This window comes from Lampetra planeri, chromosome 16 (assembly GCF_965212315.1).
Source record: "Lampetra planeri chromosome 16, kcLamPlan1.2.h2, whole genome shotgun sequence".
In the NCBI taxonomy this organism is placed as follows: Eukaryota; Metazoa; Chordata; class Hyperoartia; order Petromyzontiformes; family Petromyzontidae; genus Lampetra; species Lampetra planeri.
In genome coordinates, this window is record NC_136122.1 from 5948212 (window position 1) to 6092390 (window position 144179).

The 144179-nt window shown below is 47.1% G+C and overlaps 2 protein-coding genes across 8 annotated transcripts; both read left to right on the forward strand.

The window, feature by feature from the left end:
* Window positions 1-13122: 13122 nt before the first annotated feature.
* On the forward strand, window positions 13123-79677 carry LOC144722960 (choline kinase alpha-like). Of its 5 annotated transcripts, XM_078601415.1 has the most exons (14): window positions 13123-13202; window positions 13438-13979; window positions 36754-36862; window positions 45028-45081; window positions 60432-60545; window positions 61210-61343; window positions 61916-62020; window positions 62759-62817; window positions 63999-64086; window positions 68817-68925; window positions 70345-70436; window positions 72027-72108; window positions 73269-73346; window positions 74913-79677. In XM_078601415.1, exons 2-14 carry the CDS (start codon window positions 13777-13779, stop codon window positions 74967-74969), a joined length of 1284 nt encoding a protein of 427 aa, XP_078457541.1. In that variant the 5' UTR covers window positions 13123-13202; window positions 13438-13776; the 3' UTR covers window positions 74970-79677. The 5 variants fall into 5 exon arrangements, with proteins under 5 accessions (XP_078457541.1, XP_078457540.1, XP_078457543.1 ...); XM_078601414.1 differs by having other exon boundaries at window positions 13127-13979; XM_078601417.1 differs by lacking the exon at window positions 73269-73346 and having other exon boundaries at window positions 13127-13979.
* A 6143-nt stretch (window positions 79678-85820) lies between these two features.
* On the forward strand, window positions 85821-143906 carry LOC144722961 (USP6 N-terminal-like protein). Of its 3 annotated transcripts, none has more exons than XM_078601422.1 (15): window positions 85821-85910; window positions 94715-94815; window positions 124029-124102; window positions 128032-128117; window positions 130045-130084; window positions 131139-131219; window positions 131820-131927; window positions 132843-132952; window positions 134429-134477; window positions 135538-135658; window positions 136916-137010; window positions 137798-137863; window positions 138226-138325; window positions 138523-138675; window positions 139526-143906. In XM_078601422.1, the coding sequence occupies exons 2-15, from the start codon at window positions 94812-94814 to the stop codon at window positions 140932-140934; spliced, it is 2496 nt and encodes an 831-aa protein (XP_078457548.1). In that variant the 5' UTR covers window positions 85821-85910; window positions 94715-94811; the 3' UTR covers window positions 140935-143906. The 3 variants fall into 3 exon arrangements, with proteins under 3 accessions (XP_078457548.1, XP_078457547.1, XP_078457545.1); XM_078601421.1 differs by having other exon boundaries at window positions 85831-85995; XM_078601419.1 differs by lacking the exons at window positions 85821-85910; window positions 94715-94815 and adding an exon at window positions 116994-118522.
* The last annotated feature ends 273 nt before the right edge of the window (window positions 143907-144179 follow it).

Consider the following 144179-nt stretch of genomic DNA (forward strand, 5'->3'; position numbering starts at 1 on the left):
TGCTCTAATTAAATAAAATTTTTACGTAAATGAAAGCATTTTCATTAAACAAAAAACGCGTTTTTAATGTTTTTTTTTGCTGAAAACATAATTCATGGTGGTTGTCAAGGGGGACCCAACTCGTTCCTTTTGCCCCCAGGGGTTGACCAAGTTAAAAAACTAATTACATTTACATTTTTAAGGCCAAACTTGTTACCGACTGCCTGCGCACACGGCCCACTCGTTTTTATTATTCCTATCATCATAACACTTGATTACCCAGAGAAGCCTCGCTGTGCCTCAAAACCCTCTTTTCGGGAGGGCCCTGCCAAGTTTCTCACAGTTTGGGGGTGTGGGGCGTTGTTGCTGTTGCTGAGTAAACCCAAACTGACTTATCAGCATTGGGATGTTTGGCCAACACCAATTACATTCTATGTTTGTTTAGCTATGGTGGGGGGGGGGAACAGGAGAACTCAGAATATATCAAAACGAATACGTTTAAATATATAATCATAACAACTAATCGCCATTTTCAATCCACTGCTGGCTAAATGTCTATGGCAATCACGGGGGTTGTTTGACCATACTTCACCATGCTGGTCAGTACCCGGTTGGGGAAGGGGATGTGCTACCCAGAACTGGTTCAGTCACCCAATTTATCACTGATGTTAGCCATGGCCAGGAATCAAACTCATGTCGCCGGTTTCAGAGTACAATGCACAAACCGCTGAAACTGCAGTTCCTCACCAAGATATCCGACGATAGACAGTGAGAGAAGGAAGAAGCATTTGATTAAATGTACTTGCGTGAGCAGAATGCTTTCATGGCATCAATGGCAAGGCTTTGTGTCTCCTCTCTGTGTTTCACAAATCCCCTTGGCTGCCAGGGTGGGAGAAAACTGAAGGCAACCGCAGAACAATCGTCGAATCTCACCTTTCATGTTAAATAAATTTGACCGCACCTGGGAAAGGGTAATTAAAAAAGCCGCATTGTAAATTTGCAATGTGGGATTCGCCCAGACTTTGTTCTCATCAAAAAAAATTGCCAAATTTGGCCACAGAGAGAGTCCATATTTAGCAGCGGTGAAAAGTGCAAGCCTGCTGCAACTCGCCGTCGCGTGCTCGAGGGCATCGCGCGAGATGGACTCGTGGCAGCCTTGGGAGTCCTTCGCTCAGCAGTAGATTGATCATGACGAACGTGACGATGTGTATCTTCATTTGTTTCATGCCTTCCAAAAATGCCCTCATCTTATTTTACGAGAAGCCCACAACTTTACAGGTAATGAAAGGCCCTAAACGAGCTGTCTTGTGACACTTTATTGGTATTTTATGAATGCAGAAAATGTTAAAGGTGATCTGAACGTGTTTATGGAGCCAATTAGTCAATCATCAGCATACTTTTATCTGGGAATGGAGCCATCAGCTCTCAGTTCCATAAATGGGGCAATGTTAACTTAGTCAACATTTAGACTTTTAAATCTTAGTCTGGTCAGCGACAACTTGTGGGGACTTTAGTCAAGTAAAAACTGAATTTTCAAGATCACATCGATTATATTGGTAAAAAGACAAAAAAATTGTATCGACACAAGCACTGCTTCCCCCCTATGTTCTGCTTGGAATTGATAAAAGCTACCATACTGCCTCTACTTGCTTACTGTGACATCGTATATAAATCAGCCCCCAGTACTGTACTGAAGAAGCTTGACTCAATTTATCACTCGGCCTTAAAATTTGCATTGAACTGCCCATATAGGAGCCACTACTGCGATCTCTACATTGGGTCAAACTGAACTTCTCTTAATGATCGACGGCTTGTGCATCAGATCTTATTTATTCACGATGTACTTACAAAAAATCAGCAGACTACCTGCTGGATCTCCTCAAGAACAAATGTGACCTCAGGTCTTCGCCCATTTACCAGCTTCACATTCCTTTTTGCCGTACAAATACTGGAGGAAGGGCCTTTTCTATTGATGCCCCCAAGGTCTGGAATGCTATCGTCAATAAACTGCAACTTGGATCACTACCTGTGAGATCTTCACTCAAAACTGCTCTAGAGGAGTTGTACACCTCTAGCTGCCACTGCTATGCAGAGTGGCCTGAAATCAAAAATGTCTCGTTCCTGATGATCGCTGCAAAGTATGATCTTGAGTTTTGATTATAGTGTGCTGATCTTTAAAGGTGTATTGAAATTTTTTTATACTGCTACTGGATACTCCTGTTGTTACGGAGTGACTCATGCAGCCAGCTATGGCTGCAAGGTTTGGGCGTACATGTGTAATGCGGGCGTAAGCGACCTTCCGGATGTGACGTCACGGGGGGTGGAGTCATGTGACGTGGGTGGAAGGTTCGGGTCCTTAAGCGGGTAAACCGGAAGGGGAAGTCAGTCGGGGTGTGAGCGGAAAAGAGTGAGGCCACGCGGGCGAGTGAGAAGAGGGGGGGCACCGACGGCCATCGGGAGCCAACCCCGAAGACAAGAGGAAGCTGCGGAGTGGTGTGCAGCTGCAGAGGAGACAGCCAGAAGGGCTGCGTGTTAGAGGCAGCGGTGTGGCTGCCAGGAGGAGCTGCGGAGAGAGAGAGAGACAGCACGAGGCTGTCAGAGCTGCGGAGGGAGAGAGGGAGACAGCACGAGGCTGTCAGAGCTGTGGAGAGAGAGGAGTTGCAGCGAGTACAGCCAAGGGGGGCTGTGTGAGAGAAACAGCAGCGGGGCTGCTGTTGTGGATCGGGCCGACATTGGAGTCAGCACCGTGGAGAAGCTACAGAGTAAAGACAGCCGTGTGGGTGTACAGCGCGGGCCGAATAAAGGACACTGAGCCAGACATCGTGGTCCAGTCGTTTATTACACTGGTGTCGGAAGTGCAACGGCATGTCGAAACAAGTGAGGAAGAAAGTTAATCCGGCGCCTGCATCGGCTTCTTCGTCCGACGACGACGAACTCCCTCCAACCACGGATCCTGTTGGGGTGGTGGAGGAGAGCCCGGCTGAGGCGACCACGGGAACGGGAGTGGAGGATGTTGGCGCGGTGGCGGGTCCGTCGACATCATCAGACGCGGATCAACGATGGCAAGCGATGGCGGTACAACTGGAGGCACTTAAGGACGTCCTGGCGCATCTATGCCATCTCGTCGCGCCAGGGACGATGGATGATGCAATTGGTGCTCCGCAGGCCGCCACGTTGCCTGTCCTGCCGCCGCCATTGCCCACGCGGCAAGAGGCCGCCATTTTGCGCGCTCCGTGGCGCCAAACCGCCATCTTGGCCACGCCGCGGGCCGACGCCATTTTGAATTTGCCATCACAACCACCACCATTGGAAGACGGCGGGAAGAGGAGTCGGAGTCGCCACCTTACAACGGTTAAAGAATTTTCCGTCGGTGGGGACTGGAGCGCGTTCGCCTGCCGCTTCTTGGCGGCGGTACGCACAGCAAGATGGACCGATGCGGAGGCTTTGGAGGTGTTGCCGACTCTCCTGGACGACGAATCTGTCCGATTCTTCCGTTCCATAACGACCGATAAGAAGGCAACTTTACGTGGTGTTTTTCAAGAAATGGCCGATGCTTATGAGCCACCAGATGATGCGCATCGGCGATTCGCTCAACGACAACGAGCACCAGAGGAGTCGCCCGTGGCGTTCAGGGGTGCGGTGCTGGAGCTGGCCATGGCAGCTTATCCTGAGACGCCACAGGACCTGCTCGAGCCTCTCATATTAGGGAAAATGTTGGAGCTGTCTCGGGATCTAGGGATCCCCATGCCTGTGTGTGGGCATGAGAAGCTAACTTCCCGGACGGCTGCTAAGTGTCTCGATGCGCAATTCAACCTCCGTCGCTGGAAACAAGTGACGGCGTGGACGGGGGGGCCCGTCAAAGAAGGGGATGCGCTGGGGTGGAACCCTGCGCAGGCTGTCTATGTTCCGGATGACCGGGGCCCTCAACAACTGACGGCCGCCTCCGCTCCATGGACGGGACGCGGCGGGCCGAGACCGCGCGCGGCGCTACCAGAACGGGGCCGTCAGGAGGCGAGGCCTGCGCTTCGGCGCAACGAGGCCGAATGTTTCCGCTGCGGGCGTAGGGGCCACTACGCCAGAGACTGCTGGGCCCGCTTCCCGGCTCCGCCGCAGCAGGAGGCCTCGGCACCGGTCAAGTCGGCTAAAGATCCTCCGAAACAGGCATGTCGGCACGCACCAGACACTCGGCAAGGCTTTACACCTCACCCATCACCGTCGTTGCGCCATCCTAACGTTGTGGTTAAAGCATGCCCTTCGACGGGGCCTTGTCGCTCGGTCACGCAGTGGCGCAAGTTGGCACGGAGAGTCGTCGCGGCCGCTACGGGCTCGTCCACTGTACCGGGGTCTGTTGCTGCTGACTCTCCCCTGCCTGCGTCCATTGATCTTGCTAGAGCGCCTGTCGTACCTGTTCCAGACAGGCCGGCCGTGACATTGCGGGGGACGAGGGGCCCTGCTCGGAGGACGCCTGCCAGGTCTGCGGGACCTTCGAGCCCTGCAGCCCTTCCGACCCAGCTGCGGGCACGGTCACAGGACAAGCCCAAGACTAACTCTTTAGGGACACGGGACGTCGGTGGACTTCCAGCTGCGACAGGGGGATTACCCCCTGTCATTCCTCGACTTTCATCGCGTTCCCGTTCTGCGAGTGGGCCGCCGACCGTCCGGGACGGGCCGGCGACCCGCACACGTTCCAAATCGCTTACGTTTCGTTGATTGTTGCTGTCTTGTTATTTTTTTTTCTTACAGTTGTATTTATTGCATGCTTTTTGTACGTTCGTTGATGTTAATTGTGTTGTTGTTGTTGTTCTTGCTGTTACATTGTATGCTTAGTGTCCTTTAGGGGGGGAAGCTCGGTTCGCCGCATTACGATTTGCTATTGGTCAGCCGAGGTCGGCTGGGATTTTTCTACGGGGGAGGGTGGTGTAATGCGGGCGTAAGCGACCTTCCGGATGTGACGTCACGGGGGGTGGAGTCATGTGACGTGGGTGGAAGGTTCGGGTCCTTAAGCGGGTAAACCGGAAGGGGAAGTCAGTCGGGGTGTGAGCGGAAAAGAGTGAGGCCACGCGGGCGAGTGAGAAGAGGGGGGGCACCGACGGCCATCGGGAGCCAACCCCGAAGACAAGAGGAAGCTGCGGAGTGGTGTGCAGCTGCAGAGGAGACAGCCAGAAGGGCTGCGTGTTAGAGGCAGCGGTGTGGCTGCCAGGAGGAGCTGCGGAGAGAGAGAGAGACAGCACGAGGCTGTCAGAGCTGCGGAGGGAGAGAGGGAGACAGCACGAGGCTGTCAGAGCTGTGGAGAGAGAGGAGTTGCAGCGAGTACAGCCAAGGGGGGCTGTGTGAGAGAAACAGCAGCGGGGCTGCTGTTGTGGATCGGGCCGACATTGGAGTCAGCACCGTGGAGAAGCTACAGAGTAAAGACAGCCGTGTGGGTGTACAGCGCGGGCCGAATAAAGGACACTGAGCCAGACATCGTGGTCCAGTCGTTTATTACACATGTTATATATTGTTTATTGTTAAATTTGAATCACAGTTCATATGATCACTGTTACATTGTTTTTATAGCTTTATTTTGGTGACTTTTATAACGTTTTGGTTTAGCCATGTTTGTTTGTTGTAGTACAGAGTTAGCCTGATAACTTTAATCAAAATTGTCTTATGGTTGTTATTGTTTGACTTGCATCCCACTGGGATTTTTGCACACAGAGTTGAAATACGGTGTTTTTTTCTGGAAGACTTTGCCGTTTTTTTCCTGGAGTTTTCTGTTGCGCGTTGTCACTTTAAGATGTTTCTTGTTCACGTTTTTGTTTGTTGCGGTTGCACCCGAGTCAAGAGCCGCATGGCTCACAGGGTTATACCGAATAAATGAAACTGAAAACTGAAAAGTCTTAGTGTGTAGATTTAATTTAGTTATTAAATCCTGACTAAATGAACACTGGGAACAGTGAAAATTAAGAGAAAATATATAATTTCGCCAGCTTCGTCCCAAGTGGGATTTTGTTTTAATGTATGTATGTAATTTGACACGTAGGCTTTCGCGACCAATATCATCCATAATAGAGTTTTTTTTGGGTTAGATTGTGCAAATATATAAATGTGTCGTTAAAACCCGCCATCACCCGACACAGCCAACCAGTAAGCGTTGTCACGTAAACAGAACGTGGCCAATTCGTCACTAGTACAGCACACCGGTGTGTTGGAGAGCCAAGCCACAACATCTACAATCTGAGCACGACGTTTCGCCAGGAATTACAACTGGTCATAATAAGGGTTTTGGGGTTAGATCGCGTAAGTATAAATGTGTCGCAACCCTCCACCACCCGACACGGCCAATCAGTAAGAAATGTGTCACGTTAACAAAACGCCAATTAGTTACTTCTTCAGCCCACCGGTGTGTTTGAAGAGTGAATCCACAACATTTAGAATTTGAGTAGGACGTTACAACTAGCTTCATCAGGCGACAGGCAGATTTGTGGAGGAGTCCACCTGTTTCGTTCCTTATATAGAGGCTTAGATGTGGTGACCAAACTTCTGTGCTCTTGCGCAAAGTTGGGGGGATGACTGAGTCAACGTATTACCGAGTCAACGTATTACCGAGTCAACCACGCCTGCCCGACTTTGTCTCCCCGGTGGCGATGTTTATACACCGCACCAATTACTCATTTCTGGCTGAGTCGACCTAGGGGAGGCTCAGGACTGGTTCAGAAAATCCTCATTGGTTTAGGTCATGAGCGAGAATCGAACCCGCGTTGCTGGGTCGGTAGCGCAGCACGCTGACCGCTGCACTATCGTTACCCGACCATCGCTACCGACCACACGCACGGAGCCTCCTTCTCTCCGGCACCGTGGGCTAGAAGCAGAGGTCGCAACCGGGTACCCGATACCCGTACCCGATACCCGGCTACCCGTACCCGGCCGGGTACGGGTACCCGTTTGCGACCATGGTGCGGCCGGGTACGGGTACGGGTAGGCCGTGAGTCACTGGTGAGTAACCGTTTGTCACTCATTTCCCAACGTCTTGTCTCTTCTCACAATTCAAGTTCCTAGAATCAACCCACCCGCGCCTGCAACATGGCTTCATCCCAGAGGTCGCAATCGGGTACCCGATACCCGTACCCTACCCGTACCCGGCCGGGTACGGGTAGGGTACGGGTACGGCCGGGTACGGGTACCCGTTTGCGACCCTGGTGCGGCCGGGTACGGGTACGGGTAAGGAATCAAAACCCGTTTGCGACTTCTGGTTGGAAGTCACCGTGCATCGTGCCGTTGACGCAGCAGCAGAGCAGCAGGGATGGAGGCGACTGCCTGTGTTGCGTTGCGATTACTGTGCGGTGTGGACTTTGGGCTCTCCGACCAAGCCGACGACACCTCACCACACGTGGCCACCTTCTGCACCAGGGGGTGAAATTTTCGCTGATGCTGGTGGCCGGAGTCCACTGCGATCGTGAACTTGAACCGACACAACAATGTGTTGAGCCGATTACCAGGAGATCTAATGCGAGTTTTGTGTGTGTGTGTGAGCGTTCTCACGGGGGCCCCGGTGAGTCATGCCGTTGGACTTTCAATTCGTTTTGTTTCTTTCTGGAGGCAATTATTAGATGTATTGGAAATATAATTAATTATTATTGCTATGCGTTTAGAACAAGTTGGCAAAGGCTGACTCCGTTCTCATTAATTTGATGCAGGCGCACATGGCGGGAATGGCGTTAGTGGCAGTTGCCACCAACATAGGATATGAACATCCAGCAGTGAATAGAGAATATGACCTAGAAACTTTGTTTTTATATATAGCTCTTTTCCAGAAGCGACCTGGCCACAAATGATAGATCAACTTAGTGGCTTATCATGTGCACATATATTGCAGCCAAATACACCCAACGCATGTTTCTAAAAGTGGAAGGATAAACCAGAGGACCTGGAAAAAAATCCACGAAACCGTGAGGAGAACATGCAAACTCCAAATATACAAGCATCAGGGTCGGGATTGAACCCACGTCCTGACTACCAGGCGATATATTTAATGTTTCATATCTCGCCACCGTGGTGATGACCACCAATTTCCGTTGAAATATATGTTGAAAGTGATGACCATACTTTGATGACCAGTTAATTGCTTTTGAGGTGGAGTGGTGGTATCGTGGTTAGATTCCCGGTCACAGCTGACACCAGTGGCAATTGATATCAGAACCGGTCCTGCATCTCCCCTCCCCTTCCTCAACCCACACTGACCAGCGTGATGAAGCATGGTCAACAGACGTCGACGACCGACAAGACACGGAGATGCCTTTATCCATTGGTGGATTGAGAATTGGTGGCATTTACGTATTAATTATGACCCATGACTGGTAACTCATGCGCCAAACATGGTATATACGTCTATTACACAAAGCTCCGTTTCCACTAATTTATTAATAACGAATCTATTAATAGCTGTTCAGGCGAGTGAGACATGGAGTTAGAGTGAAGTTCAATAAAACGCCCTTGTTTAACCAGACAGGAACCCATTGAGATGATTAGTTACACATATTGCTATCTGTTATCTGTATAAGCAGAATAAGCCCCTTTTGCATATTTCATACCATGACATTATAGATCCAAAAAACACTGACTCTCATCAAGAACATGGAACGAAAACTGAAGAGTATGCGTGGACAATGACTGGATGCGTATGGGGAAGTACACTGAGAGACAGAAAGAGAAACCCACAGATCAGAGACCATGCACAATTTAATTCTGCAGAGGTCACGAATTATATGAGCAGGAAATCGTGTGGATTGACCCTGAGGCTTCAGCGGGGTGGTGACCCCTTCAGCACCCCCCCCCCCCCCTCCTCCAAGCTACTGGGCTGTACTGCAGGGCTATGTGCCTGCTGTGCGTGTATCTTGTCAGACATATGGAGCGGTGGCGCAGTGGTTAGCACAGTGTGCTACGAACCCGCCAACTCGAGTTCAATTCCAGGTCACGCTAACACCAGTGGCGAGTGGATATCTGAACCCATCTTGGCCCTCTCCTCGATCACCTGAGCCTTAAAAATTAGTACCGCACATCGTGCAGAGTGGAAACATTAGGGCTGGTGAGGCAAATGTGGCCAGGCATGGTGCTCTTTGCCACGTCACCCCCTCGAGCGCCGTGCTGGGGTGCCACGGTGATGAGATGTTCACTACCTCGCCTGGTATGGAGGAGGTTGTGGGTTCGATCCCGAGCCTGATGCCTGTATAGTTGGAGTTTGCATGTCTCTCTCCATGGTTGTGTGGATTTTTCTCCGGATCCTCTGGTTTTTCCCTCCACATTTAGAAACATGCATTTAGACTATTTGGCTGCCGTAAATTTGCACATAATAAGCCACTTCTTTGAGCTATCACTTGTGGCCAGGTTGCTTCCTCAAAAAGAGCTGTATAGCTCAGTGGGCCTTACCTGGTATAATAGAAAAGAGTTTAAATACGTTCTCATTAACAACAACAACAACAGTTGGCACAACAGCATGTGTAGGCGACATGGTTGAATATTTATGTTTGTGTCAGACAACCAATATTGAGTCTTTGAATATACAATTGCCTCCAGAACAACAGTGGTAATGGCCCCTTGCTACGTATTAATCTGGATCATCATATTTCTCAGCTGAACGCATGTCGGTGAGTATAAGTTACAACGGTTATTTGGAGCGACGCTTTAAAACGCCCACAAAACTCACAGCAAAAAGGCTCGGCTCTCATGAGGCTAAATGTGTTTCTGTGTTAGAATTGAGCAACATCAATTCACTTGTAAGTCGATATTTTTTTCTGCCGTCGATGTTTTGCCAAAACGCTCATCAGAAATGTGTTGAGCCCTGTTGCCTTGGTTAAATACTTGTTTGCAGAAGCCCTTTTCAAGATATGAAAGTGATTGTTGACCCTTCACTATGCACTTTTGTGGATCAACAAAGCAAAAGCACGCCCCCTCCCCCCCATGTTCAATTTCTTCATGAACAGTGATAATTTTCATTAACAGTTACGAGCCAGTGGTGGACATTCCACATATCTATGACGGGGACCGTTATTCCCACGACAAAACTGCTGTTGACGTTGTAAAAAAAAAGTGCCGCTCATTTTATACAATTATAAGAGCACAGACGCCGTGTAGATGGAGCATAGAAATCAGCTCCTGGGCAGGTGGTAGGTGGATTGATGTATCGCAGCATCGTGAAGATATTGCGGCGCCTTGGTGAAGCCTCCATCCAGCAGTGAATTGACCATGGCTGATGACGACGATGAGTCAAGTTGACCTCAGGGTGGAATTTGAACCTTGTAAGCTTCCGACTGCGAGATGAGCTCTCTACCCAGCTGTGCCATCTGGCCCGATGTGACTGCCAAGAGAGCCATTAGGATGATGGAAGAGAATGTTAAATTAAACAAGTGTCTACATTTACCTGCGAATGTGTGCACTGCGTCTCTCGCACAACGCTGCGGCGTGAACTGTAAGACTGGAGGCACACACCGCCCAGTCGGGAGGGATAGGGTGCCCTTACACAGTCAAATATAGCTTTAACAACTCTGTTAAACGCTAAACAGAATGAGTAGCGTTGTGGATTAGCTCCTGTTGTCCAATGCAGACGACTTTGTCGTTCGCTGTGACCTTCCAGCAAGTTCAAACACGTGACCCCTCTGTCCTGAAATGTGATATTTTCTTCGCCTGATGATTGCACGCCGATTTGTTTACCGGAAAATACGGCAAACACACACAGCCGGTGCTAATGTTTACATTGGGAATAATGCTTAACCGATGCAATAAGCTCCTTTATGAAATGCCAGACTTATAGCCCCCATGACAGGGCGGATGAGCGACTCATGAAGGTGTTCGGATGACATGGCTGAGTGACACATCGAGTTCCTCACATCACGTTCATTGTTAGACGTTTCTATATGGTTCACCGGTTTTAGCCAGGCTTATTTTTTCACGCGGTTACTGATAAGATGCTAAAAAGAATACCCCCGTTGTAATGATATTCATCATCATCATCACGATCCACGGGCAGATAGCTCGGAAGGTGTCCACTGCACATGTTATGATTTGTTTCCACTTTCCTCTGTCTTGTGCCAATATGCTGAAGTAGTGCCACATCTATCTGGCATCAATCCCTGATGATGTCGTCGTCAAGCCATTCTCTGTGCTGTCTTTCTCTCTTTCCTGTTCCAAATGTGTCCAAATCGTGCCAGTTTCCTTCTCAACACATTCCTGCGGAGGGAGCTGGTAGGAACGTTGGGTTGCTTGGTCAATGGCCAGGGTCAACGGCGGCGTGGTGTATTTCGCAAATATGCCCGACTGTGAGGGCGGGCACAAGCCAGCGTGAGTAGGTTAAACGTTGAGTTTTATAAGGGCACCATGGGGTGACCAGCCCCTCCCCACCCAACCCCACCCCTCCCACCCCCCACCCAGCCCCACCCAACCCCACCCCTCCCACCCCCCACCCAGCCCCACCCAACCCCACCCCTCCCACCCCCCACTCAGCCCCACCCTCCCCACCCAGCCCCTCCCTCCCCACCCAGCCACTCCCTGCACGACGGACGGACACAATAATCCCCTGTGGGCTGGTGTAACCAGGAGGTTCCTACCAGTATAACTGCCTGCATCATCAGGTCTTCTTCTTCTGTGTGCAAGCTTTTTCTTACTGACACGTTGGTCATTCTTTGGGTCCAAGCTTAGATGAAATATATTTCTGTAGAAATCCATTTCGAGTGCCGATATCTTATCTCTCTGATATTCACACGTAATAATCTCACAGACAGGCTCGCTGTCTGTGAGCAGCTGGCAATGCATCAGCATTGATTCAAGCAGAGTTGAACAACACTTTAATTTGGTGATGCTGCTGCTGCGTTGGCGGTGGTGCACACGCAGAATGAACAATACAGACTCAACACAATTGCGAATAATACTGTGACCTTAAAAAAAAATATATATATAGAATAGGCGACGAAGCACGTCTTATGATGGGTAACTACACAAAATCTGCGCTTAGTATATATTTTTACTCTTGAGACCAGTGTTATTGGCGAATGTGTTGAGTTTTTTTTTTAAACTGATTCAAGCAAAGTAAGCAAGCCTGACTCTGCTGCTGCCGATGAGAGGGTTAATGTCGAAACGGGTCGAGAGCCGTGTTTGTTTGAGTTCAACCAATTTAATTAAATTAAAGTAAATCACGACGTTTCGAACGCAACACAAGCGCTCATCATCAGGTGGACATGGGGTAAAACACACAGCGACAAACTGCATGGAGGCAAATACAACAAGAAGATGGGAGACGAGAAACTCAACAAACCTTCGAAACACAATGTGATGCAAAACCAGTCGGCCAACAACGCAGTTAGACACTAACCTGGTTGACCACGTATTTCAAAAGACTGCTAAATTTTTTGTGTTCATCTTCTGGGCTGAACACACCAACGTAAAACAAAGGACACGCACTCGTGAACAGACACGAGGTACATATACAGGAAGACACACAGGGAAAGATGTTTTGGGCAGCCCAGAGGGACAACCAGAGCAACATCACACCAAGAGACATACACACATGCAGAGGCACACACAGAAAGACGCCTGGAGGAATAGCGTACAGGTTAGTGTCTAACTGTCTCAAATAGAACACATTCCTGCGGAGGGAGCTGGTAGGAACGTTGGGTTGCTTGGCCAATGGCCAGGGTCAACGGCGGCGTGGTGTATTCCGCAAATATGCCCGACTGTGAGGGCGGGCACAAGCCGGCGTGAGTAGGTTAAACGTAGAGTTTTATAAGGGCACCACGGGGTGACCAGCCCCTCCCCACCCAGCCCCACCCCTCCCACCCCCCACCCAGCCCCACCCTCCCCTCCCCACCCAGCCCCACCCTCCCCACCCAGCCTCTCCCCACCCTCCCCTCCCCACCCAGCCCCTCCCCACCCTCCCCTCCCCATCCAGCCCCTCCCTCCCCACCCAGCCCCTACCTGCACGACGGACGGACACAATAATCCCCTGTGGGCTGGTGTAACCAGGAGGTTCCTACCCAGTACCATTCTGATTTATTCTGCGGTGGGGGGAGGAGGGGTTGGTGGTGGGGGCCATTGCGTCATCGCGCGCGCCGTGACGTCACCGGGCGCACGGCGACTATAAATTGCGGCCGCCCGCCGGCAGAGCGCCTCAGTGCGCAGTAGCGAGAGCAGCAGCAGCCGGAGCCGCCGTCTTCAGCAGCATCGTCGACGACGCCTACTCCGTTGCTTTGCGTTACGTGCGTCGTCTCTAGAACGTTCTCCCACACAACCATCCACCCCCACCCCCGCCCGGGCACTTCGGGAATCTACGTGTAAATTTTTTTTTTTTAAACCATTTGATTGCATGAAAATTAACGAGCTTTAAAAAAAACCCACTACGCGATCGTGGGCAATTGTCGGCACGTATTTCTACACCCAGCGAGTTGTTGAGGATTGGTGATTTTTCATCCATACATTTTTTTTCTCTTCCAGGGCCGCGATCGGTGGGTTTTGTTAGCGCTGTCGCAGCGTTCTCGTGTCTCGTCGGGAATATTTAAATCTGCGTTTTGTATTTGTCGCTATTTAAAAAAATATATATCTACCGTGCTCGGCTACGCTCGCGTTTTTTCATTGTAATTACAATTTATACGCAATTATAATCGCATATCACGCCCTGCATTTAATATTAAATTACAGGCGCTACCAACTCGCGCGATCAACGCACCGGGGAGGGGGGGTTACGTTGGGATTGCCTCAAAACCAAATCGCTTAAATTCAATCGTAACACCTAAACGCTTTAAAATTTCTCAATAAATAAAACTTAACCGAGCCATGAAGACCAAGGTGGAGGTGTGCCCCTACGACTGCCAGCCCAAAGACGCCGACGACCTAGCCGAGTGCAAGGGCGGTCCCCACCGCCGGGCGGACGGAGTGGACTCGTCTACGCACGGCCAGGCGTGGCTCTGGTGCCGCGAGTTCCTCCCCGGGGCGTGGAAGCGCCTCCCCGAGCACAGCCTGCGGCTCTCCGTCATCAGGTGGGGCGGGGCGTGACGGTTGATGTGGGCGGGCCAAGGAGAGGCAATGGGCGGGGTTTAGGATGTGGGAGGAGCAAGGAGGTGGGAGATCTTCTTGGTTCTTTAGGTAAAGTCACGTAGAAGGGAAGTAATAAAATAATAAAAATAAAACAATAAAATAATTCTCACGACGTTTCGGCCACAACGCAAACAGCCGTCCTCAGGTGCTGCGACTCTAAGACCTGGTCTTCACCTGAGGACGGCTGCTTGCGTTGTGGCCGAAACGTCGTGAGAATTATTTTATTATGTTTTATTTTTATTACTCCCCTTCTACGTGACTTTACCGAAAGAACCAAGAAGATGAATCCCTGCAGTCACGAAAGCTTTAAATCGAAAGAGGTGGGAGATGCCAAAATACATTTGAGTAAGGGGGGAGGGGGGGGTCTCTGTTATGGGTGGTTCAAGGGGAGGGTGGGGGGGAGGTTAAGGGGGCGTGTCGGCAGGTCCAGGGTGCTGAATATGGGCAAAAGTTTGGTAAACATTTAAATGGGCGTGGCCAGTGCCAACGTGTGGGAGGAGCCAAGGACTTGACCCGTTTGTTGCACGGAGGTGCTAACGAGGATTGAGTTGGGGGGGGAGGCAGTGCTGAGTGGGGGGTGTGGGTGCGGGGCAAGAAACCTTGTGGCCTGGGCCAGTACTGAGTGGGCGTGGCAAGGAGAGGTGTGTGGGAGGGGCTAGAGGTTTAGACTGGGTCTAGTGGTGAGGGCATGGGAGGTTAAAGGTGCCAGTGGGTTGGGGGCAAGGAACTTGTGGGCAGGGTCAGTAGAGGTTATGGCTAAGGGGAGGTTTGAATTGGGCCCGTTGCTGAGTGATGAGAGCCAGATGTGTGGGATTGGGTGGCAAGAGGCGGCTTTGAGTTGGGTGTCCATGGCTATTGGCCGTTCAATGCGCATGTGGGTTGGAACTGTGGTGAGTGGGGCTAGACTACGTGTCTGATTAGGCCAGGTTTATTTGTCTATCCGGGTGAAAACTCAAGAGAACAGGATAGTCTTCATTTGCAAGAGTGAACTGGGTCACCAATATTAGAAAAGCAAAACAAATAAAGTACAGCAAGCAACGAAGCGTAAAGAATGTGCGTGTAGGTACAGGCATGACCAGGCAGTAGCAGAGTTGTGTAGGAAGGGCCAAAGGGAGGTTTGAATGGGGGACCAGGGAACATCTTTGGTAAGGGATTTGGTCAGAGGTTCAATGGGTGGTAACAGAGGGCCTTGGTCATGTCCACGTGGCTAAGTGGGTATGCCTAAGAGGATGGTGTAGAAGAAGGTGATAGGTGGATGAGTAGGCTCTGCCAAAATACTGCAGTGGGGTGGAGGAGGGGGACTGGAGAAGTTGTGTGTGTGTAGGGCTTGAGTTGAATTGGTGGGGCCTAGAGGCATTGGAGGGGCAAGAGGGGGGGAGGGTTTGATATATGCTAAGGCATGTGAGATGTGTATTTATAGGCAGCCACGGTCGTGTTTGATGTAAGCGGAGATTTGTAATGGAACCGGTCTGGCCAAGTCTGGGTGGGTGATAAATTAAAGAGGTTTAAATCGCTATGTGGATGGAGCCAGATAGGTCATTTGGGCAGGTCCCGGGTGCTGTGTGTGGTGCATGTGTACCGGACAGCGTGGGCAGTGAGTGGTGCTTAAGGTCAAATTACATAATACGAGCGGTCCGAGGATGAGGTGTGAGTGGAATTCTGTCGTGTGGGTGTGGTCAGTATCATATGGGCAGAAATTAAGATATTGGTGGGGCATAGACCGGATCAAATCAAGACCAAACCCAAAACACTAATTTTACTTTGGGTTTCCTTATATCTTCATGACAATCTTGAACATTTGATGTCAACCAGTTTGTTGAGTAAGGTGGGTTTATAAAAGCATTTTCTACTGGTGGCCACATATATTATCCGATCCAAGAAAATGTGATTATATAACAAATAGCGTTATGCCTGATAAAAAAATATATATCTATTTAATGAATTGGAAACTGAATTTCCTCAACACTCTACAATTAAGAGTTATTCTAATGTTGAAATTGCTGCACTGTTCGTTAAGAAAGTCGTGCAATGCAAAGCAGAGTAGTTGGGCTCGATGATGCCCTCACCAATGCCCTTCACCGCAGCATTGGAAAATATTTCCTGAATTTCTGAAGGCGTTGTAAAGGAAGCTAAGAATTTCGTTGTGAGGTTAAGTCACACACTGCTGAATGTAAGAACAAAACAAAGCAATCTCGCTGTAATAAGGAGCAAGGGGGGGGGTTGATTGGGTGAGCCATGTGTACAGAATGTAAGAGGTTAGAGGTTACTGAGGCAGGCACTGGGAGTGGGACTCGCGAGTTAAGTGACCAAGGGAACGACATAAAGTCAGGTGGTGGGATATTGTAAATGCATGACCTTGTATATTTCAGGGTTTGGCAGGCGGAAGCGAGAAATGGTGGAGTGTGTTGGCTGGCATCAAGGGCGCCTGGCCGTGTTAGCATTTCGTTCTTCAGTGTTGTTGATAATGACCTAATTTATTTTTGTCTGCGGTTATGGATTTCTCATCTCGGATTCAAGTGTGCGTTTGTAAAATAAATGTCCTAACCTCCAATGGGACCTCCCCCCCACTCTCTGAGCACCAAGTTCATTGAGAGCAGAGTCCACAGGAGACTGCGTTGTTGATGAACGAGTGGGCACACTCTCACTGGGGTTAAGTGAGGACTGGCCACATTCCTGACCGTCTGCCGAGGGACCAGACTTGGGATTTCGTGGAATTGTTTGTTCCCTTCGCACATGGGGCTTGCCCCCACCACATGCCGAAGACCCATCCTAACGTGATACACAGAGCCCCTGAACATGACTGGGGAACCAACGAACCCAATCGTGAGCAATTTGTCCCTTCATATTAGAATACAACTTGTGTTGCATTGGGTGATGCTATTGGCAAATCCAGTCGTTTACATTTATTTATCCCCAGAAATAACTGGATGTCTTGCATGGCCGTTTGCAGATAATAGGATGATGGAATTGACCTTTTCCATTACAACATATGGATTATCGGGTGAATTTGGTGCTTCTAAGGAGAGCACGTCTCCTGACTCCTAAGCAAATGAGTGCAGACAATCGTGTTATTCACCACTTCTGGGTGGCGACTCTTATCTATGGTTTGTTGTGGATAATAGGATAAATTTAGTGCCTGCAACGACTCCTATAAATCATGATGCAAAAACAAGAGGATCATCATCCTCATCAGCAGTAACGTAACTATATCTTGATGATATTCATCATTGCACTACTTTCTTAACGGAAATGGGAACAGCAGCAACAGCATAACAGGGCTTCCTCTCGCCCGCGTAGTAATGTGGATAATAAGTTTAATTTGCTGCTTGATTCCTGGTATCTGTGGTTTGAACATGGATAATGAAATGAATTTATTCGCACATGATCGGAATTTCTGTGGATGGATTCCATGGCGCATGCAAGCGGGGGAGCGCATGTGTCATTCTTTCCCTCGGGCAAGGTGGCCCATGCCTGTGACGCAGCAACTTTGTCGAGGTTGTTGAATCGCACGCAGAGTTTTCATCCTGTCCCGTGAAATGTCCGGTCCACGGGGCTGCGGGGGTGTCCAGGAGGCTGCATCGCACCGAAAGTGGGTCAAGTGACCCATCGGAGTCGATATTTGTTCCGAGTGTTCTAACAGCTGCGTAATCCGGCTCGTGTATGCATGTGGGATTTTCTTCGGGTGTTCCTGCATCGTCATTTTTTTTTCACTGCGCAAAAAAAAAAACTCGGTGTGGTGGGGGGTGTGTGGGAGATTTTAAGTACGTCTTTGCGGAAACATTTCCCAGAAACCTATGAAAAAAAAAGTCGGTTCGACCACTGGCAAGAACATCCTCCTCCTACCCACTCATGTTCGTTTTATTGTCTTTGGTTGTGATGAAGGACACGGCCTGGAAGGCTGCCATCGTGCAGCCCTGTCGAGCAGCACCTTGTTATATAAAGGAAAAAAAGCCGCGTGTGTGAATTATTTAAAACTGGTTTGTCTGTCCCTTTTGTAATGAGCTCCGCACAGTCACCGCAGCTCTATTACATCAAGTCTTGTTACTGCTGATGACGTGTAGAGCTTTGATGCAAAGCAAGTCTTTTAACACAAGTAAGCGTACACATTAATTTAGAGCTCTCTATGAGCAGCGCATCCCTCGGTGTTGGATAACGGCTACCAAATGTAGACATCATCACAAATATGCTGTGTTTGAGGTGCCTTCAAGTGACATTTTATCCACAAAATTGGGAAAGGACCCTTCCATCTACCCTGCTACAGAGTTTTGTTGCATGGCAGTCCAAGCAATATTAAAACACATTCCTGCTGAGGGAGCTGGTAGGAACGTGGGTTGCTCGGTCAATGGCCAGGGTCAACGGCGGCGTGGTGTATTCCGCAAATATGCCCGACCTGTGAGGGTGGGCACAAGCCGGCGTGAGTAGGTTAAACGTTGAGTTTTATAAGGGCACCACGGTGGGTGACCAGCCCTTCCCCACCCAGCCCTTCCCCACCCAGCACATCCCCACCCAGCCCCTCCTCACCCAGCCCCACCCTCCCCTCCCCACCCAGCCCCTCCCTCCCCACCCATCCCCTGCCCATCCTCCCCTCTCCACCCAGCCCCACCCCTCCCATTTTTGGATGCACGACGGACGGACACAATAATCCTCTGTGGGCTGGTGGAACCAGGAGGTTCCTACCAGGACAACGAATAAATATATGCATATGCATGGCTTCTCTAATGCTTTGGCCAAAAAGGCAAAAAAAAAAATTCTGGGTATTGGGTAACCCTTTGATCAGTCTGTCTGGATAAGGCCCTAGCAGAAACAACACTTCATACTACATTTGTATTCCTGTTGCGTGATCGCTACGAGAATTATAGTGACCCACTGCTCTCGGAAGACGGACGGAGCTAATTCGTTGCCTCCTTCGACCTTAGTTGCAAAGCGTTGAAAGAAATGGTGAAATTTAGCCAAGTGAAGTCCACAATCAATTTTATTGTGCTGGGGTGTTTTTTTTTGCGAGCAGCCATTGGTGACTGAGCTCAGACCGTGAACTCGCTCTCCTTGAGAACCCATTTTAGACGTGGGTGGCTGCCCATATTTGAAACCGGGGTTTGAGTCTTTGCTCGCCAAGTCATCTGACCCCTGAGCCCCCGTTTTCAAATGGATTATTTCGTTTACAGTACGCTGCATCAAATCGTGCATGTGAGGATCCGTTCCTTTTCACATTAATATACTGTATGTCTGGGGCGCGTTCTTTTTTACATTCCACTTCAGATAAAATATTCATACCACTCTAGATTTGTGTGTGCACTACAGTGACAAAAAAAAACCCGACTTTGTGAATTGAATCGTGCCCCCTCGATTGTGACATTAAAATGGTGGAGGTGGTTTGTTTCATCATCATCCATCTTCAAAGGCAAGGAGGCATCGACACTTGACGGTCTGAGGCCGTTCGTTTATCATTAATTTCTGCTCACGAGCTCAATTCGAACCCAGGACCTAGGGTCCAAGGCATCATGGATCCCTGTTGGGGTGGGCAGAGCATTCTAGATTGAAATTAATTTCATTGCAACTGCGTTTTGTGTTGAGTTTATTGTCCTACCCCATCACCTCCAATTAGTACGGTTGGCTACTACGGTGCTAAATAAGTTCTCCATACATAGTCATTACAATTTTGTTTATTCAATGTCATCATCATCATAAAATAAAGGTTTTGACGAGAGCATGATCCAGCGGGGTTGGTGGTTGATGCAGAGATCGACCAACATGTGGGAGATCGAATCTGCAGTTCCTGTGAGGTGATGATTATAAAAATCAACAAGGAAGAAACAAAACGATGCCATCGCAAAATGACCCATTATCGCTGGTTTTTATTGCTTTTTCCATTTACCCGGCGTACTCTCGGGTAGTAGCAACACAACCTAACGCTGATATTTTACTTGCATTGGGTTATCTGTGCGAGCGTTATTGTGACGCCATGTTCCCGGTAGAAGGATAGGACCGATCTAATTAATCGACGCTTTCAACCTCGTTTGGAAAGCATTGAAAATACAGCAGTGATGTTGCTGACCCATTTTCATTGTTGAGTATTATCAGCTCGTATTGCAACGTGGGCATTTCTGTAACGACTGATTTCATTGCACGAGCAGACTATCCCCAATTGTTTGGGCAATTATTCCCAGCACGACTCTTAAAAGTATCTATATAAATACCAAGACTTGGTTAAAGCTATACAGGGCAGATGAAGAATTACTGACTGGATCATTCCATTGCATATACTGTACAGTATTTGTTTAAAAAAAACCCATAATACATTGTAGCTTGGCTGCAAGTGAGCTATGCTGGCGCTGTCTTGGGAGTGTAAACGACCTACAAAACTGTGGCGTGCAGCGGCCGACCATGTTTTATTAATCTGTTTTATTTTGTGGCTGTCGTGAATCTCCACGGGATGGCCTTATGCCAGTGAAATTTCCATTCACTTCCTTGCAGTGCCTTGTTTGCTAGATCAGCATAATCACTTAAACAGAGCACCACCTCATTGGCAAAGGTTAAATACATTAAACGAAAAGAGGTAATGGTAATAATACGTATTATTATCCAACAAAAATAATGTGGTGCTACTCTTGAAAGGAAATCTTTTTTTTTAGTTTTACTACCCTCGGACATTCATGTAACTACAGCTCAAGTGCCACGCAGTCGACGGCCAAGCCAAGAAATATGGTCAAGTGTGTCGCTGCTCAAAAGAGCAAAGGAGGCCTTTGTCTTCTTCACGAACCGGTGGTGGAAATTCCCCATTATCATGGCAGAGTTGTCTTTCAGAGTAAGGTCAATTTTTGACTTAACAGAAATTTTTTGCTGTTATGTTTTCTCTGACTCTCGAGGGATGGATGATTGGCCGAGCCGACCCCTCGACTGGAATTAATAATTTCCAACTGCGAGTCGAGTCTTAACCGGAGTGCCACTTTGCCGGACAGTTTATTGTTCGTGGCCAAGTGTCCACGGGCTCTGTTTCTCTTAACGCTCGCGGTGCACGCTTCGAACCCCGAGTTTGTGTGCCGATTATAAAAAGGGTATGCAAATTATACGCAAACGTTTACATTCGGACTAACCGTGCAGATACAACTGTAGAAAATAGAAAGAAGAAATGAGAAATGCAAACAAGATGGAGAAACACGGGTTAAAGAATGAATGTCCTGAAATCAAATCTCCTCGATTGTGACGTTTCCATTGTGTTCCTGTGGGTGGTGGGTGGGGGGGGTAAACTCTGACGCGTGCCCTCTGTTGGCTGCTCTGAGCCAATAGTGGAAATTCCACATTTTCATGGCATGGGCCACTTTATAGATGTGGTGACCGCCGTTGGCTTCCCACAAGGTAGTACTTTTTTTATGAACCCCAGGAAACATGACAGACTAACACTTCGCCCATCATGCTGGCATGACGAAATTGGGCCGAATAACCTGTACGTGGCCGTAATGTGCAGGTAAGGTGTGATAAGTGTGTTTACATGTGCAGTGGTTTGCTCTGGTTTTACACAGTTGAGGGCTGGGTCATAACGACCCGACTTCGGTCAGACGAGGAGAATGTTGGCAGGGCTTATAGGAGTTTGAAGGTCCCTTTTGAAGTGACCCGCAGTCACTAATCGCACGTATAAATACAATTGCTTTGGACGCCCGACACCCCCCGCCCCATCATCATCTCTATGAAGCATTGCACGCAGGGGGACTGTCCGATCTAGTTAACTTCATAACTGTGAAAGGGGACATGGATTCGTGTTTATGCCTGCAGATGCATTAGCAAGGTCTGTCCAAGGTTGAATATTATTTCAGGATTTTCTTATTTACAAGACTTAATTTGTTTCGCAGGACTCTGCAGTAAAGTCGGTGCCAGATTGTGTCATCCGAGATGGTGTGCAGTGCATCGTAATTGGTCTCTTGTTGAGACATACCTGGCATGTGTCGAGTTAGGATTGATGCATGCGATAACCACAGCTGTGTGCGATTTGAGGTTTTGATAAAATGCAGTACTGTCTATTCTTTTTGTTTTCAAGCCAGATCGGGGGACGTTGATTAATGACTACATTGTGGGTAGCAGAGGGCAGTGCACAAGTATGTATTGTTGGACTCTACTTGTATGCTCCCGTGTCTCCCCGCTTTCACCTTCCCGCATTGACCAGCGTGGTAAAGTGTGGTCAGATAACCCCCACAGTGTTGAGGCCCATATCCAGCAGTGGATTGACAAAAGGCTGTACGTGTTTCAATTTGATTATCGAAATATATTAAAGGGAAATTTGTGAATGTGTGTCTGTTCGAAATGTTTAGCATACTTCCCAACATGCAACAAACTTGAAATGTGGCATGTGGGTAGCTTCCAGTCTGTACACAATGCAAAAAGTATAAAAATTTACTTTTGTATTTTGGGGGGATGGGCGCAATAATGGATATTTTTGCACGGCAAGTGAGCAGTGACGTCACATCTGTGATGTCACCCGCATGCGGCAGCGTCACGCAGTGTGCTTGCTGACGTCACGCATCCCCCCCCACCCTCCGTGTAGCCCGTGTATTAATCCAAGAGAAGAATCCAAGTCTCGGGCGAAGCCGAGTAGTAAAGCTAGTTTTTAATATATATATTACTTGGTGAATGAAATATCTCTTTGTTTGTTTTTGGAAGTGATTGGTTCACATTCCAGGGTTAAACATATACAGCTATTCATTTGAGAGTTTATTTTAATGAGCATTGGGTAGTGCTTACTTTCTATTCTCATCTGGTGAGTCCCCTAATGAGATGACCAATGTTGAGTTCCTACAAAGTAGTGCTTCTTTTATCAGCCCTGCAGGGTTGATGATGATGTGGCATTGATCCCCAATCAGGGTTTGAATCTTACAGCCTTCCGCTCGTGAGCCAATCACACCAACCACAGTGTAACCTGATGGTGATAATCACAAGTGTGTGTGGGAGCGGTAGCGTAGCGGTTAGTGCACTGTGCTGATTTACGCTCACAGGCAACACCGTTGATGATTATCTGAACCAGTCCTGGGCCTCCCCTAGGTCGACTCGGCCTCAAATGAATACCTGGTGTGGTGCGTAAAAACATCGCCACTTGGAGACGAAGGCAGCTAGGCGTGGTGCTGGCTACCCACCTCCTCGTGTGCCATTCCAGCCTTAATAGGTGCTGGCTAACAGCACTTGCCCCAACAGTTTGTTAAGGCTATACAGGAGGTCTTTGTCTTTGTAATGTGTTTAAAACAAGTTTTTTTCACAACTTTCCCAACTTCTGAGCAAGAAGCCAGCCAAGAAAAGAAGGAAATGAACAAACAAAAAAACTTAAACGCAAGTCGAAAATATGTCGGCGAGTGCAGCATTGTGAATAGAGAGAAAGCCGGACTTTTCACTCTCAACCGCTGCATCACATAATCTCAGCGGTTTTGTTGTTGAAATCTCGGTCAAATCTTTACGTATTCTTGGGATCCGCTATGGCGCGGCGACGAGGAGGAGGCCTCTTCGAGTTTTTCCCGAGGTTCCAACGATGTCACGGGCACCGTGAGGTTTGTCACGTTGACACAACGTGCTGCTCCAGTACTGCTTCACAGGGGCACCTTGGGTTGGATCGCGTAAATATGTATGTGTCGTTCAATCCGCCCCACCGTCTGACACAGCCCTTTGGTGAGGTTTGTCACGTTAACACAATGTGCCACTCCGTTACTACTTCACAAGGGCACCTGTTTGTACGTGGCGGTACTGTGCGTTCTTGTGCTGCCTGCGCGCGGTCGGTGTCATCGTCACAGATGTCTCTTTTAATTAAAACTTTAAAATGTATTTATTATTTCCACAAACTGAGGGGGCTACAGAATCCCTGTGGGGCCGCATGCCCCGAACACGGTGCCACCTGGGTTCAAAGAAGGCGGGGGAGAGTGGGCTTTTGTCGGCTGATGTCAATGCTATGCGAGAGAAAGGCAAAAACACCTTTTTGGCATGATACTCCGTGCCGTGCCAGGCCACGGGAATGCAGGGCTCTGCCCCGTTCACATGCTCCCGCAAACAAAAACGCCTTTGGGGATGTGGCCATGTGCCTGTCTTCTGCATGCCCATACCGATCCGACTACCTGCAAGCCAAGCCAGTGGTTTGACGACTTATCCGCTGGGCTTCCGACCAAGTGGTTCTACTTAACTGCCGCCCTGTCGACCTACCTTTTTTGGGAGGGATGGCTATTGCCCTGCACGTTTCCTCAGTCCACTGCTGGATGACACCATTTCTGCGCCGTGCAGGTTGTGTGGTGGTTATTTGACCATTCTTCATCACGCTGCTCTGTGTGGGCTGATGGTGAATGTGAGGACAACAGATGTGAGAGCATAGAAGTCCAGTACAAGAATGGATTTTGCTGCACTGCCCTGCACTGACCATAACCTCTCACTATTAGCCAACTATTTTTGCCAGGTAAAATAGATTTTTGATAAAGGCTGTGAGTATTTTGTTCGTGCTTGCATACATACCTATTCACCTTCTTACCGACGTACTGAAAAATTCCCGTAATCAATAACCTACCTACCTTTGTACATATTTAAATATATGCCTACACGTGTGCCCAACCACCTGGCTGCCTACCTTCCTACCCACGAAGCCACTTTCCCACCTACCTCATCGCCTACCTACCCATCTCTCCGTCCATCTACCAACCGATTTAGTTATTCAAATGTCTGTATCTATCTATATACCCACCTGCCTACCCATTAACCCTCGCTGTAGTTAGTGTCCACAAAAACGCATCGCCAAGTTGCTGCGCACACACCTGGGTGTCTTGCATAGGTGAAAGGGAGAATAATGTTTAATCCCAGCAGTGGGGCGATCTGCTCATCGACTTGGGGGCACCTATCCGCCATCCAGAATGCGGAGGTGCCCCTCTGAGCTGGTGGCCCTGAGCACGTGGTGCGCATTCCACGCATTTAGACCGAACCTGGAGGACCTCTTCACAATTTCGGCTATCGCCTGATGAAGCTGGTTGTTGTTGTAATCGCCAGCGAAATGCCACAGTACTCGAATTGTAAATGTTGTAGTTGGTTCACTCTTCAACACACCGGTGTGATGAAGTAGTAACTGATTTGCACGTTTTGTTTACGTGACGAACCTACTAATTGGCTGTGTCGGGTGTTGGTGGGTTTAAAGACCTTTAAACATTCCATGCATTATGTTCTGCAAAACAAGCAACATTTGGTACATAGATCTGGTCAATCAACATGCCTCCGAGCATTCAAAACTCACTAACATGTTACTCCACGATTTCAACTAGTCCTTTGGGTCGGCAAAGCAATTTGTATCGTCAAATTGTACGACAATTAACTAGCAGTTGCTTGCGCAGGTGACACTGTTGTGACTTTGGTGCTCCGTGTAACGAACATTGACACGTAAGAGGAAAAGAGAATATTTACAGTGCTGCAGGATCTGGCACTGTGCCCACTGCTACTCAGCCATGTGTTAAAAAAATAAAACATAAACCACCCATCTATATTTTTGTAGCTTGTGGTGGTGATGCAATGGAATCGGTGGTGAAGTTTATCTCGCCCAGGAGGTTTTCCTTGAGACCCTGAAGTCAAAACATCTCCCTGCTACAATGAGGAATTTGTGTCGTGATCGTGTCTGTTGGTGGCCCCCCATGAGGTGGTGAACCTTCCACATTTCAATGGCAGAGAGCAAGTTTTGTGAAAAGTATTTACTTTTATTTATATTCCGCCTTTCAATGCCTTGGCAACTCAAACGCCTTTCGTCGCAAACTCGACCATGCCAATGCCCTGCTAAAGTCTAGCCAAGGGGAACCCCCAGTGCCAACTTGTCCCCAACGTGGCACAATGTGTATGCAGCACTGGCCTGCAAAATGGGCATTCTTAGTTATTTTGACTTCCCACAGCCAAAGCACTCAGGGACCCGGGATGGGGGTTGAATTTGCACCCGGTACGGTCATGGATTGAGCACTGTAGCCCGCAGCATGGGGCTAATTACACGAGCGTGTGGTTTTCCCGCAGGACATCGCATTACGCGACGTAGTTCTGGACGATTTGTTGCTCTTTATTTTTTTAACAGTAATGTCAGAGCGACTTGGTTTAACCCAACAGCGGTCGGCATGCTCGCCACCGAGTCGGTTTTTGCATGGTGGGGGGGGGGGGTCGACGGTTCGGAATCAGAATCTCTACTCAGAATCGCATTCTTTATTGAGACTGGAGGAGAAATCCGATGAGCTATGAAGCTCTTTTTCATAGATGTTCAGTTCCCACTACTCCAAGCTCTCACTTTAATCCTCTCCAGCTACTGTCAACTGTGGTGGATAGCTGTAATCTGTTTGGAATTTCGGCTTCGTTGCAGACGCCTTCACGTTTTGGTGCATGCAGTCCTGTAACACGAACGTCGCCCTGCGCCATGTTCATATCACAGGGCATGAGCGACTGCACCATCACTTGCTGCCTTACAGTGGATTTTAAAGATTAAGCGACTCCATTTGCAAGAAAATCTATCCACGTGCCCCATCTCAGCCCCAATTCCCTAATGATAAACGCAACATTGCATTTTAATTGTAGTGCAGTCTTCCTGCAATGACTGTTTTTGTATGATTTATGAATAACATTCAGGATCTTTTTACGGGGATCTCTGTATGGAGTTTCTTTTTTTATGAAACATGTGTGAAATAATACAATAAATAAACAGTTTTTTTCTAAAGACACGTCATATCAGGGGGTGGGGAGGGGGTGGTGAACCATTGGCAAGGATTCTGAATTCCAACGTTTGGAGCGTTTGGGTGAATCGGGTTCACATTATAGGCTATGTTGATTTAGTTCAGTTGTTCTTAACCTGGGGTGCACGCACCCTCTGGGGGTGGAAGATGCTCTTTCTGAGAACCAAAGGGCTACGGTAAAGGTTAAGAACCACTGCCTTAGCTGAAGCCCTAACCAGTCTTGTGTATCCTTTTATAGGCTGAACCAGCCCAGAGGAGGAACTTGCCACGAATAAATGCCAGCCGGGGGGTGGTGGGGGGGGCGGTCTGATTAGAGTGCTCTACTTGCAATTTGGCAATTTGCAGGATTCAAATCCTGGTTGGTTGCCAATAAAATGAGAATCGTTTGATGGGGAGGAGGCAAGAGCACCTCCGATTTGGTCAAGTTGGTAACGTACGGTGCAAATGAAGTTCAACAAACATAATACACACAGAACCGTTGTCATCTTGTGCACCTACTCTTACACTGTATAACCAATCCTCACCGGGGCCTGTGCCAAGCTAGCTCAAAGTGGCAGATATGTTTTTCCACTGCAGAAGCCAAGCTGTGCCGCCGATGTTGTCGTCGCACACGATCGATGCGTCTTCATCCTTGTCCCTCACCCTGTTTGACCCAGAGCTGGATTCGGTCGGCTTACGAGGCCAGCGCACGTCACGATTTGTTTATGGCTCGGCAAGACAAGTAGCCGGTGGGAAGCCACCCTTAACCGCGAGGACTCCGCGCTGGCGCTGCTTTGATGTACCAGTGGAAAAGGGGCAGTAGAGACTGGCAAATAAAGCGTTCGGCACTACTCGAACAATTCCAGGATAATTGCATTGTGCGTAGGTTCTGCAAAAAGCTGCGTTGACAGTGCGCCTGTCAGCATTGCGTGTGGACGGTGTCACTTCCGCACCCATAACTTGGTGGCCGATCGCAGCGCGTGACCGCAACAATCTTGACCGTTGCACCGCATAAACACACGGCCTCTCTTGAAATGTATGGGACTCGCCACATTTCTCCTCGGATTGGACCGACAAATCAACTGAGACTGATAAATGATTGTCCTAGTGAGCCCTAAATCGAAGTATCTTTTTTCATGATTATTTTTTGTTGTTGTTAGATTTTTCTGCTCCAAAGTCGCGTTTTTACTGCCCGGTGCCACTTCCTCGGAAAGCCTTGCATACTCCACGAATTTGAACAATCGTGCACGTGCACTCCAGTGCCTTGCTGTGCGGTATTGGCAATGACTGCTATTTTCTATCCACTGCTCAACGATGGTCTCCCAGTGTTGGTATTGTTGGCGCTTGCCTACACTGTGAAATTAATGTGCATTTAAATCTCCCTGGCTGCCATTTTCCTAGTTTTATTGCGAGTGTGCAACGAATCGGGTCCTGACAACGTGTCTGTTTGTAAGCCTTGCAGGGGGCACTGTTTGTCCAATGTGTTACAGCAAGGTGATATCACAACTACTTATGAGATCCTACAAGTGACCCCATCCAGTTCAAGGCTGCTTGCCCATTCCTGTGAACTGTGCTGTAGCGTAGTTCCTAGTATGACATTGAAACAACATTCCATTCATAATTCTCCAAAGCTGGAATTTTTGGGATAATAAATATAAATCTAATTTTAGTGTTTACAGGAGGGTTTTTTGTGCATTCATCATTGGTGACTGGGATGCAGACCATAAACTCTCTACGCTTGAGAGAACCCAGTTAAAACATGGGCAGCAGCTTGAATTTGAACCTAGGATCTCAGCGCTGCCAACTCTGTTCTCCAGCCCCTGAGCCACCCGGCGCACATGTATGTGGATGCCTTTTTCTAAATGAAATCAATATCTTCTCAACATGGATGCGGCTGAGTGACTGTCAGCTGCCAAATGTACGTATGTTGAACTTCTTTCGCACCGTACGTAGCCATCCGTGCTATTCGGAGGTACGGCTGTCAGAGCATTGAGGCAGCTTCAGAGATGTGCGTCTCATCTGCCCATGATTAAATTAAACCAGCTTCTCAAGTGTGTAGTCTAGGTGTCATGTCAACCTGATCACCAATGATGAAGTTAGTTCTACAGACCTGCAGGGCCATTCACCAACAGGACATTGTTCTCACTGAGGGTTGTAAATTATTATTATTTGTTCCTGGATAATGTGATTTGCTTTGGAAAGGTGCATTCATGGCCAAGGAGAGACTCCTCGTTTCCAGCACCGATCTCGTCCCCGTTGGTGTTTGCATGCAAAAACGTCCACGTTTTAATTTATTCATCAGATTGTTATTGCATGAGAATTCAATCTACTTCCCGTTTGGCAGCAGGAACTTTTGAGTGGCATTGAACCAGCGCGACATTCTAGAAGGCGATAACATCGTAGTCGTCGCTTCATGGGTTTCCCGCGAGCCCCTTGGCGCTCGAAGTCTCCTGCCCCTCCTCACGAGGCCCCATAATCCCCCCCCCCCCCACTTTTTGGGCCACCCTGTGGGAGAAAAACTAGTGCCAATGTTTGCAGACCCAGGCTCCACTACTGTATGTGCACCATTGCAACCCTGTGTAATAGTGTTCAACTTTCCATTGGAAGGTTTGGAATGAAACGAAACATTATTATTTTACCAGGTAACGCCCACCGAGCTGTATAGCTCTCTTTCAGAAGCAACCTGGCCACAAATGATAGCTCAACAAAATGGCTTATCACGTTGAAATGTAAAGCAAGCTAAATACTCTAAAGTACAAGTTTCGGTGGCGAAATAATTACAGGTAGGAGTCAACTCCACTCACCATCCTTCCCTGCCACTTTGTTGAAAGGTGGAGGGAAAAACCGGAGGACTCGGAGAAAAATACATGCAACCACGGGGAGAACATGCAAACTCTAAACATACAGGCATCATGGTCGGGATTAAACTCACGACCTCCTGCATACCAGGCGAGGGAGTTAAAATCTCGCCAGGGAAAGATGGTCGACCCCTCGGACCATTTTGATTTAAAGCTTTCGTGACTGCAGGGATTCATATTCTTGGTTCTTTCGGTAAAGTCACGGAGAAGGGAAATAATAAAATAATAAAAATATAAAACAATAAAATGATCACGACGTTTCGACTGCAACACAAGCAATCATCATCAGGTGTGAAAAATACGGCAAGAACATTTTTTTTCACACCTGATGATTGCTTGTGTTGCAATCGAAACGTCGTGAGAATTTTATTGTTCTATATTTTTATTATTTTATTGTTTCCCTTCTACGTGACTTTACCGAAAGAACCATGAATATGAGTCCTCGGACCATCTTTCGCTGCCACTTTGTTGAAAGGTCAGCAGTGGTTTTGCTAAGGATAGACTGTCTCCAGTCATAGCAACGTGGGATTTCCACCACCTTGCTTAGTGCTGAAGGTGGCGGTGACGAGTACTGGCCCGTGCTCATTTGAGCAGGAAGACTGTTTGACGCGGGTTAAATATTAGATATCCATTCGGTACTGCTCGTGAGATTTTTCATAGACTCGCGGTCGGAGGGATGCAAGTAAAAATGTTTACAGAAAAAGACCCATTGAAAATGAAGGCAAATTGTGCTGTCGTGGTGGATTATGCAGAAACTAATAATAAGACGAGGATGTCGTCTCACTGCCAAGAAACTAAAGAATTGTCGGTTTATGGCGGCAATACCAACAAGGCTCTGAGACTCGTAGTAAACTTCCGTTTACCATTGCTGCACCGCACTGAACAGTCCACGGTGTTTGTGGAGGTATCGTGTCTATAACCTCAACCCGACCCCTTGCTGATGGCACGCAGAAAGTCAAAACAGGAGGGTTTGCCCGTTTTAACAAATGCTGCTCGGAAACCACCGCTCCGGAAGGGCCCCCATAGGCTGATGGGTTGACTTGACTGTGCCGGTCTTTGGCAATTCTGGTCTAAACCATGTGTGGGTGGGTTGCACGGCTGAATCATCTTGTTGCCCACATTGCATTGGGATCCCAGAAATGAATGTTAAAGCACGAGAGCGGCACACATTGGCTTGCGCTTTCCAATTTTTTTATGCACAGGGGAGGGGGGGGGTCCTTAATATCCACTTGTGGGATTGCAACCGTCACCCCCCCCCCCCCCCAATGCAAATTGACTCGATGGCAAGCGTGTTGACCACCACACTGCCGTGCAGCCTAGATTATTAGAATACGCGATTGTGCGAGTGATGTTGTCCACATTTGAAAGCCTTCTGTCATAACCACAGACACGAGCAGTGGGAGGCCGCTCCAAACGGTAGGCTTTGGGCAGCTACAGCTGCCGTGCGCAGGGTTAGGCACGCGTGCCGTGGCTGTCGGTAAATTTCCACACACCCACGCGTTTGTCCCCTGATCTCCCCTGAGCCTGTTACGTCGCCCGGCGTCGGGTCAATGGCACTGGCCACTGCCCCTTTTCACGAAAGCCTCAACGTTCTACCGTGGAGAATCCCCAGTACACGCCGGTGCTGTGGTCATCTTCATTCCTTTGACGGGGAGTTGATCCGCAGTCTAATTCGGTGTTCTTCACTAATTTTCAGAGGGGGGGGGGGGGGGACTTTGTCGATAAGACATCATCAATGTGAGGGCTGCCACACATTTGAAACCATTGGCTTTTACAGCACGATGGGGGGTGTTTTCACATTTTTGCATTGTCGGGGACCGCACTAAAGGCCACCAGCGGCCGCAAGTGGCCGCGGGCCTTGCGATGAAGAACACTGCCCTTGTATGTTTATCTCGATTGAGCCCCAGTGGACGGCTTAAGGAGTGACCTGGTGAACAGTGGTGATGCTGTTTACACCATGGTTTCATATTGGTGACTGCAGTCGCGCCTTGGGCTATTCTTAATTGTCCATCGGAGTCGGGGATAACCGCGTCTGTCATGCGGTATTCTGACGCGGTTCAATCCAGGTCGTTATTTTCGGGGTCTGCGGTTAGCTGCTAATTCTGGACAATGGCATTGTCCCCCGGTTAATGTCCAGCTGAGCCTCAGGATTGAATGCAGGTGCTCCGAGAGCTTGCACTTGATCCGAAGGTGCTCTCAAGCTGCTTTTGTGAGAACACTCAACTCGAAATGGCAATATCCTGTCCCGGTCCATGGTTGATGGCCTCTCCTTCCTGTGAGATCGCGTTCGTGGGAGCACTGCTCTACGGGAAGTTAACAGCGGTTGTTTCAATGGAGAGATTGGTTCCTAATGTGGAGTTTTGACTCCGTCGATGGAGATGAAGATTACTCTTTGGAGCAGGGAGACGTTTTGACTTTTGACTTGCAACCAAAATGGTTTTATGACGTTTATAATGCAGGCAAAAGTCACTGTATAACTAGCAGGATAAGATCTGGTAGTTTTGTAATGTATGTGTGTGCCACGGTGGCGAGATGTTAACTTCCTCGTCTAGTCCTACAGGAGGTCGTGGATTCGATCCTGACCCTGACACCTATTTTTTATTTGGAGTTTGCCTGTCTCTATCCCCGTGCTCATGTGGATTTTCTCCGGGTCCTCCGGTTTCCCCCTCCACCTTTTTTAGAAACGTGTAATTTATAGTATTTGGCTGCTATAAATTTTCACATGATAAAAGCCTCTTAATTGAGGCTAGGTTGCTTGTAAAAAAGAGCTATACAGCTCAGTGGGCTTACATGGTAGAATTAAAAAAAATGTTTCGTAGTGTTAGTGTGACCAGATTTGTATAACCCTATTGACAACGGGTACAAATGTAGGCTTTGTCCTGTTTTCCAGAGAGTCTTATAAATTCCACAGAATACGGTAATAACGAAACGCCACTTTTAGGAAGTCAACAACGACGGCCATCTTACGGCGAGACCAGCACTTGCCAGTATATTTTTATCATTATTAAATCATGTTCATATCCCTCGGTCGTATGACATCGTCACGTCCATTGAAACACAAACCGCGATTTCGTGAGCATCTCAATCCAGCTTCACGTCTCCTTTGTGTTTAGCTTGTTGTCCTTCCCCGCACCTCCGGTTTAGCACGATTGACTACGTACGGTGCGAAAGAAGTTCAGCATACGTAGCCTCTTGTCAATGTATTGTTGGATGAAGCCCTCTCAAAGCGTACCTCGCTCGTGGAGGGTTGTGTGACCATTCGCCATGCTGATGATCAGTACGGCTTGGTGGAGGGGAGTGGCGGGGGGGGTGCAAGGATCGGTTTAGAATTCTCGCGTCACTCACGTGAGCGGTCAACTACACAAAACCACTATGCCGCCTCCTCTGCCTGGCACCTACAACGGCAATGCTGTCATTTCCATCGCTTGCTCAGATATGGCCAAAATAAAAATTTTAAAGACGAAAACGATTTTTACTTGAATAGAAATTTTATATTGGCAGAGCCGATGATTTTTTGCTTGCTTGGGCAAAAACACTGGCTCTTTTGGGATTCCTCATTCACAAGCGTTCATCCACCTGAGGGACCTAAGGTCTCAGGACTGGGGCACAAATAGAAATATGGACTCCAAGTGCAGACTGTGCTGCATCTCCGTTCGTCACAAATGTTAGCTGCCCTCGCCTGGTATGCAGGATGTCGTGGGTTCGATCCCGCCCCTGACGTTTGTATATTTTGAATTTGCATGTTCTTCCTGCAAGTCACTTCGTCGAGCTCTCATGTGTGGTTGGGTTGCATCTGAAAAAGAGCTACAGTATAGCTCGGTGGGCTTGAGCTGGTAAAATAAAAAGTTTCGTTTAGTTTTTAGTAACAAGCATTGAATTTCGGACAATATTTTGCTAAATATTAAGAGTATTCTACAGAGGTGGGGTGGGGGCGTTATTAGCTCTGACTTCTGGTTATTTTTATTTGTTATTTTTAATTGCACAGTGATATTTTTTTCTGCTAGGCACCTTGACGAAGCAAAACTTTATTTTTCTCAATATGAGGAAACTGTCCGGCTCCTCAAATTTGTACTCTTAGCGCTATTTTTTTTAACGTGGGTTTTCCCATTTTTTTACGACTCCATTTGCCCTAAAAAGTGCCATGTGGAGCTCATCAGTCTTGATGCCCGTTCAGAGTGGCCAACTCTTTTAGCTCTCGTGTCACTGCAGTTCATGTAACTTAGACCCCGACATTCAAACCGTCTGGCACGAGGTGGTGGCTTGCTGTGTCGAGTGCCTATCAAATTCTGCTTCCATTTGTAAACGGTCAACTTGTATTTAGTAGCAAAATACTACGCGGTATTTATATCCATGGCTTGGCGTTTGTGTTTTCATTGGGGTGCAATGATGCGTGAAGTTATTAATCGATTCTAACCAATCTCGCACGCATAGGCGCCAATGTTTCTCTTTTCATGCTTTGTAATACGCTCACGTGACCCCTCCAGCCACACTCGGGGAGCCGTTAAATCCACAATGCACCAAATCGCAGCTAAATATCACAAGCCGAGTTAATGTGCGCAGGCTGTCCAAAGGGCACGCGTGCATACGAATGCAATGTCCTTAATTTAACGGTTAAGAGGCCACAGTATTCGAGCATGCGTGGGACATTCGGTTAGATGGAAAATAAGCATCGTTGCAAGTTGGTAAGCACGTGCATTGAAACAGATTTGTGCACGGTCCCATTTTAATGATTTCATTTACGGTCGTTAGGTGTGTGCAATGTGTTGCAAGATAAAAGCACTGTGCAACCTCATAACGTGTTTGGGTTAAATCGCGTTATTTATAAATGTGTCGTAACCCTCCACCACCCGACACGGCCAATCAGCAAAAAAGTGTCACGTTGACAAGAGACAAATAGTTCACTGCTTTAGTGTTAAACTGACTGCAACCTGTTGCCACATTTATTTGACTCTGATCAGGGACAGAAAAACAGAGTTATAGTATGCCACCCCCCACAGTTTGCTTTAAAATACAGGGCAGGAAAGTGTGAAAGTGTGTCCTCTAATCTGGAGAGAACGGGAGATGGAGCAATGAAATCTGTTCGTGCGCTGGATGGATTATTGCATCGTGCAAGGTGGCAGTGGCTTGAGGAGGCCTTCATCCAGCAGTGGATTGACCACGATTGATAATAACGATGAGATTAAAAAAACATGCTGGTGCTTGTGAATGATGTCACATGCTCTTTGCAACACCGCACCTCTGCAATTAACACGGTTGGCTAATACATGTTGGAAGTAATTCATATCTTTTAAGTTCTCATCCTTGCATTAGAATATATAGAGTAGTTCATATTTTGATGGTATCATGTGGTAATGCTCCATCACATGTTTTAAATCTATTACACTGAATATTGAACTGAAGCTTGACTTTAAAAAATGTAATCGCAATATCTGTCCGAAAAATTGCAATTAGATTCCCCCAAATCGTTCAGCCCTAGTAGTCAGCACCACGCCCGTCCGTCCGCCTTTGTCTCCCGAGTGGCGATGTTTTTACACACCAGGTACTCATTTGATGCTGAGTTGACCTAGGGTAGGCCCAGACCCGGTTCAGATAATCGTCACTGATATTGGCTGTGAGCGGGATTTAAACTCGGGTCGCCGGGTTCGTTGCGCAGTGCGCTAACCACTTGCACTAACCGCTCCCCATGTGTACTTGCACTTCATCACAGACTACATGCAGACCCGGGTAGCTGGGGGGCTGGCTCTGGTAAGAAGCGGCTGCCCAATTGGGACCGGCCTCTCTCCCACGTGGCCGCCCCAGCAGGATGCTGGGGCGGCCACGTGAGGTCTGTTTACCAGCAGAGAGCAACACGTGCTGCTGCTGCTGCTTCTACGGGGCAGTGGGGGTAGCGGGGTGGAGGACCTCCCTCGCCGCTATTGGCCGCAGTGATGAAAACAAAACTTTTGCTTGGGGAGGTTGGAGGAGGAGGGAACACGGTGGGGGGGCGGGGGGTGCGGAGTGAAAACGCCCACACAGCACTGCACGGACAGGCCTGGCAGATCTGGCCGGGGTCATGCGATGCTTGCGGAACTACGAGAACTCGGCCCGTTTATATATAAACACACACAAACAAATGTGCCGCGAGTTTGCTTCCTGCAGTGAGGTGGACCGTTTATGAATGGGTCGCGTTTTTATCAATTTAAAGCAAGCACCACCTTTGTCTAATCGTCTATCATCAGCAGTGATTGCTGTTTGCACAGAGTTTTTCACTCTTGGCTTGGCTTTACCTAGCAGCAACACCTGATGGAGTGGCCGAAGTCCTGCTTTCAGCCATCTTCACATTAAACCAGGTTCTCGAGATTTAGCACTGCACACCTGAAAAAAAAACATACAAAGTAACGTTTTTAACGTTTAATACAGCTCACTCTGCGTTGGACCTCCGACATGCGTACTCTGGGGGTCTGAAGGCATGCCATAGGTACGGGGGGAGGGGAGCTATTGAAGAGGCTTTGGAAGCGGTTCTGTGCCCTTAATCGTCTCCTCGCACTGGGTGTGCGCACCTCCCGTTGCAAGAATTCTGCAGGAAAACCTCCCCTTGCAACGACTGCCGCACCTCCGTTTAGCACGGTTGGCTACGTACGGTGTGAAAAAAGTTCAACATGCCTGTAAAATTATAAAAAACATTTTGGAGAATAAAAACGTAGATAAAGAGTCTGTGGGTGAGTGGGTGATGGGGTCTTCTCTGAGAGGTGTCCATTCTGGGAAATACGTCCAAGGACATTCAACATTGAAAGTCCGTTTTTTTTGTCGTCACTTGCGTAACAATATACTGCTCTGGACGATACATAATTTACATGTTGTTATCCCCTCTTTCGCTATTCATCAAGTTTTTTTCAGATAATCAGTCCTGGTTTATTGTCGAGGTGGCAATAGACCAAAATAACAACGAGAGACATTTTATTTTCTTCAAATTCTGTAAAAAAATAAAACTCGGTATTTCAAGAGCCGCAATGCACATGAGTACGAGACGGTGGTGCTTGATAAATAACGGTCACGAAGCAGTCCTTAAAGAGCCGCAGGTTTTTTTCAACCCCCTGCAATGGGACCCGGGATGGGTGCAGCACGCGCGCACGCACACACGCGGCCACCGCCAACCCCCACATCTTGACTCGAACCCGTGTGTCGTCTCCTCTCGTCGGCAGCGGCGGCCTCAGCAACCGGCTGTACCTGTGCGCCCTTCCGGACGACGTGGAGAGCGTTCACGAGGAGCCACGCCAGGTGCTGCTGCGTCTCTACGGCGCCATCCTACAGGTGAGGGGTGGGGAGGTGGCGGGGTGGGAGGGCCGGGTACGACACTTGGCTATGTGTGTGTGTGTTGAACTTCTTTCGCACCATACATAGCCAACCGTGCTAATCGGAGGTGGGAGGACAATCAACAAAAACACAAAGCAGTACTAAAGGTAATGAGTTTTCATTCATGCAGTGGCTTCCTAATATCGGAAGGAGGAGCATTCCAGACGGCCGTTGAGATGCTGCGTTGGAATCCAGCTTTCGGCCTCCTGTGATTTGAGCCTGGTTCACAAGTGTACTGATTGGATGGTCTCAGCCTGGTCACCACTGAATGCGCACACACAAAATAAACAAAGCCATCACTTTGAAATTGGTTCTGCGCTTTGGCTAAATTCCGACTCTCAGAATAAAACAAACTCCTTGCGTTTGACTCTCGTTCAACGATCATTGCTCTCATGTGGCGGAGCGGGTCTGAAAGTGCTGCCCTGCACTTGAAGGGGTTGGCAGAGGGGTAGCTCTGTGGCATCCACTTCCACAGGCCGTCATTCTCTTAACACGAAGGGTTCCACTGGCGAGGAATCCGAATAGATACTGCGTCTCATTACACAGTGCCCCCATAGCACAATCGGGATAAAGTTGTTTGGAAAACATCAACTATAAAAGCCCTGGGCGATCGTTTGTCCAGGTGATGAGTTTTGTTTGCCTTTCTGATACGGGACATGGACGCATGGACGCATGAACGCATGGAGCATGAAGGGTGCAGGAGGTGAGGGGTTAGGGTTGGGAATAAACAATGTTAGAATCGGTGCGTGTGTTTGGGTCATTCTTTATATTTGTCGTTACTGGGATTTTCTTCACCATCATCCTCATTGTCACCTGTTGTGTGAAGTGAACAAATCGTTTGATTAGGGCGTTTATTTAATCGTAGCATTTGCAGTTGTCAAAATCATTGTTTTCATCTTCATCTGCAGCATCATCATCCTGTGTGCAGTGGACAGTTTTGTAATTTTGTTGAATGTCTCATAGCAGCAGCAGCATCATCATCTCCACAAGCGTCATTCATCAACCATCATCTTAAAACTCTTATCTTCATCACCATTGACACCTGAAGCATCATTGCCACCATCAACAGCACCGCAAAGTTTTGAATTCTTATTGGAGATTGCGTCACATAGGTTCATTGTAGATATCATCACCATCATCATCGATACCTCCTTAATCTTGATCATCATCAGAAAAAAAATCCTCCAAAAAAGACAATGTAGAATGGGCTTCCGCCAGGGTGGCTCGGCCTGAAACAAGAACACAGCTGAGAAAGAGCATTGCTGTGGCCTTGAGAAGGAACACTCGTGCCATTCATGTTGCACTGGAAGTCACAGGATCCCCTAGAGGGGTTGTTTGTCTCATAATGCAGTTATGCAGTTTGTTTCTCATATGAACTGCGAGCAACGATAACTGGCCGCATTGTTTCAATTCTGGCACGCCCGCTCATTCGGTCATGCAAGCGTGAGCTTGTTTCATTTCGTGAATTAGGGGAGAGAAAAAAACAATCTATAAACAAACATTTCCCCAGTTGGAGGCGTCAAAACATTTTGTGACGCCGACACGCTATGCCGGCGCAGAATAGAATCGGCACTTCAACTCGACGATCACTCCGTGTGGACTTACTTTTTGTGTTTGAACACATAACACGTGTTTTGTTTTGTTACACCATCTACCACTACTGCCACCAGCACCGCGGCAAGGAAGGGGGGGGTGGAGGTCAAAGTCCCTGTGGAAAAATCCTGTCAACCCTGGCCCACAATTTTTTTTTATTCTTCTGGGTGTAAATAATTTCACAGCAGGCTGCGTAAATGAATGGCGGCTGGATGGATGGCTATGATACATTGGCAACGGAATGGCAGGAATGTTGTTTTGTGGCACAGCGTGATGGAAATGCGTGACCTCACGAATTGCCCCGTTGCCAGGGCGCTTCTCAAACAGAGAAGGCTGCCCTCTGTACCCCCTGGATATTCCACGAAAATTACAGGAACGTGCACACAACGCCCCTTGGCGATGTCGCTGTCGTGGCTCTGCGGACTAGCTCCAAGCAAGACGCACAGCGTCTTCCTGCGCAATTAGCAATGGTGCATTGCTCCTGACTAGTGTTGGCCCCTGAACCGACGTTATCAAGGGAAATAAAAAAAATAATAAAAATAGAACAATAACATTCTCACGACGTTTCGATTGCAACACAAGCAATCATCATCGGGTATGAAAACCACAGCAAAATATATTTTAGAAAATTGTATTGTTTTATTTTTATTATTTTATTATTTCCCTTCTATGTGACTTTACCGAAAGAACCAAGAATAAGAATCCCTGCAGTCACGAAAGCTTTAAATCGAAGTTTTACGACGTTACAAAGTTCACATTTACACGATAAGCTTTAAATCGAAATTTTACGACGCTACCAAGTTCACATTTCCACGATAAAACCAATGTTTCCGGAAGTTGACCATGGTCATATTCCCAACTAAGGAGCACTACTTATTTTCCTGGCCTCCGATAGATGGCAAGATGATTAACTCCGTGGTGGTGAGATGTCAACTACCTCGCCTGGTATACAGGACGAGGTCGTGGTTTTGATCCCGACCCTTGACGCCTGTGTATTTGAAGTTTGCGTGTTATTCCCGTGGTCGAGGAGGTTTTGCTCCGGGTCCTCTGGTTTTTCCCTCCACATTTAGAACATGCATTTAGAGTTTTTGGCTGCTATACATTTCCACGTGATAAGCCACTTCATTGAGCTAGAATTTGTGGCCAGGTCGCTTCTGAAAAAGAGCTACAAAGCTCAGTGGGTCTTACCTGGTAAAATAAAATTAGTTTAACCGATTTGACCCATGTCTGTGATATGAACTTTCATCCTTCTGATTTTGAGTCCAGCTCTCACCACAGTGCCACCAAGTGTATGATGACATTGTCACTGAATTTATCACTGGTTCATGGTTTATTCCTTATGATCTAATTACGATCATCGTTCAAAATGCCCGCTGTGGCTAAAGCTCGACTTAGAATATGGTAAGTTAAAATCTCAACCCATCATCCCATGGTTAATTGTAATAAATTAGTTCAACTTTTTAGAAAGTCAGCTGTGCTGGCAGTACTAATATATTCAGATTGGCCCCTGCCATAGACGTGTGGAATTTCTACCACTTGCCCAAAGTCGCCTGCGGAGATGAACACAACCCCCCTCTCTCACTTGAACCGGCGATTCTTTTTTTTTACGTGGCTTTATTTCGAAGCACCTAATTTTTGTTTGATGTCATCTGCCTAACCTCGTGGTGCGTGAAGCCCTTTCGTTTGAATGCTGGGTTCGATCGCTCGCTGATTCACAGCCTGTACCAAAGGTTGGGTTCCCCCCCCCCCCCCCACTTACACACAGTAAATCTAGACTATTATTATTTTGTATGCGGCCGGGTGTCAGCACTGGTTAGAACATCCGACTGTCAATTGGAAGGATACAAGTGTGAATCCTGATTAGTGGCCAAGGTGCATAAAATAAGTGCCAATTTGTGGGGATGTCAGCAGTGGGGTCGTCCGATGGAGAGACTGACGTTGGATTTTAGCGAGTAGAATCCTTATTTTTGCATTACCGGTAACCGCTTGAATTACATGAAGAAGAAATTGGTTACTGGATTGCAGCGAAGATTGGAATTTTTAGCAACACAGACATAGCACTTCAACCTCCTTAATCGAGGATTTAAGGGAGCTACCGTGGTGTGATGGTGAGCACATTCGACATACAAGATCGCCGGTTCAATTACATCTGTTGCGGTGAGTTAAAACAAATGGAGCAAAGTTCTTAAATTCCCCCTTCTAATTCTCTCCACGCGGCAGTACGAATGGGTACCACCACAGTTTGCCGATCAGAGGATCACGCGTGGTGGGGAGAAAGTGCAAGTATGTGCCCCCACCTCCTTTCGACTAAAATTCCACTTTGAAATGATTACCGATTCTTGACTATCGGAGCCGGCAATCGATTCGCAGAAGGGATTCCGGTTGGCCGGTTAGCAACCGCCATGAGGGGCGTAGAATCCACGCCACTCGCTCGGTGGGCACCACCGATTGAGGCGAGCACCGCCCCCATGTGTGTCATCGGGGCAGAGGAGACTACGTCGCCTGGTGTACAGGAGGTTGTGGGTTCGATCCCGTTGCCTGAAACCTGGATATTTGGAGTTTGCATGTCCTCTCCGTGTTAGAGTGGATTTTTCTTCGGTTCCTGTGGTTTTTCTCCTCCACATTTAGAATCGACGTGCGTTTAGAGTATTTGGCTGATGTACATTTTCGCATGATAAGTTAACATATAAGACCGGGTCGCTTGTGAAAAAGAGCTTTTTAGCTCCGTGGGCCTTACCAGGTAAAATAAGAAATAGTTACGTTTTTAGTAACTGAGAATTATCCAGGAAAGCCTTGCCGAGTCTCAAGACTCGCCTTCAGGAGGTCCCTTTTCATTTGCGAGTTCACACATAGCACCCCACGCTACGGACCCAGTCATGAGTGGTTATCTGAACTGGTCCTGCCTTCTTCCCCTTTGCCAGCAGACAACTCCCCAGTACGGTGAGGTATGGTCAAACACCCCCCCCCCATCACTGATGGCCTGGAGAGGCTTTCATTCAGCAATAGGTTGACATAGGCTGTAAGTTATATTGTAATTAATGGTTAAAGTTATTGCAATCATTAACGGGTGGCAATGACTTGATGTCATGCGATATTAGCTGTTCATAGCTTTAACGTCCCCTCGACTGTCATTGCAATGCCACACATTGTCTCACTATAACACTCACGCGCTGCCGGTGGCTCTAGCTTGTTTATTAACACTATTACAACACCGTGTGGCGATAGCAGTGGTTGTTAAAAACAATCTCACCTGAGCACCGCTAATGGTGTGCTCACCAAGTTGGCAAACGTTCATTTGACTTCTGCATTTTTTTTTGCCAGCGTTTATCAGTAGGTCAAAGTGCTTTCTTAAATATATATTTTTTTGCTATTTTTCGTTTCAAGCTCGCACTACTCGTTCTCAGCCCGAGCGGTCCGCAGGCTCTGGCTGAGCCTGGATTTCTCCAGCCGAGACTGGCCAGAGTCGTTAGAGACCGCCCCCCCCCACCACCATTGTAGCTATCGGCTCGATCTGGCGTTGGTTGTGGTAAGATCAATCTGAAACATCTATCGGTTTGAAAGCGGCTCCCTTGTCTTGATTCGTGGAAGGGTCGGCCGGGGTTCAGAGACTTTGTTTGGGTCGCCCTGCTCACATCCCTGCGAAGTTCCCTCGTGTTGTGTAAATAGCTGCGGCATCTGCCGCTTGTGTGAATAGACCGGCTCTAAATACCCACAACTTCTGTCTATTTCAACGGTTTTATTGAACTTGATTCCTCTGTTTTTAATGATAGAAGAGGCTTCCACACTTTCCACAGAGACGAGAGAAAAAAAACTGTCCCGTATTGGGGAAGCAATGGTTTGGTTTCGAAGCCATCACTCTTGTATTTCATATGAGCAAATCTTTGAAGTGTAATTTGCACATCTGTATCCGACACTGATGTAAGCGCTATGTTATCATAACCTCATAGCCCAACGGTTTTGAGTCTCGCGTCCAAGACGATCGGTGTTATTCACACAAACTGTATCCATAGCACTGGAATACAGGTGTGCCCAGACAAAATGTACTTGCTGCTCTCTCACGCAATCGGACAATGCTCTTAACTGTTTGAAAGCCATGAGCCAGTGGTGGAAATTCCACTTTTTCAATGGCAAAAAGCGGTATGTCTATCGGGCAACCGCTGAACCGCTGATGTAGACCAGGTCAACCACTGACCGGAGCTCTCAACCTCAGCATTACAAAGCAAACGCTCCCAACCATGTCACCACCTGGTCAGATATTTTCAAAGTAATTTTTTTAGAGCGCACGAATGTGGAGACGAATGACTTTCATCGGTAAATCGATATAATAAAATCAAAACGACAAGTTAATTATCAAGGGGCACGTCCCGGCCCGAAACGACACGGTGTCCTGCTTGAGAAGGTGAGTGGGTTGTCGTGTTGGCAGCGGAAGGGGTGCCCGTTTGGCGTGCGAGCGGGCCGTGTCTTACGAAGGCAAAGGTAAACGATACGCGGGAATGTGTCGAGAGCATGAACGGTGGCGGTGCTTATCGCGCAGGTGGTTTTGTGACTAAAGCAAAGATCGACCACGTGTTGGGCTGTCCGTGGCCACATCACACGCAATAAAGTTTTTTTTTTTTAACCCACGTCGGTGTCTTACCTTGTCGATTTATCAGCATGCATCGCTACCCTTTCTACAGCCGTGTCCTTTGTTCTGTTTTTGTGAACGTGATTTCTTCGTGCTGTTTTTTAAAATCTTATGTTCTCTTTTTGTTTTATTTTCATCTGTTCACTTTTTGTTGTTGTTGGCATCATCTTCCCCAAAAGTTGTCCGTTGTTAAATGCACTTACACACAGTTCACGTTCGGTCGAATTGGAAACGTTTTACGTCATTCGTATTTGACTACGTTTGACTGCCCTGGAAAGCTCAACTCACATTTGGGACGGTCTTAAGCAGTGACACTGCCCATCATCACTTCGTGGTTGATAGAATAAGCACTACCTTGTGGGGGTCATTTTATGGATGTGGAGTTTTATTCAGTGGCTCAGATCCACCCACAAGGTTTGAGCACCTGCCCCAAATTGGCTTGGACATGGGGGTCACCTTTTACCTGTTGTCCCCACCGTGTAAACGAGCCACGCTGCCGGCTGTGATGAGCCAGTCCAGCGCCTCTGTTTGATTTTTCCACTGCGGAAGCTGAGCCGTGCCACTCGTGTCGCAGGCAATGTTGAATCCTCGCCCCGTGGCCCGACTTGGCCCCAAGCCAGCTTCCAACGCCTGCGAGACCAGCATAGCATGGTGTGGTTTCGGCTCCTCTGCAGATAGTAAAACTACCCCCGTACTGTGAGAGCCCCCCCCGCTTTGCTGGCGTGGCTCAGATGCGCCAGCGAGTGACCTTTGAGCCACACTAGCACAGGGATCAGACTCGCTGCAGCGTTAATTGCCCGCGTGTTTTTTTTCGCCCCCTTTAATTTTTTTGTCTGCATCGGCACAATTAGATGTGTCCCCAGCACCTCCTCCTCTGAAGCCCCCTTTGGTCCATATTTTTAAATGACCTTTTTACTGCTCGTTACACAATTGACCGTCCAACGCACGTGCCCTTTTTGCACTGCGCTCGTTTGCGTCTGTAACATTTCAACGTGCGGTGCTCTTGCCTATCTCTGGTGGGCGAACCGTGACCGACGTGAATTCCTGTGGTGGAGGCCGCGTCTCGTCAGGACGAACCACTCCCCGGCTTCGCTAAAAGTTGTGATGCGTATTTTACGCACCCCTGAAAAGTGATTTGGTTGATTTGGCCTCGACCAGGATTTGAACTTATGACCTTCCGACTAGGAGTTAGTTACTATGCTCCAGGACCCAACCGGTAATAGGGTGTGTTAAAGGCGCCAATAGCATCGGCAGTGGGGCTGTTCTCTTAATGATTCTGTGCCAGCTAGGGGTCATTGTGTTGATAATTTACAGATAATATAATTTACCTTTTCATTCTCTTTTAACAATGGTGGGTTGGCGAGTCCGAGGACCATTCTTGCGTGTAGCTGTACTGTTCTTTTATCAATACACTGCTGGATGAGGCCCCCCTCCCACGCCATGCGTTTTGTCGAGGTTAATTGTCCATACTTCGCCATGCCTGGTCAGTGTCGGTCGGTGAAATGGGAGTGTGGTACAGCGCAGTGGATTCTGACGCTCCCTGCGCTCTGCTCACAATCTAGCGTAGCAGCCGCAGCCATTGATAGCGCAGTTACTTTATGCGTGGCGGCTGCCCATTCAAGCGCTATTCCAGGCTTTGGGCCCTTGGCTTGGGTTTCCGAGAGGCTGACGAGATGGGGCAACATATCCGGTTGATTTGATCCCACAGGCACCACACACAGTAGTAGATGCCATCTCACATATTCCGTGACGGAATTTCCCGAAAGACATCTGCCACCTCAAGTTTCGTTTCCTGTGTCATGTTTGCATCTTTGTTTTGTTCGTTTTTCTACGTGTGTGTTTTTGTTATTTTTGTTCCCTGCGTTCATAAACAATTTCAACCTTTGTTTCACCCCTTTGTCAATAGATGTGCCACGATGATGGTTCCAACAACAGTAGCCCAACAAGTGTCACTTTCCAAGTAAGTACACATGTCTGCGTCAATTTCTCTGTCCTCTTTTTTTTTTGAGCCTCTTCTTCATCTGCGTACTTTCATTTCCTCCTTGATAAGCCCGCCGTAAAATTATTATTTTTTGTCAACGTCACACGAGAAAAATGTTGTATACATTTATGTTTGTATCGTACATCCAGTCACGCTTTAACACATGCCGTCTGTGAACATCTACATGTATTTATGGTCATCTGTGACCGGGTGCCACCGTGGGTTCAATTCCCAAACTGGGGTCTGCTGTGCCGACCATGACTCCCAGGGGGTGGCTAAACGCAGTACAACTTTGTGTGGGGGTCGGCAGTGGACTGCCCCCTGGCACAACAATGTGGAAAGTTCACCACTGGCTGGGGGCTGCCTGTGGTGATGAGTATCGCCCTACAATACAATCCTCAAGCCATGGTCAATTCATTTCTGGATGAAGGCCCCTCCCCAAGCCGCCATTTCTCAACCCTGCGATGTAATATTACAATGTGTGTATGTGTTAAGTGGAGAGTGGTGATGCTGGGTCTCCCTTAGGTGGACTCGGTATCAAATGAGTACCTGGTGCAGTGTGTACATATTTGTGGTGTTGCCCACACCCCCCCCCCCCCCCCCCGTGCGGTGTGCCCCCGGCCTTCAAAAGTGCCACTCGCTAACAGCACTCGACCCAAACAGTCCGTTAAGGCTATACGGGGGATATTTCCATTTTTTACACACATTACATTTAAATGTGACTGCATCGAGAGACACTTGACAGAAGCTGGGGGGCATAGTTAATTAATTGGCAGATGCAGTCCGTTATTGGCAGAAGGAAAAATGAACATGTTCAACATGGATTTGAAGCTGAACAAAAAATGTTTTTACTAGGTAAGGCCCACCGAGCTATACAGCTCTTTTTTCAGAAGCGACCTGGCTACAAATGATAGCTCAACAAAGTGGCTTATCACGTGGACATTTATAGCAGCCAAATACTCTAAACGCATGCTTCTAAAATGTGGAGTGAAAAACCGGAAGACCCGGAGACAAATCCACACGATCATGGGGAGAACATGCAAACTCAAAATATACAGGTGTCAGGGTTGGGGTTGAACCCACGACCTCCTGCATACCAGGCAAGAGAGTTAACATCTCACCACCGTGATGCCCGGTTGCCAGCGTAGATCGTTGAGGTGAAGGCAGTGCCAGACGATGGGGGCAGTGGAGGAAAAGGATGCTCAAAACACAAACCGATGCACGGTGGCACACGACCGATGGTCTGTGAACATCCCACGCGATGGAGAAAACGTAATTTGAAATTGATAAGAGATCGGTTTTAAGCAGTGAGTCACGCTGGCCCTTAATTAATATTTTAAATGTTCGATATCTCATTCTGAGCCCTTGTTAGGCAAGGGCCAAATCGGGATGTTTGCCCAATACGTTATTTTAAAGGGCACTAATTTTATTTCGGATCACACGCTGTCAGCAGTTGCTGACACCCGATGCACCCTGGTTGTGTTTAGCGGTTGGCAGGATTCGCAACCGCGTGGGTTTTTGACCCACATCTGTAATGCGTCTACGAGATGGGGTTTGTGGATCGTGTAGAGATTGAGCCCCCAGGTTTGCGAAGTACCTGCCGGAGCAGTGCAGCAAGTTGGATTATAATCTTATATTGGAACAGATTTGAATGTGGGTACGATGGTGGCCATCGTATCCGATGGATACCTGCCTCCCAGGCAAGAAGACGCCTATAGTAGGCAGTACAGCAAGTAGGTTTTTGAGCCATGTATATACGGGTTTGAGTGTGTTCCCCTCCTCCCACGTGTGGCTTTTCTCTGGGGACTCTGGCTTATTCGAGGTTGCTTTTCCATGCTCCACAAGGGATCGGTCGCATCACCTTGAAAATTAGTCTCAAGACCCAGGATGTCTGGCATAGGTTAACAAACAAGTTGTACGTGTGCCTATATAAAAAACTGGGCTGGAGCGATGGTAGTGCTTATCGCAGTGCTTATTGCGTTATTAACCCACAGACCGAAATTCTATTTTCCAACCACGGCTAACGTCCGTGACAAGTGCTATTTGATAGAGTCCTGCGCTCCACTCCGTTCTGACCAGAATGGTGAAGTATGGTAAACAAAACAAATACACGCCTTGACCAACGTGGTCTGAGAGCGGCTGGAGTCCAACTCTTGTACAGTCTATAAATCTTGACTTAAAACTTTCGTGACTGCAGGAATTCATTTCCTTGGTTCTTTCGGTAAAGTCATGTAGAAAGCAAAGATCTAAATTCAAAATTAAAAGCAAAAAAACCCACGACGTTTCGATCGCAACACAGCGGCCTTCTTCAGGGTTTCTCTCCACCTGACGAAGGCCGCTTGTGTTGCGATCGAAACGTCGTGGGTTTTTTGCTTTAAATTTATATTTTAGTTTTCTATCTACGTGACTTTACCCGAAATAACCAAGAATATAGTATTCTAGATTTGAAGCTTTCATGACTGCAAGGATTCGTACTCTTAGGTTTTTTTCGGTAAAGTCACGTAGGAAAAAATAAAAAATAAAAGTTAACGAGTATATAAATCCATTTGTATTTAAATTGTTGGGGAAACCCATTGAGGTGTAGCAGCACATAAACTGACCTAGTAACCAACCATATATTGTTCCCCTGGTTCATTGCTATGCAAATGTCTGTGCAAGCAATGGGCTGCAGTGTGTCCCATTGACGGAGCAATGTTTACATTTGTTCTTGGGCCAGCTTTTTAGCACGCCTTGGCGTGCAAAGTTAAATATTACACACATTCTTATAAAATGGCAACTTTATACGGTTAGGTGGTGCAGTCATAACACTTGTGCCTCGCCAGCAAAAAGTGAACCTGGGTTCGATGCCTGGCTTGGGCTTCTTCTAATCTGTGGAGTTTGTATGTCCTGTGTTTCCTCCGGATTTTCCGGTTTCCTCTCGGAGATGCTAAAACACACATTGGTAACTGGTAGTGGCCAAAACAACGCTATGATGGAGAAAAAAAACCTCTACTAATTACTTAGTTGGGATTAGACACAGTATACACCTGGACATCTGTGAACAAGAGATGTTATAGCTCACCGGATTCCTCCAAATATAAATAAAGATTCTGATTCTGAACGTCAACCACTATTTGGCAAGGCCCTACTGAAAATTAGTTTTGAAATTTGGTGCCGTTTCCCTGCGCGTTGAAACAATTAGGTTTTCAGCAGAACATTTGCTGTGGGAATTTGCACCGAAAGCATTGGCCGTCGACATGTGGGTAGGTGTTTGAGTCGAAAGTGCATTTCCCTTGAAAACAAACAGTGAAGTCGAGCTCAAAAATGTAAACATAATTAGCAAGAAGAAAGTAAATGATCTGTAGCAGCTGTGTGTTAAATGCAGGGGATTATTGTATGAATCGCTGTTCTCGGCGTGTGTGTGAGCTGGTTCTGGGCCGTCCCTAGATTGACTCGGCCTCAAATTAGTACCCGCTGCAAGGTGTAAACATCACCACTAGGGAGACAAAGGCGGCCGGCTGTGGTGTTGGCCACCCACCCTCTTCGTGTGCCGTGCCGGCCTTCATAGGTGCTCGCTCACAGCACTTGCCCCAATAGTCTGTTAAGGTTATAAGGGAAGTGGGATTGTTGTCTTGTGGTGGTGGTGCCAGCGCAGTAATTTACACACTGCTCAATAAATCAACAACCTGGGTTAAATTCCTGATCATTGATACAGTAATGGCAAGTGGCACCTGAATCTGCCCATGGCTTTCCATTAAATTGCCTCTGCCTTAAACACGTTTCTGGTATAGCGTAGGACAACGGTGGGCGCTGGGTATGGTCCTTGGCCACACCTTGTGGGCCATCAAGTCTGTAAAAGGTGCTTGGTAACAGCACTGCCTCCTACAGTCTGCACAGTAAGTCTGTGTGCATGTATGTCTACAGCCCTTTGTCAGTCCACTGCTGGGCGAGGGCCTCCCCATGCCGTGCAGGTTTTGGGGGCGACTTGACCATACTTCACCACGTAGCTCTCGGTGCCCTTTACTGACGATGGAGAGTATAGATGTGGGGGGGCATATAAGTACAATACAACAACCTATCCCGACCTTGACGTCTGTATATTTGGAGTTTGCATGTCTTTCCACGTGTTCGTTTTTTTTTTTCTTCGGGTCCTGCGGTTTTTTCCCTCCTTTAGAATCGACATGCGTTTGGAGTATTTGGCTGATCTGAATTTCCACGTGATAAGCCACTTCGTTGAGCTATCATTTGTGGCAAGGTCGCTTCTGAAAGAGAGTTGTGTAACTCAATGGGGCTTACCTGGTAAAATAAAAATTGTAAAATGGTAACTAAAACGAGTACCACTTCAAGTGAAGCCACAAGAGTCATCCAGTGGTGTGACTGGCCCCCTGTGCCAAATTTGAGCAGTTTCTACCACCAGCATCAGGCTTGCCAACGGAAGCGAGTGCCGTCCAATTCTCGCTTGAGCAGACAGAATTGTGGATGATCCGGTTGAGTGGCTTTTTACATTCTTAAACCATCGTTGGCTCGGATGATTAAAATCACGTCCATGGGTTGAGAGCCAAGTCTTTAAAAAACTATCTGTCCGCTCCAACAACTTGTAATCGGTGTACCATTGTGTTGGCACCAGGTTCCCTGCAGTTGTGCAACGATTGATGAATTCATTGATGCGAGTCTTATGCTTCCTTATATGTATGCATCGAATCGTGCGAGTACTGATTATTTCTAGTTAAAACTCGTACCGCTAGATTTAGTAGATTCATACTCTGTGTTTTGGACAAGGACAAAAACATCTATTCGTGAATTAAAGTGACCTTGCATTTAATCTTGACTTAAAGCTTTCGTGACTGCAGGAATTCATATTCTTTGGGTATTTCGGTAAAGTCACATAGGTTAAAAGAAAATAATAAAATAACAAAAAACTACGACGTTTCGATCGCAACGCGAGCGTTCGTCATCGGGAAGAAAAAGCGCTTGTGTTGCGATCGAAATGTTGTAGTTTTTTTGTTATTTTTGTTATTTTCTTTTAACCTATCTACGTGACTTTACCAAAAGACCCAAAGAATATGACCTTGCATTGTTTCAATTTGTCTTTTTACAGAGGTGACTAACTGAATATATTCTCTGTCCCACCAGAGAATAAGCCCTGCTACCTTATTTGGAAACTTGGGCAGGAGGAGATGGGATATGTGGATGAATTGCCAAGGTCATGTTGGTCCTACTGGAATGGCGGGTACAGGAATAGCTACCTTAAACCTAAGCCGCCAAAATGATGATGGGTCGTAAATGACCCGGAGCTGGGTTTACAAAATTCTCAGTGCTGGCTCGTCACAAGACACCCGGGGGCTTCATTGTCCACCGATCTCCGTAGACGGTGCTGGGTTTGGTGAAATCGAATGCGTTTCAAATTTTTTTTTTATTAAGTTTGTAAAGTTGGATCCGTGGTGAGGACTTGGGGAGCCAACAGTGCTAATTTCTGTACATGGTAAACGATGTACAGCAACATGGTTTAAAATATGCGATGCAAAGGCACAAAGATACCTTGAGCATTGTTTAATAAATACTTGCTCCTAGGTATCTAATTGGCCGAACAATATTGCATTCAATTTTCTGGCTACTCTGTAATTCAGTTCGATGTGTCTCACCACTCAAACAAGCACTCGCTTTTGGTTTCCCAGAACTAGTGGTGGAAAAATCTACATTCATGTGGAAGCGTCCAATCTCTCCATTGGACAACGGTTGTTGACACACCCATTAAGTACTTCTTGTATTAACCTTCGTGGATGTTGGCTTGAGTGGTTCCCTGACTTCGGATTTGAACTCCCAACCTTCTGATTGCGAGTCATACTCTAGAACCACATTGCCACCGCCTAGATACTGGCCGTATATAATGACGACAATTAAAATAATTGACTTTACTTGAAAGCAACGTGTCCCAACGCTGCAAGCTTTAGCAAATGGAAATGTGTTGTGTCGACAGTTGCAGATACCAATGCGGCGAGCTAAGCCTCGTCACCTAGCCACGCTTTGTGGCGGCTTTAGTTTAATGGGCTTGATCGGTGAGAAAATCCCTGGCTTAATTCGGCATTGGCTTTCGTTTGCGGGTTATCCCTTAACGATAATTGCCACGTGGAACTGCACGGAGGTGTACTTTGTTACATAATGTGTGTTTGCCAGCAATGTTTAACTCTTGTTAGTCAATCATTCGTTTTATTTTGTGGTACGATCTGTTGAGCTGAGAAAAACTATTTCAATGGCAACCCTGTCAAGATGGCAAACCCCACCTTCATCAGCCAAGGATATAAGGGAATAGGTTGGTGTTGATCGTATAGATGCTTGGATGGCGAGATGTTAATTCCCCTCGCCTGGTTTGCAGGAGTTCGTGGGTTCTATCCTGACCCTGATGCCTGTATACATATTTGGAGTCTGTATGTGTCTCTCTCCCCGTGGTCGTGTGGATTTTTCTCATGGTCCTCCAGTTTTTCCCTCCACATTTAGAAACATGCGTGTAGAATATTTGACTTATAAATTTACACGCGATAAGCCACTTCGTTCAGCTATTTATTCTGGCTAGGTCGTTCCTGAGAAAGAGCTGCATAGCTCGGTGGGCCTTACCTGGTAAAATAAAAATGGTTTTAGTTTAGTTTCCGTTGTCGTGGTGGGGCAGTTACATAAAAACTAGCAATCTCAAGTTAATGGGTATTACGACAAACATCTAACCTTTTGAACCGAATGTCGGTGAGTTCATCCAGTCTTGCACTTACCACACCTAAGCTTTACATCACATCAGTAGATACGGATGTCGCATACAATCGCTTGTAGTCGAATTGACTCGTCTTGACTTTCAACTCTCTGTTGTACGGAGTGAATCGATCACCTTGGCAAACGTCTCCAAAAACACCTTTCACGCCGGAGTTGTTTGACTAGCCCCACCTCTTGCGAGTTCTTCAAAAATGTTTGCAGGAGTTGCACCCGGTTACCATTGGTAGAAAACAATTGAGTTCACGGCTGCAGTGCTCTCTTTTATAGCAAAGAAGACAAACGATCAACAAACCTACCTGAGCAATGTCATTTACTCGTACGTACCACCACGAAAACTGCAATCGCACGCGGTATGGACCTACAAATGAAGTCCGGTCAGCCATGACAGTCGGTGCTTTTAAGACCAGACTAGAAAAATGTATTTTCCCTTCCGTTTCATTTTTTTTCCCCCTGCGATCCACCCTTTGATCTCAGCTTTTTTTCTGAATATGGCACGTCCTCAATCTCGGATTGATTGAACAATGGATTTGACTGCACCATCCTCTGCTGACCACAACGTAGCCCCGGCAAGCTGCGTGCGACAACCAAGTGTGCATGTGGTCACCCGCCATAGCAATATTCGGGCTCAAACCTGCTTTGCTTATGAGATTGAATGGGATTGGCCACATCCACGGGCATTTTGTCTATGTAAATGAATAATTAACTTGGCTGTATGATCCTCTGTTGCTGCTCTAAGTGCCATGTTGGTCGTCGTTAAGCCACCCCACCTCCTACCCCCACTTGTCCCCATCCACTACCTCCTGCAGTGCACACACTTCCCCCCCCCCCGCCTCTTCCACAACCCTCCACTACGACCAGAGCCAGCCCCCACTCCCCTGTCTGTCTGGAGGAAGGGATGGGGCCTAAAGAGGAAGGAGCCAATAGAGGTTTAACTTCTCTGTTGATTAAAGTAAAACGGATAGAATGATCGAACAACTGTAGCAGGAGAGCATAGCTTTAGTGCCACTTTAAACTTTATTTTTATTTCACACAAAGGTTAGGCCCACTGAGCTATATAGCGTCCTGGCCACGAATGATAGATAGCTCAACGAGAAGTAGCTTTATCATGTGGATATTTATCGCAATTAATACTCTAAACGCATGTTACTAAATGTGGAGGAAAAAACCGGAGGACCGGGATAGAAATACACGTGACCATGACGAGAACAAACTCCAAATATACAGGCGTCAGGTTTGGGATTGAACCCACAACCTCCTGTATACCAGGCAAGGAAGTTAACATCTCGCCACCACAATGTGGCAGATGTAGCCGCAGGCCAACTAGTCATATGGTATTAATGTAGATGAGAGAGCTTTGGGGACTCGCTGTGCCCTTTGGACGCAGTTATGCGTAGCTGCTATATCCATGATCAGGACTCTGGTCATAGTGCGCCACTCGAAAGCCCAGCTTTTAAAGTCCATAACCCAAGTTCAAAGTCATCGTTGATAAGTGTGTTTATTTACTTACGGCTCCTATTCTTGTTTGGTGGAAACGAAAATATTTGCCATTTGTTGTTAAAATCTTTTTTCTTTGCATCACTTGTAACGGAATAAAATACGCTGCTAAATAAACTCCTTTAAAACGTTTTTTTTTTTTTAAAACAACGGTTTTATTAACAGCTTCGTTTAACTCACGGTCAAGAAGTACGTCAATGATGCGGCGCCTGCTCCCACATCAACGCTTACTTGAATTAATTGATTACTTCGGAACTCGTTCACTCGGAGCAGGCATGCCTGAGACACGTGGCGCCTGCTTCTTGGGCGAGGCGATTCTAGAGTTTAGGGACCGCGACGTTTTTTACCTACACAAAGATATATATATATAATAATGCGTCCATACAAAATGTAAATTGCTTTAAAGTAGCGAATTAATGTATTTAATTGATGCCGATTTTGATCCAGGCATTCATTGTCACCGGATCTGAGTACATGTGCAAAATGTGGAATTGATTGGACAACGAGAAGTGGACGAAATTTTGATTACAAGATTTGACCACGACAAACAGAGGAGTCAAGTTAAGTAAAACCGTTGAAAGCAGAACCGGCGACTGGTTTTAAAGACCCAACGCAGAAGATTCCTTGTTTTGATCTTCCATGAAGCTCATGGTTCAACCTAAACCACGTCCGCACAAACCATGGCAGATGCAGCTACCTGATACACAAATGGAAAATTCTCCAATGTGTGATGAGTCATTGAGAACAGATGTACTACATTTAACGATGCAATGCCCGATCCACAAATACGAAGGGAGACATCACGGCGACGATACGCGTCCGCTGCTCCTGACGCGGTTATGTGGCTTGACCACCTGAATGTGAAATCCTCGTCGTTGCTCCGCATCTACATCAGCAGCCGTACAAATGAAGAGGAAGAAGGAAAGTGTAGAAACGTCTCGCGGTAAAAAACATAACGTTTACCTTGTTAATGGTCAGCGTGGAGGAGTAGACCAAATATCCCCTCCGCTTCCTGTAGTGGAGGTTCTTCCGCAAACAGTGGCGTGAGCGAGCAAGGGCTGCATCTTTATTTTTTAACTGAGACTCGAGGGCCCGTATACTCGGGCTGCCGTGCGGTTTGTTCGTTTGCGCACGACGCCAATCAATGCGGTCTAAAATTCCACTGGAATAGATGATTGGTCTGCGACTTTCGCAACCGGTAATCGATTCTGAAAGCGGTTACCGGTTTACCGGTCGCCGTTTAACAATCCCTCCTTTCCTCGAACGCTTCGCTCGGAATCGGAAGGTTTCTTGAATTCAAATCTCTGATGGGAATTGACGGAGCATATCACCTTCATCCCCTCCACGCGTGATAAAACAAGTAACAACAAATGTGTCGGAAATTCTACAGAGGCTAACCTGGGAATGGACTGCCCACGACCATGAGAATACGAAGTTTCCACCACTGCCTCAGAACCACCTCTCATTTGCAAGGCTGGTCCCGGGTTAAATTATAACCGACGGAGCTCTCTTCGAGATCATTCCATCCTGCTACACCAGGGGTCGGCAACCAAAATAACAAGAAGAGCCATTTCTTTCCAATTCGGTACAAAATTCAGTATTTCAAGAGCCGCAATGCATCTATGTACATACGTACATATCGTCAAGAAGCAGCCCGTAAAGAGCCGCATGCGGCTCCGGAGCCGTAGGTTGCCGACCCCTGTGCTACACGCACGGATTGCTGCCGTGCGCACCTGTAATCCTGCAACTAGGAGGTGGCGTTGATGGACCTTGCTGGGATCAATCTACAGTGAGTGCATCTCCATTAGTCCTGGTGGGAAGCGGGTACCGCAAGTCAACGGGGCAGTCTGCATAGTGGCTTCTTGAGCTATCCCCACTCCGAATGTGGCTTCCTAATATATGAAGCACTGGAGCTCCACACTTTTAGATGTAGATTGAAAACGAATTTCTTTAGAACTGATTTTTGTGTTTAGCTGTACTCACCCGCACCTCCGATTTAGTACGGTTGGCGACGTACGGCACGAAAAAAATTCTACGTACGTACATGCATGCATGCGGATGTTTTCTCTCAACCCGCATGTGGGATCAATAATAATTGCAGCCAAGATTCTCAGCCACTGCCTCCCCCCCCATTTGAAGATTTCGCACGAGCAAGACGAACTGTAAATTCCACAAATTGCACCGCGGCGGTGAAAGTCCAGCTCCCAGCCTCGTACTGTGGCCGCTAGTTCGTAATCCAGCAGTTTGTCTAACCGAGTCAGCCTTGCTCAGTCCTGCAGAACTACGTGGCGAAGCGAAAACATTCGACATTTTGCTTGCTGGCTCGCCTCCACAGGACCATGTTGGTTTTTAGTTTTTTTTTTACACGCTCTCTATTCATGCGTGTGCTCATGCGAGGGGAAGTGGCGCCAAATTCTTGGCATATTCTACAAAAACACACACGCGCACACACACAAAGACAAAGATCCCCAGTATAGCCTTAACAGACTGTAGGGGAAAGTGCTGTTAACGAGCACCGATTAAAGGCCAGCATGGCACACGAGGGTGTGGGTGACCAACACCACGCTAGGCCGCCTTTGTCTCCCTAGTGGCGATGTTTACACATCGCTCCAGGTACTTATTTGAGGCCGAGTCGACCTAGGGGAGGCCCAGGACCGGTTCAGATAATCGTCACTGGTGTTGGCCGTGAGCGGGAATCGAACCCGGGTCGCCAGGTTCATAGCGCACCGCGCTCACCGCTACACCACCGCTCCCCACAGACACGCACATTGCACGTCCACTCATTCGCACATTCATACATTCGCATTGTCAACGATAGCAGCAGCCACATGCCATCGTAGTTGTAGTGCTGGGGTAAAGTGCACCTAACACACCCACAATGACAAGCCCCCCCCCATTCACCCTTGTAGACCACAGCAGGCCATAGTTGAAGCGAACACCCATGAAGGTTGGCACGGCACACGATGGCCCGTGGTGGCAAAGAAACGATGCTCATTCGCCTTTGTCTCACCAATGCCGAGGTGGTAATTTTAGGTCGAGTCTGCTTGGAGAAGGCTCTGATCAAGTATGGACACGAGTCGCTACCGGTGTTATATTTCATCATCGGGGATTGAATCTGGGCTGCTTGGAAGCACAGTGCAAAATTGGTTAACACTTTTCCTCGACCTAAGACATTATTCTCGCACAAGCAGAGCCCTTGGGGGCAAATGCCGTTGGCACGCACCTGTGCAGGCTAGCGTGACGCAGGAGGTGGTGTGGCCCGCACCTTTGTCTTCAGCACTGATGTTTACACACCCCTCGTTTGAGTCAACTTCGAGGGGAGGAGCAGGATAGGTTTACGTGCTGTTTTCCCACTGATATTGAGCATGACTGGACGTAGAACCCAGGTCTCCAGTTTCGCAGGGCAGTGAATGAACCACTGCCACGTTCCCACACGCGCACACGCACAGATAACATTCACACGCACGTGCACATCCTGAATCGCACAGATGCTTCCTATGGATCACATCCCTATGGAAAACGTCCATGCCTATCGCGTGGGTCGGTTGGGTCCTGTCATTGTGTAGAGCCCAGGCCCACGCTGTGCACTGTGACGGATTGAGCTCTGGGCAGTGTTTTAAATCACCCAACCGCTGTGTGCTTTGAGAGAGCGCTCCACTTGCAGTCGGAAAGGGAGCGAGTTCTAATCCTGAGCAGATTAATACCGCCAGATGCACGTGAAGGCCACGCGACTTGTCTGGAGGATTGCTGTCCCGAGGCCAACGTGATGCGACCCATGTGCTACGTACGGGTTAACTCGGTGATTTTCGGATGTACCACCCGTGCCGCCTACCGCGTCGCTTTTGTCAACGGCGGTGTTGTCCTTTGTGAAGACGGGAATGGTCGTCCTATGAATAAACTGAACCTCTGCCAAAGGAATGTCGAATTGCTGGCATTGGCTCAGAGCTGTCAGAGAGAGAGAGAGATGAGCACCACCGGATATCTTGTTGGGAGAGAAACACTCAACCTGCAGCCCCAATGCCAGCCAGCCATAGCGCTGCTGCTTGTGAGGTCTTCCGACGTGTTGGCGGAAGGATGTAATTTGATAACTGGGCTTTTGATTAAAGGTATGTTGCTTGTCATCTTGCAATTGATAGTGTAGAAGCAAGGCTATGGATGTTGTTATATTGCAGATGCATTGCGAAACGTTGGGCGAAGCCCAATCTTTGGATATATGTATACAAGCCTTATATGTACATGTCTACATGTATGATCACGTACATATACAGCCCTTCTTGTGAGTCCCCTGCTGGATAAGATCATTGCATTGCGGGCTGGTCAAGGGAGTTATTGGACCATATTTCACCAGCTGCTCCGTGCAGTTTGGTGCACGTGAAGAGTATAGACTTGGAATTGTAGCACTGTACAACAATTGATTTAAGCTGCACTGCATCCCTACTGACAACCGTTCTCCGTTTGAAAGTATGTGAAAGGTTAAACGCCATTGTAAAACAGCCGGACATTATTTGAGAATCTCTAACTATGCTTTCGATGCATATATTGAAATGTGTGTTTGAAAACAGACTTTCCTATAGATCCTCATTTGTACATTTTGTACCTCTAGATTCTGTAACAAAAAAAAAACACTTTCCACATGGGAATTAGAATATTGTGCATCTGCCTGCCTACTCTGACCATATAGGCGCATGTTCAGCCGACAGATTGAGATTTTTTTTTTTACGGGGAGGTCCAGACCGGAGGTCTATTTTGACCAATCCAGTTAAGGGTTTTTATTTCTGTAGTCTAATACCGTATAGTCTCGGTAGTTGAGGTTGGGTGTTGCATAATGGGCTCGCAGAGGTGCAAATGAGTTGTCGGCATTTCAACAGACAGTAGGACTTGTAATGCAGTGGTCAAACATTCTTAATCTCATTGTCCAAGTGGTAAATCATTCAACTTTATTGTACGCACATCCCATTCAGCCCGTCCAGCGGTCGGCCAATTGAGACCTGATCAACACCGTTTTTGTAATGGATATCGGACCAAAGGGTAGGACACAGTAAGTGTATCCTGCCATTTGTAAATTATTCTGTGACGAAATTATATAACCGCAGCACACAGCCTATCTGACCTATGTTGTCTGTTCAACGTCACCGATCCATTGTTTCAAAAACATGTGGCGACCAAGACTCGTCTTGAGGCTTCTTGGGACCATCACTCTTGCTGGCCTTGATAGCATGCTTCACTTCCACCTAACTTCCTGTATAGTTGATGCCTCCACGTGCAGGTTTAGTGTGAATCCCTAGACTGCTTTCATGTGTGTGTCGGGCATGCAGTGGGTCACGCTGGGTAGGCTCGGTTTGAGGACCATGCACCTTTGGCGTGATAATAATAATAAGAAGAACGCACGGTGTTCCACGTGGCACACTGTAGGATGTACGTGCTCCGTCAGTTGAAAGGTCTTGAGGGTCGTATTTCCAAATGAGCTGTTTGCAGCATGCCGAAGCTTCCTGAAAATACGAATTGTAAAATACAACGATAGGATCATTCTGCAATATACACTAGGTTGACAGGGTTTTTTGGAGCCGGCACAACTTATTCCCTTCAAGAACGTTCATGACGTGCGTGTCAGGCTGGATGCTTGTGCGAGGAAATTAAAGCGGCAGTGCGGAAATATGAACTGGCTGCGTCGAGGCTGTGAATGTGAAAACGGGGTCATCACATTTTGCCAGTTGCCAGGCGACGTTTTCCCCGCTCTTTCTCCCTCCCAGCGCGCGCCCGACTCGGCTTAAAATCCCAGGGGTGACCTCGTCTCTTGAACGACGACGCCTCGCGTAGAGACGAGGCTCTCGGCTGGTTGTCTCTCTCTCTCTTTCTCTCGCCACGGAGCTCCGTATGGCTGTGCTGAGCCAGCAATTGCCAGGTTCAAGCCGTAGTTGGATCATTCGTAATGGTCATGGCTGGAGTACTGGGCCAGTGCTGCTGAGAAGAAGCCTGTGTTTGAATCCAGCTCTCGGCAGCTAACCAGCTTGATGTTGTCAGCCTCGTCGCCAATTCCTGCATGATTAAGCCTTGCAAACAAATTCGGGATGCTAAAATGTTTTGCAATACTGCTAACCGCATGGAGGGGGGGGGGGGGTTACCGGTTATCGTTTAATAACCCTGGTCTGAATCCGTGATTATAACGATAGGTCCAAAATCCATACATTGTATAGTGCATCCCACCAGCCATGAGAATTATCCCTTTCAGTTCAGTTCTAACTGACCCTAATACTAACCCATTACATTCTTTGCGTCATTGCTGTATTTTGTATTTTTATTTGTTGTCATTTTGGTGACCCAGGTTGCTCGTGCAATTGAGACGATGCTAGTCTCGCGAGTTCTCCCCTCCTGGTTTAAACAAAATAAACTTGACTTCACTCTAAACCTTTCTTCCCCACCCCTCCGGTGGTGGTTCACCGAGGCCCTTTTCCACTCTGTTCGCCTTATAATGTTGCCGTTCACAGCTCACCGTTTGTGGTTTTCAGCCCCTCACTTGCTACAGCTGAGCCAGAACTCCTAATGCTGCCTGTCCGACTGGGGGCTGCCTTTGCAGGTTTCGCACAAAACCGTCATCCTTTCCCCAGTGTGAATCGGCGGACGCATTTTCTGCACGTGTTTTGTGCCACACGCTTGGCATGTTCAAGGGAGTGGCGCTGCGAGTGACTGCCACCTGGTGGCGATGCACGTGAAATGGCTGTCCAGTTTGTATATATCAGCAAAACGGATTTGAAATTCAGTTCAGGATCTTACACGGGAGTGATGGATGCAGCGAATTGGCACACTGTCCTACGATCCCAGACTCCAAAATTCAGTTCTTGGCCATGCACTGGCTTTTAGAATTCGAACCAGCAACCTGCACTGGACTTCCGCTAGGTTGACTCGGCCTTAAGTGAATACTCGGCGTTACGTGCAAACATCAGCCGCGGGGGTAGATAAAGGTGGCCAGGTATGGTTTGATGGATACACCACCCCTTCGTGTGTCATTCCAGCCTCTTTAAAGGTACTCCACTAACAGCACTTGCGCCCGGCAGTGTGCGAGACCTAACGGATGGTTGTGTTTGTGTGCGGCTGCACAGAGCGCGACAGCCATCGTCCTGGAGAGTGTCATGTTCGCCATCCTGGCCGAGCGAGCGCTGGGGCCCAAGCTCTACGGCATCTTCCCCCAGGGCCGCCTGGAGCAGTACATCCCGGTAGGGGCCGCCCTCTTTATCAGCAGTGCATGCCAGCGGGGGTCATGGATAATACAGCAGTACATCCTGGTAGTGCTGCCCTCTGATACAATTGAAATTCTGGTCCGGCCAGAGTCATTGTATTGGTAATTTGAAGCAAATAGCATTTCTTTTTTTTTATTATTTAAATCAATCTGAGGATCGTGGAACAACATTGTGTGTGTCTTGTGTGCACTACTCGGCAGGCAGCCGTCTCGTGCGGTTTTACTTTGTGTGCCCCTTTTTTAGTACGCATCTACCGCATAAAGTGAGGAAAACCTGTCGAGGTATCTTCACAACGAGATAGTCTTATCTTCACAGGTCATGCCAGGTGCCATTTTCGTTCGATCGCCTGACTGCCAATCAAAGGATTGCAAATTTGATTCCTGGTTGGGCGGGGGACTTAACTCAACCCATCAATCTTCCACGATCATTCAATTAAGTACCACATTCTGGAAAGTCAGCGGTGGTTGTCCTTGGAACAGATTGAGTGTAAGGATGTGGACTTTGCAGCACTGCCTCCGTGCCACCAATGGCGATGAGAGTGTTGCCCCCCCCCCACGCTTTGAGGGAGACTCGCGTTGACTCGTCGTGGTGGTGTTTCTCTCCCACCCCCCCCCCCACCCGCGCGCCGTCTCATTTTAAGAGCCGGAAATTGGCCACGGAAGAGCTCTGGGTGCCCGAGCTGTCAGCCCAGATCGCCACCAAGATGGGCCACTTCCACCTCATGCAGATGCCGTTCAACAAGGAGCCGCGCTGGCTGTTTGACACCATGACCCGGTGAGTGAGGGAGATGCACGACAACGATCCCCCGTGTGTCGCGTTAACAGACTGTTGGGGCAAGTGCTGTTAATGAATAGCACCTTTGAAGGCTGGCACAGTACACGAGGGGTTTGGGTGGCCAGCACCACGCCTGGCCACCTTTGTCACCCCAGTGGTGATGTTTTTACACACCGTACCAGGTAGGGGAGATCCAGGACCGGTATAAATAATCGTCACTGGTGTCAACCATGAGCGGGAATCAAACTCGGGTCACCAGGTTCGGAGCGCACAACGGTAATTGCGACACTACCGCTCCCCCCCCCCACACCCACACACGTACCTCCGATTAGAACGGTTGCCTATGTACGGTGCGAAAGAAGTTCAACATACACATGCACACGCCCCCTGTAGTGGGGAACCCTAATGTCTCCCCAATAGCCCAAGCTTACGGTGTTTAGCAGTGTAGCGGACACTTTCTTCATCAACATGCCGAGACAGGTCGAAAGTCCTGGATCATGAAGCAGTAGCATCCCAGTAGGCCCTGCATGCACGTGCCAAAGGGAGAACCGCTCTCGCCGTGTCCACTGCAGGTATCTCGACCAAGTTATGACGCTGAACTTCTCGCGAGAGGTGCAGATCCGGAAGTTCAACAAGCTGCTGGCCTTCAACCTTGTGCAGGAGATGGACTCCCTCAAGTGAGTGTGGCCACCTGGGGGCGAACCACCATCAAGGGCACGCTGATTGAGAGGGCTTAAGGCTAATAACAATATCAACTTTAATTTAAGCCAGTTTGGAGTTACCGCACTTCATAGAAAATTGCCAAGTTTGGTCATGAGAATGCATTCTTCAACTTAAACGACTATCTGAAACAAAACTTACTGGCAAGTTGTGATTTAATTGAGTTATTTTTTATTTATTATTATTATTTGTTACCTACGTGACTTTACCGAAAAAACCTAAGAGTGAATCCTTGCAGTCACGAAAGCCTCAAATCTAGAATTAACGTTGTTAAACGCTTGCACACCTCGTGAGGGTTGAATTGTTTGGTTGTGTCCGGCAGTGGAAGGTTTACACGACAACATTCGTCCAGATTATTACGTGGCCTAGCCCAAAATCAATTGTGAATTTAAATATTGGCTGCAAAAAGCTAATGTAAAGTCCATTTTTATTTTAAAATCCTTTGTCAATCGACTTCTGGATTAAGAGGTTTTTTTTTTATCCTGTGTCGGTCGTGGGGGTTTGTGTGACCATATTTCACCATGCTGGCCAATGTGCGTTGCTAAGGCTTTGGTGGGGCCAGATATGGTTCAGACATCTCTCGCTGGCGATGTTGTTAGCCGTGGCTGGGAGTCTGATGGAAAGCGTTGGTTTTGTTGTGCAATGTGGTAGGAAATTTAACTAATTTTGGAATTCCGATTTTTCCCGTCGTGCAGGTCCCTACTCGCAGAGACGCCGTCGCCGGTCGTGTTTTGCCACAATGATTGTCAGGAAGGTAACATCACGTGCATTTCATCGCGTGTACCTTTGATCATGACCTGCGTATCCATAGTTCGATGTTAATGTGCCAATTTATTGAGGGCCTACTGCTGTGTGGCGTTATCCTTGGTGTGGTCTGGGACTGATTTGTTTTTGTTTTCGCTGCCTAGGCCGATCTTGCTCAATCAGACTTATATAATTAAATACGTCATTATTTATTTATATTTCGTGACTTGTTTACCATTTTCTCTTTTGCACTCCTAATCGTTGTTTTTTTATTGTTTGCTGTTACTCGCTGACCCCGTGCCCATACTGGACCATCTGTGAAAAAAGCGTTTCTTAGCTCATCGGATTCTTCCAGCAGTTAAAAATAGGAGATTCTGATTCTGTGTATGTCCACTCGGTCACTGCCAACTGCAAATACCGTTGGTGACCCCGCTCGTGTAAAGCGTGAGCATGGATGGACAATCCAGTCGGTTGACACTGCAGCAGAGTCCCTCTCGTATCCGAGTCGGGAAGTCGAGAAGTCTAAATCCTCGTCCAGGGTCCCATTCTGCCCTTCATCCCTCTAGCGATTAAAAAAACTTAACATTTAGTGAAAAGTCAACAGTGATTGTCCCATGTAGAGAATGATCCTATCCATGGCAATGTGGAATTTGCACCACAGACTCAGAGCAGCCAAGCCCTGGCTGAGTGGAGATGTGTACCGCTTCAGCGTTTGCTTTTGAAGAGTAATTTGACTTTCTAACTCGATTATGAATGTTGAAACAAACGGAGGTACCGCTGTATGGGAAGTCGGCAGTGCAGAGACTGGGCCCTCCCCTCTCCCCCTACCTACCCATGTGTTCCACGCATCGTCAGCACCCATGTGTGTGTGTGTCCTCTGTGGGAGAAGTAGTGTAGCGGTTTGCGCGCTGCGCTACGAACCTGGTGACCCAGGTTCGATTCCCGCTCGCGGCCATCACCAGTGACGATTATCTGAATCGGTTCTGGGCCTCCACTAGGTCGACTCAGCCTCAAATGAGTACCTGGTGCAATGTGTAAACATCGCCACTAGGGAGACAAAGGCGGCCAGGAGTGGTGCTGGCCACCCACCCCCTCGTGTGCCGTGCCGGCCTTTATAGGTGCTTGCTAACAGCACTTTCCCCTACAGTCTAAGGCTATATGGGGGATCTTTGTTTTTGTCTTTGTCCCCAGGGAATATTCTCCTGCTCAATGAGGAGGACTCGACTGCCAGCGCTCGCCTCATGATCATTGACTTCGAGTACAGCAGCTACAATTACAGGTGGGCAGCGCTGAGTGCTCTCCTAATGAACCCTCGCCCGCTAGGCCTCGCCGGCTAGGCCTAGCCATATTGATGCAGAAATCTCAACTCTAAATTAGAATGGATATGTTTTTGTTGTACGACATGGTGTTTCTGTTATTGAACTTGTATGCGTGTTAAAAAAAATCATTGCTCAATAGTGTGAAATGTGCTGTTTAGCAAAAATACTCCATTTGCCAAATGAAATAAGTGTGAAGTTTGCACGTGAAATATCTATAAGTAAACAATTGTAACTTCTTTTAATGGTTGTTTCAAGTATTAATGTGAAAAAAATCATTGGCTATTAAGTTATGGTATCCAAAATGTTTATGATGGCAGTTTTTAAATAGAATACCATGAATGATGCCTTAGTTCATGGAGTATAATTGAATTCTTAAAAGATGATACATTTTGGTAAGACAATGTTTAAATTATTTGGTAATGAGGAAGTCTAAAATCTCTTGGATTTTTTTTCACGTTTACTTGATTTAGATAAAATTATAAGTTACCAATGTTCGTAATGGTACATATGTATGTCCAGCAAATATGTAGACATGGACGTGCGTTGATATGGATTTTTTTTTAATCCATCAAAATCTACTCCCCGTCTTACTCAACCAATCTAAATGTGACACTTGCACTGACTGAGTAATTGTAAGGTTTGGATGAAACTATTAGCAAGATGCGGGACATGTGGTGCAATGTAGTCGTGCAAAGCCCTCTGGCACTTTGGAGAATGGCGCAGACATTTTTCTTGGCCGGAGAATGGCAGTGATGTCCATTCGACAAACTGTTGTTGAACCAAATGTAATAATTGTAGCAGTAAAAGCAATGCACGGCTCTTATGTCGGTTAGTAAAACATGCAGATCATCTAGCATGATTTTAACTGTTTAAATATTTCCTAAAATGTTGCTGCAACACAGCGGAGGTAAGTTTTCTTGCATTTCGTCGAATTGTTTGACGTAATGAGTTTAGAGTGAATAACGTTTAGTTTTTTTACATGCTTTTTTACTACTTATACAAATTGAATGCAATTTACTGCATTTTTCTGCATTTATTTTAAGAGCAGCTGTGTTTTAGCGCTAAAAACCTGTCGAGTGTTATATCCCCATTCTGAGTTTACAAAGTCGACATACAACTAGAATTTTTTTACAATGAGCAGGTTGTTATTTTTCCTGTGCTCACCGCCATTGTTGCTGTTTTAACGCGAGCAGGAAATGTTAGTGACGCTGTTATGTTAGTCTTTGTCGATGGAGAGATGGCGACACCATGGTTGCTAATCCAAACTCTGCTCTCATTGGCCTTTGCCGTGAGCATGAGCCGATCCCATTGGCTGATGTGTACAGAAGTTGTGTACAGAATCCATTCCATAACGTTTCCTTCATGCTCCATTTTGAATGTGCGACAAAGATGGTTGTACATCTAAATGAACTTACAATGCTGTTATCAATGCACATTCATCGTAGCACAACAAATAATCCCTGCAAATTAGTTTTGCATATGCCTAATTGATATGTGCTTTTCAAAGGTAGCAGCCACGATGGGGCTAACATTTATAATTCCTCTATACCTGCCGTGTAATGCAGCAGCTCATTTACCCAGAGCCCGTGACTGCTGGAAGTTAGACCTTCAATACTTCAACGAATTGGAAATAAAATTCAGAAATGTTTAAATATTTTTTTTAACTTCAGAAACTCGTGGCAATCAATTCTCAGCATGTTGTAAATTGTGTACAAAGGCAAGACATTTGTTATCTCAATTGGTCTGATTGAAGCAGAAGAGCCCAGAATGTGATGTCGATTTGCACTCGTGTTGCTCAGGGTTTGGATTAGCAAGTTCTGTGTGGTCGCTAGCAAACAGGTGCCGGAATCAGCCCAGGAGGAGGAAAACTTTTGCCTTGTTGCTCTTGGAAGCGATTCAGATTCGTTTTGTGTTAGACTTTCCCCGCATAACCTGATCTTAACCCTTCTAGGGATGAGCGGAGCTCGGTACACACTTCTTAAAGCAATGTAAGAGCTTTGCCTGTTTAAAAATTAACCGTACTCCTTTCTTTGGTCTTATGCATAATACAAAAAACCCGTTAATGAGCAGATAAACGATGCAACTAACTTGTGCGTTTGGTAGCGTAGCGCAGCGCATGTTTGTTCGTAGTTTTGCTGGCCCCAGTTTTGATTTGACAAAGGGCCGCACGAGAGGCGTCGAATTTTAATTCAGAAGCAAAAAAGAAACGAACGCATAAAAGAGCAGAAACGGAGATAGAGAGCGAGAGAACGAAAACCCGAAAGGAAATGTGTTGTTCTTCTGCAAAATTGTGCTGTGTTCGTGTCTGTCTTCAGTTTGTGTTTTTGATGCGTTGTCAAAACACTAACCGAGGGCCCCCTACTGGTCTGCACGAGGCTGGGGGTTGAGTAAGTGCCTTCGCCGATAGACAGGTGGCCCCACGCGGGCCACCACGTGCGCTCGTTTATGACACCACGCACGGGAAACCATTTGCCGGGTTACTGGGATCCGGGCCGCGCTCCTGCGCTCATTCTACCCGCCCTGTGGCTACACTCCCACACCCTCCCCCCGTACCCCACACACTGCCGTGCAGCGATGGCCATAGCCGGTCCCGCTTCTTAGCCCGTCCCCCCCCATCCGTGACGGCACGTCTTGGCGGTGGATCCGCTAGGGTCCTGGCTGGCCTTGGGTACACAGCGGAGAAACCTAGCGTGGGAATCCTGAGCTTGCGAGGCGAGAGACGAGCCCAACTTGGTACTTTAGGGTTGATGTTATTGCAAGGGTAATCGTAGTAATAACAATAATGGGTACATTACGAATGACCTTGGTGTAGCGCACAGAATGCAGGAATGGATTTCGTCAGTTGTAGGGGGAGGGGAGGGGTGAGTAACAGAATGAATTATGGAGAAATATTCGTCAATAAATAACAACGCAGCCACGCATAAACAACTTAAGCATTTACCGAGTTAAACCAATAGTATAAAGTGAAAATGGATTATGACATCAATTGACATTACAAGCCAAAATAATATTAGTAATAAAATAGTGTGTTTAACAGGTCCTCGGTAATCGTAGAGATACTAAGGGATAGACTAAACAGATTAATCACACACATGTACTTGTGTTGGACTTGATTATAGGATTTCACTGCTTGTGCCATAGTGGCACACTGACATTGGTAAAAACAGGAAGTTAATGCTACTGATGTGATAGTTATTTATACGCTGTTACTCATCTCTGTTGGTGGTCTCCACAGCAATGTGAAACTTTTCACAATCCTCTCCGTAGAACAACGACTTTTGGCTCTCCGTAAAGTAGTGCTCATTTTACAGACCTTTTGAGTGATGGTGATGGGCCCTGTGTTAACCCTGGCTGAGATCTTTACTCAAGATCTTTGTATTGTGAGTCGGGCACTCTGCCCACAGCACCACCTTAGCTTGACAAAATATCCAAGGGCGATAGTTACGCATTTGAGGAGCAATTAACAAAGAGGAGAGACGCATCGTCAATGTGCGCCTAAGCCACTGATGTGCGCTCCTTTAGCCAGACGGCCTCTGGGTAAAACTCGAGGTGACTCTCGTCAAGAGACGACCGCTTGGACACCGCTGCACGGCAAGTGGGGCAGGGCAGCCTCATTCACCCAGGGTCCAAATTACAACTCCTCCCCACCCCCCCCCGGGGACGTTTCCAACCTTCTCAAAGTTCACTCGCTTGCTCGGGTGTGCGAGATGATCGATCATCATCTTCCGCGTGGGGTTGTTGCAGTTGCCAAGTGGGGTGGCTGATTGGGTTGATGTATTGCCTATCGCTCGTCTCGTTTGATTCTGAGCGAGCAGAGCTTTGTTGTAAAGAACTGGACTTGCGCCCACCCCACCCCACCGCCCCCCACCTCTGTCCTCCTGGGAGTTTTTGATGCCACGACACCCGTTAACCCCGCAAATACCCTCGTGGTAGAGTGGTCAAATCTGAGCCTTAGCTCCATGCAACAGCACTCACAATAGCAGCGTGCCCAGCTGTGTAATGCTGTGAGTTGTAACCCATTGCTTACAAAGAAAAAGCAAAGATTGGAACATTAAAGACTTAATTCTTGCACATATCGGGTTACTTAGCAATCACTTTTTGAGAGGAATTGAAAAGAATACGTTAAGGAAAAACAAACTATTTTTCACTCTTAAATCTTTTGACTGTTTTTGTTTTTACTTTGTAATAATTTCTATCAGCTTGCTTCTTAAAATATGTAAACGGACAGTAAAAAAAAGTGTAAACGCAACACTTGTTAAAATTTTTTTATGGAATATGCGTCGTCGAACAATGTCTACGAAATGTTTGTAAAATAAAATGAAACAATTTTGACGTCATTTAACTCGACCATTGTCTAACGTGTAGTACCTCTTTGTTTTCCTTGCTTTAAGAAACAAAAAAAAGTAACTTTGTGTAACTGACATTCACAACATTTTGTTAATTTTAAATGCCATAGACTCTGAACGACGTTTGTATAACTTGCAAGCTACTTTGACACGTACATACACACGCACACACGCGCATGCATAGCCCACGTGTTGCGCACCGCACTTTGCTTAGGGACATAGGGGGCGACGGGGAGGTGGGAAGGCCACCGGTTCATCTGCAGAGCCGGCTCTCGCTCAACCCTCCCAAGTCGCCTCCACGGCACGGTAACCCATTTGACGGAGATTCCCCGCTTGCCTTGCAGGGGCTTCGACATCGGAAACCACTTTTGCGAGTGGATGTTCGACTACTCTCAGTCGTCTTGGCCGTTTTTCAAAACCAACGTGGAGAACTACCCATCGCGCGAGCAGCAGGTGAGGGAAGGGCGGGCAGGCAGGCGGGGGTGACGCGTTGTTGGCTGCGTCGTTCGCCGAGGCCACTGGCCGTCTCTCGTCGTGCGTATGAAATAGGTTTTGAGTCAACGCCAGGATTCAAGGTCACCCAAACAACACTTTGTTTGCGTTCAATCAATCGACCCTCACACGAACTCCGGTCATCCTCGCAGCGGCTTTTGGCTAGCCGTCGAAGAAAGACGGTCGCCGTCATTGCTGCGCGCGTTCAGATTCGCTTCTGTGGCCATCTGGAACGATTTTCCTCCCGATATTCGGAAGCCACTGGTAGATATGCACTTTTAAACGTAGATTGAAAACTAATTTCTTTGGAACTCCTTTTTGTGTTTGATTTGTTATCCATCCGCAGCACCTCCATTTAGCATGGTTGGCTGCATACGGTGCGAAAGAAGTTCAACATAGATAAATACAATCAAACTTGATTTAATACAGCGCCCTTAGTAATAACATCGTCAAAGAGCGCTTAACATGCATGTAAGTGAAACTTCTTTCACACCTTACGTAGCCAACCGCGCTAATCAAAAGGTACGGGGGAAGGACAAAGAACTAAACATGAAAAGCAGATCGAAAGAAATGAGTTTTCACATGCAGACATAACTTAGCATAATAAAAAAAATCTGATTATAAAATACATATTTAGCCCATTTTTTTTAATAGCAACACCTTCCTCATCAGACTGTTCTTGGTGCGCTGCACTTGAACGCAACGTCGACCAGCACACTGCACCATGAACACCCTACACGCAGAAACCAGACTGAGAATCCTGGTACTCGGACTAAGAACTCACACACCTATGCTATGAACTCATAAATCTGGACTACGAATCAACAAACCTGAATTGGCAACCCAATAAAACCGGACCACGAGACCACAAACCCAGACGAGAAACCCACAAACCCATATTATTATCCACTGAGCTTTACAAGTGTTACAATTCGCTTTAAGTTGAGACTCAATAAAATACCCCTTGGTGCCATTTGTTGTGAACAACGTCACACAATGGAATGTCGAGTGAACACATTTCCCACCGTCACTGATCACGGAAAATTCCCTCCATCTCCCAAAGCCACAACTCAACATTCTACTGTGAAACGTCACGAGTTTTCCGTATGACATCACCATCAACTTTCACTTGTGCAAAGCCATTGCGCTGCGGCGAGCACTCGTGGCACATTGTGGTCACAAGTTTGAATTCCACATGTCGACTCGAGCTGTCGGTTTCAAGTAAAATGAATACCGTCAGTCATTAGCTATCTACTGCTGGATGAAGGCCTCCCACAATCCTCCGCCTGCACCACGAGGCAATCTCACCGCTCTGTCTCCGCGATCGGCGTCCTTGGGCTGGCGGCATGATGATTGTGCCGGGTGTCGATGTTGTTGCAGCTGCTCTTTATTCGCCAATACCTGGCGGCGTGCGGCGACGATGACGACATCGATCTCAACAAGGAGGAGGCCATGCTGGTGGAGGTCAATCGGTGCGTGGCGTCGCGATCGAGCTGGCGAGGGAGATCTTCGAGTGACTCGGGATGGGGGGGCGGGGGGGGGGGGTGTGCTGACAATGGCCATGTTGGAGACACTGCCCAACACCATAGAGGGGCTTTGTTCAATCCCCAGGGCTTGGCGTCGCTTATTCCCCTTTTCTATTAGCACATCTGCGTTACGCCAGCGCAGATCCGTCATGCTATGGGTGTCTTTCCACTGGCTAGTCGCTGTGCCGAGTCGGAACCAAAACTGTGATACGCTAATCTCATTAGACATCTGGCTTGGGGTCGAGCAGGGTTGCGAGTAGGGTTTACTGACTCATGCGTGTGACGTCAGTCGGTCTGCAATGGGGGCACGGCATCCTCGACTTCGTGTCTCCTGGCATGCACTGTATGCGAAAGCGCAACGGTCGGCACGCTGCGCTACAGACCCGGCGACCCGAGTACGAATCTCGCTCACGGCCAAGACCCGTGATGATTATTTTGAACCGGTCCTGGGCCTCCCTTGGGTCGACTCGGCCTCAAATGAGTACCTGATGTGGGTGTGTAAGGATCACCACTGGGGAGACAAAGGCGGCCGGGCGTGGTCTTGGCCACCCACCTCCTCGTGCCGTGCCGGCCTTCACAGTTGCTCCCTAATAGCACTTGCCCCAACAGTATGTGAAGGCTATACGGGCGACCTTTGTCTTCGTCTTTGTCAGTGGCATGGGTCGACTTCTCCAGTGAAAAGCAACCTGGCGCCTCCTGTGTCACGCTGGCTCATCACGGGGCCCAGTTCTACCATGGAAATGAAGTATTAGCACGTAGCAATCCATCCATTTAAAATGCACTCTTATGATCATTATAAATGCATTGCATCCTACATGTAAAAATAGATGACTTGTGATCCATGTAAATGTCGCCTTTTGTCGACTAGAACAAGGGAAATGGAACAAAAACCGCACAACGTGTGAGACAGGACAATAGAGGAGACGCAAAACAGAATTGATTCTTGAATCGAATCGTGACTGTTAGAATCACAAAGGGAGGGGGGTGGGTGAATTTGTTATCATCAAATGTCTTCCACTAGGTGGGCTCACGATGACTGTCCAAGCACTGAGTAGGCGCCACTGGCATCCTCGGATGTGGACGGTTTCACCCATCCACGATTCAACCCATCCCTTGCGGCGCACCGTTTGCCAAATTGCCATGGTGTAAATCTGGCCTCTGCTCTTGATCAGGCCAGGTGATGGCAGCACTGCAAGGAAGTTCCTGATCAAATTCAGCTCCATATTTGGCTGTTATAAATTTCCACATCATAAGCCACTTCGTTGAGCTGCAATTTGTGGCCAGGTCTCGTCTGAAAAAGAGCTAATAGCTGAGTGGGCCTTACCTGGTCAAATTAGAATAGTTTCGTTTTAGTTTGTATTTTCTCCGCGTACATGTTCATTCTCTCCAGCTATCGAATTTCATCTCACTTGTAAGAAACAAGTAACGCGTCTGCAGGATCCTCCTGACAATGTGTCTTGAGGCTCAGCTGGGTATATGAAGATCGATCATCGATGTTGTTATTTAAGGCGCTGTGGTCGTGTTTGCCGTGCGCAGGTTTGCCCTGGCGTCCCACTTCTTCTGGGGTCTCTGGGCCATCATTCAAGCCAAGATATCCACCATAGAGTTTGGTTACTTGGTGCGTTTATACCATTGCTCACACATACAAACAAAGATTGGTTCAACCTTTTATCGAATGTCAGAACACTGCTGTGAGCGAGCGTCTGTTAGCGTCGCTCTGTAAGAGATCACAGTGGTGGGGCCATTGCCGGGATTGTCTCCCCGGAGCTAAAGTGGACTGAATCATTCCACCAGACCAAGCTGACCTCTAGGCTGCATTCATAAAGCACTCGGAATTGAACCAAATATACATGGCACTATGTACTGAAATAAATGTTTAACCGTGTTGGTGTCTGATCTGTGGCCGCCTGGTCTGCTGATTTTTCTCTGCGTCCATGCTGCTGCCGCCCATTGATCCCTGAGCAGAGTTAATTTTAACGATTAGCAATTCCTGTGAACAACGGCGGGGTCACCGCATCGCGCGCTTTCAAATGCGCTTCTGCAGCCGTCCGGAATGCTCTCCCTTCCGATTTAGGAAGCAACTGGAGCCTGTGCACTTATAAATCTAGATTGAAAACTCATTTCTTGAGAACTGCTTGTTGTCGTGTTTCATTTGTTGTCGTCGTCCCCCCCCCCCGCACCTCCAATTCGAACAGTTGGCTACGTACGGTGCCAAAGAAGTTCAACATACACACACACACGTGTATGTTGAGAGTTTTGGGGCGGGCACTCTGGGGCACTGTGCCCCCCACCCCTGCCACCGTACTTGCCCTGCTCAATACGAGCTTCACGGTTTTCTCTTCATCTCGGAGTGAGCTGCAGATAGTCTTAACCACAGCTAAAGTTGCAAATATATATAATGATGCACGTAAGAGCCTCTAGATGAGCAACAAACTACATGCAATGTATTTTTGCTGCCGTCTCTTAACCCTTCGTGCATCTTTTCCTTCTTACGTGAGGTTTATAGTTTTATTCTCTCTTCACCTTCGTACTGGAAATAATCATTTGACACAGAAATACCTCGTGGCTAATGTTTAATTGGTCGTATAATCCCACGTGGTGCCCCAAACGTTCGCCTCGGCGTTGTATAAGCTCCATTGACCACATCCCCAGTGTCGACCCCCATGAACGTTGCTTTACATGTCTCGGTGTCCGGCCCAGTGTGAGCCTGGTCTGCTGATTTCTCTGTGTGTGGCTCTTCCCCCCCCCCCTCCTGGCACTTGATGGTGCTCTGTGTAGACGACAAAAACATCATGGGTGCATTGCTCTGCATGTCGGCGAGAGCCGATTGCAGAGCAAATGATAGTACAACAGAAAGCAAGTTACGCAACCATTGTATATGCCACATCAGTGGGTCATACCGATAGTTTTCAGTAACAACGTGTGTGATTACATTGCTTATGCAAATGTCAGAATCGGAATATTTGATTATAGTGGAGGAATCGGATGAGCTATAAAGCTCCCTTGTCACATGTCCAGCAGTAGAATATGAATTGGATTAGCTTTGTCTATTTAACATGTTTACAATTGAACCTGCCATGCCACTGGTGCACATTCGCTGTTGTGATTTAAACGCAGATGAAATAGATTTTGATTTGGTCCTTTGTAATTATATTGCGATCTTAAAAGACGTCATCATCAACAGGGGCTCCAGATCGTCCGGTTAAGATTGCCTCCAGTCTCTAATTCGGCGAGTTGCTTCCGCTATTAGTCGGCCACACCAGTAATCCAGTGCTTCAGGGAAAGGGTTGTTGCGGATCGCATTCACTTGTGTGACTCCCAAACCCCGCTGGCCTGAAAGGAGGCCAGGTGATGGATATCGAGCAAATGGGTACATAAACCCATCCTGTGTGGATCTCCTGAGTGTTTATTAAGTTGTGTTCATAGTGAGTTTTATCAGGATATTTCAGTATCCTCCCATGCTCGGTAGAATATTAATAGTATTTAGAATTTGCTTAGCATCCCCGTACTGTACTATTTATTAAAAGCACCTCAAGGCACTAGAGGGGTGACCTTGTTACCATAAATGGCACATGCAGACAGATTTATAATGAAACTAAACGTGTGAGTTGGCCACCACAATCATGCCATCTGAACCACCTGTGACCCCCACAGAAGGTGAACTTGGTATTTGGTGTGTAATAGAATAGGTGTAATAACACGTCCGAGTTTATGCAATCGGGATAAAAATAGGGATTGCGGAGTCTGGACTCTTTTCGAAATCTTGCTGAAATGCGGACAAGTGCCAGGCATCCCAAACGTACCAATGTCGGACCCTCATGAGCCTTGAGACTCGGGGTGGCTATCCGGGGTAAATCTTTTTTTTTTTTTATCACAGTTTGTTCCTTGAAATATTGCGAGCAGATATATCGTCGTCCGCAAGTATATCTTGGGGTTTTTTGTGTGGAGGAGCCCTAAAAGTTGTTTAGAAATTCTGGACAAAAAAATGGAAGATCGTCGCAATCCCAAAAACTCAACGATGAAACAGCGGCCCCAACAGTGCTCACTTGTTGTTGGCTGCGTCTCCATATGGCACAGAAACGCCACTTATCAAAAATTAGCAGTTTAGCACTTTACCTGTACAATGGTGTCATAATGTACCGTGGAGCAATACCGTAGAGTAACTTCAGTAGTACACTAAACTTCCTGTATACTATGCGCACGTGTCCAGACCACGCGAGTGCTATTTGTACTTTACACCGTCATACTGTTTTGTTAGAAACTGTTTTAATGTAACACGAATTGTTGAGCCGTCCAAAAAAAACATGAAGCTGCCTAAATTTGAAGGGAAAATTGATACGCAGCCCTGAACTTGGCCAGGATTTCGAAGTGACACCGTAACCACTCCCCCCCCCCCCCCTTGTCATTGCCCTTTGCTTTCAGGAGTATGCCCTCGCCAGGTTCGAGACTTACTTTGCCCAAAAGAAGAAGTTTGTGTGAGAAGCGACGGTCGCCGCACCGTGCCCACTTCCCGCCTTGTGATTCGAACCGGACCGACGCCGATGAGGAGAGAAAGAAAACGGTTTGTGTCGAGAGAGAGAGAGAGAGGCGTACGCTGGAATAAGGGAATGACCAATTTTTCGCCCGCAAAAAAGTGAAACCTGAGGCGTGCTGCTGAAGTGTCTCAAATGGATCTCTGAAACGCTTGTTCTAATGTCAAACTTGAAAATGCTCAAGCTGAACGCGTTGTTCTCTTTACATTCGTTGTTTTTAACCGTCTGTCTCTGCTATAGCCAGTCCCATCCGTGCCATTCTTAACCCTGCGCACACGGGAGCAGATTGCATTGTTGTTGCGTGGTCCTGTGTATTCTGCTTCTTCACATTGGGCTACGCCCGCTCATGATGCTGTGACGTATTTTGTTCACTTCGCGGTTGGTAAAAGCTTTGTAAATGCATCGCAAGCTAAGTTGGGGAGAAAAAAAAACGTTCGGTATTTTTCCCTCCACGAGATGGCTGCAAGCGCATCAACTCGGTCCTTCATCTATATGGGGTGGGGGGGGATCAACCAAATGAGTACCTCTTGGTAGGGAAATCCAAAGTTGAAAGTTTATTTACAGTGTAAAGCCCATTGAGCTATAGAGTTTTTTTTTTTTGTCAAAGGCGACCCCATAGTTGCTCTTAGAGGAGACTGGTCCCCTCACCATAGGGAATTTGGAATTTCACACTTTGGCTCGTTTCCGTTAACGGAAAAGAGCATCGCCCCATCCTCCATTTGAGCGTGGGTGGAGGGGGGGAGAACCTTGACTTTGAATCCACGGGCTGTCGTCGTGTTCTTCGCATCACTGAAGTACCCTTTGTTATACACTTGTAATTTATAAGCCTTTTGAAGGTGGATTCCAGTTAATGTAAAGTGCTGCTTCTAGAGTCCGGATAACCGGGCACCCAATGCCCCCAGGCACTTTTCTCGGACTCTACGGATACATTCTGGCACCAGCGTGTGCCGTGTTTTGTTGGGAATTGGCAAATTGCACAATTTAGATAACTCTGGCAAACAACGCTTACTGGGTTAATAACATGCATTGTGCAGCAACATGTGTGCCTTGTTAATTGCCACCCCAGAAATGTAATCATGTTATTGATATTCCTTTACCATCATGTTGTAATCGTGAGCACACTGGACTTGCAAACCAGTGGTCGCCGGTTAGATTCCATCTCCTGGCGCGGGAGTGAAGACTCGTGCAGGTTTCTTGGGGGGAACACCCACAGGTAGTCGTTTGGCGGATCGCACGTGGTCAGATGAGGTGGGTGGGTACTCCCCACCTCTTCCAAAGACGTCTGGGGAGCTTTGAAGAGGAGACCAAAATGCCGAGGAACAGCTACTCTTTCGTGCCCTCTAATGGAGACTTTTCTCACCAGCAGTGTCATGAGCAAGCCGTTTGTCCAGCTGCACCTTTAACCCCAAGTTCTAATCCAGGAAAACGTCACGGAGTCGGATTGTGTTTTGCATCGGGGTGTTTGGCCAATTTCTTATTCAGTATTTGTGTGCACGGGAGAAAACCAAAGTGCCTGGAAAATACCCCACACACTGAAGGGGATATCACAACATCTCTAAGGGATGTCGGCAAACCATTTTGCTGTACTGCCTTATTTTCTCATGCACTGAATACAAGGCTAAACGCTCCGGATGTGAATGAACGAAGGAGTGGGGGGGGGGGAGCATTTTGTGTTTGAAGCTGGCAACCCATCCTTGTAGGGAAGCAAAGCTTGTAATAAACTGCAGGCTTCAGGCAGTTTGGTCCAAATGCCTGGGGGACTCGAGTTGCCTTAGCACCAAAGTGTTTGCTAAGCGCTGAAGTTTACTTTTTAAGCAGTTAAGGACAAATTGAGACAAGATGGGGGGGGGGGAGATTAACAGTCCAAAAGTCATTATAGACAACAACCGTGTCAACTAAGACAGGATAGAAGACAATACAATCAATTGAGGGGCAAAGTAATACTAGCCACGTAAAACTAATCCTTTAAAAAAGCAAATTAAGATTTTTTTATTGCAATATTTCCATGTTTTGTAACAATTTTGGCAACCATTTGGCTTGGTGTTGCTATGGTTTGAGCGCTCACATTTGAAAGGTTCAAATCCTAATTGGGGGGAGGATGGAGATCACCTCAACCCATAATGTCTTCATGGTTGATAAAACAAAAAAACTATTTGTGGAAAAGTGGTTGTCCGGTGGAAAAAACGGGCCCTCACCTTAGGAATGTGGAATTTTCACCACTCGCTTGGAGCCACCAATTGAAGATGAGCTAGCACCCTATTGCTCACTCGAGCAGAGGAGACGCGTTGGCTTGGAAGGAGACTGGTGCGTCCCGCAAATCTGGTCGTCTGCTTCAGCTGTTGTGATGTGTTGCGCGTGTGTGTGCGTGTGCGTCTACGCGTAAAGTTTCTCCTGCAGAAACCCTCTTACCTGTTGGTGTCGAGCGGCCTGCGGTGCTATGGCGGACTGCAGGCAGACAGACATGTCTGCAGGCTGCGCCACTGCTAATACTCTAAAGTGATTCTCTCTGCCCGCAGTGCACCTTGCTATGTGAGTGTTTGTACCGTGCATAGCTGAGCGTATGGCACCTACACTGGCAAAGCTTGCATTTGTTCCTATATCTAAAGCGATGGGAATGCACTGTGTGGTCAGTCCCTTTGTGGGGACGCCTCACTTGATCTTATGATCGCTGATAATAGTACGATCTGTGAGCTCGCTGGTTTTGTGGTCTTCAGGGTCGATGGTGATATGATCTTATGGTCTTTAAAATGCAATTGCTGCTGTTGCTGCTGTTGCGTGCTTGCGCGTGTCTTGAGTTGTTTTGCATTGCAAAAAGAAAAGTGTAAAGTTTGTATGTATTTTCGTATGCTTTATGGATCATGTGGGCGAAAAAGCCGCGCCGAACGTGCAGATTTTTTTTAATTATTATTATTGCATGCATGGAGAATGCATATATATATTTTTAATGTGACACTTTGTACAAAAGAGTACCTTCACTTTTTTTCACGTTCATCTTTTTTTTAAGTAATTGAAATCTCGGAACCAATAACTACATAAAAAAAAATAAGGTTTTTGTAATTATTTCTCTTTGGTTGTTATGCTCGGTTATTGAAATGTTCCAAATGCTGTGAGTTACAGATGGACAGTTTTGTTTCTGTTTAATGGTTCCAATATGTACTGTCTCTTTTTTATTTAAGTTGGGTGATGTCACATCCACCCGAAGCGAAACTGCGTTTGAGTTGGAAATTTGTGAATGGAGAGCGTGAGTCACACGGTGTTGAGGATCGCTATAATTTAAGTGAGTACAACAAAACTGGACTCGATTAGTAACGCGTGTCCAAAAACGTCACCCACCGGTTCAGGTGCTGCTGAGAATGATGGATTGTAATTTACCGACTCGCTGTTGCGTTGCAAGCCCCTTGCCTCCTTTGGATGATTCAGATTTTCTGGATTCAGTGCGTGACCAACCACGTGATTGGATGAAATTAGAAAAGTAAATCTTGATTGGCTCTTCTCCTGTACGTTACCGGTAATCGCCTGTACCGTTTTAATGACATTGCTCCCCAATGTTTCTCAAGTATATTTCAGCACGGCGACACATCTTGAAGTATTGGTATCGTGGTTATTGCTGCGTCCACCTCGCAATCGAAAGATCGAGTTTAAGAGTCTGGAGCTTACTCGGTCCATCATTGTTCTGGGGTGAATAAACGATATCCCACTTTGTGGGAAGTCAACTGTGCTTGTGTTATGCAGTGGTTTGACACCCAACCACACATGTGTAAGTTTTACTCCACTGGCCTAGGGCACCAATACAAAATGAGCACCTGCTCCCTACGCTCGTTTTGGGCAGGGGAGGCACTTTTGATTTCTAAAAAAACTATGAAATTGTAATGTACATTTCCTTACTGATTTTCAACGTTTATATTTTGACTTTAACGATTTTATGCCGTGTACATTTTCATGCTGATCATTTGAAAGGCAACCAGACATGGTTTGAATTTCATGAAATTTGGAAAGCCGGTGTGATAATGGTAACAACAAATTGTGTGGGCAAATGCTCGCGTTCTGTTGACCGTCTGCATGTGGTGTCCACTTACTGTTCTTGATTCCACACCATTATAGTCTTTGGCAGTCAGCTGCCATTGAATAACTCCTTCGTATTTCTCTAATTCAAGCAAGAAGATGGACTTGCTCGTGCTAACTCCGTTGCTTGTAGTTCATTCACACATTTTAACCACACTACGAATAATGTGCACGTTTGTTTTCCCTCCATAGCCATGTACACAGAGCTGTTTTCGATAAGTTAATCTTTACGTGCATTTATTGCAAGAGAATATTTGCTTAAGTGCTTGCACATATATGTAGGTGACTTTATTTGTCTGTTCCGTTTTTGTTTATTTCGTTTTTCAGTCAAAACCGGCTTCATTTTTTTAAGCTACATTTTCCAAAAAACACTGGATAGTTCAATATATCTGGATGTTCAGTATCTTGAATGATTCACTCGTGAATTAACTGAGCCTGCTACAGTTTGTCTAAACTGATCTACAGACAACAGGATCTGTAATCGTGATGAATGTCCCACATTTTATTATTTCTTGTTGTTATAGTTCGATAAACAACGTGTAAACCCAACATCTAGGACTCTTGAAATAAACCTGAATTAACTGGAAAACAAATGTTTAGTTTTTGCCTTCATTTTACGGTATTTGTTTTGATTTATGGGGTTAAGCTGTATTTGTAATGCATTATGTTGTGTATGTGCAAGAAATATTCCCTTTAACACGTAGGCTTTAGCGACCAATATTGTCCGTAAAAAAATATTCTCGGATTAGATCGCGTAAATATAAATGTAATTAAACCCGCCATCACCCGACACAGCCAATTAGGTAATTATGTAATTGGCTGTGTCGGGTGGTGACGTATTTAACGACACATTCACGCGATATAACCCCAAAACACCTTTGTCTTGGATATATGCTCTATTGAGCTGTGACCAAATCGCCCGAAATGCGGCCCAGTCTTATCAGATCTCAGAAGCGAAGCAAACTTGAGCCTGCGATAGTCCTTTGATGGGGGGTGAACACGGTGCGTAGGCTGCTGTGTGTTGTGTTGTCAGCAGAGGGCGGTGCAGCAAAACCCATCGCACAATGAATGCCACGCCTTCAATGCCCCCTGCCTTTTCACCAAATCTGCATTAGCCAGCGTGGTGAGCGATATTCAAATAACAACCACCACTACTAACCCGTACTTGCGTGGGTTTGGCCCTCCATCCGTTCGTGGAATGATGAAAACAAGTCTGCAAACGTGAAAAAAGACAACAATGCCTTGAAGAAAAACACAGCAATGTGGCTGACAATCTTTTGCCAATTCTATTTGCAGAAGACGATAAGACATTGCTATGTCCCGTTGTTTGTTTAAAATTATCAGCATTACATTGTACTAACTATTGCACTTAATTCCAGTGAAACTGCATGTGGCTCATACTTTATGATTTCGATTCTACGGGGTAATCTTCGTAATAATACACGGAAGATGATTTCTAGACGACAACAGGCTCGATTGTGACCATTGGATCGGTGTTCCCATCATGCCGTGCACGTGGTCATTCCGTGACTGTGTATTGCACGCAGCCACATTTCCGATCATTTACAAAAGTGTATCCGGTTTGTCTGAATCCACAAGCTTGTGACCATTCCCAGTGCCATGTTTCCCCGTGTCAACCACGAATCATGCGAGTACAGCGCTGAATGGTTTACACATGAACGGGTGAGTTCGTTAAATGTGGGCAAGGCAGACGTTGCGATGGTTGGGAGTGCAAAGGTGAGTGGCGTGATGATAAATCCTGTGCTCCAGAAATTGAGTGAGATTCGAATTAACGACGTTCGTTTTGCCTCTGATGATGGCGGTATTAGTTGTTTAAGGTGACGCAAAAGCACAAAACACGGGAGGAGAGCCGGCGCGAGACGGCTACATCGTCTTCCCACTGTCGACTCAAGTCCCGGTCCCCCTGCTGGGATCACACTGCTGTCACCTTTCTAGAATCTTGCCCACATCAAGAAGAGAAACCCTGCCGTGCGAACACGAGGGAGTGACGCGGACGTCCAGAATAAACATCTTCGAGAGGCAAACATCGCACCTCCTGGCTTTGACATTCCCCCGCGAAGACATGTGCGGTGCGTACCATCGACTACAATAGAACATGGGGGGGGGGGGGGGGGGGGAACAAGCCACAGTAGTACAATTGTGGCCATGGAACTAAACTATCGGCCATAGAGGAGGAATCGCAAAACGACGCGAACGCTCTCCTGAAGCCTTCTGGTGGCGAGCAGACCTCGACATGGCCTTTAGCTCCTGAACATATTGCTAGCATAGTACGCACGAATAGAACAGGAATTCGATCCATTCAACTTCAGATTATGTGGGGTGGCTCGGATAAAACAAGTAGGAAAATGCAAAACACATGTAAATAAAGCTATTAAATGTGTGTGTATATTTTTTAACTGTATAACGGGACGCATTATTTGGTGATGCTGCTGCGTTGGCAGTGGTGCAAAAGCGCAATTGAATAACACCCTCGGCACATTCGTCAATAACATGGTGGCCTTAAAAGGAACGTTTTGTGCAATGGTCCTTCACAGCACATAGCATAGCAATCTCTACCTCCTTAAAACCTCTTTTCCTTCAAGGCAGAAGACGAACGTGTTGAGATTGATGTATTCTGGGGGTGAAGAGATTAGATGTGTTATCTCTTTGTGTTATATATTTTTGGAAGTTATCGGTTTACTTATCAACATGTTGGTGATCACATGAGCACTGACCTTCGGCGAGTGAGGGGCAGCTCATGAACCCTGCTTGCGTCAGGGATTTTCTCGCTTGCACGGTTCATCCACAACCGACATAGTCCGCTCACGGATATTCGAGACCCGTTTGGGTTGTACCGCGTACTGTTTTGCACCTTGTTCGACGTTTCGCTCCACGTGTTGAGAGCTCTGCAGGAGCTGAATAAATAAATACAATTTCTTAACAGCATGCGGTACAAAAGGAAAACACTGGAGAGGCAACGTAATGAATTAGACTGCCTCTTTCTCATCTGTCCCTAAAGATAAAAATATTAAATAGCTTTTTACACAGTCCACAAAATGAATGCATATAAATTACAATGGATAGCCATTGTAATTTATATGCTTTCAAATTTTGATTTAAAGCTTTCGTGACTGCAGGGATTCATATTCTTGGTTCTTTTGGTAACTTTACCGAAAGAACCAAGAATATTATATACATTCATTAATCCCCCCCCCCCCTCTAACCTTCACACAAGAAGCGCTCAAAAGTGACAACATCACACCTATCTATTTAAGGAACGAAACAGGAGGATTTCTCCACAAATCTGTCTGTCGTCTGATGTTGGTTGTAATTACTGACGACACGTCGTACGGAGATTGTAAATGCTGTGGATTTACTCCAACACACCAGTGTGCTGTACGAGTCACGAATTTGCATGTTCTGCTTACGTGACAAACCTTATTTATTGGCTGTCTGGTGGTGGCAGGTTTAACGAGACATTTATATTTATGCGATCTAACCCAAAAAAACTGTTATGGATGATATTGGTAGCGAATGCCTCCGTGTTAAATTGACATCCCATGAGCCACACAGCTGTCTGTGCGTTTTTTCATCAGCATCGGTTTTATACAAGAAAACCCGGGGCTGGTTTCGACATTCGGGGTCTCATCAACAAAGCTTAAATCAATACTGTTGAACTGCCATATGTTTATAGGCATATGGATGGGTCCTGATTGGACAAATCTATCCCGAGTTTGCTTGTATTAAACCGATGTGTGGGTAATGTGACGTGTGGATAATGTGATGTGTAAAAATATACTTTTTTTTAGGTGGGGGGGGGGACATATATGCGAAAGGAGCATCATACAAACAGTTGTTCCATCTTGATGACACTTGAACTCACAGGGTCAAGACATGTCGAGTTGACACGTTTAAACGTTGGTTTCAGCGCTGAATATGCTGGAGTTCATGAAATGTCCAACAGGGGTGTAACCATTCGAGGCCCAGCAATTCAGGATTGTAATTCAAGAATCATTGTGGTAAATGTAGTAGCTGCAAGGGTCACGAAAATCCATGATCTACAATGTATACGAATTAAAACATCGATCCTGACACGATTCGACGCGTGTATTGTGAGCTTGAATGGAGTAGTTAGTGGTGCAGCAGTTAGTGCACTGCGCTATGAACTCCGTGATCTTGAGTTTAGTTCTCAGCCACGGCTAACATCAGTGTTGAGTGATATCTGAACAGGTACTGGGCACCCTTTCAGCAACCAACCAGCACTGACCGGCGTGATGAAGTATGGTCAAATGTGCCCCATGACCGGCACAACGTTGAGAGACCTTCATCCAGCAGTGAATTGACAAAGGACTGAACCTTATTCTTGTAAAATGTTATTATTGTGAGTATAAAAACAATCAATAAAAGTCTATCAATCTTCATCATGGGACCTCTTTTGCCAGTACGAAAATATACTAATAGAGTTTTCCCCCTTTTTTCTGGCAACAAAACTGACACCTTTTGCAAGGAATCATGCTTACATTAACCACAATACTTGCATTTGACTGCAAGTATTGTGGTTAATGTAAGCATGATTCCTTGCAAAAGATGTCGGTTTTGTTGCCAGAAAAAAGGGGAAAAACCCTATTAGTAAGTCTATCAATGTTAATCAATGCATGCATTGTTACACCAAGACCAATCCACACTCTCCAGCTTGTGACTAAATAACCCCTCATCCAGCAGTGGATGGACCAACGTATGCACATGCCCATAATATCCCGATGATGGCAGCCACGGTGCAGTTACTCAATTGTTGCCAAAACACTTCTGTGCAGAACTTGATGAATAAATGTCCCAATGCAGATGACTGGCTGACTTTTATGGGCCCTCTTTGCAGACCACATCCGTGTACTTTTGTTCAAAGTCATGTTGACACTTTGGCAAAAGTGTTCAGCAAGACTCTCAAAGGGCAATGTTCATTGCATTCTTGAGACTAGAAATGCATGCCTTCAGTCCATTTCCATGTTATTGGCTGCATCCTCCTATTTTTTTTATCGGTTTAAATTAAGACCTTCCATCAAAACAAATATTTTGGCTCATGCACTTACACATTCTGGATTTGATTCAAACATTTATCCAGCATAATTTATACCGTGTTTATTAATGTTCGTTATTCCGGTGCTAATATGGAGAAGTACAAATGAAGTTATTATTACACACTTTTACTTATGCAAGTAGTTATGTTATTTATAATTCTAGTGGTTTTAATTATTTGTCCATTGAGTCCAATGTAGACTCTATGAACCCTATGTTGACTATGGACCAGGTGTTGTCTCTGTGAGTCCTATGTGCTGATTGAGCCATATATGTTATCTGAGTCCGATGATTTCTCTGAGCCATGTGTTGAATATTCGAGTCTCTTGTTGGCTCTACGAGTCTCATGTTAACGAGACTTTTGCCCGTCCAAGGACGGATGTATTTCAGTAAATCTGAAACTTGCAAGCGAAAAGCAGACCGCGACGTGATATATTCATTGCATCCATTCGTGTGCAATTTGTAAGGGCGCGGTGACACAGACTTATTTCATGTAAAGGTTATAATCCCTTGTTCATCACGACGTCATTTTTACTTCGATGTCTCAACAGCGTCACGGAGATCGCGTGACGTGAGGTTTCTGCCTTTGTAGTGAGTTGTGAGTTGACGCCGAGGAGGGGGAAGGAGGGGCCTCGCCCCCCCCCCCCCATGTGGAGTGACGTCAGCCGCTAATTATTATGAATGGGTGGAGGGGGTGTTCATTTGGAGGACGTCACCTGCTCATGATTATTAAAGAGGGGGGCTGTTCGACATGGAGTGACGTCACACGCAGGACACAGACATTGTTGGCTAATTTTAGTCTTAAATTATTTGTCCTATGTTGCCTCTGATCTATGAGTTAACTCCATCAGTCATGTATTGTCTCTACGAGCCTTGCATTGAATCCTGGGCCATGTGGTGTCTCCAGGAGCCCTCCTACTTTCTATGAACCTTGCATTGAATCCATGAGCCAGGGGCATTTCCATGAGCCCTGTGTTGTCTCTATGAACCTTGTATTGAATCCATGGCCATGTGCCCTCTCTATGAGCCCTGCGTTGTCTCTCTGGGCCATGTGGCCTCTCCACGCGCCCCACGTTGTCTCCAACAACCCCGCGGTGTCTCTCTACGTGCGCTGTGCTCGGTGCGCTCGCCCCCCAGCCCCCCTCCCCGACCAGCCCCCCCTCCAGCCTCCCCCAGCCCCCCCCCAGCCCCCCTCCCCCAGCCCCCCTCCCCCAGACTTCCTCCCCCAGTCTCCCCCCCCCCAGCCCCCCCCCCCCAGCACCCCCTCCCCCTCCCAGTCTCCCTTCCACCCCCCCAGCCCCCCTCCCCCAGACTCCCTCCCAGTCTCCCCCCCCAACCCCCCCCAGCGCCCCCTCCCCCTCCCAGTCTCCCCTCCACCCCCCCCAGCCCCCCTCCCCCAGTCCCCCTCCCCCAGACTCCCTCCCAGTCTCACCCCCCCAGCCCTCCCCCAGACTCCCCCAGCCCTCCCCCCAGTCCCCCCCAGCCCTCCCCCCAGCCCCCCCCCAGCCCTCCCCCCAGCACCCTCCCCACCCCCCCAGCCCCCCCTCCACCCCCCAACCCCCCTCCCCCAGACTCCCCCTCCCCCCGCCCCCCCCACTCCCCCTCCCCCCGCCCCCCCGCCCCCCCACCCCCTCCCAGTCTCCCCCCCCCCCTAGCCCCCTCCCAACGCCGCCGTCTTCGCGCCTCCCCCGGCGACTCTGCCGCTGGCTCCGCGCGGCGTCTCCGCTCGGCGCGCTCCTCTCCGCCGCTGCAGGTGACCGCCTCCCTCCCTCCTCCTCCGTCTCCTTCTCCTCCTCCTCCACGTCGCGAGTCTCAGGCTGTTCGCTTCAACCCCCCGGGTAATGGCTGGAAGCCTTCGAGCCGCGACTCGGCGACCGCTTCTCGTGGTTTGTGTTTTTACTGTTCGCGTCGGCAGTAAACGGAGGTGATGGTGGTGATGATAACAAGATAAGCGCATGCCGCTGCTCAAAACACGTTCAAACGAGACGACATTGGCATTCCTACATGATCATACGCGTCGGACGTGCAGATTTATACCGTAAGTGTCGCCCGCTGTTAACTACGTTGTTTGTGGTGAAGCCGTGGGTTTCATTAAGCACGGGACCCGACACCGCCTTGCCTGGCGATTCCTACCGGCTTAGGGCGATGTCCCCCGGTAGTGAATGTAGGCCCGGGGGGGGTCGGGGTCGGGCGGGTTGTCGCTTCGGTGTCGCCTATTGAACTCTGCCGAGCGGGGGTGAGGTCCCTCGGTAGGCGAGATAGGCCTAACGGGGTCGAGCTCTCGGGCTTGTCGGATCACATGTTAATGAATATAACGGGATTCGTGCCGACTGCCGTTATGGTTATCAAACTTAAGTAATTAAAATTGTACTAGTTTTGTTGTTGTTTGATAATTGGCCTTTGCGTGGTGTGAAACGCGTTTGAGAGCTGCGATTAACGCTTTTGTGGCGACTAATGTGGTTCACCGTTATGTGGCTGTCAGCAAATGTTACAATGCAAAGTGGCAGGTGATATAAACACCTCTTATGGATTATTTGTTTCTTTCGGTTAAGTCACGTCTAAAGATAAAATAATAAAAAATTGAATCCATAAGACGTGACTTAACCGAAAGAAACAAATAATAATTCCTGCAGTCACGAAAGTTCTAAAATTAAGATTGTACCTCTTATGGAATATTCTTTCCCAGATTAACAATAATTTAAACAACAAACTAAGTTTACATGTGGTTTTGCAACTTGCCACAGAGAGGTTTACAACTGTATTTTTTCGTCAAATAATAATTACATTAGAATAAAATAAATATTGTACAGGTACATGTAATTGAACATTTAAGTCAAATATCATGTTTAAGATAAAAATGCAAAACGCCCATGGAGATGAAACCAGTAGAGTGCAAGATAAAAGGCAGAAAGTACAAAGACAAAAAAAAAGTTAAGCTGTTCAGCAAAGGAGCTCAATGTAATATTAATAGCAGCGTTTTGCCGCTTTGAAGAAAAATTGCATGCACATGTCCATGCCTCCCTATCATTCTACTGCTGGATGAGGCCTCCAACCTACCCCCCACCCGTCATACCCTGTAGCTCGTAGTGGTTATTTGACCATACTTCACACAATTGGTCGGTGCGTGTTGGTGAAAGCGGGGAGCGACAGAGAGTGGGAGCACAGTAAAAGTCCAACAACAAATCTGGCTGTCGCCTGATGATGCCGGTTGTAACTACAGGCGAAACGTCGTGCTCAGATTGTAAATGTTGTGGCTTTACTCTCCAACACACCGGTGTTGCTGTATTAGTAACGAATTGGCATGTTCTGTTTACGTGACAAACCTTACTAAGTGTCGGGTGGTGACGGGTTTAACGACACATTTATATATTTACGCGATCTAACAAAAAAACCCTGTATTATGAACGAGTACTGTGTGGTACCGCAACGAAGCTTGTCCGTCGTCAAAGTGTGAACAAAAGGCTCTCGTATTTACATGGGATTACAGTATTTTCCTCTCTGGTTTCGTTGGTGTCTTGCGTTTCGCAAAGTTCATTCTCTTCAGACAGTCTGAAGGCTGTGTGTGTGACATTTACTATTTTGAACAGTGCATGCACATTTTTGAATTATTCATCACGCAGTGAGATGGAAAGTCGAACAAAAAGGCTTACTACTACACACACCCCGCCAGTAAATGTTGTGATGATGATGATTATTTATTAAATGCAAGAGCCCATGTGCTTGCCGTGTGCGTTGCTGTCAGCTGGCGATCAGGCGCATTGTTTACTGTTTCTCATCTTTTAAAGAGCCTCCAGTGATGTCGCGGCCGTGGCACACTCGGCCCTTTTAAAATCCATTTTCCATAAATAACACCAGCTTCGGATGGTTTAAACGGCACCCGTTTACAAGCCCGACACTACGCAGGCCATTTGACGGACGTTTGTTAGGCCTTCTCAGAATATTGTACAAACACGTGCAGTGTCCAGTGCCTTGATGCAACTGCAGTGTTTCACGTGCACATCGTTGACCTTTGTGTCAGCCCACCGCTGAACGAGAGCATCCCATGCCGTGCGAGTCCGTGGACATTATTCGACCATCATTTTTTTTGTATTCGGTGTTTTTTTGCCGTGGATTTGCAGTGCGTGCTTACTTTGCGTTGGTTGGTGTCAATGTGTGCATCAGTCGTAACCTGCTAGTCTCTTGAGACTCGGTAACCATCTCACATGGGAAACCTGTGTATACGCTGGATAGAGAACTGTTATTAAAATACTGTCATTTATTAGCCCACAATCTAGTGTCATCACCTCACCAGCAAGTGTAAATTGCATCACCACAGCATGCAATCAATGGTAACATCCACCTGCCCACACGCAACTTTAACATATCCCCCTCTGAAAATATCACCAACACAGAGCCCCTATTTAAATTAATCGCACACTGTGGCATTACAGCAATAACATGCTGAATGTCACTTAGGTATCAGTCATGTACACTGTTGCTGTGTGAAATGGATGGACAAAGATGCCCATGGCTCTTTTTAGATTCGCAGATGTTGGCATTAAGATCAGGAGGGGAAGGCAAGATGGATAGTGGAGGCATTGAGGCCATCAATAGCTAGGTTGCTAAATATACTTGCAGGCTAAACGGCTAACTCAATAAGATTGCCTTGAAAGATCTGTGCTCACATAAACATGAGATTGAGCCACCCCTGATGATTGTATTTACTCACCGGTAAAGGGTCCTCACTGTAGCAATAAAACTCTTCGGTTGTATTACTCTGGTGGCCTCATAAATATCAGACCTTTTGCGTGTTTAAATTTGCACGCGATAGATTTTGATGCATGGAAGAGAATTGTGCTGGATGGACACAGATTAGAAAAATAAAAAAATATGTTTAAATGGAGTCGGTTTTATGCTGGCTGCCAGTTGCCTTGAGAAACGCCACCGCGTTTTTGAAATTCTTCGAGCTGAAAAAACTGTAAAGAGGGGCTCAGCATAACGTGCTATACCTTGTGTTCTAAACATCATTATTCAATTTGTAATGCAGTTATTTTATTTAAAAAGTGAGTGCAAATCCACTGAGCTCAGAAAGTATCTTGCAAGCGAGACCTGGGTAACGTAAACACGTCGAAACAGCAACGGTCTAGTGTAACAAATAAAAATGCAGAGTCAAAACATAAACAACAAACATCGTTGCTGGGTAAATGTGGGTATAAAATGTTTAACCGCAACTCCTGAGCACAGGCCTAAAATCTTTAAATGCCAAGTGGCCGACATAGAAAAGTGCCAATTATCGTAGATAATAGGCTGGTGCTCGGAGGATAGTAATGTTTGCGAGGAATGCATTGACCTGGTTTCATGCCAAACTGTGGATAATTGGAGAATGTTGTTCATCTCAGCGGTATATCCTTAGGTAGTTCAGAGCACTGTGTGACATACGATTGGCTATCCATAACGTTGGAGAATAATTGAACGTTTTTGGCCACAGACATCCTTTTTTGTGGTTTCAATTATAGCTTTTGATAATATAACTCGGATGTTATTGGATTATAAATCATAGGTTTACGATGTTGCACGATGCACATCCATGTCTTAAAAAGTCTGCTGTTAGTGCTGACTAATCTCTGAAATTTCATCTGCGAAGACAAGTAAATGGTTTGTAAACCTGTGGGCGTTGATTCTATCTGCAATGTACAATGTTTCTTCACCGCTTTGTAAAGGATAGCTGTTCTTAGCTATGTTTAGCTCATTTGGGATTATATTCTCAGCATTATGTAATTATCCATCTAATTAGGGAACAAAAAAAGTACAAAACCACGTTACGCCTTGGCAGTTTGGTCCGCTGTTAGGAATAGTGTATACCGTTGTGTTCTCAAAATAATCTTCATAGTCTTTGACTTAGCTGGAAGAGAAAACCCCAGTGAGTCTCCAAACTCCTTTACAGGAGTGCTGTATGGCAAGGTCTTTATTTAGTGTTTGAGTGAGCTAACACACAAATTGTGACAGGTCGGGGAACACACTTGTTGGACTTGCACTCTCACAGCCCTCTTACAGCCCAGCAGTGTTGATTTCAAAAGCACTTGATTCTAGGTTTACTGCATATAAAATAAGTTAAGTGTGTATGTCTCTGCTCAAACGCGCTATTCTGTTGGCGGCCCAGAGCTAGGAATAGAAGTTCTACATTTCCTTGGCGGGGATCAGTCTCTCCATCGAATTACCGCCACAGTGAAAACACTCTTAGCCTTGTGGATGTGTGGAAGAATCCTAATTCTCATTTCTACATGTTACAATTGCTCCTGATACCAGCACGATTATACGAGGGTGAATTTGGGTAATAGGATGCATTTTCCACCAACTGCTTTTCCACTCTTATCCGTGAAAGACCCGTAGAATAGAAGGAATTTAGCTCTTCCGAGGGACCATTTATGCGTAACTTGCAGGTAGATGAAGCCGCACAATAGGATGTCTGCTGCCACTTCATGGGCCACGTCTCTTATCCATGAAAAATGCTGAAAATAGGAAGAATCCATCCGAGGTTCATCGGTTTTTTAATGTTAATACTGTATTGGGGCCACGGATAGTAGGAGTATGGAGGAGTTTCACTGTATTCACTTCCCCGCCCACAAAAGTGACACTCATTTTACCAACCCTGGGGGTATCATAATTATTATTGGGCTGTGTTGACTTCCAACCATAATTTGAATTCTCAACCTCCTGATTTGTGATTCGAGCCACTCTAACCTCCCCAAAATACAAACGTCAAAGACAGTGCAATGTTCGGTTCACTTGTGGTGTGGGAAAACCCTTTGCGCCTCTAGTCCTTTCTGTAAGAATTTTTGACATTATTTGGGTGTGCTGCCAAAGGTTCACAATGCCGGCGCTATACTCGCGCTATACTCACGCATGCCGATGCCAACCCATGGCACATGTTTACGCAAAGGGGCTGTTGTGGTTGTGGTCGTATGGCACCAAGTTACAGCATGAGCATCACGTACACTATTTAATGTATCCACATTACCATATATGTAAATTGCTGCTTGTATTCGCAACATTTCTGTCTGCATTCTAAGTGACAACCCACAAGCTAAAGCTTGTGAGGTGCTGTATACCCGTTAGTGTGTTTCTTAGCACACTTAATTGCGCAAGTGGTATTTTAATTAAAATGTTTAGTGCAGCACTGAAAGTGATCTCACACATGCGAGTTGTTTTCAAACGCTTTATCCATGCAATAACACTGTCGTACATTATGGAACCATAGGTAAGAAGGCATTGTGCATGTCGTATGTGTGGTTTACCACCCGTTATGTCATATAACAGTGGTAACTAATGTGCTTGGGTTTTGTCACATTGCTGTGGCTGCTAGTTCGCCAAAACAAAATGCAGAAGTGCCAATGGGCGGGTGGGTGGCTCAGAGGACCCTTAACACCTCCGAGCACTGAGCCCAGCACCATTGAGTTCTTAGTTTCGAATATAACCAGGTTCTCAAGAGTAGCGAGTTGGTGGATCAGGCCAGTCACCAATGACCGCACAAAAAAAGTCAACAGTATAATGAAGTTATTTTTTTCTCTCGTTTCGTTGAGGATATCTCCTTTTTGTTCTGAATATTTTGAGCTTTGATGATGAGAAACATTTTGGTTTGACTGCCATCAAATTCTCACACCTCTGTCGTACGGTCTGTAAGAAGGTGCATCACCTAGTGGGTCAAACAGGCATTTGAAGTGCTCTCAGGAGTAGATCTGTGTAATATCAACTTCCAGAAGCCGTTCTGTAACATGGGGTGATGTTCCACGTTCTTGCAGAGATATGAATGGAGTTTATTCATGTCGGTGTCACGATGCTGATTTGCACATTTGAAATATAAATCACAGGAGAAAAAGACAAAACCATTAAGAGTCTTGAAACTCACTTAAGTATTTTCTCTAGGCATAAAAAATATGGCGTTATTACGACTACTATTATTATTAAAAGGGTTCACTTCGTAAAAATGTTACGTTACTTTTATGTGAGCTGACTCAAATTATTTAAGTGTTGAAACATAATCAGTCAGAGGTTTGCCTTCCCAATATGGAATGTTCTGACTGCCTTGCAAACACTCAACGCACCACACAGTCAGTCATATTTTACTCACTACTTGAAAGGTCCCCGTGACATTGACTTACGCTCATCGTGTCCACACTTTGGCATGGCTACACGTCACTTGGAATGTCCGGGCCTCACAGGGGCCCAAACTAAAGCATTCTTAACGAATCTACATCCAGCACCACTAACCGTTATCTGCACAGGATAGCTAAATCGGCTCAAGCCTCTCCTGTAAATCACGTCACTTCTGTGTGGCCACCCCCCGCTGATTCCCTTGCTTTTGCGTGGTACCCCCTGTGAAAACAGATGCTGCCCCATGCACCGGTGATGTGCTCGTGTAGGCTCTTCTTCTCTATCCTCATCTTTCCTGAGCCTTTGGTCACATTTTTTCCATTCCTTTTCCATCCCTGTTCTCTGATTTCCCATTCTCTTTTCTCTTCGCTTTCCCATTGTTTCCCCCCACCCCATACATGATATCTTTAACTCTACCCCCCCCCTTCCCGTGGTGTGCCACTGGTAAGAAGTTGCTAATTTGGTTAAATTCACAAGGAAGAGCAAAACATGCCAATCTTGGTGTGTGACCCAGAATGGAATAAGCCTGTGGAGATTACGGTGGTTGACTCCTTCCACAATTACAAATCTTTCTCCTCCCCCAGAAATTTAATTGAGTGTCAAAATTTAATTAATGAATCGTCTTGACTATTCCAGCTCCTCCATGGCCTCACCACATCTCTTACCTTCAAACTTAAAATTATTTTGTCGCAAAATGCCACGGTGTTGGACGTACAGGGATGGAACGTTTTCCACCCACGCTGGCGATGGCGATGGTGCATTCATTGTGTTGTGCGTGCCTTGCACTTCTTACTATTTCGATAGATAAATAGAATTTTGTAAAACTATCCATAATTAATCTTGATTTGAAGCTTTCGTGACTGCAGGAATCCATACTCTTTGATACCTACGTGACTTTACCGAAAGAACCAAAGAGTATCCATAATTACCTTCAATCTGTTATCCAATGTGGTTTATTATGGTTATTTTGAAATGTTTACCGTATCTTCTTGGTTCTTTCGGTAAAGTCACGTAGAAGGGAAGTAATAAAATAATTAAAATAAAACATGATAATCGAAATGTTTACCGTAACTGCCTAATTTCTGGCACTGCCCCTGACCAATAGAAGTGCAGCACATAAAGATTAGCCCTCCCTCCATACCCCTCCTTGTGCCACAATCAAATAAATTGTCACGATTCATGGCCATGATTTTAATACATTATAAGTGATCTTTCATCGTGTTTGTGCCGTCATATGTGCCGCCTGTCCCATTTGTTCTGTCTATTGTTTGTATTGTCCGTCTCATGTATTGTAGTTTCTGTACTGTCACTCAACACGTCCACTGTGACCTTTGTACCTTTTGTCACGATTTTTTTCTGCTTCATTCATTTCAATAATCTGCCTAAAGTAGAGTTCGCATAAAATTCACACGATTCGGCAATAATCGATCCGTGTGCGTACGATTTGACGCATCGCATGTAGCTGGTATGAAAATCGAAATTTTAATCGCCGAATCGATCAATCATGACGTGCCGAATATTATAACCACGCATGGAATGGTGCAATGTGCTGGCATGACTGCAGACCAATGCACAGCATGTGTAGCAGCTGCTCACCTGTATGTGCAGCACAGCGCGTTCTTGTATAAACTTATATCAATAAGCTGCACATGGGGCGCATTAGCCGTGGAGCGTGCCATTTCATGCGGGGTGGGGGAACGCCGATCGGTATGGCACCACTTTGCTTGTATAGCGACAGACCCAAGTGGAAACACATTCAGGTTGATATCGGAGCCCGATGTTTTGCGTTATGTGGTTTTTAAAATGGTTTTATGCACTTTTGAGACTATGCTAAGCATTTGCTTGTGTGCCTGTGTGTGTTTATGTGTGTGGGTGCGTGCGTGCAGAGAGGTATTGTAGTGGTTAGCACACTGTGCTACTAAACCTGCGACCTGAGTTCGATTTCTGGCCATGGCCAACTTCACCCCTAGGTTGACTCCCCCTTATATGAGGACTGGATGTGGCATGTAAACATCGCCACTAGGGAGACAAAGGCGGCTGGGTGTGGTGCTGGCCACCCACCCCCTCCGGCCTTAATCGGTGCTCGCTAACAGCAGTATCCCCAATAGTCTATGAAGGCTATACGGGGATTTTTGAATTAGTTTGTTTGTCAGTGTCTTTTGTTTGAATGTGGCCTCAAAGTGCACTTCACCTGGAACAAGAGCTGTGGTGACATCCTCTGTGGTGGCTGTTGTTGAATGTGTATCTTTGACTGCAAATAAGTGTGCCTGTGAGTGTGTGAATGCTTGTGCACACGTGCGTCATCGTGTGTGCATGTGTGCGCATGTACATGACTTGTGGAAGTTATCCCTTCTTACACCGCATGCACGTCACCCTAGGTCACGATTCCGAGCCACTCACGTGACGACTTCCTCTCCCTTTGCACAGGACATGCGACCGGGACATGATTCTCTGTCGAGGATGCTCAGTGTCGGATGCATGAGCGCGCACAGCTGCACCGGGCCGACTGGATCAGTCCACAAGCATGAGTGAGTCCCGTCACATATTTGACAGCCCTGCACCACAGACAGACCTACAGTGCACACCTAGAGTACAGATGGACCAACAGTACAGGCAGACTTAAAGCGGCTTCTATGTGGAGTTGTGAATGCCATGCTTGCCCTGGAGCACATCTGTGACATGGGCCAGAGGCTGTTGCGCTATGATCTTCTGGCTATGCATTGGCAAGTCCGTGTGTGAAGACCAAAACGAGCTGATCAATTGATTGCTGGTAGTGGAGTAAGACGTGGGTACTGGAGGTGTAATGAGTCACCTTTGCCCCGGCATTTTACTCTGTTGCATCTTGGATCAAACCGTGATCCTGACTCACAACAACTGTCTCTTTTCTTTAAGTTTGTGTTGAATGTATCGGCCACTCTTGGCTGCAGGGGTCGTATGTATGTATGTATGTTGAACTTCTTTCGCACCATATGTTGTCAACCGTGCTAATCAGAGGTGCGGGTCATGCGAACCCGTGACATGCCGCATGTGTAAATGTAAAACCATTGAGTCTCCCGCGCGCCATTTGTTTGATGCTTGTGTCGTGAGCGTACGAATCGTTAATGTGTTTCTCGATGCATCGTTATAACATGAGTGGGTGTCCCATGAAATTGGTTTGTTTGCTGTGGCTTGAGTTTTGTGTACCCTCGGATAGTCATTACTTTTTTTCTAATGCAGTACAGTTTTTTTGTTGTTTGCATAGTGTCTAAATGCAACTTGCATCTCAGGACACACATGTAAAGAATTTTGTGCATATTTATTTTAGAGAGTGAGAGAGAGATAGCCAGTCATGGGCAGAGGAAAACACAATGTGTTGAGCCTGGTCATGCTCAGGGGCTGGGGGAGTTTTAATGTAAAATAAAACCATTAGCACATCATCATCCTGACTTCTGAAAGTGGCATTGATTACTTGTTAATACAATTTTTAAACATTCAATTTTAGAAATGGGTTACAGTGCTTTTTCTCATCCATATTTCCACCGTTTTTGTTTTACGGTCGGCTTGGTGGTCACGTGGGTGTGGTTTGAGCACAGCGTTATGCATTGGCCTAAAACGCACGGTGGCTAAACGACCCAGCCGCCAACACTCGCCCATCAAACCCTCCGTACATGTGCCCGTGTGTGCGTGCATAATTTTGCGAAGGCGGCCGGGCTTGGTGTTGGCCACTCACCCCCTCCTGTCCCGAGCGGGTCTTCATAGGCGCTCGCGAACGGCACTTGCCCCCACAGGCTGTTAAGGCTACACGGGGGTCTTTGTCTTTTTTCATGTATGAGTGGGTGAGTGCGGTTATGCGCTTGCTGTAATACTTGTGTAAACGCCACTTGTGCGTGTGAATGCGTCTTTGTGTGCCAATGTGCCACACGCTTGTGCGCTTGTTTGTATTTGTTGGTGCGTGTGTGCGTGCGTGTGGCTATGAGCGAGTGTGTGCGTGCGTGGGACTATGGGTCCGATTCCCAGACATGGAACATGTCGCCCTGGAAGTGAGTGATACCTCACCCTGCAATGGCAATTCCCGAAGTTAACTCGGCCTTGATATGAGTGTCTGACGAGGCGTTCGAGCACCAGCACCGCAGAGACAAAGCTGGCTGGATTTGATGCTTGTTGAAAGGTTATGCAACCAACCTTTGGCTTCTACTTATTTATAACTCTCTTCAATTTATTTAATGGAAGATACAACCCAAAACAACTTTGAGATTTTGTCCTGTAGATACTTAGGCTGCGTGACTTGGGCTGTCCAACATGGGTTTGAAGCTTAATTCGTGAGATAAACAAAGCTGCAACTCATGTCGGACAGGCAGAAACACACAGCCTGAGTGTGCATCTACAAGGTAAAAAGACCAAATGTAGTTTTTGGCCTCTATGTTCCTTTATTTCATTGCCTTGACCATATTGAGTTTGGCTAATTTCCAAAGCCTCCGTTCGTTATGCACGTATGCAGAGCTGGTTGAATCTTGAAGGATTTTTTTTTGTTTTTACACTGGTAAGTTGTAAGAGCACATGCCCTTTCAGTAAAAATCTACCTTGGGTTTTAGGTGGGCGGGTGGCCTTTGGGTGGCGGGTGGCTCACTCTTCGTGGGTTCTGAGCGATCTCCCTGAATGGTGAATGCATTTCTCGGTGCCTGTTATTGCAGGTGTATTTAAAGTTCCACATAGCGACCCGCATTCTGTACATACCGGTAAATACGATATTTTTTGTTTCGCTGCAGTTAGAAAAAAAAACTCATAGTGCCGCTATAGAATAAAATAAATGCATTCGTTTAATGTGATTTAGCAAAAGGTAACACTTCATTTTGGGCAACTCGATGGACTTTTTTTTTCAGCACCGTTCCCAGCGAGTAAATTTACGCACGCTTTTTTTTACTCCCTTGAACTCCGTCCCTAAGAGTGGGCCGTTATGTGCCGGTGGTAACCATGAAAAGGCACGGAAATGGAAAATGCAACCCGCTTGACTCCGTGTTCCTGAGACAGTGAATCTTGATAGGTTTGCATCCTGCTAAACAGATTAACAAAGGACGGGAATTAAAGAAGCGCGGGGTTGGCTGCGGTTGACAAAAGGCGCTTGCGCCCCTCATCAGCACTGAACCAGCATCCCTGAGATGATTCTGGGTTAAAAGCTGAGGAATCGCTCGGATCTAAGTCTCATTAAATGGTGCCCGTTCACTCGGCAAGGACTGCAGTTTTTTTTTCGATTTATTGCTAAAGGTGTACCCCGGGTGTGGATTAAGAGGCCAACGAAAGCGACTTCAGTTGATATCATCATCCAGGGCTGATATCGTACAACAAGGTGGTCCGCTGCTAGCTTCACGAGTTCCAAACATATAAATATGTCTACTTCTCTTGACACAATTCCCAGTCGAGTGATTGGAATATAATTGGGAGGAAACAAGCACTTTCTGCTTGTAATTTTTTTCAGTACGAGTAAATACGTGTTACATGCCTTTTGGGAGTAGTTTGTTTTATGATGAACATCACTTTCGTCACGTTGATCACATTGTGTACTGATTTCCACCCACACATCTCTAATAACGCCACCACAAACACAACCCTGTTGGCTTTCGTAAGCAAAACAAAGCGCTTGATTGCACAACTTATTAAGTCGTATAACGTTTCAGGCGCACACGTGGGCACCTACACTCATAAATGTCAATATTGGCAGATGGCAGATGGGGGAGCAGGCCAAAACACAACGCTGGAAAACCCATGTTGAAAAAAATAGATCAGTGGGGTAGGGTGAAGAGAGGTCGGTGTGGACTCGTGTGTGCCATCTCATTTTGTATGTGCACCCGCTCACATAGCATATCTGCATGCCCATCTCATTGTTATTATATCAATGACAGGCCAATTAAAGGAATCGTTTCAGAGAATTAATTAACATTTCGAAGTCCACGCTACCGGTATAATTATCCGCTGTCCCATGGCACATGGATTTACAATTTCCAAAAAATTCCTCGTTCACTTATGAGGATGTGATGGCAAACTGAAAATGCGAATATTGATTTAATGATGTCCTTGCCTCCTTTTCATAGTCATCCTATTTTTTAAGTCTTTCCTTTATTTCCCTCTTTTTGCTTTCAGTTTTTTAAAGATAATCACCGCTGACCATGACTGCATCCCAGTTGTCTGCTGGGTAGTGTTCTTGTTTAACTGCTTGGGAAATTCAGTTGTTTGAGCACTTTAGCAAGCAGGAGGAAATCGGACTAAACTACGCATACACCCAAACTGCACATACACCCAAACTGCACATACACACGGTTGTGTGTACTGCCTTTAATTGGTTACGGTAAGGTGAAGGATCAAATTTACAATATAATTAAATTTGGTCATATATACATAGGGTTCAAATATGACCGCATCTCCAATTACTACACAGAAACGGTGGGCATGTCTATTTTACAGAGAGAGGTGGTCGGCAATATGCAGAGGTGAAAAAAGGAAAGGTCTTGTGCCTGGACTTGAACGTAGGCATAGAGTTGACAGCACGAATGGCTGGGGGAAGGGAGTTCCAGATTTACGGGAGCAGAAGAAGAGTGAGCGATTTCCCACTGAGCAAAGGCTGACTTGCGGCTTCAACAGAAAGCCTTGGATGCTTGAGTTGAGAGTGCGTAGAGGGGAGCAGAGTGCAGTGCGTAAGACTCGCACGAATCATGTCGTTCGTGACATGACGCAGCCGAAGTTAAATTGCTTAGGTTTGTCATTGAAAGCGGTACAATAAAAATGTACAAGTGTTTTATTCGGTCAGTACCTAAATGGATTCAATCACAGGTCGACTCGATTTTAGATTCAAACCGAGGCTCTTCATGGTTGCCAGCCGAGTGGTGGGACATGACCGTTGTGAGTCTGCAGAGATCCACCCAGGAGAGACACACCCAGCCCCTGTGCCAAAAACCCAGGGCTTCAACGCTGTCGGCTCTCGTTTCTTTCCCGGCCACTAACCGAGTGGCTCCTCCAGCAGATGACTCCATCTCTACTTAATCCACCAACCTCCCCCCCCCCTCCAGGCTTGCACCACAACATAGCACGGTCAACACAAATGTCACACGGTCTGCCTGGCCCTTTCCCTTATAGTAGGGCGTTTGTGCCGGTGTTTGTGTGTACCGCGGGCTAGCGCGTTGGCTGTGGTTGAGTAGCTGCGAATTCTTTCCATATCAAATCAGCGGGGGCGCGCAAGGAATCCGCGCACCCTCGTCGTAACGCGACGTGTTGGCACCCTCGGTCGGATTGTTTTTTTTAATTCAGTTTTGTTTTGCTGCTGCAGTGTTTTCATTGCCGGGTCAGGTGGCGCGTTGGCGAGGACGTGACTCCAAAATAGGACGGTCGGGAGTTCAAATCACAGCCAGGGGAGTAGAGAGGTCGTTTACCACAATGCTGGACGCAACCACACACACATATATAGAGTGAAAGAAATAATCTCCCATGTAGCCTGATGTATTTTTGGGGCAGTTTCTGTAATCGAGCACTCGTTAAGGTCCGCATGGTACGGTAGGGGTTGGTCGTGGCCATCACTGCTCATATGCAAATGAAGACAAATATCCCGAATGTTGTCTACACAGGATGTTGGGGGTGGCAAACGAGGGGGTGGGTGGCCAGCGCTCCGCCCAGCTGCCTTTGTCTCTTCAATTCTGATGTTTACACACTGTCAACTCATTTATGGCTGAGGCAACCTCGGGGAGCTTTAGGACTGGTTCAGATAGGCGTCACTGGTGTTGGCCGCGAGGGGGATTCGAACTCACCGGGTCGGCACACTAACCGATGCTCTACCGGTACCCACAAAGACAAAGATCCCCCATGTAGACTTAACAGACTGTTGGGACAAGTGCTATTCGCGAGCACCTATGAAGGCTGGCACAGTACACGAGGGGATGGGTGTCCCACACTACACCCGGCCGCCTTTGTCTCCCGAGTGGCGATGTTTACACACCGCACCAGGTACTCATTTGAGGCTGAGTCGCTCTCGGGGAGGCCCAGGACCGGTTCAGATAATTGCCACCGGTGTTGGCCGTGAGCGGTAATCGAACCCGGGTCGCCAGGTTCGTAGCGCAGCACGCTAACCGCTACACTACCGCTCCCCACAAACACTCTTACACACACATATGCACATTCACACACGTGCACATACGCATGCACACACATGCAAAGACTCACCACCTTTGAAGTCCTCTTTTCTGCCTTCTCCCCACTGAGCTTGGCAAGGGTGCAAATCAAAGCCTGATGCAAAACAAGAAACAATCTCAAAGAGCACCCGCTTAGGAATCTTAAGGGGCAAGGCAGGGTTTCAGATCTTTAAAGCATAATAATTTAAATCTTAGTTTTGTTGGAGAGCTAATCAATTAGTATCCAGCAATCGAACTCCGCATACATTTTAATGGTACGATATTTTCGTCTCGCTTAGATTTGCGGAGTTGTTTTGACTTAGGGGAATTGGCCAACACTGCCTGTGCCAAACCAAGGCTCCTCACGTTCCCATGCCCTCCAGCGTTTGCTTTTCACTCTGCCTGTTGTTTCCATGGCTCCCTCTTATAGCCAGCGTCACGCTTTCCCAAGCAAGTCCCAGGCAAATTAGGTCAGAGCGTCTGCCGAAATTGAGTTACGTTCGTCATTATGGTCTGCCCACCACCATTACTTCCCTTGGTCGCTCTAATGCTGCCCCAGAGGTAAACGTCTTGGTAAATGGTGTTGTTGAATCTGGGATTGTGTTTCCACACATTTGCCTAAAAACAAATAATCCTTACCAAAATGTCTCTGTGCGCAGACAGCCGATATGAGTGGTGGAGATTGCACATTCTCGTATTGGCTCCTGTTATGAACTCAGAAGGGATAATGAGCCAGGTCGACCACCCTCTCAAAAGAATCTTAACTTTGTGACCTTCCAGTTGCGAGTGTGGCGTTCCACCCACAGCACCACGCGGCTGGAGTTAGAACAAAGAGAGTAAATGTTGGGACAAGAAAACCAAGTTGATCGCTCCCCGTGTGTCACCGTGCCCCGCTTCAAATGAGCCTTTGAGCGAATAGCCTGCGTTGTTGCATTGTCGCAACCAAAAGCATGGGCAACAAATTATCTATATATAATGTACAGCCCATTATCAATTCACTGCTGGATGAAGGCTTCCCCAATCCCCATGCCGGTTGTATTTTTTTTTTACCATACTTTACCGTCTTAGTACTGATCGGTGAAGGTGGGGGACCCAAGACCGGCATGGATATCACTTGCCAATGATGTTAGGCGTGGCTGGGAATTGAACTTGGGTTGCTGGGATCGTAGCGTAGCACGCGAACTACTGCACCACTTGGATAAACTATAAAATACTGTAATTGTACCAGGTAAGGTCCACTGAGCTATGTAGCTCTTTTTCAGAAGCTATCTGGCCACAAATAATAGCTCAACGAAGTGACTTATCCCGTGGAAATGTATTGTCGCCAAATACTCTAAACGCATGTTGATTCTAAATGTGGATGGAAAATCGGAAGACCCGGAGAATATTCCACACGACCAGGGAGAGAATGCGCAAACGCCAAATGTACAAGCATCAGGGTCAGGATTGATCCCACGGCCTCCTGTATACCAGGCAAGGTATTAAACATCTCGCCACCTTGGGAAATTGTTTGCCAGGGTGTAATGTCACCGCTGAAAGACTGCGGCAGTGGCAGGGTGGCTCAGGGAGTATTAACGATGTTTTCGGACCGAGTCAGCATGCACCATCGGTGTCCTGAGTTCGAATCTACAGACACGTGATTAAACTGGGTTCTCAAGTGAATTGAGTTGATGGTCTCAGCCCGGTCATGATTTACTGTGCAAAAAAAACACCATTCTTTTAAATTTGTATATATATGTCTGTGTGTGTGAGAAACAGCAGTGCAGTGGTTAGTGCACTGCGAAAAAAGCACGTGGTTACCTGACTTCCATTCCCGCTCATCGGCAACATCATCGACGAATATCTGGACCTGTTTTATATGCGCTCGAGGTCAAACATCAGCACTGTGAAGACAGGCCTTCTAGGTGTGGCGGTGGACAAACTACCCACTTGTGCTCTGTGCCAGCCTTCCTAGGTGCTTGGGAACAGCACTTACCTCATCTGTATGGCAGTCCTTTATATTCGTGTGTGTGTGTGGGTTTGCAATTGTGTGTGTGTGGTCGACTTAGCCTTAAAATGACAACCTGGTGCAATGCGTATTTAACATCAGCACTAGGGAGACAAAGGTGGCCGGGTATGGGGCTGGCCACCCACCCCCACGTGTGTCGTGCTGGCTTTCATAGGTGCTGCTCGCTAACAGCACTTGCCCCAACAGTCGGTTAAGGCTATACGGGGGATCTTCATCTTTGTTTTGTACAATGTGGTGTGGTGTGGTGAGGCTGCTCACCGCCGTCGTTTTAATATTCCGTGATGACGCACAGTACACCCTGACCGTCGATTTTCCTGTGGCGGGGGATGGAAAAGCTGAGCTGCGAAATGTTAACATTTCGGGTGGCTTTCTCGCTTGTATGTGATGTGTGTATGGCTGTTAATTAATTTTATAATGTTGTATTCAAGGAATCGTTTCCGGAGGAAGTGTTTTTTTTAAGTACAGTAGCCCTCGTTACAGAAGTTTAGCTTAAAAAACGAATTCTCCACCTCTCCAGTACGTTTCCTCGTTTGTGGATTTCTGCATATACTGAATTAGTACTTAAGGTTTGACAAAGTACAGCTGCCTCACCATGATCACATTACTCAAGAATACAGCTGTGCTTTCTTAATCTGATGTCGTTACAGCTGCTTTTAGGGGAACTAAACGAAGCGCACACAAACACTTAAACAACTGCCGCCATTCGCCACTCGGTGATGGTGATGGCTCCAAGTGTGCCTGTGCGATGCGAGGTTTTGGAGTAGGCCATTGCGTGCCAACGTCATGGTCCAAATTTGACAGAAATTACCCTCGAATCACTACACGCAATCATTGCCTCCTGGTGCAAACATTCGGCAGGGCCCTTCTGAAAAACAGTCAAGAGGCTCAGTGAGGTTTTCCGAGGTAAACGTGCGTAATAATAACTATAATTTACTAAAGTGCACCGCTGCCTTTAGTTGTTGTTGTTATTCATGTTGTGATGGCATTGCGAGGGTGTTAAGGTTGTCAGAGAACGTTCATCCCAAGATACACGGAGGCTTGAACTGACACTTAAAATGATAAATGTGATGCCTTTTTTACCGAATGCATTTCTTTAATTTGGAAATATTATACTGATAAAAAGTAACCAATGAAAATAAATGTATGTTTTACGACTAATAGCTGGCTCAGTATGTTATAAGTCATTAGCAATGGCATACTTTAATGTAGATTCTCATTAATGGTGAAACAGTACACATTTGCCATATTGATGAACAATTTGAGTTATTTTAGCATTTTTCATTGCAGCACCTCACAACTGGCTGCTATGCTTATCTGCATTATAGGACACTTGAGTTGTTAGTCTATGAATTATTCTGTAGGTCACAGCTTTAACTGACTTTCAGAACTTTCTTTTCTCCACGATACTTTCATTTCTCTAATGTTTTGAGATGGGCGTTGGGAATATTTCGTATAATAATGAAAAGTCCAAGAAATGTGGGAACAAGTGTAGTGGATTCAACTGAGTCACAGACGTACTCTTTGGAGGCAACACATTTATTAACACCAACACACGAACACAAAGGGGTAACTGCCCCTTTACCAGATAGCATCCTATGGTGGTGGACCACCAGGCTACAATGGACAGGACCCCAACTTGGGTCCAGGTCCACGTGTTGGTGACTCTTCTGGGACGTAGAACGTAGATTCTTCAGGATAACAACAGCAGCCGGTCCCACTGGGGGACCCGGCTTGTATATCCCGTGGCGGGGCCCGCTCCGCCCCTGGCCACGACCACCTTCGAGAACCCCCGAGCGGGTTCCCGGGCCTGACACGTGATCACCCCAGCCCCCCTTTGGGGGCCCCCGGGTAGACACCTCTGGTCACATGTCCTCCGGGGTCAACCAGAGTACCATGGCCCCTTGCAGCCCCGTTCCGTGACCTGCACTCTCGCACCCTATCCTGTACAGGCTGGCACTGCACGCAGAGCGTGGTGCCATCCGTCAATGTCAGTCATTGCTCCCCGAGCCCCGCTAGGGCCGGTACTGCATCCACCTTCAGTGGTGTCTGCGATGAACATCGCACGCCGTGCCTCTCCTAGGTCCGCTTCGCACAGTGACATAAAACGATGTCACTACACAAGTATGGAGTCTTTGGGGAAGCGGGGTTAGTGTGCAGCTGAAACCGTGAAATATCGCTGGCATTAGCGTTACAGTCATGAAACATGTAAACGTTTTGCAAGTTCCATTGGAGCCAACCAAATGTTATACATCATAGAGTCCGGCAGCTGCGTGGATTGTCGAATGGTGCTTTTGTGGCTATGCCCTTGTCGCAAAGAAGTATTCGTGCCAAGTGCGTTTTGCGGAGGTGGAAATATAAGGGTGTGTGCAACTGCGACGTGTGAAGGAGGGCACGCCACAAGAAATTTCCTTGTTGTTCTTCTGAAAGACTTCTTACGCTTGGTGTATTGTATCTCCGAGCCACACAAGAATGACGTAAAGGGCAATTGCGTAACATTGGGTCCTCGTCTGCCCTGCCATTAGCGTGACTTCAACTTGGGGAAAACAAGTGCGTTTCGCTGGAGTTGGCACCAGCGGACGGGATGGCGTGTCAACCTTTTCTTTTTTCCCAACTCGCTTGAATTGACATTGATGGAAGGAGCTCGGGCAGTGGGCTGAATGTAAAAAAAAGCGAAAGTCTCGTATCAACAAAAAGTGCACAAGTAATATTAAGAAATAAAAAAAACTTTTCGCTCGTAATTTGTTCGGAGTGAGTCGTTGTTGTTAAAGCTTCGTGAAACATCTTCTGGGGTTGTATCGCGAAACACAACCACGCATAGGAAGTACATTTGAGTGAAAGCTTTCCTATGTGCATTGTCGCAGAAAATAGTTGTTATCGCAGGTTTTGGTCCCCAATTTTCCTCCCCTGCAACACTGGCCCCCTCTCTGCCAGTCCCCAGGGTGACATAGGGGGGGGGTGCGTTGAGCAGATTGGTGAAGCAGCTGGCCGCGCTGACTGTCACTCGTCATGAAGCCAGCGCTTTGGGGCGACGACGCGTGGCCGATCGCGCACGGAGACACCGCCACGTGCGCGCGGGACACACACACACCGACGGGCAGGGCTTAGAGGTGGCCAGTAGGCAGCGAATACAGTCAATTGTTTTTTGTGACTGTTTGTTAAATGACGTCCGCTTTTTCGCGTGGGTTTTCTCTGGGCACTCGATTTTCCTCCCATGCATGTAAAAATACCCAATAAAGATATAGCCAGGTTAACACGTAGGCTTTCGCGACTCATCCATAATACAGGTTTTTGGTGTATTGTACTTCAGATCCACACAAGTATGATGTAAAGGGTAATTGCGTAACATTGGGTCCTCGTCTGCCCTGCCTTTAGCGTGACTTCAACTTGGGGAAAGAAACTGCGTTTCGTAGGAGTTGGAACGATCGTATTATGAAGGAAATGGCCAAAATCCCAAAGTAAGACGTGCCTAAAGAGTATTGAACGCAGTGAGGTTTAAATGAAAAATGCAGTTTTTGTTTTGTCTGGTGCTTGGATAACAAAATAATGGTTACATTTGTTCCTTTATGCATCCTCTGACCAAGAGAGAGCTACGTTAAGAAAAATCAAACACTTTTGCAGCTGCCACCGCATTCACCTTCAGTGGCTGTGGCAAGGATTGCCTCTCAAGAATTGGCCTACGAAGTCATTCTAGACGCTGCAAACCCCACAGCTGACCTCGTAAGGTGCAAAAGAATTGTCTCACGAGACCCACAGGCCCTTTTTATGCATCCCCTGCAAAATGGATGTTTTTTGTCTTTTATTTTTGCTATTCCTGCTCTGCTCATGCACCACGGATCTCCCTTATGAAATAGCCGGGCAACTGGCTAAACGGGAGCATCCGTGTAACATATATAAAATAAGGTTCAACTTGAAATTCACTCTGTTGCAAATGCATTGCATGATATAATTTAATCCCGAATAAATTGTTCTTCGTTTGAAGTCACGAGTCAGAGCTGCGCTGGGGCTCATCTCCTCTGACAACCCTGAGCGAGTGCTAGAAATTCCACATTCCTGTGCCATTGTTTATTTCACCATTATGCGGATTAAATGGCCATAGCCGAATTGCATGAACACAAGACACACGTATTAAACACACACACACCCCTGAGAGAAATTGAAAGTAGCCCTTTGTGATATGGAAATTGTAGCATGAGAGGGAAGCTGTTATCGTGAGTGCTGTGCCTTAATCATAGAGCGCTGTATGCACGTAAGCCACCCACCCCACAGGGCTGGCAACCTGTAGCTCATGGAGAAACTTTCCGGCGCGTTCAACGCAGCTGGAGCGAAAGCGGAACCCATTCCCGTGTTGAGTAACTTGCCCATATGTGCTGCAACGTTTTTACTGCTCGCCCAATATTTTCAAATGGCTGAAAGAGGAAGTGTTATAACAGTGGTCAAGAATTGAAAAATAATTCGTCCAATTCGTATGAAAGTTGAACCGATGACTAAAATCACCCGAAATGCGCCCAAACTCAGAAGATAAGCAGATAACATGGATAGTGCTTGGATGGGCAACCACCATGCATAGCAGGTGTCTTAGACTGCTGTGGGGCTGTGCAGAGAGAAGTAGGGGGCAGTACAGCGACACATATAGCACTGTACGTGTGCTGGAGAGATTTCCATCGATAAGCTAATTTCGCGACGTGACGCTTATCAGTACAATCAGGGTAACATTGGTGGAAAATGATCGTTTCTGCAGTTGTTTTTTATTAGACGGGGCAGCCTTGCAGTGAGCGTTGGCCCCACGGCCACCTGCCCGGGAGAGTATTGTGCCCAACGTGACGAGGAGGTGGCCTGGACATTACCCATGCGAACTGAGGAAGGCGTACGCCCGAAAGCGGCACGAATCCCCCGTTTCCTGTCGCAGTTAATCACAAAGTACTTGAGCCCTTAATCTTATCGTCTCCCTCCCTAATCAGCCGCCACGTAAAGCTCCCGTGAGCATCCATCACCGTTGCGGTCCTTCCCCCCCCCCCCATGTCCGTCTCCCATCAAGGGTTTCGCTCGGGATGCTCGCCAAATGCGCTTGTCGGAATCTTTATCGGAAGCTTTATTGAGACTGGAGGAGGAGTCCGATGAACTTACGGAAGCCCTTTTTCATCGATGTCCAGTGTGGGCTGGTCGGCAAGTTACAACAGCAAACAAGACAAAAAAACGAAGTGCAAAATAGAGGAAATGGTAAGCGAGTCACTAAATAAAATTAAATACAGGGGCTCTACTTACAAACGAGTTCGGTTCAAGAGGTCTGTTCGTAAGTCCAACTTCACTCCTGTCGATTCCAAACATGTTGTACGGCGTGTACACTAAACACGGGGAATGGCTTTAAAAGTTTTGTAATCTCCTGTAGATGTAGATGCCACTGGTTCTTCACGTTCTGCAGATGTAGATGCCACCACCGCCACCTGTTGCGTGGCGGTTGAATTAACGGCTCTCGGTCCGAATGGGCAACTGGACATACGGACAGGTTTGTTCGTATCTCTGAAAGTTCCTAAGTCGCAAGTTTGTAAGTTCAGGAGTCCCTGTACAAAATTAATGTATCACTTATATATAATAGTCCGATTTATCGAGCTTTTGGGAAACGTAGCAAAAACAACAACAAAATGGTCTCAGACCACACCAAGATAACAGCACACAGTCGTAGTCCCTCAATAAAACGGCACATTAACATTGAACTATAGATACGCAGGTTTTAGCCTGATGGTGGAAAATCTGGCTGTCATAGTACACAACTCCCGCCGATATCCATGCTGGGGACACCTCGACATGCCCCTAGTGCTGCAGGGTTTACCGGGATCGTTGTACCACCCCGAATCTTATGTTTGTCAACGAACAATTGGATGGCACCAACATTTGGAGAATTTTCAGATTAATTTTGTCCCGTACTTTGTGAGACTTCACCATGCCTAAACAATCCGGAATGTACCCTGTCTTATCAGATATCAGTTGCTAAGCAGGATTTTAAGCCTGGATACTATTTTGATGGATGATACGCATGTGTAACAGGTGTTATAGGCTGTGACGGTATGTAGTTGGGCAGCAGGCCAGTGCATAAAAGTCTGTTGGACTTCATTACTACAATGTCTCTGCTCCCCGCCGTCACCAACCCGTACTGACCAGAGTGGTGAAGTATGCTCAAACAACCCAAATGGCCCACAAGGCGTCATCGGTGGGCCTTCATCCAGTGGTAGTTTTTATAAAGGCCTGTACGTGTTTATTCAGCCAGTCGGCCCCTCCCTGTGGTCAATGAAATGAGTTGCCACTTTCTGGGAAGTCGTTCGTGGTTTTTCTGTGGAGAGGACTGGGCCAACACCATTAGGAATGTGGAATTTCCACCACTGGGCCCAAGGCGGCCAGTGGAGATATGAGTGCCATCCCGCCCTCGTTTGAGCACGGTGGCATTTGAGACTTTTTAATCTGCGGCACGGATGTAGCAGCTGTTTCTCATGTTTGATCTGCTCTTGGAATGAATGTTACCCTTCCCTATTGCCTGCCGTTTTTAATTACTTTGCACATGTTTACATTCCGCCTTGGTTTGTTTTGCTCTCTCTTGCGAGCATTTTGAGATGGCGAATATACTCAACACTCCAGTGAGCAACAAGTGTGTGTGTGTTGAGGATGCTCTTGCAAACCCCGCCGTGAAACACAGGCCACGGCGCTTCTCTTGGTCTGCCGTGCGCCGTGGAGGACTTCACCAGGGCTAGACTGGACCAAATCGTCCTCGTCATCATCATCATGTGCCCCATACGGGACAAACCGAGGTGTGCGGTGGCCACGCACGCGTGAATAAAAAGATAACGCGTGAAAACTCGTGACTCCAGCTGAAGACTAGATAGATACTGGGGCTCATCCACTGTAGCTTGGAAGCTATCAGTAATTATTCGCTGATTATCTAAAAAATACTCAATTGGAATATACACGGCAATCATTACCTCCCTAATGCATAAAACTTGGCAGGATTTTTCTGAAAAAGGGTCATGAGACTGACTCGGTGAGCCTTTCCTGGGTAAACAGGCGTAATAATTATAATACATAACATAATTTGTCTTGAGAATAGGTTTTCCCCTTTTTTCTGGCAACAAAACAGGATAATTTGTCTTGTCGCAGTGGTGTACATGGAGTATACAGCACATGTATACACCACGCGCTGTATATGCACGTGTGTTATGTTTCTGAATACTTTATTTAATTTAAATTTGACCACCTTTTTCATAAACCTCGTGGTTGACAGCAGAGGGCAGTGCGGTAACAACCATTGGTGGACTGTACCTCTGCACCATATATCATGGGACTTTTTTGCCAGTATCAAAGTATGAAAAATAAGGTTTTATTCTTTATAGCAAAAAAAACCCCCTGCATTAACTCCACGTACTTGTGGTGAACATGCAAACAAACATGCTCTGATAATTATGGGCATTGTCTTTGAAATTGATTGGCCTCTACACCAACACTATCAGAGCGTTTCTAACACCTGCTTTATATTATTGGTTCTTTCGGTAAAGTCACGTAGAAGGGAAACAATAAAATAATACAAAATATTAAACAATTAAATAATAAAAATATAAAACAATATTGTGAGAATTTTTTTATATATTTGTATTGTTTCCCTTCTACGTGACTTTACCGAAAGAACCAAGAATTTGAATCCCTGCAGTCACGAAAGCTTTAAATCAAAACACCTGCTTTATTGCCAGAAAGGGTCAAACATCTTTCCTTTTTTTCCATTATAAGCACCCTGTCGTGCCAACCCGCACTGGCCAAGCGTGATAAAGTCTGGTCATAGAGCCCCCATCACCCACGCAGTGTGGGAAGGCCTTGATCCTGCAGTAGGTTAACACAAGGGCTGTTCATTTGCCGTCGTTAATTAACTCTGCTGTTGTTACAATGGCATATACAGTTTGTTTGTGTGTTTGTTGAACTTATTTTGCACCGTATATAGCCAACCGTGCTTGCCGGATGTGGAGGTGGAAGGACAACTAACTAAACACCAAAAGCAGTTCTAAAGAAATTAGTTTTCATATTCTTGGTTCTTTCGGTAAAGTCACGTAGAAGGGAAACAATAAAATAAAAAATATATAAAACAATAAAATTCTCACGACGTTTCGATTGCAGCACAAGAAATCATCATCAGGTGTGAAAACCACAGCAAGCAAATTTTAAAAAAGTGGAGGTTTTTTATTGTTTCCCTTCTACGTGACTTTACCGAAAGAACCAAGAATATGAATCCCTGCAGTCACGAAAGCTTTTAATAAAAAAATGAGTTTTCAATTTAGATTTAAAATTGCATAGCTCCAGTGGCTTCCTAATGTCGGAATGAAGATCGTTCCAGACGGCCGCAGAAGTGCATCTAAAGCGTGCGTTGAACTAACTATCTTTGTTCAATGGTTAGGCAAAAGTACGCGCGTGTTTACCATATTTATATATATTTATGTTGTCTTATTTGTATTTTTATATTTAGATTTACTGAGCAGCAGTGGCCATCTCTCTCTTAGCAAAACGAAGGAAAGTTTTGAATGTAAACTGCTTTCTCAGCCACTAACATTTGAGTTTATGTAAACTTTAGTTGACTGGAATTTAACATTGGACAAATCTCTTTAGCCTTGGTTTTTTACCAAATGTATCTTATGCAGCTCTTTGGAGGCTGGGTTGGGGGCCACACTTTGTGTCTGGGACTGCCAACCTGCGGGGATATTTGGGTGCTTGTAGACATGAGTACAAGCAAGTCGGTATCTGGTATACCTGGGTAGATTGTTTGAGTGTTATCCCCTCGTATGCTTGCCTTTCCTCAGTACTCCTCTCAAATTTATAAAACCGGTTAATGAATCCAAGCATCCTGAGCGCAGGAGCCTCCTGAAAAAGAGTCTTGGGACTCGGGGCGAGGCTTTCGTTTGCTAAATGTTCATCATCAGTCCTGATGCATCCACTGCTGGATAAATGCCTCCCCAAGCCATCGCCATCCCTGATGAACCTGTGATGCAACAATCCACCGAGCGCTTGAATGTGAGTTGCTTTAATGGCTCCATCTCCCCGGTGTAACTCCCTTTTGGACAAATTCCAAACCTTGGCTGCCACTCCTTGGGCCCAAGTTGACTTCTGTACTTACACTTCCCTAACAGTTGGATAAATACTTTGTGCTTGTTGTTAAAAAGACACTACGGCATACCTTTATTTTTTCCAAATTAAATTTATCATTGGTTCAGGGAAATATATTTGAAGGCTCTTGACAGACAGTGTGTTCTCTTTATTGCATTCTTTAAGAGATGATTATGTTTCAAATTGAAAGCCTTCCAGGCACCTTTCACCCGTTCTGTCTGACACACTTCAATCCTCCGCTCACGATTCCCTCCCAGGACGTGCCTCCTTGTCGAAGCTGACAGCTGAATTCCCCCAAGCAATTCTCGCAGGAAGCATTGAAGATTGTATCCAGACTAAACAAACACTGGCCCGTTGCAGGGGTGAGCGGGTGCGTGCGTGTGTGTGCACACGGTAGTGGGGAGCGGTAGTGTGGCGGTGAGCCCCGCTGAGCTACGAATCCGGCAACCCGAGTTCCACACCCGCTCACGGCCAAGATCAGTGACGATTATCTGAATCGGTCCTGGGCCTCCCTGAGGTCGACTCAGCCTCAAATGAGTACCTGGTGTGGTGTTTAAATATCGCCGCTGGGGAGACAAAGGCGGCCGGGCGTCCACCCCCTCGTGCACCGTGCTGGCTTTCATAGGTGCTCGCGAACAGCACTTGCCCAAACATTCTGTTTAAGGCTATTTGGGGGATCTGTGTCTGTTTGTGTGCATGTGTAACTGCTTTTACTCTTACAGTTTGCGTGGTTATGCTTTTGTGTGTGGCTACGTGTGGTGATAGCCACACCACCCCCCCCGCGCCTGCCTTAATCGGTAATTGACGACATAACTTTCTCCAACCATCTTGTTAATTCTAAATGGGGATCTTTGTCTTTGTTTTGTGTATTTCTGAGAGCGTGTGCGTATGGGGAGCAGTGGTGTCGTGGTTACCGCTCTTCGCTATGAGCCCTGTGGCTGACATCAGTGACGAGTGGTATCTGAATCTGTCCTGAGGCTTCTTGAGGTTGATTCAGCATAAAAAAACCCATCTTAAGCATCAGCACCACTGTACTGGCCATGGAACTTCTTGTGTGCCTACTGGCTGTATTAGGTTATCAACCAACAACAAACAGTTTAACTTTTTGTTTGTAAAGCTCAAGGGATATTGTTTTTTTGTGTGGAGGAACTAGTCGTACAGTTTCGTGTTTCACACATTCAACTGCAATCTTGATAACCCAGGTTCATTTCCTGGCCGTTCACGTACCCTCACCAGTCGTACATGGTATCTGAAGTTGGCCCTTGCCTCCCCTAGGTTGACTCGGAGCAAAATGAGTACCTGGTGTAGTGTGTGTGAATGTCAGAAGATGGGAGACCAAGGCTGGCAAGCTACAATCCTAAATTCACCACTCCCTCATGTGCGTTTTGTGTTTTGTCTGTTGTCCTTCCCCCGCACCTCCGATTAGCACGTTTGGCTATGTACGGTGCGAAAGAAGTTTGACATACATACATACATACTGTTGTCCTCAATAGGTGCTCGCGAAAATACTCTTTTTCTCACGGTCTGTACAGCTAAATGGAAGATGTTAATCGTCTTTCTCTCTGCACTGATGAGAGCGCACGCTAGGAGCCCCTGTAACCGTGCGATTACATCTGCTACCCACTCCGCAGGCTTCTATCTCCCAGCATCGCATTCCTCCGTCTCACCATATGTCTCAAACAAAAGTTGACGTCTGTGCGTGGCCCTTAGTACAGCAGCATTGGGGCGACAGTTGTGTCTGTGGTCACAGTTATGGGAAGACTGCTCTTGGGTTAACGGCAAAACGTGCACATTTAATAGACGTATCTCGGAGGGTTTTTTTTTGTGTCAGCGTGTCCCACCAAGTGTTATTCATTGTACCTAATTTATCAAGCCCTTACAGATAATGTAAGAAGGTGAGCTCAGGTTGAGGCTCCGGCCAGGATTTGAACGTTAAGCTGCCCGAATGCGAGTCCAATATTAAAATGACAACACCACCCTTAAAGCAAACAACAGTAATAAGTACAGGTTCAGAAAGGTACGTTCCATTATTAACGAATCATAATGAGGCAGTAGTTTGAACTGTGTGGTTGAAATGTTGTCAACGTATTACTCGTGTATTTGTGCTTTTTTCTTAAGTTAAAAAGCTCGAGTGACGTTCAGCAGCACATAACAGGAGAAGTTGAAACCATCACACCCGAGATGTTGACATACACCCGGGACGTTCTTGAATCTGATGTGTCCCGCTAATTCCATGGGGCACTTGGGGAGCTTTAGAGAGATAAAATAACTCGGTGGATAAAATCTTCACGACCCAGTGGTCCATGTGTGGGGTACAGTGGGGAGCGGTGGTGTAGCGGTCACCGCGCTGCGCTATGAACACAGCGAGCCAAGTTTGATTCCCGCTCACGGCCAAACACCGTTGATGATTATCTGACACGGTCCTGGGCCTCCCCTAGGTTGACTGAGCCTCAAATGAGTATCTGGTATGGTGTGTATACATCGCCATTGGGGAGACAAAGGCGGTCGGGTGTGGTGCTGGCCACCCACCCCCTCGTGTACCGTTCCGGCTTTCATAGGTGCTCGCTAACAGCACTTGCTCCAACGGTGTGTAAAGGCTATACGGGGATCTTTGTCTTTGGGGTACAGTGGTGCATTGGTTAGGACACTTCGCTATGAACCCGGCGACCCGAGTTCCATTCTCGTTCACGGTCAACATCGGTGGCGAATACTTGAACCAGTCCTGGGCCTCCCCAGGGTGACTCTGGGTTAAATGTTTACCTGGTGCGGTGTGTAAATATCAGCACTGGAGAGACAAAGGTGGCTGGGCGTGGTGCTGGCCACCCACCCCTTCGTGTACCGTTCCGGCTTTCATAGGTGCTCACTAACAGCACTTACCCCTACAGTCTGTGGGGGATCTTTGCCTTTGTATAGTTTTATCAACTAAACTCATAATGCTGTCTAATCATAATTATACAGCCATGGATGATGTCTTCATGAACACCCTGAGGGTGGAGAAGTGGTGCAGGAGTGGATCGCTTACTGCTCTACGAACCCAGCGACCAAAGTTCGATTCCCGGCTCAGGCTAACGTCAGCACCGAGTGATATGTGAACCGGTGCTGTGGCCCCACCCTTCCAACTCGCTCCGAGCATCGTGGCGGTGTGTGCTCAAACAACTCCCATGATCGGCAGGGTGTGGGAAGGCCTTCATCCACCAATGGATTGTTAAAAGACTGCAAATGTGTTTTTTGTGTGTGTGACTTTTTGTACCTTTCTTCTACTTTCCACTCCTTTTGTTTTTTTTATTATTTGTTGTTGTGACTGACCCCCGTGCCTCTACTGGACATCTGTGATAAAGAGCTTCATAGCTCATCGGATTCTTCCGCCGGTCTAAATTAACCTTTCCGATCCTGATTCTAAAGTTGTTGCACGCTACAGCGATAGATACGGAAGACGTCGCGTCCTTGTTCCTACTCTGCCGACGGCGAGTGCACGCGGGTGACTAAACAGGATGCGCTTGATGGGGCGCGGCTTGCAAGTGTGAACACCTGCCTGTATGGGGAGTGGCGGTGTAGCGGTTAGCGCGTCACCAGTTTTGGGCCTCCCCTAGGTCGACTCGGCCTTAAATGAGTACCTGATGCGGTGTTTAAACATCGCCACTGGGGTGACAAAGGTGGCCGGGCATGGTGCTGGCCATCCACCAACCTCGTGTGCCTATTCCAGCCTTCATAAGTGCTCGCTAACAGCACTTGCCCCAACAGTCCGTTAACGCTATACGGGGGATCTTTGTTGACGCAGGGCGAGCTAGCCTTGCGACGAGAACGCCTCCCCACTGTGTCCCGCGCCGCCACCGCCCGTGTGTGACGCAGCATTCCCTCGTTATTCGCGAAGGATACATTCCGGAGATGTTCGTGAATTCTTGTGGGTGATGATGATGTTGGCCCATGAATGTGGTGCATGCAGCGTCTGCAGATGCTTCTAAAGTTTTCCAAATTTCTCTGTCGATCTCTCTCATCACCTTATCTCATCACTTTTTCTCTCTCTCGATGCAATCGTATAGAGTTCCAGATGTGACTCTCAGATAGGCAAACTCGCGTATGGCAAGTTCGTGAATAACGAGGGAATGCGGTACAGAGCTGGGCTCAGCGATGCTCGCGATCAGAAAATTATAGATACCTAGTCATGGATGGCAATTGATATCTAAAGCAAGTCCCAGCCTCCTCCCCCTCTTTATCAACCCGCATTGACCAATGTGGTGAAGTGTGATCAAATAAACCCCATGACCGATGCAGCATTGAGAGGTATTTGTCCGACAGCAGACTAACAAAGAAAGGGCTGGCCATTTACGTTTAAAATCTGTTCGTGCACTTCCTACATATCATGTTATATAATTTATTATACTATTAGAAGAATTACGAATGGTATTGAGAGCAGTGGTATTCCTTTGTTAGTGTGCCACAGCGAATGTTCAGCCGCGGAGGACGTTTATCAAGAATAAAATCCTCATCGTTACTCTGAGTTAATAAAAAATCGGTACCGCTTTGTGAAAAGTCTCCAGTGCTCGTTCTTACGGAGAGACTGGCTCCCCCCCCCACCATGGGAATGTGGAATTCACACCACTGGCTCAAGTCTGCCAGTGGACGTGAGTGCTTCCCCATTGTTCGTTGAGCGTGGACAAATTTTTGACAAGTTTCTGAATTTGAAGTAAAGAGAGAGAAAGAACTTTGGCCGAGTCCCTACACACGCGGTCGCGTTTCGCACACACACACACAATGTAGTGGCACGCAATGACGTGCTCTTGGGAATGGCGCCAGGGGAGGTGTCATTTTGAAGACCAAATAAATCGGCAAAGCGCAGACTTGTTTTGATGATTCTCCACGTGCTGCCCTTCAATCTTCTTCTGCTGTACGGCTGATGTAGATACAGAGCAACAACCACAATTTCACATTCAGATGGTCGAGCTAGATAACCTTGTCAGAAACAGCGGGAGTGTATTATCGCTGTGATGTCTCCTTCGTATTTGTGGATTGGGAATTGCGTCGTTATGTGTTGTACGGTCTGTTATGGATGACCACAGTCGCACACCGCTGGAGAGTTTTAAATGGTCCATTTGTGCATCAGGTGTCCGCATCTGCCATGTTTTGTGCACATGCGATTTGGAGCAGACCATGAGCTCTTAAAATCTAACCACAGACCCTTGAACTTAGTAGGTGCACGGACCTTGTAGCTGCTGAAGCTGAACCTTCCGACTCGTGTGGAGTGTCGTGTAGGTATGGGCCATGGGGCAGGAAGCAAGTCTTTAAAGTTTAAAGCAACGGGTACACGGCACAGCAGATGTCACACGCTGCCTAAAGCCGGTGGTTCCTCTGCCTCAAAGGGCAGTGCGCTCGTTCTAATCTCTTGCGGCCGTCCCGAGCCACAGGTCAAAGCGAGAAGTTCGCTTGGGTGGCGGGGGGGACTTTCTGTCCTTGAGATGACCACGGTTTTACTTCCTACAGAGTGTTTAGCGTTCTATTGAGCATTGAGGGGACGATTAGCTCAGTCGACCTCCAACTGGGATATGATGCAACAAAAAACACAAACTTTTTAAGATACTGCCGGATCGCCCTTGGCAAAGACTTCATCGAAACCAGCAAACTTTCAACGTGGGAGATGACATAAGCGACATATATAACCCGCCTTGTGAACATATGTCTTTTTCGAATGAATGTACATGAAAGGATTGTCTGAAAAGAGCACGAGACTTATCGCAACGAACGATCCCGCTTGCGATGGTGATCTTGGTAGAGGGAAGCCTCGAGCGATGTCTAGCGGTGCCCCCCCGCCGCGTGTAAATACGGGACTCGGCTACGAAAGCCACGCCGAAAACCGGCGACCCTACATGGCGATGGGGCGACGTGCCACCCTCGCAACCCCCACCGCAAGCACCGCAGGTGATGTCAGCCCCAACGGAACCTAATGTTTTCGTTACGAAAGTAAAGACGCTTGCTGGTGATGTGGGCAAGGGAGCAAGGCGAAAGCTGTGCCAGGAATGATTTAATGGACTGAGATTAAAGATTGAAGCCTGCAGTAGGATAAACACTCGCAGCAAGTCTGATGACAACAGTAGTGGGACGAATGACAGCATTGATTAAACTGTACAGAGGAGGAATCTTTATTATATTTAACTTTGCAATGTCCGTCCAAAGTCATTATCAGCGCCAAATGGTGACGGTTATGTTTTGCGGATGCAGACATATTTAACCGAGATCTTCCGTCTATGGCCTTGGGCAGAAAACAAGATCTGGCGCGTGCAGCATAAGTTTTTTTTATAAACAAAGTGCCCCCCCCTCCGCCCGCGGTCGTTGCGACGAGGAGTGACGTCCGTGCTGGCAGCCTTCCCCCCCACCGTGCGCCCAGCAAGCCTGACGTCGTCTAACCACAGCAGCGAGTTAGGAGGAGCCGTCGTCACACTGCCTCTGCGCCGCACCAGCCTGTCGCACTGCAGCCGAGAGAGAGAGTGGAGAAGAAGAGCGAGCCGCCGTCGGCTCCGCAGCCTGGTGGCGTTGAAAGAAAACTTCACCGCCGGTTTTTCTGGTGGGCGAGAGAAGAGAGAGAGAAAAGGCCGAGATATTACATGTGGTCTTGAAGAGCGCGCGTCTGTTGAATTGAGAACTTTGGGCAAGATTTTAACGACGACGGTCTTCACGACGGGGGCGAGTTTAAACCCGCTCGTTTTGGTCGCGTCAACATCGGCACGTCGTGCTCGCTTGGGCCTGAAGCTTCGCAGGTGTTGTTACTTTCTGGCTAACGCTAGCGCACCGGCGTGTCTGAATCAAGCTTTTGGCAGTGGTGCATTTACTGTTGACATCCAAACGTCACGGACGGGAGCGTCGACAGCACAAGTGAAGCGGCTGGGGATGCTGCTGCTGCTGTTGCCTTGACTTTTGGATGAGGACCACGACGACCAAAGGGCAATAAGCAACTTAAAATCATGAGGCACAAATGCTGTGGGTATACTTCTTAATTCCGTTTCTCTGCATCACGCTCGGCTATTGTTTCTTGATCACTGTGTGTTTGAGTACTTCATGTCAACGCTGAATATTCGTTTTTTTTATTTTCACGCGTATTTTTACCAATAGCGATTCAGTTTCGGGCTTTGCGTCTATTTAAATGTGTTTATGTTTTGCTTGTTTACAGATGCAGGCTTTGCGCCCAATTTAATTGTGTTTACGATTTTCTTGTTTACACTCTTGTTAAGATATATTTTCCAGAACTCGCAACCGAGCTGTGGCATGTCTTCCTGTTTATGCATTGCTCTTCATAACAAAAAAAAACTCATCGCATTCAAAAGTCAAAGTGCCTCCCTGATCAAATGATTCTGACGGGGAGACGCCATGCTAATGTGGAATTTCCGTCACTGGCTCGGAGCCAACAACAGAGATGAGCACTAAGTGCTTGTTTGGGCAAGCGAATAATTTTACACGACTTTGAGTGTAGAGCCTAGGAAACCCGCGCGCTGAATTTGTTTTTCATACAACTTGCTGTCCACAGCTGTTCCAAACGGCGTGTTTAACCAACAATGGTGTCTTCCTATGTCTTGCTCTGTCTCAGTTTGGTATCGTTATGCTGGGTAGGTCAAGAAGGGAACTTGACGGAGCATTCCCTGATCAGTATCTTTAACTCAAAACAACCTAAAAGTGAGCGCAGGTGAAATGTCAATAAAAATTTGCAAATGGAGTAAAATTTATATAGATACAGAACCCGAGATTCATCACATCTCAAGATGCTGTAGAGGAAGGAAGACATTTATGATGAGGTTATAGCGAAGGCGAGGAATTTGTTATGTATGTACGTTGAACTTCTTTTGCACCATATGTAGCCAATTGTGCTATTCGGAGTTTCAGGGGAAGGACAACAAACTAAACACGAAAGCAGTTCTAAAGAAATTTGTTTTCAATCCTAGATTTACAAGTCCATAGCTCCAGTGGCTTCCTCATATCGGAAGGAAGGGCATTTCAGACGGCCGCAGAAGCGCACTTGAAAGCACGCGATGTTACGTGAAGGGAAAGGTTGGTGGATGCACAGCATGAGAGAAAGATTCTTCACCACTGTGCGAGTGGAATGCACATGGACGTGCTTATCTGTCTTACGAGCCGAGTAGAATCATAAGCCTGGACTTGAACCAATAGATGGAATCGGCATTGCGGACTGCCAAGGAATGAGGGTGGGGTAGTTCCAAACTCGGGAACAACAGCTGAGGAGTGACCTCCCTTTGAACCGGGATTGACTGAAGGTTTTAACAGGAGGCCTTGGTTGCTGGATTGGAGGGCAGGGGAAGAGAAAAGTGCAATGCATGGGGAGAGAGGCGGTGGATGTTTTTGTCACTGACAAACTGCCGCGTTGCATTACATATTATAGAACAGTTGCGATGATTGCACGTGGCAGTTTGATGCAAGTTGAATCCCAGGGCTGTGACTGATGTGGTTTTTTTGTGTGTTTTGTGTTAATCCATTCAGGCCATGTGGAAGCACTTTACTATTTAGAGCACAGAACAAATAAACAAGTGATTTCCGTTCTAACGGAACGTTCCGTCATTCCTTCCCGTTGATGCAAATTGAAGGCCATATGAGACAGCTGGTTTTAACGTCCGCTGTGGTGCTGGAGGCTAGCTCTCTCCCTCACTCACGGAAGACAGCCTTATCCATTCAGATCAGGTGTCCATTTGCCAGTGGGTTCCTTGATTTGAAGCCAAGTTAAAAACCAATTGAAATGTCTGTTTTGCAAGGGAGACCTTGAATGTGACACTGATAATGTCGTGTATAGCACTTTTATCGCAGTAATACATGATAGGTAGTCACAGTTTAGTGTTTGCAATAAAATAATGGACCAATGGCAAGTGTGATTAATATGGCTTCGTAAAAAATACAATTGAAGTGTCACATAACGGGTGGCCTAGAGAAACAGTTGTAATGTGACCGCACCTTTTTATATTCGTATAAGTGAAATCTCATCTCAAATGAGCAATGAACTACGCTCATATCTTGGCAGTCGTGAGTCGGTGGTGGAAACGATGCATTCCCAGGGCAGGCACTTTGACGTCCAGAAAAAGCTAAACCTATTTTAGTCACCGCTAGTGATGATTGTGGGCTGAGTCAACAACACCGGACTGGAACATTAACTGTTCCATTGTAAGTCAAGTGCTCTGACCACAGCACTACCCAGCCTGTTCACTGTGCTACTCGGTAGCCGTTGAACGTTAGACCAGCACGTACCTTTACATCTCTTTGTCAACCCACTGCCTTATGTATGTATGTTGAACTTCGCACCATGCGTAGCCAACCGCGCTAATCGGAGGTGCGGGGGGGAAGGACAACAACCTAAACACAAAAAGCAGTTCTAAGGAAATGAGTTTTCAATCTATATTTAATTGTGCATGGCTCCAGTGGCTTCCTAACATCGGAAGGAAGAGCGTTCCAGACGGCCGCAGAAGCGCGTCTGAAAGTGCGCGATGCGGTGACCGCCTTCGTTCGATGGTTGGCCAAAAGCCGCTGCTGTGAGGATGACCGGAGTTGACCAGATCAATGTCGATCGTGGCGGTGGTTTGACCCTACCTCGCCAAGCTTTTAAGTACAGGCTGGTGAAGGGAGCCATCTGGGACTGGATCAGATATCACTCGCCACTGATGTTAACTTGTGGTCGGAAATCGAACCCAGCATTTGCCGAGTTCAAGCACATTGCAGTACCCCACCTGCTCCACCTTTCCACTTGCGCTGTGGATGACAATGCTGTAAATCATCCGCTTGGGAATGTCTAACTCAATCGCCTTCAGGTGTGGTCGCTCTGTGGTTCAATGTCTACAGAGAAACCTCTTGAGAGACCAGTGCCACCACCTATACAGCAGTGAGTGTTGTTTTATGACTCCGCTCATTGTTGTGGGTCGGGGCATGGCTCAAACACTTTGGAATGTCTGCTGTAAAGTTGTATGATGTCACCAGTTGTGTCGAACAAAGCCACTGTGCTAAGCATACAGTGCTACATTCTTTACCATCAGCCACTGTGTCATCATCATCAGCGCCGTTACCACGGACTGGGGTCAGCAGGAGTACGTGGGTGGTTATTTTTTAACAGCGCTCAGCTTACTTCACCACCTCATGAAGGTTGTGAGCTTTTATTGTTAATGAGAGTTGACTGCCCCATGTTGTGTCTTCAGTCAATAAAATGACTTACCAGCTTTAGTGGGAACATCATGACGCCGTTTCTCATGTACGCTGACGGTCAGGTCACAAAGGAGAATGGGGAATTCCCACCCCTTGGTAATGGCTTCCGGTGGAAATAAACACTATCCCTGGCTATTTTTTCGGTAAAGTCACGTAGGTAAAAACATTAAAATTAATAAAAGTAAAATAAAATAAAAATCGCGACGTTTCGGAGGCAACACAAGCTTTCGTCTTGCAGTCACGAAAGCTTCCAATCTAGAATTTATCCCTGGCTACTTGTTTGCGTTAGCAGCACGCTGAAATGGCCTATTCCCAAATCGCCCAGAATGTGCCAGATCCCATGTAATATGTCAGATGCTCAGCTGCTTTGAACCTGGATGGTGCTTGTTTTTGGGTGGCCATCATTGCACGGCAGGTTGTTATAGTCTGCGCAACTATACGTTGGGCAGCAGAGGTCGGTTCAGAAAAATTAATTGTTGTACAGTAATTCTATGCCCCCTCGTCTATGCTCCCCGCGTTTACCAATCTGCATTGATTCGCGTAGTGAAATACGGTTGAATGACCCGTGATATTCACGTGGTATCGGAAAGCTCACATGCAGCAGTGGGTTTGCAAAGGGCTGTACACGTACTCCAAATTGAATTGACATGTTACTTACATAAGGAATATATACGAGTACGATATTTCTGTAACTAATGTTTCTAAGTGTTGTGTTTACCGAAGAGGGAATGGTTATTTCTACAGCATTTGGATTTGCCAGATTCGTGTCTCACAGTTGCGTTTGCTTCAAATAATTTTGAGATGACCTTTGTTAAGTTTCAACTTCACAACCGATAAATAATAATATTAATAATAATGAACCAGAGCTATGTAAAATTGAAATCTAGTAAGCAATCCAAAATAGCATTATGTATGACACTAGTGAGAGGAACTCACATGTGGCATTTATAACCTCAAGAATTACAATTGCATCTGCTATTGTGATTTAAGTCATTCCAAAAATGGCTTTACCAATGGCATTCACAAGTATAGCACTAGTAGGCATCAAGGAATGCCTTCAATGCAGATATAGACGGGAGGGTTGGAATATTGAGATCAGTGACCAACTCCATCCAGAATTTAGGCACCGTTTTTGAGAAAGCCCTTGACCCATATTGAATCCTTATTTTTTGAATGGATATGAAGGCGGAATGCCTGCACCCACAAATGTGGCGTTAGCCTGGGCAATCGGGGGCCTCTGTGTGTGTTTGTGGCGTGTCCCAGTGAAAAGAGAGCCACTGAGGCTGCCGATGCCGTGATCATTACCAGATGCCCCGTTGTCTGCTGCTGCACTCGGGGAGGAAGCGGTGGGTAGAGTGGGTGGGGGGGGGCTTTTGATGGTCCCTACCACTCCCTCCAAAAGGCACTATCCCAATTGTATCCGAGTGAGGTGATGGTGATGAACGCCTGCGATGCAGCCAGCGCTTGTGGTACAAGTTTGATGGACCATGCGTTATCGTCATCGTCGCGTGTGTGAGACTCACGACTCTGTTTAGCGAGGTGGTGCCAGTTGAGGAAGTGTAGACAACAGGTTCCTCCACAATTCTCGAAAAGCCTCTACAAATTGCTGAGCGTTTTCATCTCACGTGGGGATTTTTCTTCGGAGTTCTCCAAATTTTCTCTCAAGGATCGTGCGGGCGGGAGACTCGCGTAATGTAGAGCCGGATTCACATCCGGACCAAACAGTCAAACGCGTTTTCCTCGCTCGACCTCTAATAATGGGGCCGTCGGCAAATTCTTTCCAGACATTGGAGGAAAAGGAACTTTTGCGAACATGTGAACGGGGCGCTGTAATGTCCGTGTGATTCATCAACCGCACCTCCGGAGAGCTGCCTCAAAGGCGCTCGCCACCAATTAGTCGTGCGATGTAATGCATTGTGATTTTAGGGAGTTCTAATCCGTGGAGTGCGCGTGAGGTACGAGTGGCGTTTTGGGTGCCTCTCTTGATGTGTGACGTCGTGCTATTCTGACATGATTTAATAACGTGTATTGCATGCACCATAACACCGCCCCAAAGGTATACAATACAGTACACTATAGTTTGGATATATGGAGCATCTTAATGTGACTCCTCGAGATCCTGTAGAAATTGTGGGGCTGGGAGGAGTGGTGGTGGTGGGGGGGTTGTCGTATGTACGTTGAAGAGCCTTGGCATAGCGAAAGCTGTGTGAGCGTGCCTGCATGCTTGCGTGCGTGCACATTAATTCCTCTTGTGTTCACGTCCCGTGACCGATCGTCCTTCGTGTGCCTCAAACAGACACTGAGACGGAGAAAGACGCGGCTCTCAGACTGTCCCAGGAGCGAGCTGAGATCATCGAAAAGTATGACCGGGTAAGCACGCGATCACGTCAAAGCCAGTCGTCGTTGATGTCAAAGTCAAGATAGGTAATGTAAGTTGAGCGCCAAAATGTCTCTTCCCGCTCAAGCTAACAATGTAGTGTTGCTCTATTGTAAGCCATTGATAGAAATTCCACATTCCTGTGGCAGGGGGCAGTAAATTATGTACTAGTGTTGCAATGACGCATACGCGTTTCTATAACATAACTCGTTAATTTTGGTAATTAATATTAATAAGTCTCTCGTCGCATAAACAAGCATTGAAGGGGGGTCATCATCGATGAAGGGCCTGAAGCCAGCAGTGGAAATTCCACATTACTATAGTACAAACCGTTACCTCTGGAGGATGACCACTGTTGACTTCCCACAAAGTGGTACTCGTTTTATTGACCCTGGAGGGACGATGAGCTTAGTCATCACCCCGGTGGAATTTGAACTCACTTAGCCTTCTTATCATGAGTCGTGCACTCTTAACTACAGTGCCACCTGGCCGAATGAGGCCAGCTCAATGGTGTATTTACTGTGCGTTCGAGAGCAGCAATTCGCTCACTCACTCAGTGTTGTAGTGTGCTGCTTCCTGGTCCAAAATTATTTCGTGTTCACATGTGCACTGATGTAATCAGATGTTTCTAAATTAGAAGTTTTCGTGACTGCAAGGATCCATACTTTTTGGTTCTTTTGGTAAAGTCACGTGGATGAAAACAAAAATAATAACAATAATATTATTATGATTATTTTTATAATAATAATGTTATTGTTATGATTATTTTTATAATAATAATAAAAATAATATTCTTCTTATGATTATTTTTATTTTTCATCTACGTGACTTTACCGAAAAAACCCAAAGAGTATGAATCAGATGTTTGTCCATTTTTTTCTATCCAGTTTTTCAGAAAATTATATGGCCTTTTATTCAAAATATGCGGCAGACTAATAAGTTGGTGTACATGGATGAGTGTACTTTTTTGATACATTTGGAAGTTACATTATCATTGACGAGTTAACTATTGTAGCCCCAGATGTAACATTTGTAGTGATAATCTTAACGTCTATCAAGATAATGATAAGCATTTTATTGGGTACTTAGTTACTGTGGCATCCCTAAGCACCTTACAAAACGTCAAAAATTGTCCACAAGGAAAAGAAAAGTAGAATTAGATACAAGGGAAAACACCGAACACAAAAGAGGTAAAAGAACAGCGAATGAGCGGCATTAGACTGGTGCTAAGATAAACCCAACGCGTGCACGCTGAGCAACACAGCCACAGAGTCCCAGGGAAAGTTCGGCGACATCACGGAGTGGAGAGGCCTGGCCAGACCACAGTGCAGACACTCCACCCAATTACCACCACCCATCCGTACCATGCCACCTTCATCCAGTCACCACCACCAGGCCCCACACCACCTTCACCATCCCAAACCCCCGCCCAATTACCACCACCCATCCGTACCATGCCACCTCCACCAAGTCACCACCACCAGGCCCCACACCACCTTCACCATCCCAAACCCCCGCCCAATTACCACCACCCATCCGTACCATGCCACCTTCATCCAGTCACCACTACCAGGCCCCACACCACCTTCACCATCCCAAACCCCCGCCCAATTACCACCACCCATCCGTACCATGCCACCTCCACCCAGTCACCACCACCAGGCCCCACACCACCTTCACCATCCCAAACCCCCGCCCAATTACCACCACCCATCCGTACCATGCCACCTCCACCCAGTCACCACCACCATCCCCACACCACCTTCACCATCCCATACCCCCGCCCAATTACCACCACCCATCCGTACCATGCCACCTCCACCCAGTCACCACCACCATCCCCACACCACCTTCACCATCCCATACCCCCGCCCAATTACCACCACCCATCCGTACCATGCCACCTCCACTCAGTCACCACCACCAGGCCCCACACCACCTTCACCATCCAATACCCCCGCCCAATTACCACCACCCATCCCTACCATGCCACCTTCATCCAGTCACCACCACCAGGCCACACACCACCTTCACCATCCCATACCCCCGCCCAATTACCACCACCCATCCGTACCATGCCACCTCCACCCAGTCACCACCACCAGGCCCCACACCACCTTCACCATCATATACCCCCGCCCAATTACCACCACCCATCCGTACCATGCCACCTACACTCAGCAACCACAGACCCATGCCACTGCGATGCAGCTACGGCAAGGTCATTTGAGCCTCTAATGCAGGGGTGGGGAACGTCCGGCCTGCGGGCCGTACAAGGCCCACGAAGTCATTTGGTCTGTTCCAGCCATCACATTAGGGGTGAGTTAATTAAATGTTTGACCAAATATAACAGGCTAATTTTGAAGTTGATAATTTTGTATGGCCCGCAAATGATGTTATAAATATCCAAATGGCCCCTGCTCTAATGTAACATCTACAGTACATCTTTTTTTGGATGATGTTTTTTTGTGGTGCCTGTTAATATGTTAGCATTCAGATTGTTCACCATAAAACGCTAAGTTGTTTCTCAGTGTTACTCAGGCTTTCAGTGTCATTTCCACCTAGCACGTGCCTGCTCTCATCTTTTCATAGATTGGTCACTAGAGGATTATGCAACAGGAAATGTTCCATAATCCACGTCGTTGACAGGAGACCTCTGCTTGTATCATGTTTACCTCTGCTCGCACACATCCGCTCGGGAATACATTATCTATCATTGACCCAGTTGATGCCTGTGGGGTGGGCTGGCTCTGCCCCACTTTTCATCACCCATTGGCCTCGTTTGCCATACAATTATGCCAGCACCTGCTGCACTGTCGCCCATGCAGCTGTTGCCATCCTTCTGCTCACCATCGTGTGCCACTTATTCGATCGTTGGCTCTTGCCCGGTTGCCCACTGCCGCCCCCTGCTGCATTGCTCTTCTGGTGGTAATAATAATAATGCCATGAGCAATGTTTCGCCGAGTCTCAAATAGTTCAAGGTGGCCAAATGCGTTTTTTAAAGCACAAGTTTTGCACGTGGATGGAAACCGGAGAAGTACCGTGCATACAAGGGGAGCTCACTGCTGGATTCACAGATGACTGCATTGGGAGTTTTGCAGTCATAACATATCCGCATGATCAAACCATGCGGATAAGTTTTCCAGATTGAAAAGTAATTTCTTTAGAACTGATTTCTTGTGTTTAGTTTGTTGTCCCCCCCGCACCTCCGATTAGCACGGTTGGTGACGTACGTTGTGATGCAAAAGAAGTTCAGCATTCATGCATACAGAGCACTGGGTTATAGGCGGGAACCACCGGTTATCTTCTCATGTTCTCCGTTGTGGCATAAATCCGCTTAATACAATAACGTTGGGAGATACATAGCGTCTAAATGCATCCATGTATCAGGATGGTGTTTTACAGAGTAGTTCGACCCCGTGTATCTCAGGGACAAAATTGATGTAAATATTCGTTTTTCTTTTAGACAAGTGACGGTCATTCGTAGGCAGTGGAAGAAAGTTTAAGGAGAGTCGGTGGCACGGGTGGCAGGGGGGGAGAAATTCTAGAACATGGAAGCACCAGAGGAGATGGGTGAACCTCGCACTTGTGGCGTCAACATACGGCCTTGGTTGGTGGGGCACACGAGTAACCATTCAGTTCTTTCACAACGACAAAAGGAGCAACCGCTGCCATTGGATGCTCAGTGCCGATGACATCACCACTGCATTTGTACCAGGCGAAGTGCACTATGAGATCACGTTAGTGTGTTGAAGGTTCATTGGCGGGAGGTCACGGGACAGACAAAGCTGTCGTGAGTTACAGACTATGTTGGCTGGTGCATTACTCGCCAACCAGCTTATGCACAGTTGACTACTTATTCATCCGACCTCTGACACTGTGTTGCCTTGTTTTCCCACCGATTGCTGCTACGACAACACAGGGCCGAGAGGAAGGTGCGCAGATTGACCCGTGGGAAGATTCGGATTTCCGCCTCTACAAAGTCACGGATCGTTTTGGCTTCCTGCAGTGAGTGTCTCTGTACAGAGCCTGCGTCTTGTCACCGTGCCTTACATCCCTCTCTCTACATAATCATGCAGGGGATGGAGCAGTGTTGTCGTGGACAGTGCACTGCGCTGTGAACACAGCTACCCGAGTTCAATTCCTGGCCACGGTTAACATTGCCGGCAAATGATGTCTGAATCTGTATTGGCCACCCCACTTCACCAACCCACACTAACCAGTGTGGTGAAATTTGGTCAGACAACTCCCATGGCCAACATGGCGTGGGGAGACCATCCAACGATGGGTAGATCGTAGTCGATGATTCTAATAATAATAGTGCCAGATCCGTACACTCGGCTGATTTAATTCTAATTGCGCTGACTGGGCGAGCCAGAATGTGAACTTGATGCGAGAAGGGCAGGTGAAATCTGTAAAAAAAACCCCAAGTCAGCGTTTGTTCATGTCGTTAAAGCGGCGCGCAATGCTCTTCTTGCTTTGCGAAAGTCAATCCCGCGTTAATGTTCTGGCAAGGTTGGCTGCGTGCTGAGCCAGAGGCCAACACGTCGCACCGCCCCTGCCCACACGGGTGCACGAGTCTGCGTCGGCTCTCCTCTCTCCAAACTTCCTTTCCAATTAGAGCGCCGGTGGCTCTGCCCCCCCTCCGCCCCTCACCCTGCCCCCCGCCCCCCTCCAGCCACACAATGCAGCAGCTGACGCCGTAGTTTTGTTGCGCTTACGCCCGCTAATTGAGGCCGCTGTGGAGCAGTCGACCGCAAGGGGGTGAAGCGAAGGTGGAATAAAAACCGTGTCCTTTATTGCACGAGAGGTCGCCGGAAAACCCTCGGAACCCGACACTTATCGTAAATGCGATTTCCCTAGTCAAAAAGATATTGGCCCGCTCGGCGAGCCGAGGGCAGGTTAGTGGCAGCGCTGTGGCTCGTATTGTTCCTGGTGCGTGCCTGTTTGTGTGCGTGCACGCTGACTCGGCAGCTGGTCTACAGAGAGAGGATTTAATAAACAAATGGAACGTTGAGGGAGTTAGCATCTGCCGTGGCTGCCTATGTTGCTGCTTGTTTCCTGACGAGTTGATACCTGTTTGCTTTATTTGATTCAATCTGTGCACACCACGTTGAAAGTATAAGGCTTTTTCGATTTAAAGCTTTCGTGACTGCAGGGATTCATCTTCTTGGTTCTTTCGGTAAAGTCACGTAGAAGGGAAGTAATAAAATAATAAAAATAAAACATAATAAAATAATTCTCACGACGTTTCGGCCACAACGCAAGCAGCCGTCCTCAGGTGAAGAACATGTCTGTCGATAAGGACGTGTCATTCAGACTCTGTCTTATCGACAGACATGTTCTTCACCTGAGGGACGGCTGCTTGCGTTGTGGCCGAAACGTCGTGAGAATTATTTTATTATGTTTTATTTTTATTATTTTATTACTTTCCTTCTACGTGACTTTACCGAAAGAACCAAGAAGATATAAGGGTTTTGTTTGCTACTTATTGTCTTCCTACGGAAAACCATTACATCTGTTGCTTAAAAACATTTTATATGATCAACATCACTAAGACGGTGAATGTCTATGCCCCCTCTCTGAATTCTGAAGAAGGGACATTATTGGAATATATTTATGGTACTCTCTATTTTTCTGTAAGAAGCTGGTATTTTATTATTTTATTTATTACGCTTGCATGCCCAAGAAAATCTCACTGAGTCGCATGACTCATATAAGGAGCTTCCTGCCAAGATTTCACAGTAGTGGGTGATGATTGCTTCCAGTTGAATGATTAATGAGTTTTGTTGATTTCTGTTTATGTACAGACAGTAGTGCTTTGTGTGATCTCAATATCTGTCGCAAAAGTTCACATCAGTGAAGTTGTATGTAATAGATCTGTATACATTGTATATGGACAAAATTTAACCTCTGCTACCCATTCATATTTCAGTGAAGAAGAACTTCCAATTCCAGATGCGGAAGAAGGGAAGGTACAGTTTTCCCCACCACTTTTCAATATATTTATTGTAATAAGACTTACTTTGAAAATCCAAGTCAAAGTGTATTTATCTGGTGCTCATCTCCACAGATAACCCTGAGCCAGTGGTGTAAATTCCACATTCTTATGACTGGGCCCAGTCACTGAGCTTGGAGTCTCTTTCATTCTTGAGCTTGACTGTGGTATTAGTGACTCACACAATTGCTCATCTCAACTTGCACTACAAAGACTCTTGCTGTTCAAACGAACACGGACCAGCACGCAGCTCTGCTGGGCGGTCGTGTGCCAGCAGTGGAAATTCCGTGTTCAGATGACTGTGGCTGTACGAAGATGATAGCAGGTCACTTCCCACATAGCAGCACCCATATTAATAACCCTGGAAGAATAATGGGCTATAAACTGGAGCCTCTGCGAGACTGCGTCTGGCTCATTGGCAGAGGTCGCAAACGGGTTTTGATTCCTTACCCGTACCCGTACCCGGCCGCACCAGGGTCGCAAATGGGTACCCGTACCCGGCCGTACCCGTACCCATACCTGGCCGGGTACGGGTAGCCAGGTATCGGGTAGGGTACGGGTATCGGGTACCCGGTTGCGACCTCTGCTCATTGGTAAGCGTGATGACCGCCTGTCCACCGAGCTGACTGCTCTGCAAATACCAGGCGAGAACAACTGATGCCCCACGGTCTGTATCTGGTCAATTACTTGATTTCGTACGGTTCGTGACCACTGTGAAACGGCCCACAAACGATATTTGTATCCCTCACTCCCAGCACTTAGCCACGCGTGCACTTTAGAACTGCGAGCTGACATCAACGCATTAGTGAGAGGAGGGCAGGCTCTCCGTTGCATAAAGGCATCAAAGGCGAGCCCGTATTATGTTTTGTATTATTATTATTGGGTAACGTCTAATGTGCGTTTTAACGTGTGGCCCTCCCAATGTTATTTGAAAGTTCTGTTCGGCCCTGGGTAAGGGAATGGTTCCCCAGCCTTGGATTATACAGACACGGGTAATTGTGCTGCCTATGAATCCGCCTTGTTGTTCGCAGATCAAAGCGACGGAGGTGGAGAGGGTCGCCAAGTGGCTGAAGATGGTCAAGACTTGGGATAAATACAAGAACACCGAGAAGGTGCGCAGGCAGGCTACATTGGGCCTGCAAGTACTCGTGGCACGCGCTCACTCACGGCCACTGCAATATCACAGTCACCGGCAAAGTGCGTCGTTTTTAAATATAATTTCTTTGAGCGAGTGGCGTTTGCTGAGTCTCGACACTCATCAGGGAGGTCACGCGTAATGATGTTTGGTAATTTCCTTAATAAGACGTATTCTGCATGTGGGAGGAATTCAGTGCCCAAAGACAGGCGCTCTCTCTCACCCTTGCTGTGCTGCCATCTCCTGGCCACCTCGCAGATCTGCGGGTTTGGGAGTTTCACACAAACGTGTGATCCACCAACACACTCCTACAAACCACTAGATTACAGTTGTTCGCCACCACCACGCTCAGAGTCGAGTCACAGTGCTCTCCTACTCAAATGGCGGTAGTTAATATATCGATCCTTGAGGGATAATGGGCCGAGTCAAACCTCCTCCCCCCCCTATAAGGATTTTAACTCTCCTGCAGACATGTGCTTACTCTGCCCAGAACACTTAACAGCACTCGCACGTGAATTCTTGATGCTCTCGTGTCCCTCCCCACCTCCCCTCCTTCCCTGCCGTGCGGTCTCTGCAGATGGCGCGCCGCGTGTACAAGGGACTTCCGCTGCAGCTGCGTGGGGAGATCTGGTCGCTGCTGCTGGAGCTGTCGTCGCTCAAGGAGGAATTTTCCGGCCTCTACGAGGTCAGGCCCAGCGCCCCTCTTCCCCCCCCCCCACTCAGTAGCCGCCGATTGCTCTCTCTGAAGTCTTAAGTTTTAATTGGTGTCACCCGAGGTGGCTCAGGAGTCGCAGCACTGAGCCAGAACCGCAGAGATTCTGAGTTTACGTTCAGGCGATCACCTGTTCTCAAGCATGGTTGATGGTCTCAGCCCGGTCAGCAATTACTTTGCTATATTGCAATTGGTTTAGCACTTAAGTTGGCTAAATACCAAAGAATCAAAAATATAGCATCGATAACATGCGACGGATATTACTTTCGATTATCCGTGAGTGGATTGTTTGGCTTTTGGATTCACCATGCTTGTGAAAAAATTAATAAAAATATTTACATGCATGAGGGTCAATGACTCGGTGCTCACTTTACCGTGAACTTGTCCGCAAATAAATCGGTTGTTTTAAAAAGCAATAAAGTCAGACAAAGCATTCTCCATCTTAACCCCCATTCTAAGTAGGTAAACAATGCATGCATTATCTGGGTATATTTTTATCCCAACCAGCCCTCCTTAATGACCCAGTCTCATGGAGATTGGACTGTCTGTATATTGTACTATGTAAGTCTTAAGCCGATGGAGGGTGTCTGTTTGTGTGGAAAGTGGTAGCGCATTGGTTAACCCACTGTGCTACAAACTCATTGACCCGAGTTCCATTACCACTCGCAGCCAACGTCAGTGACGAATATCTGAACTGGCCCTGAGCCTCCCCTAGGTTGACTTGGCCTTAAATGAGTGTAAACCTCAGCACTGGGGAAACAAAGACTGCCTGGATGTGATTTTGGCCACCCGACCCCTGGCCTGCATAGGTGCTCACTAACAGCGCTTGCCCCAACAGTCTGTAAAAGCTATACGGGGGATCTTGTCTTCGTGTGCGTTTGTGAGCAGCAAATGAAGCAGCGAGCGCGCATGGTGTCCCCCGACGTGCGCCAGATCGACCTGGACGTGAACCGCACCTTCCGCAACCACATCATGTTCCGCAACCGCTACGGGGTCAAGTCAGTGACCTCTCATTCTCCTCCTACCTTTTATACCTCCACAGTTAACTTAAACCATCACACGAACTCCACTCATCCTCACAGCATCCTCGCAGCGGCTTTTGGCTTGGCAATAGAATAAAGACGGGTCACCGCAGAGCGTGCTTTCGGATGCGCTTCTGCGGCCGTCTGGAACGCTCTTCCTTCCGATATTAGGAAGCCACTGGAGCTATGCACTTTTATATCTAGATTGAAAACTAATTTTCTGAAACTACTTTTTATGTTTAGTTTGTTGTCCTTCCCCCGCACCTCCGATTAGCACGGTTGGCTACATACGGTGCGAAATAAGTTCAACATACACACATACAAACTGTTTGGCCTTCACCGTCAAGCTGTTTGCAAAGTCAAGTGCCGCTGTGCGTATCCCTGTTCCAGCGAGTATTTGGCGGTGTTCGTCTTCCTTGCGATCCTTAACCAACGGTGGAAATTCCACATTGCTGTGATGGAATCCGTCTCAAACGGTTGTGATATTCACCTGGAAGAGAGATAAAATACTTAATGATTGCCTTCGCTATTGTTATAATATGTGAATATCAAAGTCACAATTTGTATATCGGTATAACATGCTTGTTAGTGTGGGAAGTATTTGCATACGATGCATTATTGCCAGATTTTTTTTATTCTATTAAGGCGAAATGCATTGGTAAAACTACTTCGTGAGCATGATAATTATTTTGTTCCATTCAATCTGGCTTGTGAGGGTTAGGGTAACGGTCTTGTTTGAGCTCTTGACTCACAATCGGAAGGTTGGGAGTGTAAATCTTACTCTACATCATCCCTCTCAGATGAATAAAAGTGGGTATTGCTAAAGTTGTAAATCAACAATGATCATTATTTGCTTTACTGACGATTTTGTCCACGGTCCATACATTGTGAATCTACATGCCACACCCCAAATACCCTGGGGGCATAAACACCTGTCCGTCCGTGAACTTGCATCACCACTCATTTTACCTCCGCACTGGAAGCCCTCGGCTATTTGACTTACAGGGCCTGGCACCGAGATTGGCGCCATGGTGGCGAGATGTTAACTACCTCGCCGGGTATACAGGGGAGGTTGTGGGTTCCATCCTGACCCTGATGCCTGTATATTTGGAGTTTGCATGTCTCTCTTCCCGTGGTCATGTGGATTTTTTTACGGGGTCTTCCGGTTTTTCCCTGCACATTTAGAAACAATGTGCATTTAGAGTATTTTGCTGCTATAAATTTCCACATGATAAGCCACTTCGTTGAGCTATCATTTGTGGCCAGGTCGCGTCTGAAAAAGAGCTGTATAACTCAGTGAGCTATAAATAAATAAATAAAAGTAGGTGTTAGTTTACGTCTTTGTTAGCTACACTGTCTTTACGTTTCATATAAAGCACGACTGCTTGTGCGCGCTTAAGGTCTCAGTTCACCGGTAACTGTGATGCCGACGTTTTATTTTGTGTCACACAGGCAACAAGCCCTGTTCCATGTGCTGGCTGCATACTCCATGTACAACACGGTAAGAACTGCGTCATAGTGAGTTTAACTCACCTCTTCATACGCCCAAAGTTACAGTGGTGTTGGCTGACAGAACACAAACTCTTTTGCCCACCCACCAATGTAATATTATCCAGGCCAGATGGGCACTGGGATTCGAGTCAATAAAATAAGCAATACTTTGTCTGTAGTCAACGGTTGCCAGCCTATAGAGAGACTGACCCCAGACTCTGTATAATGAATGAATTCATATAATGGAGTGTGAGGATTGCACTGGTTTATAGTTGGTCTTTTAAATATGCTTTTAGTTTATATTGTGTTAGTTTAATTTAAATGTTAGTACATTGTCTATTTAATGCATCAAATGATCACTGTTAAATGTGACTTATCTTCAAGTCTAAAGTTAGATTTATAGGAAATTTTATATAGTTATTTCTTGTCCTGGCCACCCCACGTGCCCTCTTCATAGTTGCATTGTCTTTGGGATTACACACGTGTAGTGTCCTGTGTGCTGATGCCTCCAGTCACGATGCACTTTCCTGTGATCGCATCACTTCCTGGTGACCTAGCATTCCTGGGTCAGGAGCCATAGGAAGCTCCTGATTGGGCAGGTTGCTTCATAAATTGAGGCTGCTGAAATCAGACCTGAGCTGGATTCCCAAACATTTCAAGCTACGTTGTATCTGCCTATGCAAATATACGTGTGCATACCTTTATACATGGTCGATGACCATGGCACCCAGAATGTCAGATGTTGGAAGATAAGCAGGATTGAGTCTGGATAGTGCTTGGATGGGCAACTGTCATGCATGAAACGGTTGTTGTAGGCTGCTACATGGCTGTGTTATCAGCAGAGAACAGTGCAGCAAATCCATTGTAGTACATTCCAATGTCTGTGCCCCACCTTCACATAACCTGCACTGACCAGCACGGTGAGGTATGGATAAGACACCCCCACAACCTGCATGGCATGTTAGTGAAGCCCGAATGTAGTCGATTGACCTAAAGGGCTGTACATGGACAATTGTGTATGAATGTATATATATACACATACATGTGTGTGCATGTGTACCACATATCAGGAGGTGGGCTACTGCCAGGGCATGAGCCAGATCGCTGCGCTCCTTCTCATGTACCTTAACGAGGAGGATGCATTCTGGGCACTCGTGCGCTTGCTGTCCGACAATAAACACGCCATGCACGGTGAGTACTCCTCTCCCACACTGCAGCGCACGGTGTTTGTGTGTGTCTATATAGTATGTGTGTGTGGGTATATCGCAGCAGTGGACAAATATTCTGACCCCCACAAGCCCCATACCAAAGTCTTCATATGGCCGACGGCTACAAGGCACAGGGTGGTCACTCAGCTGATTCGCTCGTGCTGCTTGCCTGCGCGGTTTTAATTTAGAAGTGTGTGCTCGTGTCTGGATCTCTGCTGCCAAGGGGCGAGTGCCCTGGGTCGCTCCTGCTTCCACAGCCTTTTTTCCCCTCTTTCAAATGGAAGTTTAGTAGAAAAGTAAAACGGTCATCTGCGTCTCTATTGAGCCGAGCTTGAACTGCCCTGGGAGGTGATTGTGGCTCACGAGCAGTGGTGAGTACTCGGAGCAGTGGTTCAAGATAAACTCCGGGCCATTCCTACCATCAGTTGCTGTTGGAATATCATGACACCAGTCTGGGCCCTCCCCTTAAGTCAACACAGCCTAAAATAAGTTCCTGGTAATGTGCGACAACATCGGCCTGGGGAAATAAAGGCGGCCAAATGTTTGTGTGGTGTCGGTGACGCCGCCTTGATACAAGTGCCTTGCCAACTTCAATAGGTTTTCACAAATAGCATTTGCAGTTGTCGTTGTTGCAGGCTAACAAGAATGTTCATCTTTAAGGCAGACATCTTCCATGTTCTTCTTGGTTCTTTCGGTAAAATCACGTAGAAGGGAAATAATAGAATAATAAAAATAAAACATAATAAAATACAATTTTATTATGCTTACCTGCGCATAAGGGAAGTAATAAAATAAAAAATTAAAAACATAATAAAATACAATTTTATTATGTTTTATTTTTTATAAAATTGTATTTTATTATGTTTTATTTTTTATATTTTTTTTATTTCCCTTCTACGTAACTTTACCGAAAGAACCAAGAAGATGAATCCCTGCAGTCACGAAAGCTCTAAATCGAAATCTTCCATGTTACTCAGTTAAATAGAAAAAAAATGTTTTATAAAGGGTCCCTTAAAAATGTGATGTGTAATTCAACATGATCAAGTTAAAATATCAACATACCATTCCATTCTCATTGGAGACACGCTTGAGATGATATCAAGATCAAAATAAGTCGATCTCTTCCCTGTTGTTGATCCTGATCCAGTAGTGGATATTCCACATTGCCGTGGCAGTAAAAATCCTGGATAAGGTGTGTGTTTTACCATGCGCTCCTTCCCGGCCCTCTGCTCCTCCCCAGGATTCTTTGTGCCGGGCTTCCCCAAGCTGATGCGCTTCCAAGAGCACCACGACCTCATCATGAAGAGGTTACTCCCCAAGATGAAGAAGCACCTGGTGAGGGGTTGCCTGTGTTTTTTTGTTTGTCGGCGTCGCCGTCTGCTGGAATTCTGTATTATTAACATTATTAAATCTCTGCAGGATGCGGTGCAGAAAGGGCTTTGTGGGAGGTGAGCCGTCACCTCATTTGGTTCAACTGCACTAAGTGCATTATTCCCCCAAGGTTAGACCTGGGGTCAATTATAATTACATTTCCGAAAGCAATATTAACTAAAATTACTGTTCAATTACATCGTGATTGCAATTAATTACACATTTGACAATGAACAATTGTAATTGACTCCAGAGTATAAAGTCAAGTTGCACCAACATTTAATTCAGCATGCTGGGCTGGCACTTAGCGGGTTCAGGCTATCGTCATTGTTAAAGTTGGAGCAGATGTGATGAAGGGCCTCCCCAAGCCGTCGCCACCTCTCACATGACCACAATGCAACAATCCTTCTAGCTCTGCAATTGATCGGATTTCATCACTCCATCTCCGCGGATTAATATCCTCGGGCGTGTGTCCCTCCATTGGCTGCCACTCTAGTTTAATCTTAACCATCATTCCTCCTCCCTGCCTAAGCCCACTTACTTTTCTTAACAGTCAATGTAATGCGTCTAACTTTTCTTTGTTCTCTCGCCCAGAGCTTGGATGTGTCACACAAAATGAGAGTGGCTGTTTTATTGGCTGCAACTTCCTTGAATCCAGTGGCAGTGTTGTGTTATAGAATGGACGCCCCCCATATGACCAATCTGCCATCTGTTCCTCCTGTTCTGTCTCCCCTTGTCCCGGTCTGCTCAGGATAGCCAGGAGATCTTCACCAACCTCTACACAACAAAGTGGTTCTTCCAGTGCTTCCTCGACCGGGTGCGTTTGCTTTTAACTATTGTGACATTGTAAGTTGTATCATCATCTTTCTTAGGTTTTTTTCGGTAAAGTCACATAGGTAAAAAAATTAAAATTAATAGCACGATAGCTATCGTGCTGTGACTTTTCCACCTGAAGACGGAAGCTTGTGTTGCTTCCGAAACGTCGTGATTTTTATTTTATTTTTATTTTACTTTTATTAATTTAAATTTTTTACCTACGTGACTTTACCGAAAAAACCTAACAATATGAATCCTTGCAGTCACAAAAGCTTCAAATCTAGAATTAATGTATCATCATCATCCATCTATGGCCCACGCGTGATCGGTGACTTCTCTACTGCCCCCCCACCCCTCCTCTAGACCCCGTTCACGCTCACGCTGCGGCTGTGGGACATCTACATGCTGGACGGAGAGCGGTTGCTCATCGCGATGGCCTACACCACGCTCAAGCTGCACAAGAGTGAGTCCTCCGCCTGCCACGTGCTCCGCCCCCGCACCCCCGATTATCACGTTTGGCTACGTATGGTGTGAAAGAACTTTAACATACATACATACATACAGGAAGAGCATTCCAGAAGGCTATAAAGGGGGGGAAGGGGTCGTTGTCTTTGTGCGCTTAAACGCGTGTGTCCCTCCACCGCTTTGCCTTACGCGCAGAGCGGCTGATGAAGATGGAGATGGAGGGCCTCGTGGGCTTCCTGCAGCAGTCGCTGAACGAGGACTTCCTCTACGAGGACCACTTTGTCATCGACCAGCTGCACAACAACATGGCCGAGCTCCGGCGCAATAAACTCCTCCAGCCGCCCCCAGGTGGGTAGTCGCGTGCCCTCTCGGCCTCTCGGCCGCGTCGAGCCTCACGCTGCCGCGGTGGACGTTCTTAATCGTTCGCGGTGTCATGTCGTGCACAGCCACGCAGCGGGTCGAGTCGTGGACTCCCGAGCGGAGTTCACGTGATTATTCGTACTGAACTGAGCCCCCATGCGATGATGGATAAATCAATTCAGGATCACGTGCCAAGATTCCATCTTTGTCTTGTATGTGCCGCCTCATTTTTATCATTCATCTTGGAAATTCCTCTTTCTCTCGTGTTTTTTGTCTCATTTGATCTGTGATTTTAAAGATAACGGTTGTTTATTATTTTAATGCGATTCGCATAAATTGTACACACCGAAGACGCATGATTTGATGCGTGCATTGTGAGCATAATTAATGATTTGATGCGTGCATTGCAAGCATAATTAATGATTTTGATGAATGGATCATTAAGTGCCTCCTTACGACAATATAATAATTGATAAAAATGCTTTGACAGTATTCATTAATTGGTAATGAATGGCCCCTGCCTTGAGAATGTGGAATTTCCACCCTTGGTGTTGTGCCACCGATGAAAATGAGCCACCCCCAGAATGCTCAGTGGGGAGATACAGTTTTTTTCAAATATAAGTTGAGACAAGAGACGAAACACAAGGAATGTTGTGGACGATCGTTTTATTGTTAACCGTGTTGAAAACTTGCGTACCTTTCAAAGCTATTGTAAATTGGTTTCTGTTTTGTGTGTGCGTATATTATGGACCTTTGAAATGAACAAGACAGCCAATGCAGTCCGTCCATAGTTACACTACTCGCTTAACGTAGACTGCTGCTCTCTCTCTCCACACAGGCAAACAGGATGAGTTCCCCCAGCGTCCGTTTGGGCAAATGCCACCTGACAGCCTCACCATCCTGGAGGCAAATGGCGCCGCTAATGGACAGAACAGACAGCAGCAGCTGACACCGACAAAGGCTGCAACGATCACAGCGCCAGGGCCGGCACGCACTCCGTCCCCGCAGGGGAACGGAAAACGTCCGGCGCTCTTGCCTCCGCGGAGACTTGATGGGAACGTGAGAAGTGTGACCACAGGAGCTGAGAACCCAGCAGCAGCAGCAGCGGCAGTGGCATCAACAGCACCAGCAGCAGCAGCAGTAGCAGCAGCAGCATCGGGTGCGATGGAGAGACCAGCGATAGAAACGCATGCACAGAAGCTTCCGAGCGACGCAAACTCAAACCAGAACGCCGCTCCTGGTCCTCGCATAGACAGAGACGAAGGGGGGGCGTCGGCGCTGGCAGCCCCTCCCAAGTGGAGGAAACCAGCAGCGGAGGCTGTGGCAACAACGTCGACAGCAATAACATCGTTGGTGGTGCCGGTGGGAGGAGGAGGAGGCCCGGTCCGACCCGGCACCGTGATCCGCGTGGACAGCGTGGGCCGCAGCGCCTCCCAGCACTCGCTATACGACAACGTGTCATCCGAGCGCGAGGCTGACGGCCCGGTGGCCGCTTGGGGCCTCCGAGATGACCGCTTTCTCACGAGCCCCAGCAGCAGCAGCGGCAGCGCCGTCACCAACGGCGAGACGCTCGCCCGGCCGCAGCGCCTGCCGGTGGTGCCGCCCCCCCGTGCGTACGGGAGCACAGACCACATCGCTTCTCCGCCACCGGAAACTCGGCAGCAGCGGCACCAGCAGCAGAAGCAGGGAGCGCCGTCGCAATCAATGAGCCGCTCGGCCTACTCTAGTCCTGCGCGGTCACCGTACGGAGCTTGGACGGACACGGTTCCGGTGTCGGCGAGTTACCACGGGCCGCCGGTGGCCGGCGCCGTGACCCCCAACGGCAGCAGCGGCGCGCACCTCCTCGCGCCGGACGGTTCCTTCGACCGTGCCGACGGAGCGGCTTGGGCTGCGGCGGCGGCGGCGTCCGCAGCCGGGCACAGCGCCAGCGCGGACGGGAGTCTGGACGGGGGTCTGGACGAGGGGCGGCACGCGCGGGGGGGCGGCTGGGCCGTGACGCGCGGCAAAGTCGTGGCTCCCGCGCCCCGGCACTGGGCGACGGCGCCCGCGCACGCGTCGAGCGAGGGCGAGCTGCTGCTCTGGCCCGACGGGCAGCAGCAGCAGCGCTGCGTGAGGCAGGCAGAGCTGGTGCGGAATGTGGCGGCGGTGGCGGCTGTGTCGGTCGGGCCCGAGCGCCAACGGTCGCCGGGACACGCGCGGTACCCGCCCTTCCCCGCCGACGACATCAGGGAGACGGCGGTGCTCTGAGCCGCGGTGGCGGCGCCCCTGATGACTCCCGTCCTGCGCTGCTCCTGGATTTTAAAGTCGAGGTTGGGGTGGGGTTGGCAAACTTGGACGTTGGGAATGGAATGTGGCAGGAGGGGCCAGGCATTGTAGGTGTAATTCGAAAGAGGAGGTTTTGATGGCGGAGGGCAGACGTCGGTGGCGACCAAGCCGGATTGTGGCAATGAGATTGTCGGACCTTGGAGGCCGTGTGCTGACTGTGCAGCAACTTCAGGATCTGGCTTACGGAAGGAGGCAATGTTGAATGGTGGCACCATCAAATGGCATCTCCACATCCTTCATATGGTTTACGTTTTTATTGTTCGACCCCACCGGAACTTGACTTCGTTTCCGTGAAACTATGGGTGTATCTTTTTTTTAGCTGACAAAAGAAATTCGACTTGCGTTGTGTTCAGCAGCACGTTTTTTTTTGTATCTCGACACAGAGATGAGCTTTAATCGGCGGCGTCTCTGCGAGCCGAGCGATTTTACAAGCGTGTAGCTCGCGAATTTTGAATAACGGATCGAGAGAGCCATCGTACACCGACCTATCGGACCTCTGACTACTCGAATAATTTTTACGCTTTGGTTTTATTTTTTCATTTTGGATTTGTTTTGTAATTGTCGTTGAAACAGCTGTAAATAGTGCGGTGTGCGGTCAGGTGTTTAGCGATTCTAACTGTTACACAAGAACGTTACGACAACCAGCATCTCCTCAGGAAAATCCTCGCCCATTGTTTGATCTGATCATGTCCTCCACATGTAAAATTGTTACCAGAGTTTTTTTTATTTTTAAGTACATTTTTTTTTGTGCTGTGCTGCATATTACTTCACGAGATTCCCGTTTCTCTCTCTCTCTCCATCGAGGCTGTCAGCGTACACGCGTGGGTTTTATCCAGGTGCTCCAGTTTCCTCCCACGTGTCCATTGGCTGAAAACATCTTAGTATATGGAGGACTGCAGAGCTGTGGCAATTGTTGGTAGCACCGGCTCAATGCCCGACTGCTGCCTCCCAGCTTGTCTGTGGTTCCTCAGCGAAATGTAAGATGCAATCGGCATGAACGACGCAATATTTTTATACTTAAAACAATCTAAATGTTTATACATTTCATTTCAGCTTATTAATAGGCATGTGAAATGATTATTAGCCAACCGTGCTAACGTCCGATTAGAACAGTTGGCTACGTACGGTGCGAAAGAAGTTCATCATACACAAATTCATACTGAACTCAACCTCTATGTGACGATGGATGAATTGATTATAATCAATTGAGGATCATGTGCCAATATTCCATATATGTCTTGTTTGTCTTCTATCATTCATCATGTCAGTTCTCTCTCGTGTGTTTGTCTTATTTGATCTGTGATCTTAAAGATAACAGTCTCTTGTTGTTGTAATGTAATTTTCATAAACCTTAAATAATTGGAAGGCACGTAATTTGATACGTGCATTGTGAGCATAAGAAACGATGTTGATGAATGGAGGATTTCATGCCTCTTGAAGACAATAGCCAGCTTGTGTATAGATATGAAATGTTGTCAGCTTTGTTCTCGACTCTCATTTTACTTCTCTCATTGTTCACGGTTACAATTGGGGACATATTTTTTATTCATTCGTTTATTCGGCGAAAACGGCAACAACGTCTGTTTTTTTTGTCAGTTTCATTCTTCATCTTTCATCTAACCAAGCAAAAGTCCATTCACAGACAATGATGTCATTTGCACAAAATGTCAATTGATGAATCTCGAGCCAACATTTCATTTTGTTAACGGATACCTTTGTCCATAGACACGTGGTCAGTTTTGTCCGGTCATGTTTGAGTCGGTCTTTCACAATTCTGGCTAAAAAAGGCAACTTGCGATCGCTAAAGCAGAGCGGCAGGCTCCGTGGTGGCACGAGCTGTTCTCTATTCACAGTGCTTCCCAATCTGACGCAGCCACGGCTGCAATGTATCCACTGCGATTGGCGCGACATCGATGCGCGTCATTTCTTGTTATGCCTCCGTCAACATGTGCACGGAGTCCACATCGTCCAGAGTTCCACGCGAGGGAAATGCCGGCGGCCAGTTAGCAAGGTAGTGTTTCTCACCAGAGCAAAGAACCGACAGTTCTTAGGCTTATCTTCGCACGGCCCGCAGCCACATGAGGACTACACGTGTAAACGGCCTGCGAACGATATTCATCCCATCAACGCAAGCATCTTAGCCACACGAATTGGGTACTAGATGGGATTAGTTTCAACCTGGCATCACTGTTTCAATTCTTTTACACGCTCGGTCACTTCTGTCGATTGCATGGGCCTCTTGGAGTGAAGGCCAATAAGGTCTTTGAAAGCTCTATCTGTGTGGCCGTTATTAAGGGAAAGGTACCTCACCCCTGTACTTGAGGGAGACGCCGTTGAGATGACGCCATCGGTCTGTTTCTGCTGTTCGGCGAGCGGGAGGCGTGGCATCGTGTTACGCTCAGGCAGACGGCAGTATGGCGTGAGTGCGGTTTTATCGGAACTATTTTTTTTAAACATCGCTTGATTCGTTTCACGTCTGCCTGTTTAGAGTAATTAAATTGACAAACACTCCGCCGGGAGGCGCATGCACCCGTTGCATTTGGTGACCGTTCAGGACTGGAATATGCAGCAAATGGATGAGGAGCAATGGGGGGCGTGGATGGATGATTGGAAGGTGTGAGCTCTGGCAGCAAAAGTTGCGTCGAAGCCAAAGTCTCGCCACTAAAACGAGCGTTCGGACGACGACCGCCGCTGATGGTGTCCCCTGAGCCAGCGGCGGAAACTCCACACTTGTAGGGTGCCCACGAATCACTCTTCACAAACTGGTTCTCACTTTTGTGGACGCCAGAAAGATGATGAGTTGAGTTGCACCCCCCCCCCCCTGCCAGATGTTGAACTCGAATTATATGGATTGCGAGTCGAATGCTCTAACCACAGCGTCGCTCAGCCAAGTCGACTTGTTGCGACACTGTGAAAGGTTTGAACGCCACAATCCTTTGGCAATAAGAGGACATGGGTACTTGAAGGGCACTGCTCGGTGTGTGCTATATGCAGCTCGGTAACAGGTTGGTAATTGGGGGCCAGCTGTGTAAATGGGGAGGCATTGAGCAACGCTGGCATTGAAATTGCACTGTCACTCTCATGACACAATGAATCTTGTATCACAATTATATCATTGCAATCATGGATTCGACATTAGCGAAAATTATTTCCGTGTTGTTGATCGA

Excerpts from the sequence above, each read along its gene's own strand:
- LOC144722960 (XM_078601415.1), top strand. The coding sequence starts at position 13,777 with ATGAAGACCAAGGTGGAGGTGTGCCCCTACGACTGCCAGCCCAAAGAC. Across the intron at positions 62,021-62,758 it reads CAGGAGATGGACTCCCTCAA|GTCCCTACTCGCAGAGACGC; the intron begins GTGAGTGTGGCC and ends CCCGTCGTGCAG. Across the intron at positions 64,087-68,816 it reads TACAGCAGCTACAATTACAG|GGGCTTCGACATCGGAAACC; the intron begins GTGGGCAGCGCT and ends CTTGCCTTGCAG.
- LOC144722961 (XM_078601419.1), top strand. Across the intron at positions 137,864-138,225 it reads TCCAGTGCTTCCTCGACCGG|ACCCCGTTCACGCTCACGCT; the intron begins GTGCGTTTGCTT and ends CCCCTCCTCTAG. Across the intron at positions 138,326-138,522 it reads CACGCTCAAGCTGCACAAGA|AGCGGCTGATGAAGATGGAG; the intron begins GTGAGTCCTCCG and ends CCTTACGCGCAG.